General features: G+C 45.0%; 5 protein-coding genes, 1 long non-coding RNA gene and 1 pseudogene across 8 annotated transcripts; 3 read left to right on the top strand and 4 right to left on the bottom strand.

Moving 5' to 3' along the window:
• Positions 1 to 37,150: 37,150 nt before the first annotated feature.
• Positions 37,151 to 79,062, bottom strand: LOC120969025 (BTB/POZ and MATH domain-containing protein 1-like; annotated as a pseudogene).
• Positions 79,063 to 79,576: 514 nt separating this feature from the next.
• On the top strand, positions 79,577 to 87,829 carry LOC109771673 (uncharacterized). The gene is made up of 9 exons (XM_020330371.4): positions 79,577 to 80,220; positions 81,897 to 82,037; positions 82,874 to 83,278; positions 83,461 to 83,565; positions 83,913 to 84,053; positions 84,482 to 84,685; positions 85,122 to 85,208; positions 86,283 to 86,394; positions 87,441 to 87,829. Exons 1-9 carry the CDS (start codon positions 79,690 to 79,692, stop codon positions 87,482 to 87,484), a joined length of 1,770 nt encoding a protein of 589 aa, XP_020185960.1. The 5' UTR covers positions 79,577 to 79,689; the 3' UTR covers positions 87,485 to 87,829.
• A 2,369-nt stretch (positions 87,830 to 90,198) lies between these two features.
• On the bottom strand, positions 90,199 to 93,476 carry LOC109771677 (uncharacterized). Its single transcript, XM_045230793.2, has 3 exons — positions 91,785 to 93,476; positions 91,405 to 91,645; positions 90,199 to 90,588 (listed from the first exon to the last, which is right to left on the bottom strand). The coding sequence occupies exons 1-3, from the start codon at positions 93,426 to 93,428 to the stop codon at positions 90,308 to 90,310; spliced, it is 2,166 nt and encodes a 721-aa protein (XP_045086728.1). The 5' UTR covers positions 93,429 to 93,476; the 3' UTR covers positions 90,199 to 90,307.
• Positions 93,477 to 94,049: 573 nt separating this feature from the next.
• Positions 94,050 to 95,972, top strand: LOC109771674 (probable F-box protein At4g22165). Its single transcript, XM_020330372.3, has 4 exons — positions 94,050 to 94,542; positions 94,615 to 94,813; positions 94,895 to 95,172; positions 95,929 to 95,972. The coding sequence occupies exons 1-4, from the start codon at positions 94,050 to 94,052 to the stop codon at positions 95,970 to 95,972; spliced, it is 1,014 nt and encodes a 337-aa protein (XP_020185961.3).
• A 31,790-nt stretch (positions 95,973 to 127,762) lies between these two features.
• On the bottom strand, positions 127,763 to 131,356 carry LOC141026382 (uncharacterized). Its single transcript, XM_073502843.1, has 6 exons — positions 130,889 to 131,356; positions 130,632 to 130,815; positions 129,940 to 130,591; positions 129,681 to 129,687; positions 128,448 to 128,710; positions 127,763 to 128,299 (listed from the first exon to the last, which is right to left on the bottom strand). The coding sequence occupies exons 1-6, from the start codon at positions 131,064 to 131,066 to the stop codon at positions 127,763 to 127,765; spliced, it is 1,821 nt and encodes a 606-aa protein (XP_073358944.1). The 5' UTR covers positions 131,067 to 131,356.
• A 3,567-nt stretch (positions 131,357 to 134,923) lies between these two features.
• On the top strand, positions 134,924 to 139,820 carry LOC120968048 (uncharacterized). 2 transcript variants are annotated; one of them, XR_006666220.2, is made up of 3 exons: positions 134,924 to 135,330; positions 136,955 to 137,090; positions 137,291 to 139,820. It is a non-coding gene; the product is annotated as an uncharacterized lncRNA (long non-coding RNA). The 2 variants fall into 2 exon arrangements; XR_006666219.2 differs by having other exon boundaries at positions 134,929 to 135,334.
• On the bottom strand, positions 137,670 to 140,638 carry LOC120968047 (uncharacterized). Of its 2 annotated transcripts, XM_040394430.3 has the most exons (6): positions 140,432 to 140,638; positions 140,262 to 140,324; positions 140,129 to 140,191; positions 139,850 to 140,041; positions 139,597 to 139,658; positions 137,670 to 137,934 (listed from the first exon to the last, which is right to left on the bottom strand). In XM_040394430.3, the coding sequence occupies exons 1-5, from the start codon at positions 140,602 to 140,604 to the stop codon at positions 139,610 to 139,612; spliced, it is 540 nt and encodes a 179-aa protein (XP_040250364.2). In that variant the 5' UTR covers positions 140,605 to 140,638; the 3' UTR covers positions 137,670 to 137,934; positions 139,597 to 139,609. The 2 variants fall into 2 exon arrangements, with proteins under 2 accessions (XP_040250364.2, XP_040250363.2); XM_040394429.3 differs by having other exon boundaries at positions 137,670 to 139,658.
• Positions 140,639 to 144,179: the final 3,541 nt, after the last annotated feature.

Here is a 144,179-nt window from a genome sequence, read left to right as displayed (position 1 = left end):
AAAAAGAATTTTTGATGTGCAATGCTACCTAGCATAATTTTCAATGTAATTTTATTTTTTGTGGCATGAATGTTCATATCCGAAAGATTCAAGATAAAAGTTTAATATTGACATAAAAATAATAATACTTCAAGCATATTAACAAAGTAATCATGTCTTCTCAAAATTACATGGCCAAAGAAAGCTATCCCTACAAAATCATATAGTCTGGCTATGCTCTATCTTCATCACACAAAATATTTAAATCATGCACAACCCCGATGACAAGCCAAGCAATTGTTTCATACTTTTGATGTTCTCAAACTTTTTCAACTTTCACGCAATACATGAGCGTGAGCCATGGACATAACACTATATGTGGAATAGAATGGTGGTTGTGGAGAAGACAAAAAAGGAGAAGATAGTCTCACATCAACTAGGCGTATCAACGGGCTATGGAGATGCCCATCAATAGATATCAATGTGAGTGAGTAGGGATTGCCATGCAACGGATGCACTAGAGCTATAAATGTATGAAAGCTCAACAAAAGAAGCTAAGTAGGTGTGCATCCAACTCGCTTGCTCACGAAGACCTAGGGCATTTTGAGGAAGCCCATCATTGGAATATACAAGCCAAGTTCTATTATGAAAAAATTCCCACTAGTATATGAAAGTGACAACATAGGAGACTCTCTATCATGAAGATCACGGTGCTACTTTGAAGCACACGTGTGGAAAAGGATAGTAACATTGTCCCTTCTCTCTTTTTCTCTCAATTTTTTTCTTTTTTTTTGTTTGGGCCTTTATCTCTCTCTTTTTTATGGCCTCTTTTTTTCTCTATTTTTTTAAATTTTTAGTCCGGAGTCTCATCCCGACTTGTGGGGGAATCATAGTCTCCATCATCCTTTCCTCACTTGGGACAATGCTTTAATAATGATGATCATCACACTTTTATTTACTTACAACTCAATAATTACAACTCAATAATATGACTCTATGTGAATGCCTCCGGCGGTGTACCGGGATATGCAATGAATCAAGAGTGACATGTATGAAAGAATTATAAAGGTGGCCTTGCCACAAATACGATGTCAACTACATGATCATGCAAAGCAATATGACAATGATGAAGCGTGTCATAGTAAACGGAACGGTGGTAAGTTGCATGGCAATATATCTCGGAATGGTTATGGAAATGTCATAATATCTAGGTATGGTGGCTGTTTTGAGGAAGGTATATGGTAGGTGTATGATACCGGCGAAAGGTGGCGGTATTAGAGAGGCTAGCAATGGTGGAAGGATGAGAGTGCGTATAATCCATGGACTCAACATTAGTCATAAAGAACTCACATACTTATTGCAAAAATCTATTAGTTATCGAAACGAAGTACTACGCGCATGCTCCTGGGGGGATAGATTGGTAGGAAAAGACCATCGCTCGTCCCCGACCGCCACTCATAAGGAAGACAATCAATAAATAAATCATGCTCCGACTTCATCACATAACGGTTCACCATACGTGCATGCTACGGGAATCACAAACTTTAGCACAGGTATTTCTCAAATTCACAACTACTCATCTACCATGACTCTAATATCACCATTTTCATATCTCAAAACAATCATAAAGAATCAAACTTCTCATAGTATTCAATGCACTTTTTATGATAGTTTTTATTATACCTATCTTGGATGCTCATCACTTTTAGGAATAAAATTTGAACCAAAGCAAAATACCATGCTGTTCTAAAGGACTCTCAAAATAATATAAGTGAAGCATGAGAGATCAATAATTTCTATAAAATAAAACCACCACCGTGCTCTAAAAATATATAAGCGAAGCACTAGAGCAAAATTATCTAGCTCAAAAGATATAAGTGAAGCATATAGAGTATTCTGATAAATTCCGATTTATGTGTTTCTCTCCAAAAGGTGTGTACAGAAAGGATTATTGTGTTAAACTAAAAAGCAAAGACTGAAATCATACAAGACGCTCCAAGCAAAACACATATCATGTGGTGAATAAAAATATAGCCTCAAGTAAAGTTACCGATAGACGAAGACGAAAGAGGGGATGCCTTCCGGGGCATCCCCAAGCTTAGGATTTTGGTTGTCCTTGAATTTTACCTTGGGGTGCCTTGAGCATCCCCAATCTTAGGCTCTTGCCACTCCTTGTTTCAAAATCCATCAAATCTTTACCCAAAAACTTGAAAACTTCACAACACAAAACTCAACAGAAAATCTCATGAGCTCCATTAGCGAAATAAAACAAACCACCACTTTAAGGTACTGTAATGAACTCATTCTTTATTTATATTGGTGTTAAACCTACTGTATTCCAACTTCTCTATGGTTCATACCCCCCGATACTAGCCATAGATTCATCAAAATAAGCAAACAAAACACGAAAAACAGAATCTGTTAAAAACAGAACAGTCTGTAGTAATATGTATAAAACGCAACCTTCTGGAAATCCAAAAATTCTACAAAAGTAGGAAGACCTAGATAATTTGATTATTGATCTACTGCAATTGGAATCAGTATTTTATCACTTTCTGGTGATTTTTAACAATTGTTTTCGTGATCAGAAAGTTTCTGTCTTTTTCAGCAAGATCAAATAATTGTCACCCAAGAAGGTCCTATAGGCTTTACTTGGCACAAACACTAATTAAAACATAAAACCACATCTAACCAGAGGCTAGATGAATTATTCATTACTAAACAGGAACAAAAAGCAAGGAACAAAAATAAAATTGGGTTGCCTCCCAACAAGCGCTATCGTTTAACGCTCCTAGCTAGGCATAAAAACAAGAATAGATCTAGGTATTACCGTCTTTGGTATGCAAATCATAAGTGGCCCTCATAATAGATTCATAAGGTAATTTGATTTTCTTTCTAGAGAACTGTTCCATGCCCTTCCTTAATGGAAATTGAAATCTAATATTTCCTTCTTTCATATCAATAATTGCACCAATCGTTCTAAGGAAAGGTCTACCAAGAATAATAGGACATGTAGGATTGCAATCTATATCAAGAACAATGATATCTACGGGCACATAATTCCTATTTGCAACAATAAGAACATTATTAATCCTTCCCATAGGTTTCTTAATTGTGGAATCCGCAAGATGCAAATTTAAAGAGCAATCATCAAATTCATGGAAACCTAACACATCACACAAAATTTTAGGAATCGTGGAAACACTAGCACCCAAATCACACAAAGAATAGCATTCATGATCTTTAATCTTTATTTTAATAGTAGGTTCCCACTCATCATAAAGTTTTCTAGGGATAGAAACATCTAATTCAAGTTTTTCTTCATAAGATTTCATTAAAGCATCAACGAGATGTTTGGTAAAACATTTATTTTGACTATAAGCATGACGAGAATTTAACACGGATTGCAACAAGGAAATACAATCTATTAAAGAACAATTATCATAATTAAATTCCTTGAAATCCAAAATAGTGGGTTCATTGCTATGTAAAGTTTTGACCTCTTCAATCCCACTTTTACCAATTTTTGCATCAAGATCTAAAAACTCCGAATCATTGGGACGCCTTTTAATTAAAGTTGACTCATCTCCAGTCCCATCTTTATCAAGATTCATATTGCAAAACAAAGATTTGATAGGAGACACATCAATCACTTTTAGATCTTCATCCTTATTATCATGAAAACTAGAAGACCACGCTTTCACAAAGCAATCTTTTTTAGCACGCATCCTAGCGGTTCTTTCTTTGCACTCATCAATGGAAATTCTCATGGCTTTGAGAGACTCATTGATATCGTTCTTAGGTGGAATTGATCTAAGTTTCAAAGAATCAACATCAAGAGAAGTTCTATCCACATTCCTAGCCAACTCATCAATCTTAGGCAATTTTTCTTCAAGCAAAGCATTGAAATTCTTTTGCGAAATCATAAATTCTTTAACACTAGTCTCAAAATCAGAGGGCATCTTATTAAAATTTCCATAAGAGTTGTTGTAGGAATTACCATTATTATTTGAGGAATTACTAGGGAACAGCCTAGAATTAAAATTTCGTCTATACGCGTTGTTACCAAAATTGTTCCTACCAACAAAATTCACATCCATAGATACATTATTATTCTCAATTAAAGTGGACAAAGGCATATCATTAGGATTAGAAGAAACACTCTTATTAGCAAACAATTTCATAAGTTCATCCATCTTTCCACTCAAAACATTAATCTCTTCAATCGCATGAACCTTTTTACTAGTAGATCTTTCGGTGTGCCATTGAGAATAATTAACCATAATATTATCTAGGGGTTTAGTAGCTTCTCCTAAAGTGATTTCGATAAAAGTGCCTCCCGCAGCCGAATCTAAAAGATTTCTAGAAGCAAAATTCAATCCGGCATAAATTTTTTGTATAATCATCCATAAATTCAAACCGTGTATAGGGCAATTACGTTTCATCAATTTCATCCTCTCCCAAGCTTGTGCAACATGCTCATGATCAGGTTGCTTAAAATTCATAATATCGTTTGCATGAATCAATACTATTTTTAGACATAGACGAAAACAAAGTTTTAGCACGATCTCTAAGCGAAAATGGAAATAGCTTAAATTTAACAATATCATTATCCACATCGTTCTTCTTTTGCATATCGCACAAATCAACAAAGCTGTTTAGATGAGTAGTGCTACCTCTTGAGCATGCGTTGGTTTTCCCTTGAAGAGGAAAGGGTGATGCAGCAAAGTAGTGTAAGTATTTGCCTCAGTTTTTTAGAACCAAGGTATCAATCCAGTAGCGGGCTACACGCAAGTCCCTCGTACCTATACAAACAAATAAGAACCTTGCAACCAACGTGATAAAGGGGTTGTCAATCCCTTCACGGCCACTTGCAAAAGTGAGAGCTGATAGAGATGATAAGATAATATTTTTGGTATTTTTATGGTAAAGATTGAAAGTAAAGATTGCAAAGTAAAATACATTGGAAACGTATATGATGGAAAATAGACCCGGGGGCCATAGGTTTCACTAGTGGCTTCTCTCAAGATAGCATAAGTATTACGAATTACTGTCGAGCAATTGATAGAAAAGTGCATAGTTATGAGAATATCTAGGCATGATCATGTATATAGGCATCACGTCCGCAGCAAGTAGACCGACTCCTGCCTGCATCTACTACTATTACTCCACACATCAACCGCTATCCAGCATGCATCTAGAGTATTAAGTTCATAAGAACAGAGTAACGCATTAAGCAAGATGACATGATGTAGAGGGATAAACTCAAGCAATATGATATAACCCCCATCTTTTTATCCTCGATGGCAACAATACAATACGTGTCGTTTCCCCTTCTATCACTGGGATCGAGCACCGCATGATTGAACCCAATGCTAAGCACTTCTCCTATGGCAAGAAAGATCAATCTTGTAGGCCAAACCAAACTGATAATTCGAAGAGACTTGCAAAGATAACCAATCATACATAAAAGAATTCAGAGGAGATTCAAATATTGTTCATAGATAATCTTGATCATAAACCCACAATTCATCGGATCTCGACAAACACATCGCAAAAAGAGTTACATCGAATAGATCTCCAAGAAGATCAAGGAGAACTTTGTATTGAGATCCAAAGAGAGAGAATAAGCCATCTAGCTAATAACTATGGACCCGAAGGTCGGAGGTAAACTACTCACACACCATCGGAGAGGCTATGGTGTTGATGTAGAAGCCCTACCGATGCCCCCTCCGGCGGAGCACCGGAAAAGGCCCCAAGTTGGGATCTCACGGGTACAGAAGGTTGCGGCGGTGGAAATAGGGTTTCGTGGTGCTCCTGGATGGTTTCAGGGTACGTAGGTATATATAGGAGGAAGAAGTAGGTCGGTGGAGCTACGAGCGGCCCACGAGGGTGGGGGCGCGCCCAGGGGGGCAGGCGCGCCTCCCTGCCTCGTGGCCTCCTCGTTCGTTTCTTGACGTCCACTCCATGTCCCCTGGATCACGTTTGTTCCAAAAATAACTCCCCCGAAGGTTTTATTCCGTTTGGACTCCGTTTGATTTTCCTTTTCTGCGAAACACTGAAATAGGCAAAAAAACAGCAATTTGCACTGGGCCTTGGATTAGTAGGTTAGTCCCAAAAATAATATAAAAGTGTATAATAAAGCCCATGAAACATCCAAAACAGAATATATAATAGCATGGAACAATCAAAAATTATAGATACGTTGGAGACGTATCAAGCATCCCCAAGCTTAATTCCTGCTCGTCCTCGAGTAGGTAAATGATAAAAACGGAATTTTTGATGTGGAATGCTACCTAGCATATTTCTCAATGTATTTATCTTTATTGTGGCATGAATGTTCAGATCCGAAAGATTCAAGATAAAAGTTTAATATTGACATAAAAATAATAATACTTCAAGCATACTAACAAAGCAATCATGTCTTCTCAAAATAACATGGCCAAAGAAAGTTATCCCTACAAAATCATATAGTCTGGCTATGCTCTATCTTCATCACACAAAGTATTTAATCATGCACAACCCCGATGACAAGCCAAGCAATTGTTTCATACTTTTGATGTTCTCAAACTTTTTCAATCTTCACGCAATACATGGCGTGATCCATGGATATAGCACTATATGTGGAATAGAATGGTGGTTGTGGAGAAGACAAAAAGGAGAAGATAGTCTCACATCAGGCGTATCAATGGGCTATGGAGATGCCCATCAATAGATATCAATGTGAGTGAGTAGGGATTGCCATGCAACGGATGCACTAGAGCTATAAGTGTATGAAAGCTCAACAAAAGAAACTAAGTGGGTGTGCATCCAACTCGCTTGCTCACGAAGACCTAGGGCATTTTGAGGAAGCCCATCATAGGAATATACAAGCCAAGTTCTATAATGTAAAATTCCCACTAGTATATGAAAGTGACAACATAGGAGACTCTCTATCATGAAGAGCATGGTGCTACTTTGAAGCACAAGTGTGGTAAATGGATAGTAACATTTTCCCTTCTCTCTTTTTCTCTCATTTTTTTGTTTGTGCCTTCTTCTCCTTTTTATGGCCTCTTTTCTTTCTTTTTTCGTCCGGAGTCTCATCCCGACTTGTGGGGGAATTAGTCTCCATAATCCTTTCCTCACATGGGACAATGCTCTAATAATGATGACCATCACACTTTTATTTACTTACAACTCAAAAATTACAAGTCAATACTTAGAACAAAATATGACTCTATGTCAATGCCCCCGGCGGGGTACCGGGATATGCAATGAATCAAGAGTGACATGTATGAAAGAATTATGAATGGTGGCTTTGCCACAAATACGATGTCAACTACATGATCATGCAAAGCAATATGACAATGATAAAGCGTGTTGATACGTCTCCAACGTATCTATAATTTTTGATTGCTCCATGCTATATTATCTACTGTTTTGGACATTATTGGGCTTTATTATTCACTTTTATATTATTTTTGGGACTAACCTATTAACTGGAGGCCCAGCCCAGAATTGCTGTTTTTTTTGCCTATTTTAGAGTCCAAACGGAATGAAACCTTCGGGAACGTGATTTTTAGGAAGAATATGATCCATGAGACTTGGACCCTATGTCAAGAAACAAAGGAGGAGGCCACGAGGTAGGGGGCGTGCCTACCCCCCCAGGGCGCGCCCTCCACCCTTGTGGGCCCCCTGTTGCTCCACCGACGTACTCCTTCCTCCTATATATACCTACGTACCCCCAAACGATCAGATACGGAGCCAAAAACCTAATTCCACCGCCGCAACCTTCTGTACCCACGAGATCCCATCTTGGGGCCTGTTCCGGAGCTCCGCCGGTGGGGGCATCCATAAGGGAGGGCTTCTACATCAACACCATAGCCTCTCCGATGATGTGTGAGTAGTTTACTTCAGACCTTCGGGACCATAGTTAGTAGCTAGATGGCTTCTTCTCTCTTTTTGGATCTCAATACAATGTTCTCCCCCTCTCTCGTGGAGATCTATTCGATGTAATCTTCTTTTGCGGTGTGTTTGTTGAGACCGATGAATTGTGGGTTTATGATCAAGATTATCTATGAACAATATTCGAATCTTCTCTGAATTCTTTTATGTATGATTGGTTATCTTTGCAAGTCTCTTCGAATTATCAGTTTGGTTTGGCCTACTAGATTGATCTTTCTTGCAATGGGAGAAGTGCTTAGCTTTGGGTTCAATCTTGCGATGTCCTTTCCCAGTGACAGTAGGGGCAGCAAGGCACGTATTGTATTGTTGCCGTCGAGGATAACAAGATGGGTTTTTTTTTTATCATATTGCATGAATTTATCCCTCTACATCATGTCATCTTGCTTAAGGCGTTACTCTGTTTTCATGAACTAAATACTCTAGATGCATGCTGGATAGCGGTCGATGAGTGGAGTAATAGTAGTAGATGCAAGCAGGAGTCGGTCTACTTGTCTCGGACGTGATGCCTATATACATGATCATACCTAGATATTCTCATAACTATGCTCAATTCTGTCAATTGCTCAACAGTAATTCGTTCACCCACCGTAAAATACTTATGCTCTTGAGAGAAGCCACTAGTGAAACCTATGGCCCGCGGGTCTATCTTCATCATATTAATCTTCCAACACTTATTTATTTCCTTTGATTTTTCCTTTGCTTTTCTTTTACTTTGCATCTTTATCATAAAAATACCAAAAATATTATCCTATCATAACTATCAGATCTCACTCTCGTAAGTGACCGTGAAGGGATTGACAACCCCTTATCACGTTGGTTGCGAGGATTTATTTGTTTTGTGTAGGTATGAGGGACTCGCGCGTAGCCTCCTACTGGATTGATACCTTGGTTCTCAAAAACTGAGGGAAATACTTACGCTACTTTGCTGCATCACCCTTTCCTTTTCAAGGGAAAACCAACGCAGTGCTCAAGAGGTAGCACGTGTCATAATAAACGAAACGGTGGTAAGTTGCATGGCAATATATCTCGGAATGGTTATGGAAATGCCATAATAGGTAGGTATGGTGGCTGTTTTGAGGAAGGTATATGATACCGGCGAAAGGTGCGCGGTATTAGAGAGGCTAGCAATGGTGGAAGGATGAGAGTGCGTATAATCCATGGATTCAACATTAGTCATAAAGAACTCACATACTTATTGCAAAAATCTATTAGTTATTGAAACGAAGTACTACGCGCATGCTCCTAGGGGGATAGATTGGTAGGAAAAGACCATCGCTCGTCCCCGACCGCCACTCATAAGGAAGACAATCAATAAATAAATCATGCTCCAACTTCATCACATAACGGTTCACAATACGTGCATGCTACGGGAATCACAAACTTTATAACAAGTATTTCTGAAATTCACAACTACTCAACTAGCATGACTCTAATATCACCATCTTCATATCTCAAAACAATCATCAAGTATCAAACTTCTCATAGTATTCAATGTACTTATATGAAAGTTTTTATTATATCCATCTTGGATGCCTATCACTTTAGGACTAAAATTGTAACCAAAGCAAATTACCATGCTGTTCTAAAGGAATCTCAAAATAATATAAGTGAAGCATGAGGGATCAATAATTTCTATAAAATATAACCACCGCCGTGCTCTAAAAGATATAAGTGAAGCACTAGAGCCAAATTTTCTAGCTCAAAAGATATAAGTGAAGCACAAAGAGTATTCTAATAAATTCCGAATCATGTGTGTCTCTCCCAAAAGGTGTATACATCAAGGATGATTGTGCTGAACTAAAAAGCAAAGACTCAAATCATACAAGACGCTCCAAGCAAAACACATATCATGTGGTGAGTAAAAATATAGCTCCAAGTAAAGTTACCGATGGACGAAGACGAAAGAGGGGATACCTTCCGGGGCATCCCCAAGCTTAGGCTTTTGGTTGTCCTTGGATTTTACCCTGGGTGCCTTGGGAATCCCCAAGCTTAGGCTCTTGCCACTCCTTGTTCCATAATCCATCAAATCTTTTACCCAAAACTTGAAAACTTCACAACACAAAACTTAACAGAAAATCTCATGAGCTCCGTTAGTGAAAGAAAAGAAAACACCACTTCAAGGTACTGTAATGAACTCATTCTTTATTTATATTGGTGTTAAACCTACTTTATTCCAACTTCTCTATGGTTCATAACCTCCGATACTAGCCATAGATTCATCAAAATAAGCAAACAACACACGAAAAACAGAATCTGTCAAAAACCGAACAGTCTGTAGTAATCTGTATATAACGCAAACTTCTGGAACTCATAAAAATCTACCAAAATAGGAAGACCTGGATAATTTGTTTATTGAACTAGTGCAATTCGAATCAGTATTTTATCACGTTCTGGTGATTTTTAACAATTCTTTTCGTGAGCAGAAAGTTTCTGACTTTTTCAGCAAAATCAAATAACTATCATCCAAGAAGATCCTATAGGTTTTACTTGGCACAAACTCTAATTAAAACATGAAACCACATCTAACCAGAGGCTAGATAAATTATTTATTATTAAACAGAACCAAAAAGCAAGAAACCAAAATAAAATTGGGTTGCCTCCCAACAAGCGCTATCTTTGACGCCCCTAGCTAGGCATAAAGGCAAGGATAGATATAGGTATCATCATCTTTGGTATGCAATCCATAAGTGGCTCTCATAATAGATTCATAAGGTTATTTTATTTTATTTCTAGGAAAGTGTTCCATGGCTTTCCTTAATGGAAATTGGAATCTAATATTTCCTTCTTTCATATCAATAATTGCGCCAATCGTTCTAAGGAAAGGTCTACCAAGAATAATAGGACATGAAGGATTGCAATCTATATCAAGAACAATGAAATATATGGGCACATAATTCCTATTTGCAACAATAAGAACATCATTAATCCTTCCCATAGGTTTCTTAATGGTGGAATCCGCGAGGTGCAAGTTTAAAGAACAATCGTCAAATTCACGGAAACATAACATATCACACAAATTTTTTGGAATCGTGGAAACACTAGCACCCAAATCACACAAAGCATAGCATTCATGATATTTAATTTTTAATTTTAATAGTAGGTTCCCACTCATCATAAAGTTTTCTAGGGATAGAAACTTCTAATTCAAGCTTTTCTTCATAGGATTGCATTAAAGCATCAACTATGTGTTTGGTAAAAGCCTTATTTTGACTATAAGCATGCGGAGAATTTAGCACGGATTGCAACAAGGAAATACAATATATTAAAGAACAACTATCATAATTAAATTCCTTGAAATCCAAAATAGTGGGTTCATTGCTATGTAAAGTTTTGACCTCTTCAATCCCAGTTTTACAATTTTTGCATCAAGATCTAAAAACTCTGAATCGTTGGGACGCCTTTTAACTAAAGTTGACTCATCTCCAGTCCCATTATTATCAAGATTCATATTATAAAACAAAGATTTAATAGGAGACACATCAATTACTTTTAGATCTTCATGCTTATTATCATGAAAACTAGAAGAACACGCTTTCATAAAGAAATCTTTTTTAGCACGCATCCTAGCGGTTCTTTATTTGCACTCATCAATGGAAATTCTCATGGCTTTGAGAGACTCATTGATATCATGCTTAGGAGGAATAGATCTAAGTTTCAAAGAATCAACATCAAGAGAAATTCTATCCACATTCCTAGGCAACTCATCAATCTTAGGCAATTTTTCTTCAAGCAAAGCACTGAAATTCTTTTGAGAAATCATAAATTCTTTGACACTATTCTCAAAATCAGAGGGCATCTTATTAAAATTTTCATAAGAGTTGTTGTAGGAATTACCATAATTATTAGAGGAATTACTAGGATACGACCTAGGATTAAAGTTTCATCTATAAGCGTTGTTACCAAAATTGTTCCTACCAACAAAATACACATCCATAGATACATTATTATTCTCAACCAAAGTAGACAAAGGCATATCATTGGGATCAGAAGAAACACTCTTATTAGCAAACAATTTCATAAGTTCATCCATCTTTCCACTCAAAACATTAATCTCTTCAATCGCATGAACCTTTTTACTACTAGATCTTTCAGTGTGCCATTGAGAATAATTAACCATAATATTATCTAGGAGTTTAGTAGCTTCTCCTAAAGTGATTTCCATAAAAGTGCCTCCCGCGGCCGAATCTAAAAGATTTCTAGAAGCAAAATTCAATCCGGCATAGAAATTTTGTATGATCATCCATAAATTTAATCCATGTGTAGGGCAATTACGTATCATTAATTTCATCCTCTCCCAAGATTGTGAAACATGCTCATGATCGAGTTGCTTAAAATTCATAATATTGTTTCTAAGAGAGATGATCTTAGCGGGAGGAAAATACTTAGAGATAAAAGCATCTTTGCACTTATTCCATGAATCAATACTATTTTTAGGCAAAGACGAAAACCAAGTTTTAGCACGATCTCTAAGCGAAAAAGGGAATAGCTTCAATTTAACAATATCATTGTCCACATCTTTCTTCTTTCGCATATCACACAAATCAACAAAGCTATTTAGATGGGTAGCGGCATCTTCACTAGGAAGGCCGGCGAATTGATCTTTCATGACAAGATTCAGCAAAGCAGCATTAATTTCACAAGATTCAGCATCGGTAAGAGGAGCAATTGCAGTGCTAAGAAAATCATTGTTTTTGGTATTGGCAAAGTCACACAATTTAGTATTATCTTGAGCCATCGTGACAAGCAAGCAATCCAACACACAAGCAAACAAGAAGCAAGCGAAAAAGAGGGGAACGGAAAGTGAGGGCGAATAAAACGGCAAGGGTGAAGTGTGGGAGAGGAAAATGAGAGGCAAATGGCAGATAATGTAATGTGAGGGATAAGAGTTTGTGATGGGTACTTGGTATGTCTTGACTTGTGCGTAGACTCCGCGGCAACGGCGCCAGAAATCCTTCTTGCTACCTCTTGAGCATGCGTTGGTTTTCCCTTGAAGAGGAAAGGGTGATGCAGCAAAGTAGTGTAAGTATTTCCCTCAGTTTTTGAGAACCAAGGTATCAATCCAGTAGGAGGCTACATGCAAGTCCCTCGTACCTACACAAACAAATAAGAACCTTGCAACCAACGCGATAAAGGGGTTGTCAATCCCTTCACGGCCACTTGCAAACGTGAGATCTGATAGAGATGATAAGATAATATTTTTGGTATTTTTATGATAAAGATTGAAAGTAAAGATTGCAAAGTAAAATAGATTGGAAACGTATATGATGGAAAATAGACCTGGGGGCCATAGGTTTCACTAGTGGCTTCTCTAAAGATAACATAAGTATTACGGTGGATGAACGAATTACTGTCGAGCAAATGATAGAAAAGTGCATAGTTATGAGAATATCTAGGCATGATCATGTATATAGGCATCACGTCCGCGACAAGTAGACCGACTCCTCCCTGCATCTACTACTATTACTCCACACATCGACCGCTATCTAGCATGCATCTAGAGTATTAAGTTCATAAGAACAGAGTAACGCATTAAGCAAGATGACATGATGTAGAGGGATAAACTCAAGCAATATGATATAAACCCCATCTTTTTATCCTCGATGGCAACAATACAATACGTGTCGTTTCCTCTTCTGTCACTGGGATCGAGCACCGCATGATTGAACCCAAAGCTAAGCACTTCTCCTATTGCAAGAAAGATCAATCTAGTAGGCCAAACTAAACTGATAATTCGAAGAGACTTGCAAAGATAACCAATCATACATAAAAGAATTCAGAGGAGATTCAAATATTGTTCATAGATAATCTTGATCATAAACCCACAATTCATCGGATCTTGACAAACACACCGCAAAAAGAGTTACATCGAATAGATCTCCAAGAAGATCGAGGAGAACTTTGTATTGAGATCCAAAGAGAGAGAAGAAGCCATCTAGCTAATAACTATGGACCCGAAGGTCTGAGGTAAACTACTCACACATCATTGGAGAGGCTATGGTGTTGATGTAGAAGCCCTCCATGATCGATGCCCCCTCCGGCGGAGCGCCGGAAAAGGCCCCAAGATGGGATCTCACGGGTATAGAAGGTTGCGGTAGTGGAAATAGGGTTTCGTGGTGCTCTTGGATGGTTTCGGGGTACGTAGGTATATATAGGAGGAAGAAGTAGGTCGGTGGAGCTACGAGGGGCCCACGAGGGTGGGGGCGCGCCCAGGGGGCAGGCGCGCCTCCCTGCCTCGTGGTCTCCTCGTTCGTTTCTTGACGTCCACTCCAAGTCCCCTGGATCACGTTTGTTCCAAAAATAACTCTCCCGAAGGTTTCATTCCGTTTGGACTCCGTTTGATATTCCTTTTCTGCGAAACACTGAAATAGGCAAAAAACAGCAATTTGGACTGGGCCTTGGGTTAGTAGGTTAGTCCCAAAAATATTATAGAAGTGTATAATAAAGTCCATTAAACATCCAAAACAGAATATATAATAGCATGGAACAATCAAAAATTATAGATACGTTGGAGACATATCAAGTAGCGGCATCTTCACTAGGAAGGCCGGAGAATTGATCTTTCATGACAAGATTCAACAAAGCAGCATTAATTTCACAAGATTCATCATCGGTAATAGGAGCAATCGGAGTGCTAAGAAAATCATTGTTGTTGGTATTGGAAAAGTCACATAATTTATTATTGTCTTGAGCCATCGTGACAAACAATCCAACACACAAGCACACAAGAAGCAAGCGAAAAGAGACGAACGGAAAAAGGGCGAATAAAACGGCAAGGGTGAAGTGGGGGGGACGAAAATGAGAGGCAAATGGCAAATAATGTAATGCGAGGGATAAGAGTTTGTGATGGGTACTTGATATGTCTTGACTGGTGCGTAGATCTCCCCGGCAACGGCGCCATATATTGGCTGGTTGACGGGAGATCAACTCTTCTCTTGACTTGGTGTAAGCCTCCCCGGCAACGGCGCCAGAAATTCTTCTTGCTACCTCTTGAGCATGCATTGGTTTTTCCTTGAAGAGGAAAGGGTGATGCAGCAAAGTAGCGTAAGTATTTCCCTCAGTTTTTGAGAACCAAGGTATCAATCCAGTAGGTGACTACACGCAAGTCCCTCGTACCTGCACAAACAAATAAGAACCTTGCAACCAACGCGATAAAGGGGTTGTCAATCCCTTCACGGCCACTTGCAAAAGTGAGATCTGATAGAGATAATAAGATAAATATTTTTGGTATTTTTGTTCTAGATTGAAAAGTAAAGATTGCAAAATAAACGACGACAGAAATTGGCTAGTTGATGGGAAAATAACATGATGGAAGATAGACCCGGGGGGCATAGGTTTCACTAGTGACTTCTCTCAAGATATCAAATTCTACGGTGGGTGAACAAATTACTGTCGAGCAATTGATAGAAAAGCGCATAGTTATGAGAATATATCTAGGCATGATCATGTATATAGGCATCACGTCTGTGACAAATAGACCGAAACGATTCTGCATCTACTACTATTACTCCACACATCGACCACTATCCAGCATGCATCTAGAGTATTAAGTTCATAAGAACAGAGTAACGCATTAGGCAAGATGACATGCTGTAGAGGGACAAACTCAAGCAATATGATATAAAACCCATCTTTTTATCCTCGATGGCAACAATACAATACGTGCCTTGCTGCCCCTGCTGTCACTAGGAAAGCACACCGCAAGATTGAACCCAAAGCTAAGCACTTGTCCCATTGCAAGAAAGATCAATCTAGTAGGCCAAACCAAACTGATAATTCAAAGAGACTTGCAAGATAACAAATCATACATAAAAGAATTCAGAGAAGAATCAAATATTGTTCATAGATAATCTTGATCATAAACCCACAATTCATCGGATCTCGACAAACACACCGCAAAAAGTATTACATCAAATAGATCTCCAAGAGAATCGAGGAGAACTTTGTATTGAGATCCAAAGAGAGAGAATAAGCCATCTAACTAATAACTATGGACCTGAAGGTCTGAGGTAAACTACTCACACATCATCGGAGAGGTTATGGTGTTGATGTAGAAGCCCTCCGTGATCGATTCCCCCTCCGACGGAGCGCCGGAAAAGGCCCCAAGATGGGATCTCATGGGTACAGAAGGTTGCGGCGGTGGAAATAGGGTTTCGTGGTGCTCCTGGATGTTTTCAGGGTATAAGAGTATATATAGGCGAAGGAAGTAGGTCGGTGGAGCCACGAGGGGCCCACAAGGGTGGGGGCGCGCCTACCCCCCTGGACGCGCCCTCCTGCCTCGTGGCCGCCTCGTTGCTTCCTTGACGTCCACTCCAAGTCTCCTGGATTGCGTTTGTTCCAAAAACGATCCTCGCGAATGTTTCATTCCGTTTGGACTCCGTTTGATATTACTTTACTGCGAAACACTGAAATAGGAAAAAACGACAATTTGCACTGGGCCTCCAGTTAGTAGGTTAGTCCCAAAAATAATATAAAAGTGCATAATAAAGCCCATTAAACATCCAATACATATAATATAATAGCATGGAACAATCATAAATTATAGATACGTTGGAGACGTATCACATTTTAATTCCAAAAAAATAAAAAATAATCAGAAAAACATGAAACCTTGCTTGATTTAATGTCATGCCACCAAGATGACGTGGTAAAAAAATTGGCATGTTTGACGAAAGTTTGTTCACACACCCTCCCAAACCGGAGCAACTCACTAGAAGGCTCATGGTTCTGAGAAGGAACAATGCATGTTTGATGACGAACGGGAGATAGGTTCCTCTTACGGCCTTCAATTTTTTTCTACGTCTAACGTGAACTACTATAACTGTAATGTGAAATTTTAGAAAATTCTAGGGGTCATTTGAACTTTTAAAGACATTTAAGTGATTTTCTAGCCATTTAATGGCCGTAATTCAAATTTAAACTACATCTACATGCAACGCCAAACCATAACATTTTGAAAATCATATTTGTGTACTTGTGTGCGAGTTAATTCCATGTGCAATAAATTAGAAGGAATTTTCAAACATATTTGTCTCACGACATGGACACATGCATATGTATGCATGAAGTGCCATGGCATTTTAATTCCAAAAAATTAAAAAAATATCAGAAACACATGAAACTTTGCTTGATTTAATGTCATGCCACCAAGATGATGTGGTCAAAAATTGGCATGTTTGACGAAAGTTTGGACACACACCCCTCACAAACCGGAGCAACTCACTAGAAGGCTCGTGGTTCCGAGAGAGAACAATGCATGTTTGATGACGAACGGGAGATAGCTTCCTCTTACGGCCTTCAATTTTTTTCTACGTCTAACGTGCACTACTACAACTGTAATGTGAAATTTTGGAAAATTATAGGGGTCATTTGACATTTTAAAAAAATTTAAGTGATTTTTGGCCATTTAATGACCGTAATTCAAGTTTGAACTACATGTACATGCAATGCCTAACCATAACGGTTTGAAAAATCATATTTGTGTACTTGTGTGCGAGTTAATTCCGTGTGCAGTAAATTAGAAGGAATTTTCAAACATATTTGTCTCACGACATGGCCACATGCATATTTATGCATGGAGTGCCATGTCATTTTAATTCCAAAAAAAATTAAAAAATATCAGAAACACATGAAACCTTGCTTGATTTAATGTCATGCCACCAAGATGATATGGTAAAAAAAATTGGCATGTTTGACGAAAGTTTGGACACACACCCCTCACAAACCGGAGCAACTCACTAGAAGGCTCGTGGTTCCGAGAGGGAACAATGAATGTTTGATGACGAATGGGAGATAGCTTCCTCTTACGGTCTTCAATTTTTTTCTACGTCTAACGTGCACTCTACAACTGTAATGTGAAATTTTGGAAAAATTCTAGGGGTCATTTGACCTTTTAAATACATTTAAGTGATTTTCTAGCCATTTAATGACCATAACTCAATTTTAAACTACATCTACATGCAACGGCTACCATAACGGTTTGAAAATTCATATTTATGCATTTGTCTGTGAGTTAATTCCATGTGCAGTAAATTAGAAACAATTTTCAAACATATTGGTCTCACGGCATGGGCACATGCATGGAGTGCCATGGCATTTTAATTCCCAAAAAATAAAAAATGATCAGAAAAACATGAAACCTTGCTTGATTTAATGTCATGCCACCAAGATGATGTGGTAAAGAAATTGGCCTGTTTGACGAAATTTTGGACACACACTCATCACAAACCGGAGCAACTCACTAGAAGGTTCGTGGTTCCAAGAAGGAACAATGCATGTTTGATGGCGAACGGGAGATAGCTTCTTCTTACGGCCTTCAATTTTTTTTCTACATTTAACGTGCAGTAATACAACTGTCATGTGAAATTTTGGAAAATTTCAGGGGTCATTTGACCTTTTAAAGATATTTAATGATTTTTCTAGCCATTTAATGACCGTAATTCAAATTTGAACTACATATACATGCAACGCCTAACCATAACAGTTTGAAAAATCATATTTTTGTGTACTTGTGTGCGAGTTAAAAAATCATTAGATGATGTAAATATCTGGTGTTCAAAAAAGAAAATGTAAAGATCTGGCAAGACAACCAGCCCCGACACGATTGGCACTTTATCTCGCGGGTCGAGGTTTGGTAGGTGTGTGGCGGGGATCATTAATCAGACACGGCTCTGTATTGGAAACCATCAGCTATTATGTTCACACACGGATTTTGCTGCGGGAATCGTGTGTAATTCAAACTACAATACTCATAAATTCCGGCGATCGGCGTGTGTACTGTCCCTGTCGATCTAGATTCCGGCCGCCAATAAATCCTACCTTGCTCACGTCGTCCCGCCTGCATTCTCTTCTACATCCTCCCCTTGCTCGCCCTCTCTCTCTCTCAAATCTCTGCCATGGCGTCGTCGGTCTGCCCACGTGCCGACGAGGAGTCGCCGCCCCCCGAGGACGCTCACTCGAATAGCAGCGACGAGGACCCCTACGTGCCGCCGGACGAGGTTGCGCCGGGCCCCCCAACTTTGGATTGGTTTTGGGCCAGTACAATCTTTGTCTATGGAAGTCGCTGCCGCCGGCTGAGAAAGTTAGGAAAGTGGCGTTCAAGAAGGAGATGGCAGAGGAGGAAGCCAGGTACCAGGCGGCCTGTGAAGCCCGTGATGCCACTTGGAAAAAGGAGGCGGCGGAGCTTTGGGGGCGGGCGGGCGCGTCGTCGTGCCGAGGAGGTGTACGAAGATGGGTACTTCACGAGGAAGGTCATAGGCGCTGGGCGCCTCGTCGCTGCGTGGAGGTGGGCTGATAAGCTCCAGCGTGCCACCGATGAGGAGCTCCGGTGGGCGCCCAACGAAATGGCAAGATTGTTCATGCGCGTCCGCCAGCAAGAGGCAGATCGGTACATCAAGCGCTGCGAGGCGAAGGAGGCGGAGTACTGCCTCCGCACTGGGAAGACGCAGCGCACCAGGGAGCTGCTGGTGAGGGGCTGTCGGAATACTGGCCCCAAGAGGGATTATTAGTTTTAGTATTCTTCGTTTTCAATTTTATGCATTGTACCTAGTAGTTAAGTATCATCACGTATATGTGATGATATTATATATATATATATATTCTGTGATGAACTAATGAACAATTAATATATATTATGAATTCCATTTTCTATCTGTTTTTGTATACTAATTTGAATCTAGCTGTTATCATCCACATATACAGAATGGAAAGCGTATATACACACATTGAAACAAAACATATAAAAACGAAAAACATAGTACACACATTGATACAGAGGAATAAACAGAGCAATACTATGATTGCTGTGAATACATAGCTATCTACGTCGAAATGACTCAACAAAATAAAACGCGTTCATGAGACCATGACCAGCATCCCTTGCCTACGGTAGCTCTTAGCTCTGCCTGAACTCGTGCAGGCGTTCGTCCAAGCGGTCGACACACTCGCGGTATGTCTGGAGCGCGATCTTGAGCTCCAAGTTGGCTATTTCATTGGAGATCACCAGCTCGAGGATGCGACGGCCATGTTCCTCTACTGCGCCCAGGTGGACACCTGGGACAAGGAGGCGATCGAGCCTACGGACCAGCGCGTTGGCATTCAGTGGGCCGCGGACAAGGCTAACGGCGCCACCCATGTGAACGACGCGGCGGGCGTCCCGTGCAAGTACGGCGCAGCCGGCCTCTGGTGCAAGTATGGCGCTGAGGGCCTCTGCCTACTCCTGGCGAGGAATGGGGGTACTGACGGGACGTGTACCCAGCTGCGACGCCGTGTCGACAGCAGGCAAGCATCGATGGATCCGCTCTTGCTGTGCGGCGCGGCGCGCCTCTCGCTCTACGGTGCTCCAACGGTCTCGCCGTGCGGCGAGCCGCAGCCTATCGGCGCGGATGCGCCTAGCTTGCTCTGTGGCACGCCATCGATCATGTTGTGCGGCGAGCTGTAGCCTGTCGGCGCTGACGTGCCTATCTTGATCCGCGGCGCTCAAGCGCCATGAGCCAAAGGTCTGCTCAACCCTCGCGATGACACGCATCACAGTGTCGTCCATCGCGTTGCCGGGGAGCGCCTCGTCCTCGACCGGTCGTGGCGCCTGCTCATTTTCCTCGTCAACGAGGTTGGTGGCAGAGGCGGCGCTTTGGTGGGTTGGCATGCTTGGAAAAGGTGGATGTGCTACAGGCTGCGCTTGTCGCCTCCATGCGTCGCGCGCCGCCTAGGTTTATGTGCAATATCGCTGGGTGGCGGGAAACAGGTGAGGAAATGGTGGGAAACAGTGGCGTGTTCATAAAACGCAATCAATTAATGAAAACTTAGCATAGAAGGAACATCGAGCTAGCACAAGAAGTAAATGATGGTCAGATGAACACGGACCACACTAGGGAACCCGTCGGTGATGAATTCATCAATCGCAAATGGTTGAATACCAGCAAGCGTTTGCCCACAACACACATGGCTTATTCCATCACAAACAGGTCGGATGGATCAACTGTATGCCACGTACCGCACATTGTCGAAAAGTAATGCGGTAGACCTTCTTTAACATGTGTTAAAAAATAAAAATAAAATAAAAAACAAGGACCTCGAGGTTAAATTAACTCATGGGATGGATCATCTAGGTCAAAGGTAATTTGACCGGGATGACCCATCCCATCAGTTAATTTAACATCAAGACAACTTCCCATCCAGTCACCCATCTGATGGCTGCTCCAGCCTGAGCACACTTAACTTGAGAGTTCTTTTAGATGAGCTATTGGTGGAATAGCTAGTCCTTGCTGATATAGGATGCCCTCTTCGCATCCTAATGGCATACCCAGATGACCGCCCGTCTCCTAATGGCCAATAGATGTTGTGTAGACAGAGCATATCACATACGTCTTATTAGAAGCAACCGTCTGTGTTATTATCGGTCTTCGCACACTTTTCTGATTACAGACCTATTTGCCGTGTATCACACACATCTTGATAAATTGAACCGTTTATGTTCTCTTGTCCCAACGCAAACAGTTCATCCGAGTGAACCGCATGCCATATATCGCACACACCTTGATCTGGCTGACCGTTTCTTTTGTGTTGCCTAATCACAAACAGTTCATCCGAGTGAATCGTAAGCCATATATCGCACACGCCTTCATATGGCTGCCCGTTTCTTTTGTATTGCCACATCGCAATAGTTAATTGAACTGAACCATATGCCAAGCATCGCACACGCAACTATAATCTGAACCGTGTTTGATGCATCCTCCAACGCACACGTTTTGCACCTTTTTTTACGGTTTTTTACACCACCGTTTGCGATTAATGCATCGCACACAGTTTCGTCGAAAGGTCTCTGATTGTAGTGTCGCGTTAGCAGCAACCTGCAGTAGTGATGTTCGACAAGAACGCCTCCTACATGATTAAGATTTGCAAGCATTCATCATGAGCGGAATGAACTAGTGGTCTATGCTAAAATTTGATCGGACAAGAGCAAAGAAAACGTATCGACTCTTGTTTGGTCATTCTGTTAAACATGTTGAGGCAGCCCGGGCATTGCCGGGGCCCGTGCTCATCCGCGCCCAAACACGTCGACCGCTGGCATCTGCGTGGGCGGAAAGCTGTCCGAAATGGCCCAGCCGGTGCTCGGATCATTGTGTGTCCCAAGGGGGGGCGGACATTGTAATCCGCGTAGGCACTCGGAGGGAAGGGGTGCGGGGATCCGGGCACGGTGGAGGAGACAGTTGCTCCACCATGCCCGAACCTCCCTGCGACGCCGCCACTGACTCCCTCTCACGTTGCCGGCGTCGCCACAACTTGCGGGCAACGTTCTCTGCCTTGCAAGTCGCCACCAACGAAATCACGCTTCCGACGTCGAGGTAGACTGCGTCTCCGTTGCGGCGGTGTGGGTCGGGTTGGACGACATCTCCGGCGGTGGATCGAGACCGGAGGTGATGATTGCGAGCAAGGGTGGAGACCGGCCAGGGTCCGGGCGTGGGAATGGTTGGTGGGTGGCGGGAGGATGAGGAAGAGTTTGGTGGATTTGGTGCAATTTGGGTAGGGTCGAGCTGTTGGGTCCGACGTGCCGGGCATGCTCTGGGCGCCCCATATCTACCCCATATTTGGGGTGGATATGGGGGGTGCCGGTCAGCCCGGGCATTTGAGGCCCATTTAAGGAGCCCGTCTGGGTCAAAAAATCATGACCAGACAGTGATCGGGCGGCCCGTCCAGGCATATGAGCGGGTTTGAGAGGTCAGGTTGTAGATGGTCTTAGAGCATCACTAACCGATGTCTTATAATAGAGAAGTATATGGTCTCTTATACTTTAACCCCTTACATTTGCTCTGCTAAAAATTAATGGTATCTAGCCGGTCCCTCAAACTTAACTCCTTAAAAAAATGAACACAAATTCATGCAAAATTGATTCAAATTAGTCCAGCAAAATCGATTCGAACTACCAACATAAACTATATTTACACAACTTTAAACGAAATCTAAATTGACATTGCATAAAAACTAAGCAAACTAGTTGTTGCCGGTGATCTCGGCCATGATCCTCTCCCATTCCTCGTCACTACCGCGATCGCCACCCGCTCCGTCGTTGTCGCCGTCGCCAGAGCAAAGGTTGATGACCGACAGACGGTCTGACTCTGTCCGTTTTCTTCAACTTGTAGAGCTCGTACTACCAGAGCTCCGGATACCGGCGGCGGAGCTCCGTCATATACTCCTCATCGGCGGGTCCTCCCACAGCTTGCATACGGATGCGACTTGAGGGTTGATGAGTGCCAAATCCAGCAGGTCGGGGCTACCGAAGGGGGCATTCAGCCACGCCAACGTTCCTTGGAGGCGCACCTATTGGATGTCGTATGCCCGCGCTGCCTGCACCGCTTAGTGGTAGGAACCGATCCAAATGTCGAAACACCACCAAATTTGACATGGGCATCACGCACTCAAGCATCTTGCATGTCAACAATTTTTTTTTTAAAATTGGTATTTTTATTTAATTGTTCATCCGCGGGAACAGATGAGCTCGGAAGCCATTCGTCGCGTCTGAATGCTACTCCTCTGTAAACTAATATAAGATCACTTAGATCACGCTTTAAATTACTTTACAAAGGAAGTATAAACTATTTCAAATTGTTGTTTAGGTTAGTGAGCACATATTGAATTATTTGGCACCTGTTGTGACGCGAGATTGCAAGCACCGAGAGAACCTTGCCGATGGTACAATAGATGTGCCGCCGACCGGGAGAATGACGTCACGGAAAGTTAAAGAAAAGTTGTTGGCTATTGGAGAGGTAAGATATTTTCCAGGTATCTTTGGATCAATTGATTGCATACATTCGCAATGGAAGAACTAACTCCAAATTTTACGCGGAATGTACCAAGGTCACGTCAAAGATGCCATCATCATACTGGAAGCAGTGGCATCACATGATTTATGGATTTTGCATGATTTCTTTTGAATGTCGGGTTCTCACAATGATATCAATGTGATTCAATGATCTCCCTTGTTCAGGAGGCTTTGTAATGGAGAATTGTCGCCGTGCAACTACATTGTCAACGGTCGCGACTTAAACATGTGATACTATCTTGCCGATGGCATCTATCCTCAATGGTAGAGTTTGTAAAGACCATATCCGGACCACAAGGTAACAAACAAAGCCACTTTGCAACAATGCAGGAACAACAAGGAAGGATGTGCAGGGTGCATTCGGAGTGCTTCAAACTCGTTGGGGAATTGTTCGTGGAGCTTCAATGATGTGGGAATCGAAACTTTATGGCAGCTGATGACATGTTGCATTATTTTGCACAATATGATTATCGAGGATGAGGGTGATGGGTAGTCCAAACCAATGATTTTGAAGCGCCTGGAGAACAAGTGCAAATCCCGGAGGATCAAAATACAAATCAGCTTATGAATTTTCTGCCGAATCATCAGAATTGTTGAGATCATCAGGTACACGCGCAGCTATTCAAGGACCGAGTGGAGCATATGTGGACCCACAATGGAAACCAAAGAGCTAATGTTTTAGTAGTGCACTTATAATATCAATTTTATGTAAGAACTATGTATTTTAACTACCAACATTTGTTATGTACGTGCGACATTGGCGTGTATGATGGACGTGCATGGATTTGCACATATTTGAGAGTGCGGATTTGAGGAATGCGGCTGCCGGTCAGGACATATGAGGGGCAGTCCGACTATGTCAGGGGGCGTGTCCGGGCGCATCCGCGGACATATAGGTGGTGGATTTGCCAAGTCTAGCTGTAGATGCTCTTCGAGCCCGGCGTTCCGAATCTACAACCCCCACTGATACGTCTCCGTCGTATCTACTTTCCAAACACTTTTGCCCTTTTTTTGGACTCTAACTTGCATGATTTGAATGGAACTAACCCGGACTGACGCTGTTTTCAGCAGACTTTCCATGGTGTTATTTATGTGCAGAAACAAAAGTTCTCGGAATGACCTGAAACTTCACGGAACGTCTATTTGGAAATAATAAAAAATCCTTGCAAAAGATGAAGACCAGGGGGCCCACACCCTAGCCACGAGGGTGGGGGGCGCGCCCCCTACCTCGTGGGCCCCCTGGAGCTCCTCCGACCTCAACTCCAACTCTATATATTTGCTTTCGGGGAGAAAAAAACCAGAGAGAAGGATTCATCGCGTTTTACGATACGGAGCTGCCGCCAAGCCCTAAAACCTCTCGGGAGGGCTGATCTGGAGTCCGTTGGGGGCTTCGGAGAGGGGGATTCATCGCCATCGTCATCATCATCAATCATCCTCCATCACCAATTTCATGATGCTCACCGCCGTGCGTGAGTAATTCCATCGTAGGCTTGCTGGACGGTGATGGGTTGGATAAGGTCTATCATGTAATCGAGTTAGTTTTGTTAGGGTTTGATCCCTAGTATCCACTATGTTCTGAGATTGATGTTGCTATGACTTTGCTATGCTTAATGCTTGTCACTAGGGCCCGAGTGCCATGATTTCAGATCTGAACCTATTATGTTTTCATGAATATATGTGAGTTCTTGATCCTATCTTGCAAGTCTATAGTCACCTACTATGTGTTATGATCCGGCAACCCCAAAGTGACAATAATCGGGACCACTCCCGGTGATGACCATAGTTTGAGGAGTTCATGTATTCACTATGTGCTAATGCTTTGTTCCGGTACTCTATTAAAAGGAGGCCTTAATATCCCTTAGTTTCCATTAGGACCCCGCTGCCACGGGAGGGTAGGACAAAAGATGTCATGCAAGTTCTTTTCCATAAGCACGTATGACTATATTCGGAATACATGCCTACATTACATTGATGAATTGGAGCTAGTTCTGTGTCACCCTATGTTATGCTTGTTACATGATGAACCGCATCCGGCATAATTCTCCAACACCGATCCAATGCCTACGAGCTTTTCACATATTGTTCTTCGCTTATTTACTTTTCCGTTGCTACTGTTACAATCACTACAAAACCCGAAAATATTACTTTTGCTACTGTTACTTTTGTTACCGTTACCACTACTATCATATTACTTTGCTACTAAATACTTTGCTGCAGATATTAAGTTATCCAGGTGTGGTTGAATTGACAACTCAACTGCTAATACTTGAGAATATTCTTTGGCTCCCCTTGTATCGAATCAATAAATTTGGGTTGAATACTCTACCCTCGAAAACTGTTGCGATCCCCTATACTTGAGGGTTATCAAGACTATTTTCTGGCACCGTTGCCGGGGAGCATAGCTCTATTCTTTGAGTCACTTGGGATTTATATCTGCTAGTCACTATGAAGAACTTGAAAGACGCTAAGACAACAATTTATCCCTCAACTACGAGGGGAGGTAAGGAACTGCCATCTAGCTCTGCACTTGATTCACCTTTTGTTTTGAGTAAGCTTGCGACACCTAAACCTGCTTCTGCTATTCGTTCTGATATGTCGCATGTTATTGATGATGCCACTTCTACTATGCATGATACTTATGATGAAACTACTTCTATGCTTGATACTACTGTGCCGCTTGGTGAATTTCTTGATGAACAAATTGCTAGGGCTAGAGAGAAAGAAAATATTGAAACTGATTATATTAATGAAAGTGATGATGAAGACTTGCATGTTATTCCTGAGGGTTATGTTTTTGATAAAGAAACTACTTTAGATATTTTAGCTTGCAAAGATAGATATGAACTCAAGAGGTTATTAGCTAAATGGAAGCAGCAATCTCTTAATGATAGAATGAAACCTGACCCTGCTTTTGCTACTTCACCTATCTGTGTTACTGATAAGGATTATGAATTCTATGTTGATCCTGATATAATTACTTTGGTTGAATCTGATCCTTTTCATGGCTATGAATCTGAAACTGTTGTGGCACATCTTACTAAATTAAATGATATAGCCACCCTGTTCACTAATGATGAGAAATCTCGCTACCTTTATATCCTTAAAATATTTCCGTTCTCATTAAAGGGTGATGCTAAGATATGGTTTAATTCTCTTGATCCTGGTTGTGTGCGTAGTCCCCAGGATATGATTTATTACTTCTCTGCTAAATATTTCTCTGCTCATAAGAAACAAGCTGCTTTAAGGGAAATATACAACTTTGTGCAAATTGAAGAAGAGAGTCTCCCACAAGCTTGGGGGAGGCTTCTCAAGTTACTTAATGCTTTGCCCGATCATCCTCTTAAGAAAAATGAAATACTTGATATCTTTTATAATGGACTAACCGATGCTTCCAGAGATTACCTGGATAGTTGTGCTGGTTCTGTTTTCAGGGAAAGAACACCGGATGAAGCTGAATTCTATTGAATAATATGTTGACAAATGAAAATAATTGGACACCTCCTGAGCCAATTCCTGAGCCTATTCCTAAACCAACTCCGAAGAAGAGAGGTGTTCTATTTCTCAATCCTGAAGATATGCAAGAGGCAAAGAAATCTATGAAAGAAAAAGGTATTAAAGCTGAAGATGTTAAGAATTTACCTCCTATTGAAGAAATACATGGTCTTAATTTACCGCCTGTTGAAGAAACATATGATCTTAATCCATTACCTATTGAAGAAACTCGTGGTCTTGATAACCCGACACAGGTAGTAAAGGTAAATTCTCTCTATAGATATGATAAAGCTGAAATCCCTCCTACTAAAATTGCTAGCCAATGCTTGGATGAGTTTGATAACTTTATGGTTAAGCAAGAAGATTTCAATGCTTATTTTGGTAGACAATTAAAAAAATGCTTATATGATTGAACACTTGGGTGATTATATGGCTAATGTTAAAGGTGAACTTAAACTCATTACTAAACATGCTTTTATGGTTACCACTCAAGTAGAACAAGTACTTAAGGCTCAAAATGATTTGCTCAATGAAATGAATAGTAAGAAAAATGATTATGCTGTTATAGTGGCTACTAGAACTGGTAGAATGACTCAGGAACCTTTGTATCCTGAAGGCCACCCTAAGAGAATTGAGCAAAATTCTCAGAGAAATAATATTGATGCACCTAGTCCTTCTAAAAAGAAGAAAAAGAGAAATGATAGGAGTTTGCATGCTTCTAGTGAACCTATTGCTGAACCACGTGAGAATCCAAATGATATTTCTATTTCTGATGCTGAAACACAATCTGGTAATGAACATGAACCTAATGAAAATGATAATGATGATGTTCATGATGATGCCCAACCTAGTAATGACAATGATGTAGAAATTGAACCTGCTGTTGATCTTGATAACCCACGATCAAATAATCAACGTTATGATAAGAGAGACTTTGTTGCTAGGAAACATGGTAAAGAAAGAGAACCATGGGTTCAGAAACCTATGCCTTTTCCTCCCAAACCATCCAAGAAAAAGGATGATGAGGATTTTGAGCGCTTTGCTGAAATGATTAGACCTATCTTTTTGCGTATGCGATTAACTGATATGCTCAAAATGAATCCTTATGCTAAGTATATGAAATATATTGTTACAAATAAGAGAAAGATACCTGAAGCTGAGATTTCCACCATGCTTGCTAATTATACTTTTAAAGGTGGAATACCTAAGAAACTTGGAGATCCAGGAGTACCCACTATACCATGCTCCATTAAAAGAAACTATGTTAAAACTGCTTTATGTGATCTTGGAGCCGGTGTTAGTGTTATGCCTCTCTCTTTATATTGTGGACTTGATTTGAATAAGTTGACACCTACTGAAATATCTTTGCAAATGGTGATGAATCAACTGCTATACCTGTCGGTATTTGTGAGGATGTGCCTGTTGTGGTTGCAAACGTTACTATTTTAACGGACTTTGTTATTCTTGATATTCCCGAGGACGATAGCATGTCTATTATTCTTGGAAGACCCTTTTTGAATACTGCAGAGGCTGTTATTGATTGCAACAAAGGCAATGTCACTTTTCATGTTAATGGTAATGAGCATACGGTACACCTTCCGAGGAAACAACCTCAAGTTCATAGTATCAATTCTATTGGAAAAATTCCATCGATTATTTTTGGAGGTTTTGAATTTCCTCTTCCTACTGTCAAGAAGAAATATGATATTCTTATTATAGGGGATGTGCATATCCCCGTTGAGGTAACATAGTGTTATTCGAAATTTCTCCGGTTCCATGTTATTCGAAATGAGTTTGTTAACAAGACTTGATCAACCTTGTTAGTGGATTCCTTTGGATGAGCATGAGATGGATGAAACTAGAAGGCACAACCTTCTATACCCTCTCTCTATTTTCTGTTATTTAGTTGAAATAAAGTAAAATAGTATTTTTCTGTCTGTTTTCTGATTTATCCGTGCAATATAAAAATACCCCAAAAATAAAAGTTCTCCAAATGCCCTGAAAATGGAATATGATTTTTTCTGGAATATTTGAGAATATCTGGCACATAGAACACAGCAGGAGGGGCAAGCACCTGGCCACGAGGGTGGAGGGCGCGCCCTACCCCCCTGGGCGCGCCCCCTGCCTCGTGGGCCCATGGTGGCCCTCCTCCACTTATTCCTGCACCCACACACTCCTTCTTCCTCCCACAAACACCAATATCCAGCTCAAGCACGCGTTCTAGCTCATTTTGCTGCGATTTTCAATCTCCTTGCTCAAAGCACCTCTCACAGAACTGCTTGGGGAGATTGTTCCTTGGTATGTGACTCCTCCATTGGTCTAATTAGTTTTTGTTCTAGTGCTCTATTCATTGCAAATTTGTGCTGCCTAGGTGACCATGTTCTTGAGCTTGCATGTCAAATTTATATTGTTCCAAGTAGTTCTAATGCATGATATAGTCTCTAGGCACTTGTAGGAGTAGTTGCTATCAATTTTGTGGAGTTTGGTTTAATTTTATTTGAAGTTACTAAAAATTTCAGAAATTTTTCAGAGGAAGAAATATGCTTAGGAAAATGTTCCAAGGTGGTTCTTCGAGGAAGCAAGGACCCAGGCTTGCAATGCGTGATGCTGACGATGAGCCACCAAGGGACGCTCCAGTGCGGCCTTGTGAATGGCCTTCAGAAAACTTTATGGATCGAGCGGGAATCAAGGAAGAATTTAACGCATATTTGCGTAACGCTGATCTTGTGAGCTTCGAGGCAGACAAATGCCGCCAGTACCACTATCTCACTAGTACATTTGTGAGGAGGTTTGAATTTTCATCTTCACGTAATTCTCCAACTGTCCTGTTTGATCTTTATGAAAAATCTTATACTATGGACTTAGAGGATTTTACCGCTGCTTGCAAACTTCCACAATGGGGTAGTGCTAGTGAACCTCACAAATCTGAATTTAGAAATTTTCTTGCTAGTATAACTATGGGGGAATCTAGAGATATAGCACAAGCTACCATAGGGAGCATTCATTTTCCTGCTATACATTATTTTGCTCTCTTCATAGGTAGGTGCATAAATGGTAAAGATGAAGCATGTCACATGTGTGTCCCTGATCTCAGTATTCTTAGGAGTGCTATGTTAGGAGACAAAACTTATAACTTGGGAGCCATTGTTGCACGTAGGTTGCACCATAATTGATTTAATGGAGATTTCTTTGGAGGAATTTATGCAACCCTCTTAGCTGATTTTCTTGGTGCGGACATTCGTGAGGATGATATTGAGTTGCCTCCTACTTATTTAGACTATAATGCTATGGTCCACCACCAGTTTATCGAGAGGAATGAATCACCTCTCCGGTATCGCTTAATCTTTGACAAACGTCGTGCTGTCCCTATTACTCTCCCTGCTCCTGCCTTCTTTGATTATCAGACAAAGGGAAGATATGTTATTACCAGAGAGGAGGCAGATGAGTACGAGAGGAGGGCGGAGGCAGCTCGCCGCCACGCTACAGCACAGGAGGCAATAACTGCCGCAGCTCAATACGACCCTGGCTACAACTATGGATATCCGCCAGGCCATCCGTGGCAATAAACCAACTTAGGCCAAAAGCCTAAGCTTGGGGGAGTACGTATCTCTCACCGACATTACATTTATGTTCACACACTCATTGCTAGATGTCGGTGCTCATACTCTTTCACTGTACTATCCATGCTAGTTTATTTTTTCTTTTTCCTGCTTTCTTCTTGTGTGTTTAATAAACCTTAAGAAAAACAAAAAAAATAGTGTAACTTTTAGCTAGTTTACTTTTCTTGCTGTAGTAGTAATAATCAGAAAGAAAACCCAAAAAGATTTCCCGTTCTTCTTTTGCTTGTTGGGAGCTTTCCCGTGTAAATAGTTTTATTTCTTTTCTTTGGGGTCGATAGGAGAAGACCATGATTAAATTGTTGAAGTGGCTCTTATATGCATTATTGTTGATTTAACCAAGAGCCCATATTGCCTTTTCTTTTCCTGTTTATTGAATGCTCGCAGATTCCAGCTTAGTCCAATGCACGTGCACTCTTATTATTATTCACTTCGTTCGGTCGTGCAAGTGAAAGGCAATTATGACGATATATGATGGACTGACTGAGATGAGAGAAGCTGGTATGAACTCAACCTCTCTTGTTTTTGTAAATATGATGAGTTCATCGTTCCTGATTCAGCCTATTATGAATAAACATGTTTGCAATGACAATTAGAGATCATAGTTGCTTATGCCATGCTTGATTAGCTATGAGTTATAATGGTTTACCTTGCGTGCCAACATGCTATTAAAATGGTTGTGATGTGGTATAGTGGGGTGGTATCCTCCTTTGAATGATTTAAGTGACTCGACTTGGCACATGTTCACACATGTAGTTGAAACAAATCAACATAGCCTTCACGATATTTATGTTCATGGTGGATTATATCCTACTCATGCTTGTACTCAATGTTTATTAATTTTAATGCATGTTCATGACTGTTGTCGCTCTCTAGTTGGTCGCTTCCCAGTCTTTTGCTAGCCTTCACTTGTACTAAGCGGGAATACTGCTTGTGCATCCAATCCCTTGAACCCCAAAGTTATTCCATATGAGTCCACTATACCTTCCTATATGCGGTATCTACCTGCCGTTCCAAGTAAATTTGTATGTGCCAAACTCTAAACCTTCAAATAAACATTCTGTTTTGTATGCTCGAATAGCTCATGTATCAACTAGGGCTGTCTATATCTTCCATGCTAGGTGGGTTATTCTCAAGAGGAGTGGACTCCGCTCCTCACTCACGAGAAAATGGCTGGTCACCGGGATGCCCAGTCCCATGCTTTATGCAAACTAAATCAGAATAATTGCAAACAAAACTCCCCATGGGACTGTTGCTAGTTGGAGACACTCGTTGTTTCGAGCAAGTCATGGATTGATGCTTGTTGGTGGAGGGGGAGTATAAACTTTACCATTCTGTTTGGGAACCACCTATAATGTGTGTAGCATGGAAGATATTGCCATCTCTTGGTTGTTATGTTGACAATGAAAGTATGCCGCTCAAAATATTATTTATCTCTATTTCAAAATCGAGCTCTGGCACCTCTACAAATCCCTGCTTCCCTCTGCGAAGGGCCTATCTATTTACTTTTATGTTGAGTCATCACCCTCTTATTAAAAAAAGCACTAGCTAGAGAGCGCAGCTATCATTTGCATTCATTACTATTAATTTATATTGGGTATGACTATGATTGGAACTCTTTTACCATGAATTACAATGTCTAGTCAGTCCTTGATCTTTAAAGGTGCTCTGCATTTATGTTTTGCGGTCTCAGAAAGGGCTAGCGAGATACCATCTTATTATATCATATCATGATTGTTTTGAGAAAGTGTTGTCATCCGAGATTTATTATTATGGCTCGCTAGTTGATTATGCCATTGATATGAGTAAACATGAGACCTAAGAGTTATTGTGAATGTGGTTAGTCATAATCTTTGCTGAAAACTTGAATGCTGGCTTTACATATTTACAACAACAAGAGCAAACAGAGTTTGTAAAACTTTTTCTTTATCACTTTCAGTTTATCAACTGAATTGCTTGAGGACAAGCCAAGGTTTAAGCTTGGGGGAGTTGATATGTCTCCGTCGTATCTACTTTTCCAAACACTTTTGCCCTTGTTTTGGACTCTAAATTGCATGATTTGAATGGAACTAACCCGGACTGACGCTGTTTTCACTAGACTTTCCATGGTGTTATTTATGTGCAGAAACAAAAGTTCTCGGAATGACCTGAAACTTCACGGAACGTCTATTTGGAAATAATAAAAAATCCTTGCAAAAGATGAAGACCAGGGGGCCCACACCCTAGCCACGAGGGTGGGGGCGCGCCTGCCTCCCTGGGGCGCGCCCCCTACCTCGTGGGCCCCCTGGAGCTCCTCCAACCTCAACTCCAACTCTATATATTTGCTTTCGCGGAGAAAAAACCAGAGAGAAGGATTCATCGCGTTTTACGATATGGAGCCACCGCCAAGCCCTAAACCTCTCGGGAGGGCTGACCTGGAGTCCGTTCGGGGCTCCAGAGAGGGGGATTCGTCCCCATCGTCATCATCAACCATCCTCCATCACCAATTTCATGATGCTCACCGCCGTGTGTGAGTAATTCCATCGTAGGCTTGCTGGACGGTGATGGGTTGGATGAGATATATCATGTAATCGAGTTAGTTTTGTTAGGGTTTGATCCCTACTATCCACTATGTTCTGAGATTGATGTTGGTATGACTTTGCTATGCTTAATGCCTGTCACTAGGGCCCGAGTGCCATGATTTCAGATCTGAACCTATTATGTTTTCATGAATATATGTGAGCTCTTGATCCTATCTTGCAAGTCTATAGTCACCTACTATGTGTTATGATCCGGCAACCCCGAAGTGACAATAATCGGGACCACTCCTGGTGATGACCGTAGTTTGAGGAGTTCATGTATTCACTATGTGCTAATGCTTTGTTCCGGTACTCTATTAAAAGGAGGCCTTAATATCCCTTAGTTTCCATTAGGACCCCGCTGCCACGGGAGGGTAGGACAAAAGATTTCATGCAAGTTCTTTTCCATAAGCACGTATGACTATATTCGGAATACATGCCTACATTACATTGATGAATTGGAGCTAGTTCTGCGTCACCCTATGTTATGCTTGTTACATGATGAACCGCATCCGGCATAATTCTCCATCACCGATCCAATGCCTACGAGCTTTTCACATATTGTTCTTCGCTTATTTACTTTTCCGTTGCTACTGTTACAATCACTACAAAACCCGAAAATATTACTTTTGCTACTATTACTTTTGTTACCATTACCACTACTATCATATTACTTTGCTGCAGATATTAAGTTATCCAGGTGTGGTTGAATTGACAACTCAACTGCTAATACTTGAGAATATTCTTTGGCTCCCCTTGTGTCGAATCAATAAATTTGGGTTGAATACTCTACCCTCGAAAACTGTTGTGATCCCCTATACTTGTGGGTTATCACCCCCCATGCATGCAATCGATTGATCCGAGCATTTCTAGAAAACCTCTTGCATCTCCAATAGCCAACAACTTCTATGTGTCATGCACTTTTGGTTCTCTCAGATACTCAACTCCGAACACCTGCATCATGACACGGGCAACCTGATAGTAGTCTTCAAGCATGTGCTCTTTCTCATCTGGTCCATCTCACCAACGGCATCGGCAGCGGTACCATGCAAGTGCAAACATCCTCAGAGCAGCCGTGCATTTTTGCTTAGCAGAGAAAGAAATTTTGCCGCAACAATCTCTAGTGAGCTTGAAGTAGTCATCATGTGCCTCTACTCCCTCCACAACGTGCAAAAACAATGATTTACGCATACGAAAACGGCGATTGAGCCCTCAAAATTGAGAATATGCTCCACCTGCCGGTCAATTTTGTCTTGCATGATCATATCCACTTCTTCGCCCGAATCCAACGAATCAAGGAACTCATCTTCAATCAATTATCAAGCTCCGTTGGTCCATACGCCTTGTCCAACAAAACATCAGAATCCATAGTTTCCCCTACAGATAAATCACAGAAAACATGGTCGGACAATGTGTTAAACACATCAAGGGCGAGGTGTGGCCCGAAAGTTGTTAAACTTACCGCGATGGCCTCCGACCTAGTGACGATATCCGCGGTTGTGAGCACATATGGGGGGACTATGGTGCCGATGTTGACGACACTGAGGCTCAGAACAGCGGCGGAGTAGCAGTGGCCATGGAGCCACGAGACGTCCGACACAGAGAACGAAGAAGAGAGGAGAGAGCAAATGAAATCGATAGGTCGCGGATGGATTTGATGCAATTTATGGTGGGGTCAGGTGTCGGGTCCTACGTGACAGACGTGTCCAGGCCTCCCCATATCTACTATACATTTAGGCTGAATATGAGATGTGTCGGTAGACGTTTGAGGCCATTTGAGACTCCCATCTGTGTCATATTTTTATCCATGAGTGACCGGGGGCGTTCGCCCTCGTGTTTGAGGGGGAGGGGGTTTGAGCTGCACAGTTGTAGATGCTATAATACCTTCGCGAATAGCCTCTACAACCAAAGCATGGCTGCTAACCATGCCATACAATGGAAAGCACTTCTCTATTTTCTTTACTCAGTTGCTTAAAATCAAAATGAACGAATAGCACCATCAATGAAAAACTAGTATTCTCATTTTTCTAGTACTTACCGATGAAACAAAGTTGCCTTAAGAAGGTCATTCTTCCAAAAATGCAAAAAGGAAATAAATAAGATAACCCATAAGGACATCTTCAACGCGGACCGTTAAACCGCCTACATACGTCTGGACCGTGTGCGGTTCGGACTTGTTGTGCCATCCAACACGGGTCTGTATCGGTCCGCTCGATGGTCCGGACATACTTTTCCCCACAAACTGAAGACCGGGTGGGGGAGCTTTGCGGGCGTCCAGATGGCTGCCATGCTCGCGTCTGGCTTCCCCGGCCCATAGAAAAAACCTGGCTCGCGCCCGGGCGCGTTTCACCCGGCGTCAGCTGCCCGCATTCACATTGATCCCGACACAGAACGGACGCGACCATTCACTGACGCCGACATTGAAGCGGCGCGCAGGCCGAGCGAGCGCCGCCTGCTGCACACCCGGCTGAAAACGCCTCCTCGCCGCATTCAAACGGCCACAGACTGCCACCTTCCTTCATTAAACACGCGCGTGTGCTCAGAAACCTACTCCGGCCAAACGATCGTTTGTGAGCCGCCTGTCATTAAGCACAACATCGGTTGGCTTCGGCTGTCCGCCCGCTATTTAAAAGGTGCCAGACGTAGGCAAAACTCGCACCACACTCCGCTCCCATCTCCTCCTTGCACCATTTTCTCCACAATGTCCATGGCATTCAACGAGCAGGAAGAGGAGTTCTCTGGCATAAAAGTCGGCTGGGTGGCTCGTCGAGCCCGCCAGATGCGAGCCAGGAACCTCTCTGGTCCACCACCCTCAATGCTCCAAGCTGGCGCAGGCCAGCTCGCGGAGGCAGAAGCTCCAAGCCGACGCGTCATTCAGGCATCCTTGCTGCCGTGGACAACGGCCTGTCGAACCGCTCCTCCCGTGCCTGCCACCGTGCGATCCGTTGTCAACGTCCGCGTAAGCACGCCCTGCGGGTGGAGAAAGAAGTCGGCTTCACGGAGATTGACGAACCGGTGGTCAGCACATCCTTGTCCGCCGCCATCATTGAGGAGAAGAAGAGCATGGGAGGCCGTCGCCGCTTCGGTCCCATGAAGGGCACCACCGAGGCGGCGCCGGCGTACACAGCCGGTGTTTTGCCCGGTCGCAGGCCACCGTCGCCATCTTCCCCTCCAGTTGAAGCACATCCCGGCGGTTGCACTCAAATGAGCGGCGCTGCCGAACATGGGGAAGCGAGCCGCCCTTTGCTCTGAAGCATATACCTCTTGGGACTCACGGCAGTCCGAAGAGCGGGTTGCCGGACATGGGAAAGACAATGGAGATCCGTCGCAGCCGGCTATAGACTAGTCAAGGGTATCCGTGTCATGGGGATGGATATTCGCCGACGCCTGCCGCGGACTAGTTTTACCTTAGTCCGGTATAGTTTTAGGTTAAAAAATGTCGCTCGTCCTGTTTATATGAAATCTGTCGTGTTTGCATGAATTTTGTCTGTTTAGTTCAAACAGTAGTTGAAATGTATGCGGGCAACATTGGATGACGGCTTTCGGCATCTGGCCCTCTCTGCCCACGGACTCATGCTAGAGCAAATTTACGGATCATTGGAGATGCCCTAAGGACATCAACGATAGTAAGTGAGTGACAAACAGAAGTGTCCAGAGAGCAACGAAATAAACTCCATCAACAAGTACTTTTGCGGATTTGAAGCGTACTACTCCCTCCATCCCATAATATAAGAACGTTTTTGACACTAGTACTTTGCGATAATTTCTACCCGTTGCTTCCAGGTTAATTTTTCCAGGACATCAACAAGAAGAGAGGGGTAATTCGCCTTCAGCTGCTTGTACCCCTCGGTTGCCAGCACATCCGTCAGCACACCAGGCGACACGATGTAGTCCACGCAGAAAGCCTTGATCTGTGGGCAATGGTGCCGGTCTGCCACCTCCAGCGTGCACGCGGCGTTCTCCACGTCGATGGTCTCGTGCAGCGCGCTCTCGCACAGCAGCCTCATCCTCTCCAGGCCGTACCGGTCCGCCGCCGCAAGCCAGTCGCACATCATCTCTCTCTGGCTTCACTTCGAACCACCACCGTCCTTGACGAAGGGGGGCAAGGCGTCCGTGTAGATGAAGTGGAGAACAGCCTCGAAGGCCGCGGGTTTCATGTCATGGATCCTCACGTGGCAGCTGCCCGGCTTGTCCGCTAGCGCCCCGAAGAACTGGGCGCAGAAGACCGGCGACCGCATCGCGACCACCGCCTTGTGCGCGGCGTAGTCGTTCCCGCTGAGGGAGTCCTGGATTAGGGGGTCCTCGGACTGCCGGACTATATACTTTGGCCGAACTGTTGGACTCTGAAGATACAAGATTGAAGACTTCGTCCCGTGTCCGGGTGGGACTCTCCTTTGCGTGGAAGGCAAGCTTGGCAATACGGATATGTGGATCTCCTCCCTTGTAACTGACTCTGTGTAACCCTAGCCCCCTCCTATGTCTATATAAACCGGAGGGTTTAGTCCGTAGGACAAGAACAATCATAATCATAGGCTAGCTTCTAGGGTTTAGCCTCTACGGTCTCGTGGTAGATCAACTCTTGTAATACTCATATCATCAAGATCAATCAAGCAGGAAGTAGGGTATTACCTCCATCGAGAGGGCCTGAACCTGGGTAAACATTGTGTCCCCCGCCTCCTGTTACCATCCGCCTTAGGCGCACAGTTCGGGACCCCCTACTGAGATCCGTTGGTTTTGACACCGACATTGGTGCTTTCATTGAGAGTTCCACTGTGCCATCACCATAAGGCTTGATGGCTCCTTCGATCATCGACAACGATGCGATCCAGGGTGAGGTTTTTCTCCCCGGACAGATCTTCGTATTCGGCGGCTTTGTACTGCGGGCCAACTCGCTTGGCCATCTAGAGTAGATCGAGAGCTACGCCCCTGGCCGTCAGGTCAGGTTTGGAAACTTAATCTATACTGCCGACATCCGCGGAGACTTGATCTTTGACGGATTCGAGCCTATGTCAGGTGCGCCGCATAATCACGACGAGCATGACTTAGCTCTGTCGTCGGACGGTGTTCGGGAGATCACACCTGTGGCTACTCCGGCCCTCAATCCACAGCAGATTGCACCGGCCGAGGACGGGCGGATGGACCCCGCCACGGAGGCCGCACACTCAGCGGCGATAAAGCCGAATACTGACTTCACCTCTTATGAGACCCGTGTTGCCAGACCCTTGGATTCGTCCCCGGCCACGAGCTCCAAACCGCCTGCGTCCGTGCCTATCGAATCTGATTGGGCACCGATCATGGAGTTTACCTCCGCGGATATTTTCCAGCACTCGCCCTTGGGTGACATGCTAGATTCTTTAAAGTCTCTCTCCTTGTCAGGAGACCCTCGGCCGAACTATGTCCGGCTCGACTGGGAAGCGGACGACAAAGAAATTCGGTCCCCACCCACCACCCACTTGATAGCCACTGTCGACGATTTAACCGACATGCTTGATTCCGACTCCGAAGACATCGACGGTATGGACGACGATGCAGGAGAAGAACAGGAACCACCGCCCACAGGGCGCTGGACTGCCACCTCATCATACGATATATACATGGTGGACACCCCTAAAGAAAACAACGACGAGGAACGGGAAGAAGCAGCGAAGGATAGTTCCCTCGAGAAGCAACCAAAGCGATGACGTAGGCGCCGCTCAAAATCCCACCTCGGCAAAAACAGCGATAACAGCACAAGAAAGAATAATACCCCAATCGACTCCAAAGGAAACGACGGCCACATGGACCCAGCGACGCAGCAGGATGAGCCAGCGGACGGCGAACATAGTACAGAGCCGCTGTCCGATCACGGCGACGCCGAGGGTAAAAGCTAATAAACCTGTCTCCGGAGAGGAGAACAGTCCGGACGACGATGCACACATCATCCCGGAAAGGCACTTGGAGCAAGAAAACCTCCATAGAAGGCTTATTGCCACCGCGAGGAGTCTAAAGAAGCAGAAGCAAAGGCTTAAGGCCGCACAAAATACACTCAACAGCAGATGGAACAAAGTGCTCGGCACTGAAGAAAAGTACGATGGCAGTCGCCACACAAAGAGCTAGCCAAAGCGCAAGCTGCTGCCTGGATTCGATGACGAGGCTTTAGAGCCTATACAGCCGAAAATAAAACGGCCGATCAGCCGGATCGACCACCCCGTGGCCGTGATAGGGCGGCTAACGATGTCGGTATGACCAAGTCCATCTACGGATCTAGGAAGCGCGCTCCGGCACAGAATCAAAACCGAACACTACAACCGTCAGAACGCCATGACACATCCAAATACAGGGGTGCCGCGCACCCCCTATGCTTCACCGATGAGGTGCTGGATCACGAATTTCCAGAGGGATTCAAACCCGTGAACATAGAGGCATACGACGGAACGACAGACCCTGGGGTCTGGATTGAGGACTTTATCCTTCATATCCATATGGCTCGCGGAGATGATCTCCACGCCATCAAATACTTGCCCCTCAAGTTGAAAGGACCAGCTCGGCACTGGCTGAAGAGCCTCCCTGAAAACTCAATTGGAAGTTGGGAAGAGCTTGAGGATGCTTTTAGGGCTAATTTTCAAGGGACCTATGTCCGACCTCCGGATGCAGACGATTTAAGTCATATAATTCAACAGCCCGGAGAGTCAGCCCGAAAGCTTTGGAACAGATTCCTCACTAAGAAGAATCAAATTGTCGACTGCCCGGACGCCGAAGCCTTAGCGGCTTTCAAACACAGTGTCCGGGACGAATGGCTCGCCAGACACCTTGGCCAGGAAAAACCGAGGACAATGGCAGCCTTAACAAGCCTTATGACCCACTTTTGCGCGGGCGAAGATAGTTGGCTGGCCCGTAGCGGCACCAGCGACCCAGGCACATCCGAAATCAGGGATGGTAATGGGAAACCGCGACGCCATAAAAGCAAGCGTCGAAGCAATGAAGACAGCCCAGACAACACGGCGGTAAACGCTGGATTCAGGGGCTCTCAACCCGGTCAACGGAAAAAGTCATTTAAAGGCAGCCGAGATGGACCGTCCAGCCTAAACAAGATTCTAGACAGATTATGTCAGATTCATGGCACCTCCGACAAACCTACAAATCACACCAATAGAGAATGCTGGGTCTTCAAGCAGGCCGGCAAGCTAAACGCCGAACACAAGGGGAGGGAGACAACAAGTGAAGACGAGGATGAGCCTCGCCGGCAAAACACTGGGGGACAGAAAAAATTCCCACCAGAGGTCAAAACAGTGAACATGATTCACGTAACGAAGAGGAGGAGCAAACGCGCACTCCGAGACATATGCGCCATGGAGCCCGTCACCCCCAAGTTCAACCCTTGGTCGGCCTGCCCGATCACTTTCGATCGCAGGGATCACCCGACTAGTATCCGGTACGGAGGATCGGCTGCCTTGGTGCTAGACCCGATAATTAACGGATACCATCTCACCCGAGTCCTTATGGACGGTGGCAGTAGTCTCAATCTGATATATCAGGACACAGTCCGCAAAATGGGGATAGACCCGACAAGAATTAACCAAAGCAATACTACCTTTAAAGGAGTAATACCAGGCCCAGAGGCCCGCTGCACGGGCTCTCTAGTACTAGAGGTTGTATTCGGTTCTCCCGACAACTTCCGAAGTGAAAGGTTAACCTTCGACATCGCTCCATTCCGAATCGGCTATCAAGCACTGCTCGGAAGAACGGCCTTCGCTCATTTTAACGCAGTATCGCATTACGGTTATCTTAAGCTTAAGATGCCCGGTCCACGTGGCATCATCATAGTTAGCGGAAACACAGAGCGTTCCTTCCGTGCGGAAGAATGTGTGGCAGCTTTAGCAGCCAAACACTGACCGGCCTCTCCAACCAGAATAAATGATCGGTCGTCAAGACCGCGGACACGGCTAGACGAGTCCGGCACAACACTGGCTGTAACAGCTCAGATAAACCTGAGATTGGTTCGATGGATATACCCCCATAGGTGGTGTTAGGGGCTTCCCGCATGTAAAAAGAACTACAGTTCGGGTTGACCTTATTTAGACTGAATTGTAATGGTTTATTAAGAATAATCAATTTTCGCACGAAGACTTTCACCTAAGTTTTTCTCTTTTACAGATGATAATCGTGCTACACCCTTCCAGGATACGGCACAACGGAGACACAGGCGCAGACGTGCAGCAGGGCCCCGCTCAAAGGTTTCTTTTTAGATTAAGACCATGTGCAAACCTTTCTTACTGTCTCTTGTTGCTTCACACCCTTCGGATACTCAACACAACTGAGAGGGATGTTGGCGTTATTGGCATTTCGCCACGCCAGACTAATGCACGTACCTGGAAATTCAGGGTTCATTATCAAGGGCGTTACTCGGCCCAGTATATGTTGTAAAGACCGAATACCTTAGGGAGTGTTCGGCGTCGCGAGTTTGGCCTTATATGCATCAGCTCCGAGTCATGTCTTTGGTCAATAGTTGGGTTTTCCCGGCTCCCGTGTTTTGCTACCTTACGTTCCGCTCTATCGGCTAAGGTGGCACCGGGAGAACTACTACAATTGTGCCCTGGTTCATCTGGACGAGCACCTCAGTAGAGAAAGCCGAAAACTGACTGTCATGATAAAGCGCGAGACTGGTCAACCACTCGATGACTCAGCGGAATCTTCGCGATTCCTCCGCATTAACGAAGGACCGGTTTCCCGGTCATGTATGTACGCGCACCGTATTCGGATAGACGCGGAAGTACCAGGGGCTATATAGTAGCCCCACCATCAAACTCCTATAGCTAAGTGAAAGTGTTAAAGCAATATAGTCTGATTGCCTTGTTCGCTGCACTATCACCTCCTTAATGGACCAAGACGTTGGATCAAGTGTGAATACGCGCTTTTTCGAACAACCCCGCATTATATGCATGGGGGCTGAAGCCGACGACTGCAAACTTTCAGGTTATATACATACATAAACGGCTGCACAGGAGGCATCATAATACTTTCAGGCAAAAGTATAAACACAGCCTTTATAATCAAAATAGCATTGTTTTTACAATTGGGACACATGTCACTAGAACATGATACTCTTCGAGCACTGAGCCTCTATTAAACGAGCGCCTTCTAGGACTTCTTCAAAATAGTGCTCGTCCAGATGATACACAGACTGGATGTTGTATTGATACACAGACATGTTGCCTTGCTTGAGATTGTGGAACTCCTCACGCTTGCTCTCAACAACACTTTGTGGAATGTGGTGCGCTTTGAAGTCCCGACAGAAGTCAGTCCAAGTGATCATACGACCTCCTCTGGAATCTTTGTATTGTTGAAACCAATCAGCAGCTTGGTCCTTGAGCTGAAAAGAAGCGAACTTGACATAGTCCTCAGGCCTGACATTGCTACATTCAAAATGCTTGTTGATGTCCACGAGCCAATCATCGGCATCCGTGGCCTCGGCACAGTAGCTGAAAGACTTGGGCTGATTTGCGAGAAACTGGTTGAGTGTAGCGAAGTGAAACTGATTGTTGCCTTGACCTTGATTGCCTTGCCCTTGGGTACGTTCTTGCAAGAGTTGCAGAATCATCTGAGCATTAGCGTTGGTGGCTACCATGATAGCTTGCCATGCCTCCGGAGGCGGAGGTGGTGGCGGAGGGTTCGCTTGACTCCCTTCATTGCGATCCGGATTCTGACGCGTTGGCGGAGCCATCCTGAAGAGGGTGACATCCGTTAGCATCTTGATAGACAAATAGACAAGTAGAATCAACGGATAGAAATTGCAACATATAGTCTTCACAATAAACATTCGAACGAGGATGAACGAATGAATTCCGTAGTAAATCATCACACTTCCATAAGTTGAGAAGCCACTTAGAAAAAGATATGGAATCAACAATTGACTTCGAAGCAACTCGAATACCACAATACAAAACAAAACAAAGTATTGGCTTGCAGAATAAGCCGGAACAAACATATGATAGATATTTCGTCCGAAGTTTTCGTGGTGGGGCCCACACGGGCTCAATCGTACAACACCATCATGTACAAGGCTGTGCACATGACATACGAAGCGTCCCCGAGTCGGCATAGCCAAGGACTCTTTAAGACACTACGAGACCACTGTAAAACCAACCGTGTACAGGCGGACCACTAGACGTCGAACCCCAATCTCATATCATGCGTCTGTCGGAAAGATATCCTAAGGCTACTAGAATTCCCACTTATAAACTCCCGAAACTTTCTGGTTATGCAATCTGGTGTTGGGGATACAGGGGACACAAAATATATCACCCAAACTAGCAATCCCTAGATCCAGCTGTATCCATCCGTCAACACATAACCAAGAAACCTTCGGAAATCGTTTACCTCAACCTTCGAAAAAAACATCCGTTATACAAGTTATGGCAATACTCCCGAACTCCCGCCCCAGTACTGGGTGGCGTCGAGGTGATCTCACCAACAACTGCATAAAAGAGATTTCGATGTCGGCGGAACTCAGGTATTCCAGAACTGCAACGATAAAATTGTGACGACAACACCTCGGAGCTCAACTCCCCGGGACACTGCCACAACCCCTAAATGTCAGGAGGCACCAAGAACAATGTTCTCGTCACAAAACCATCGGAACGATTCCAAGATACCCGCGTGATCCTTAAAAAAATTTAGTGAAATTTGAGGAGAGAATAGTCAAAACTTCTACGTCAGGAGACCTCACCAGAGCGACGAAGGGACTGAGGAGTAAAAAGAATCCTACTCTCCGATATATATAATCCTAAGACTCAAAACATTTTTGTTCTAGACTCAACAACGCCAGCGATTCGATCAAGCAGGGGGCTCCTAAGTCGGGGATGGCTCTGATTACCAACTTGTAATACCCACGATGCGACTATATCTCCCACGTGTCGAGGCACGACTTAGAGGCATAACCGCATAGTGGTTTTGTCGCAAGAAGGGTCATCTTCACACAATCCCATGTAATGAACAAGAATGGGATAAAGAGTTGGCTTACAATCGCCACTTCACACAATACATAAATATAATTCATACATCATCCAAAATACAAACATATAGACCGACTATGGTCAAGATCCAAATGAAAATAAGACAACCCCAAAAGCTAGATCCCCGATCGTCCCAACTGGGCTCCACTACTGATCATCAGGAAAAGACACATAGTAACGACCACGTTCCTCGTCGAACTCCCACTTGAGATCGACCCCATCATCTGCACTGGCATCGTCGGCACCTGCAACTGTTTTGGTAGAATCTGTGAGTCACGAGGACTCAGCAGTCTCACACCCGCGAGATCAAGACTATTTAAGCTTATAGGAAAGGAAGGTGTAATGAGGTGGAGCTGCAGCGGCAATAAGCATATATGGTGGCTAACAAACGCAAGAGAGAGCGAGAAGAGAAGCAACGAAACGGTCGTCATCTAGCAATGACCAAGAAGTGATCCTGAACTCCTACTTACGTCAAACATAACTCAGACCGTGTTCACTTCCCGGACTCCGCCGAGAAGAGACCATCACGGCTACACACGCAGTTGATGTATTTTAATTGGTTCAAGTGACAAGTTCTCTACAACCGGACATTAACAAATTCCCATCTGCCTCATAACCACGGGCACGGCTTTCGAAAGATAATACCCTGCAGGGGTGTCCCAACTTAGCCCATCATAAGCTCTCACGGTCAACGAAGGATAAACCTTATCCCGGAAAAACCCGATCAGTCTCGGAATCTCGGTTTACAAGACATTTCGACAATAGTAAAACAAGACCAGCAAAGCCACCCGAATGTGCCGACAAATCACGATAGGAGCTGCACATATCTCGTTCTCAGGGCACACCGGATGGGCAAGACGTCGGGTTGGCATAGACCCTGGTTGCCCAGTGGGCGCCGGACATCGCCAAGTTTGGGCCAGCACTCGAAGGAACACTAGTCCGGGGGTTTAAAAATAAAGATGACCCTCGGGCTCGCGAAAACCCGGGGGAAAAGGCTTAGGTGGAAAATGGTAAAACCAAGGTTGGGCCTTGCTGGAGGAGTTTTATTCAAGGCGAACTGTCAAGGGGGTCCCATAAATCACCCGACCGTGTAAGGAACGCAAACTCAAGGAACATAATCCCGGTATATCAGTAACTAGGGCGGTAAGAGTGGAACAAAACACCAGGCATAAGGCCGAGCCTTCCACCCTTTACCAAATATATAGATGCATTAATTAAATAAGATATATTGTGATATCCCAACATATCCATGATCCGACATGGAACCAACTTCAACTTCACCTGCAACTAGCAACGCTATAAGAAGGGCTGAGCAAAAGCGATAACTTAGCCAAACAACGGTTTGCTAGGAAAGGATGGTTAGAGGCTGACATGGAAAAATGGGAGACATGACATAGCAAGTGATAGGTAGCGCAGCATGGCAATAGAGCGAACAACTAGCAAAGCAAAGATAGAAGTGATTTCGAGGGGTGGTCATTTTGCCTGCAAGGTTCTCAGAGTTGTCGAAAGCTTGATCCTCGTAAGCGTACTCAACAGGTTCCTCGTTCACGAACTCGTCTGCCGGCTCTACCCAAGACAAGAACACAAGCAACGGAACCACAATCAATCACGAGGAATGCACAAGCAACATGATGCAACACATGTATGATATGTGATGCATATGCGTGCTCCGGAAGGAAAATGATGAACAAGGCAGTAACTTGTCAAACCAAGCATGCCACTGGAAAGATGATATGATTTCGGTCGAAATAGATATAAAGATCACCGGAAACGGATGCACGGTTTGCAAATGGCAAGCAAAACAAGAATGACACGAATCTGCGTTTAACAGCATGATAGCACTTAAAATGCAACAAGTAACAATGCTACATTACCCCAACATAGCAACAAAGCATATGACAGTAATCTACAGGAGATGCTTGACAAAATATGAACACTGAGATCCGGCTAGATCACAACATATCAAGCTCAAACAAGCATGGCAAAAGTGCAAAAGATAACAGGATCACAGACTTGGTGAAAAACTGGACATGGCAGTAAACAGCATCAGGTAGCAATGTTCAGAGCACGAAATCGACATGCTACAGGAACTTAACATAGCAAAACAAGGCATAGCAGTGTTCTACTAAATGCATATGACAAAATGCCCTTACTGACCATAAGTCAAAAAGGACAAGAAGATATGATGGCAAGCATGTAAACATAGCAAGTTTCGTTATCAGGTTCCAGACTTGGCAGAAAAACAGAGCATGGCAGAAACTATAATATGAAGGCCTCTTTGTGAGCTTGATGCACTCACTACAGAGCAATGCATGACAAAACAATCATACCTACAGCAAGATGGCATGTTTATGAAGCTAACCATGGCAAGAAAAAAAAGCATAGCATGTATGGATCAACTACAATAAGCTTGGCAAAAATGAATATCATGTTAAGAATCTGCCAGAAATATTTTATAGCAAAAGTAGAGCAAGATTGAGCATTGCTATGGCACTCCATAATTGCAAACAAGGACAGGAATGGATCAATTACAACTATATCTCCAAAACATCCTTACTGAACATCTCCAAAATATGCATGGATCTCTCTGTAGCATCAAGTTTACGTGGCAACAAAATAACAGCAGACAAGGACTTAGAGAAATCACCAAGTCCCTGAAATCAGAAACAATACGGAGCCTACTTTGCATGCTTGTGCTAGTCACCACAGAGATCACAAAAATACATGGCATACACCCTTGGAAATATGGCATGGCATACAACAAAACACATGTAGAGCTCATGCCCATAAGATGCACAGATTTAAAGATACAAAAATGACAAATCTCCAAGTTCTGCTAAGAACCAGGAGATAACAGCAACTAGCCCTCTTGCAACAGAGATTTGGGCATCAATATGGCCTCTAATGAACATGGTGCAATTGAACAAAATGTAGAGCATCACAAGACGAACAATTTGACATACTACATGCATGAATCGGAGCTACATGCAAGAAGTTATGCAAAGAGGAACAGGGGCACTTGCAGTAAAAATCACAGGACTTGCCAGTTTCGGGGGAAAGAGAAAGTCAACGCCCGGAGTTATACCAGATCGGATCGAGGCCGACGTTCGAGGGAGCTCGCGGTCGCCGGCGCTGGGGAAGGGGAGGGAGGCGCGCGCGGCTCCGGCGACGCGGGAGGAGGGAGTGGAGGCAGCGGCGCCGGCGAGGAGGGCGGCGGGGCCCGCGGGCGACGGCGGCGGCGAGCACGGCGGGTGGCGCGCGGGTCGCCGGCGGCGGGGCGCGGCGGCGCTGAGGCGGCGGGTGGCGCGCGGGTGGACGGCGCGGGCTCGGGCCACGGGGGCCGGGGACGGGCTCAGGCGGGCCGCGCGGTGGAGGAGAGAGAGGGGCCGGCGGGGTGACGTGGCGGCGCCCGATTCGCTGCGGCCGTCGGTGGAGATGTGTCCGGCGCGGACGGACACGTCCGGCGCGGCGCGAGGGAAGTTGCTAGGGTTTGGACTGCGTGCGTTTTTCGGGAGGCTCACATATAAATAGGTAGAGGGAGCTAGGAGGCTCCAAATGAGGTGCGGTTTTCGCCCACACAATCGTGATCAAACGACCTAGAGCATGGAAGAGAGTTTGGTGGGTTTTGGGCTGGTTTTTAGGGGGGTTTTTTCTGGACACTCAAATGGACTTTGCGGATGCCCGGTTAACCGTTGGAGTACCAAACGACCTCCAAATGGAACGAAACTTGACCGGTGGTCTCCGGGTGGTGTAATAAGGCCACTTGACAAGCCTCGGTCCATTCCAAGAATGTTTGACACCCGCTCACGAAAGAAAACAAGAGGGGTGCATCGGAGGAGCTAGGAGCGCCGGATTGCAAAACAGACAACGGGGAAAATGCTCGGATGCATGAGACGAACACATATGAAAATGCAATGCACATGATGACATGATATGAAATGCATGACATGAACAAAATGCAAAAACAAAAAACAAAACCCGACCACGAAGGGAATATCATAACGTATAGCTGAAAATGGCAAGAGTCGGAGTTACAAATATGGAAAGTTACATCCGGGGTGTTACATCCGGCCAGCCACCGGACCCTCAGCCGCCTGCATATGAAAGCAGCATGATCATTACCTGGGACTATGATCCTCTGTTTGCCGCCTTTGGACAGCAACCAGAGTCTCAGGGGCTACTATCTGTATAGGGCACACCTAGCATGTGCGGTACCGTCAAAATATATATTACTTTGCGTACCTCAAAGCCTTTTAGCAGGCTCGTAAAAGCTTCATGCAACCCACTTTTGGCGGATGAAATCTTCTCAACCACCGTACCCATTAAAGTACGATGCGCCTCTGAGATAGCCGCTTGCTCCAGAAGACCCATCGGTACCTCCGGTTGTGCACCGGACAGTCCCGGACTCTTTCTGTTGCTCTCCTTAGTGAAGGAAATATGCCCTAGAGGCAATAATAAAGTTATTATTTATTTCCTTATATCATGATAAATGTTTATTATTCATGCTAGAATTGTATTAACCGGAAACATGATACATGTGTGAATACATAGACAAACAGAGTGTCACTAGTATGCCTCTACTTGACTAGCTCGTTGATCAAAGATGGTTATGTTTCCTAGCCATAGACATGAGTTGTCATTTGATTAACGGGATCACTTCATTAGGAGAATGACGTGATTGACTTGACCCATTCCGTTAGCTTAGCACTCGATCGTTTAGTATGTTGCTATTGCTTTCTTCATGACTTATACATGTTCCTATGACTATGAGATTATGCAACTCCCGTTTACCGGAGGAACACTTTGTGTGCTACCAAACATCACAACGTAACTGGGTGATTATAAAGGTGCTCTACAGGTGTCTCCAAAGGTACTTGTTGGGTTGGCGTATTTCGAGATTAGGATTTGTCACTCCGATTGTCCGAGAGGTATCTCTGGGCCCACTCGGTAATGCACATCACTATAAGCCTTGCAAGCATTGTGACTAATGAGTTAGTTGCGGGATGATGTATTACGGAACGAGTAAAGAGACTTGCCGGTAACGAGATTGAACTAGGTATCGAGATACCGACGATCGAATCTCGGGCAAGTAACATACCGATGACAAAGGGAACAACGTATGTTGTTATGCGGTCTGACCGATAAAGATCTTCGTAGAATATGTGGGAGCCAATATGAGCATCCAGGTTCCGCTATTGGTTATTGACCGGAGAGGTGTCTCGGTCATGTCTACATAGTTCTTGAACCCGTAGGGTCCGCACGCTTAACGTTACGATGACGGTTATATTATGAGTTTATGTGTTTTGATGTACCGAAGGAGTTCGGAGTCCCGGATGAGATCGGGGACATGACGAGGAGTCTCGAAATGGTCGAGATGTAAAGATCGATATATTGGATGACTATATTCGGACATCGGAAAGGTTCCGAGTGATTCGGGTATTTTTCGGAGTACCGGAGAGTTACGGGAATTCGTATTGGGCCTTAATGGGCCATACGGGAAAGGAGAGAAAGGCCCCAAAGGGTGGCCGCACCCCTCCCCATGGACTAGTCCGAATTGGACTAGGGAGGGGGGGCGCCCCCTTCCTTCTTTCTCCTTCTCCCTTCCCTTCTCCTATTCCAACAAGGAAAGGAGGAGTCCTACTCCCGGTGGGAGTAGGACTCCCCCCTTGGCGCGCCCTCCTCCTTGGCCGCCGGCCTCCCCCTTGCTCCTTTATATACGGGGGCAGGGGGCACCTCATAGACACACAATTGATCAACGATCTTTTAGCCGTGTGCGGTGCCCCCCTCCACCATATTACACCTCGATAATATCGTAGCAGAGCTTAGGCGAAGCCCTGCGTCGGTAGAACATCATCATCGTCACCACGCCGTCGTGCTGACGAAACTCTCCCTCAACACTCGGCTGGATCGGAGTTCGAGGGACGTCATCGAGCTGAACGTGTGCTGAACTCAGAGGTGTCGTACGTTCGGTACTTGATCGGTCGGATCGTGAAGACGTACGACTACATCAGCCGCGTTGTGTTAACGCTTCCGCTTTCGGTCTACGAGGGTACGTGGACAACACTCTCCCCTCTCGTTGCTATGCATCACCATGATCTTGCGTGTGCGTAGGAAATGTTTTGAAATTACTATGTTCCCCAACACTTAGGAGTCAAATCCTCCGGACTTCGGGTGGCCGAAGGGTTACCTTCCGGCCTTGGCGGATCAGGAGAAATCCTCCGTGACAACACCTCAGGGTCGTCCGCCTCATGAGGCGGGGAGACGGGGGGAGGCGTTTCGCTCTCCATCATCTCCGGAAGAAGATCCCCCGAAGACGAACTCTGTCAAGAAGGGCTACGATCCGAACTACAAGACATACGTCTCGGTTATTGTCCTCGGAGATGAAGCAGGATATATTTACCAAAAGTACTCTTGTTCACTTACAGCTCGGTGGAGGGCTGATCCCCTTGCGGGCACTGTGCGGTAAGGATGCCCTCCGGGGTAGGGCCCCCTGGCGAAGGTTTCTTCCCTCGTTTGGAAACCCTCGTCTCCAAGTCTTCAGAGGCGGTCCTCTTCCTTCCTTGGGGAGAGGGAATTTTAGATTCCTCTCCCCGGTTATCCTCCTTTGCGGAGACATTAATTCCCCCGGTTTGGATGAGTAATGAGTGAGGCCCGCTTTCGGCTTCTTCATTCCTTCCTTTATCTTCCCCTGACAGCGCTTGACAAGGTGCGAGCTCAAGCATCCTGGCTAGTACAGGATCCGATGAGCCTTCGGGAAGGGGGGCCGAACACCTGATCATCTTCGCCTTTCTTGTTCAGTCCTGGTCAAAGAGCGACTTTTCATAATGATGTTGTGATAAATAAAAAGACAGCGTGTTCGGCCGCAGAATTACTTACATGGGTATCCGGACGATTGCAGTTCAGACCCGCATCCTCGGTGGTGTCCGGACACTTTATTCGTGATCCAAAGAACAATCCATACATCTCTTCGAGCGTCACACCGAAGAATTGCTGAATAGTTCGCGGTCCTTCCGGGTTGAACTCCCACATACGGAGAGGTCGACATTGGCATGGCAGGACCCGACAAACTAGCATGACTTGCATTACCTTGACAAGGCTGACATCTCTCTTGAGGAGATCTCGGATGCGACTCTGCAATGTCGGCACGTCATTAACTGGCCCCCACTCCAGCCCCTTGTTAACCCATGACGCCAGTTGTGGTGGGGGGCCCGAACGGAAGGCGGGGGCAGCTGCCCACTTAGTAGTTTGGGGAGCCGTGATGTAAAACCACTCCCGCTGCCATAAGTTGGACATCTCCGGGAAGGAACCCTTTGGCCATGGAGCATCGACGCCTTTGCTTATTATGGCACCTCCGCATTCTGCGTGTCGCCCATCGATCATCTTCGGCTTCACATGGAAAGTCTTGAGCCATAAGCCGAAGTGTGGGGTGATGCAGAGGAAGGCCTCACACACGACGATGAACGACGAGATGTGAAGGATGGAATCCGGAGCCAGATCATGGAAATCGAGCCCGTAATAGAACATAAGCCCTCTAACAAAGGGATCAAGACTAAAGCCTAGCCCTCGGAGGAAGTGGGAAACAAATACGACACTCTCGTTGGGTTCGGGAGTGGGGATGACCTGCCCTTGAGCAGGCAGCCTGTGCGAGATTTCGGCGGTCAGATACCTGGCTTCTCTTAGCTTCTTGATGTCCTCCTCTATGACAGAGGAGGCCATCCACCGGCCTTGAAGGTTGGATCCGGACATGATTGAAGGTCCGAAGCGCTTAGCCTGAGCCTTGGGTGTTGGAATTCGAGGTGGGGGAAGGGAAGGATCGAGCGTGAGAAGAAAAGGACAGGCCTTGGCCCCTTTATAAAGAGGGTGAATATCAAGCGTCCTTCGCGTGACCGTTTGGAACTTGCCTAAAATCCAGGAGTCATACCAGCGGGCACGATTGGGTTACCCACACCCGTATTGATGAGAATCCCGTGATAAGAGGAACACGATCTCTGCTCCGACAAGCACTACAAAAAAATACACTTCCGGGATGATACGTGTTTGTCACAGTAGGTTGCGTTTTTTGTCATGCATGTACATCCATGACAAATTTATGACAGAATCAAGATAGTCATACCTGTGCTGTCGTAGAAGTGTTCCATGACATTACCAAAATTATCATCACGGAAGTGTCCACTTCCATGACGATAAATCGCGCGTCACATAAGTGCTTTCGTCAAGGGTGACCGACACGTGGCATCCACCGTAACGGAACGCCGTTAAGCTATCGGGTCGGGTTTTGGATCCGATAACCCGTTAACAGCCCCGACCAATGGGGATTTTCCACGTGTAAAATCATCATTGGCTGGAGGAGACACATGTCAGGTCCGCGTTGGCATAGGTGTCACTCATCCAATGGGCGAGACGCGCCTATGATATGTTGACACGTGGACCGGCCCATCAAGTTTAAATGGGCCGGCCCAACTGAAGGCCCACAAGATTTTGCGGACCATAATGGGCTGGCCCAGCTAAAGGCCCACGAGATTTTGCGGACCATAATGGGCTGGCCCAGCTAAAGGCCCACAAGATTTTGCGGGCCATAATGGGCCGGCCTAGGTAAAGGCCCACAAGATTTTTGTGTGCCATAATGGGCCGGCCCAGGTAAAGGCCCACAAGATTCTTGCGGATCATAATGGGCCAGCCCAGCTAAAGGCCCATGAGATTTCGCCGACATTAATGGGCCGGCCCAGCTGTAGGCCCACAAGATTTTGAGGACCCTAGTAGGCCGGCCCATTAACTAGCTGCCATGTTTTGGGCCAAATGCCGGCCCATATTTGATCCGGTCCATTAATGGCCTGCCACGCTCCGGGCCTAATAGTGGCCCATATGAGATCCGGCCCGTTAAAAGCCTACCATGTTGTGGGCCAAATTACGGCCCAGATCAGGTCCGGCCCTTTAAGAGGCTTTGGGCTCAATTATGGCCATATCAGATTCGGCCCGTCAACTCGACACTATGCTTTTGGGCCCACTTGCTAAAGGCCCACTTAGTAATTCGGCCTGATATTAGTTTTGGCCTGTTAAGGACCCGTTTAACATTTCGGCCCTATATTAATTTCGGCCTGTTAAAAGCCTGTCATATAGTTGGGCCTAACTACGGCCCGGTTTGCATCTGGCCTGCTCGCAGCCGATATCTGATTGGGCCAAACAAGGACCGAGACAATTTTGGCATGTTAAAAGCCCGTGATTTGATTCGCACAATCATGGGCCGGGGTTCATTTCGGGCTGCTGCCGGCCCGTGAGCTGTTCGGCACGTTTCAGGCCCAACCTACATCGTGATTGCATGACGGCCCGATTATGTACCGTAATTTTACGGTTTGGCCGGTTTACTGCGAAGACAGGATATATATATACAGTAAAATAACTGCAGCATCGTGAATAAGAAAAAACCTAGACTATACAATAAAGAAATTACGGCATATTACATCCACTGGGCATCAAAGTTTGCCACTATGATAATAAAGCACAAGCAGACAGCAGATTACATACACTGGGCATCAAAGATCGCCAATAGTGCAAATAAACACGCCGACAAAATAATATACAAAACCGACAGCACTTCAATAGAGTTCAAGAAAGGTTAGCCCTGTTGGGGAGCTGCAGCGCAAGCAGCTGAGCAAGATGATGAGACTGCGCTTGTTCAACACTTATATCTTCCTCACTATGAAAGATAAAAAGCAGACAGATGACAGGTTTTGCACATAAAAGTATCAGTGCTGACAATTCATCACATTTCTTACTGACGAATAAAGTGACACAGTTTAAAATTGCATTAACACAATATGGTATTGTTCAGGTCAAGACATGGCAGGAAATGATATTGTGAAGGAGTTGGCAGCTTCACGACACCACTGGATTACAGATCAAGAACTCATAAGTATCAATGGTTAGTGTGCTGTTAATTTATACCATTTCAGATTGGCAAATAAAGAGACGGTTTAAATAATAGTAGAATGATATGACATTGTTCATAGTTAAGACATTGCAGAATATGACATTGTGCTGTAGTGGGTAGGTTCACCACACCACTGGATTACGGATGAAGAACAGAAGCATACATGCAGTGCAAAAGAAGACCACTTGCTCTGTATAGTTTAATTTACATGGTATGAAGAAGAAACTTGGTTGTACAACTGAAAACTTAAATTGAGAAAGGACAAACTTTTGTTTATGAACTACATAATAAACTTTAAACAAGCAATTTGATGCAAACACCAAAAATAAACAGCTGTTGCAGTCATGCCTAACCAAATATATACAACAAAGTTTGAAGGCTTGAGATGGACAAACTTAAATTATTGGTGAAGACAAGCTCTATAAAGGCCTTGTCCATGCTGATGGGGGGGGGCAATTCAAGAAGTTTACCACAGAATCTTCTTCAAAAGCATTGCCTTTATTCTACATTTTGTTAAGAGTAAATATAGATGTGATAATATATGAAAAATGGAGAATATTTAAGATAAGATGAAGAGTGATGCTATATAACAAAGTAGCTGTAAATGTAAGTGCAGCGATACAGGCAAAAGGTACAGCCAAGAGCAATGCATAGCTAAACTTCTTCAATACCAACCTTATGGTAAGAGTAAATATAGATCTGATGTGTAGAAAATGGAGGGCAAAGGAAAATAAGCTGCAGAGTGATGGTACATGAACAACTACCTGTCATTATAAGTACACTGATAAAGGACATCATGTACTTACAAGAATAATGTAGAGCTAAAAAAACATTGGCATTGGATATATTCTACACTAATGTAACCATTCATACAGATCAGATAATTTGAAGCGAACAATTGATAAGCAAGCTATCATGCATACTGCTGTCACATAATGTACTAGGTATGTATGCAAGTACAGTGATACAGGACAACAGGTACTAACAAGAGCAAAGCAGCGGGCAGCATATTTGCGATATCCTGTCATTCTTGTCAAACCGGAACTCTTCTTCGAGCAGATTTCCTGCAAAAAAGATCCGTAAGGCACATGCGGAAAAGTAGAAGTTCAAATTGTCATGTGATTTCATAGACAGTACCTCATCCTGGGAACGAGACCAGTGCATAACAAGGTTTTTCCATTCAATGTCTTCTAAATTTAGCACAGGAGACTTCACCGGAAATTCGTTTATAGACTTGCCATCAAAGTGTGATTTCCTCAGGTAACACCGATACTGCTGCAATGCTTCCTTGAAAAGCACAAGCAAGCTTTGCTCGTCATGACTATCCAGATTGACCCACGCCTAGTTACAATAATGTAATGTAAATCATTGATGTGTTCAATCAGCAGAAAACAGGAAAATAATAACCATGAATAATAGCACTTACACGTAAGTTGGACAGGAAGATGTGAAAATGGTGTTTGTCTTCACAATAATCTTCCCATGATGGGAATATATGCACGTAGCCCCTAACAACATTGAAAGCATTGTCTTTTAAACTGGGAATAAATGGAATGGGGTTCCAATCTGCAGGAATTGGCCGTCTCTGCAGTTGGGATAGGTCTTCGGCCGGTGGACTTGCTGTACTTTTTGCTGGAGTGGGATTTTTCTGTGGTACAGCTGGTGCTATGGCAAATGAAATCGGTATACCTTTTGCTGGAGTGCAGGTCCTGTGTGGTGAGGCTAGTGGTGTGGCCAGTGAAGTATGGGTACAGTCTGCTGGAGTCGGTCCTACGTTTTGTGTCACTGGTTGTACAGCCAATATAAGTGGGGTGTTGTCTGATTTCTCGGGCACCACCACGTTTTTCAAGGACTTTGCTGGTGCTCCTTCAGGTTCGGCAATCACCCTCTTCCTTTTTGATGTCTGATGCACAAGAACAGCATTTGAGTGGAAAAACATGGTAGATGACAGATGGAATATGTATTGATAATGGATGGGCATGGCATCTCGACATATATGATGAGTAAACTAAGCAGATGGCGGTGCAACAAAGTAGAAGAAATGCAAGACAACATATGCAAGATACCCACAATCAATAAAACATTGCCAAATGAGAACAGGCACCTTCATGGGTGAACAGGACAGGCCATCTGCCTTTGACTCCTCGAGGTTAGAATAGTCATTAGGATCATATTCTGAACAAGAATCAACAGGTGGGGAGCGTATGAGTTTCATTGCATCCAGAATGGCACTCGATGCCTTGGTGACAATTTTGTAAGTCATTGCAGTGTTTAGCTTCAAGAGTGGACTGCTGCTAGTGCGACACAAAGCAGCTACACAGATCATAGTGTAGATATAACGGGAAAACCTTAAGCATCAGAGTAAAATCAGCAAAGTGGAACTTGCTGGAATATATGTGCTAGTATTGCCGGTACGGCTAGAAAGGCTTCGGATACCAGCTCTCTTCAAGTGAAGGTGTGGTACTGTTAATATCAGTGTAACTCTCAAAGGCGACACAGCTCCCTGCATTTCCTTGCTATTCTTATAGGATTCAAGTGGGCAGGCCACTACAAATCCTATTCCTATGTTTACACGATCCTACGAATCAAAGAGGCTCAAAGTGTCCATCACAACCGACCGTATAGACCTCTACACTGCAAATGTCCCTGCTCATCTTCAGTACAAGGAACATACTGTACTACTATCATACTCCCTCCGTTCCAAAATATAAGTCTTGGTAGAGATTTCCACTATGGATCACATACAGATGTATCCAGATACATTTTAGAGTGTAGATTCACTCATTTTGCTCCATATTTAGTCCATGGTGGAATCTATACAAAGACTTGTATTTAGGAACGGAGAGAGTACATATTAAAGAAGAACGGAAGAGGAACATGGTAAAGAAGAGCAAGCAGATTTTGGATAATAAAATGTTGGTTGCGCAGTGCTCACACATGATGAACCAGAGCGCATTAAGAATGCAACTCCCAGCTGTCTCTCGACCATTTCAGGCGGTTGGATGAAGATCCTACGTCTCCTAACCCTTCTTCTTCCTCGTCTCTGATTCTTCCCATACAGAACACCGCACGGGCCGCCGGCCGGACCACCGGCCCCCACCGCCTGTGTTCCTCCGCCACACCCACCCCCACCCCCGCCCCAACCCCCACCCGCGTCGAGTTTTCTTCGTTCGGCGAGGCCCCACAACCACCCGAGCCCCTTCGATCGCACTGGCGAACTCCGGCGAGCTCTGAAAAATTGACTGACCCAATTTTGAAACTTAGTCTACTGTGATTTAACTAGTGTGGAATATAAAAGGGGAAAACCATAAGCATTCGGAGTATAGTGTTGAGCGTGCCATGGCGGATCTGAAGGTGCAAACCGGACAAAGGCAACTTCGCAACCAAGACAAGAAATCAGAGTAAAGTAGTGGCGATCTATTTTCTTGCTGCGATAAATAAGTTGAGCAGATACGAAAGAGTACCGCCTCTGGTGCGGCGTCGTGTACGCATCTGCTGAGAATTTGGCGGTGCTGCGGTAGCGATGGCTGTCGGCGGCGTGGAAGCATATCTAGGAGGGTAGACGGTGGCGGCGGGGCGCGGTGGACGAGACGGTCGTAGGAGCGGCGCCGGCAAGGTGGACGACGGCAGGGATGAAGCGAGAGGACGTGATGCAAGGATCCCGGTCCGTAGCCGTGGATGAGAGAGGACGATCTCTTGTAATGGACGGAGGCGTCGGGGTATCAGCTCCAGCATGGTGGAGGAGGACGGCGGTGGATGGGGTGGCGGACGGCGGCGGATGGAGAAGGGTGGCGTGGAGAGGGTGTTTTGGCGCCCACGGAGTACGAATGGGGAAAAGGGAGGTACAGAGGAAGGGGGAACCATGTATTCAGGGCGCGCTTGTCTCAAATGCGAGGAAATTTACAAACTTAGCCCCCGTTTAAAATTTCTACTACATCACAGCAACATTAGTCGGTTGGGGATAGGACGGTACTCTCGCATACACCGAATATTTGCCGACGAGAGTTTGTTTTTGGCGCCCACCGTGTATGAATATGAGTCGGGGAGGGAGTCGATTTTGGCCGAGGACACACTGTGTTTTGGCGCCCACCGTGTATGAATCCGGGTGACAGGGCGGTTACGTCACGTTTGGGTGAAATTACAAACCTACCCCTATCGAAACCTATAGAAATCCAGCAGATAGGCTTTGCGTGGCAGGGATAGGCAGTAGTGATTTCCATCTCACAGATTTTGGTTTCGGGCGGTTACTGCAACTTTCCCCGCTTCGTTCAAATTTTGCAGAGTGCACGTTTACCGTGCCAACTCAATTCAAACCCCGTTTGTATTCTTTTTTTTTGGGCGGGATCCATTTTCAATTGGAATTACATTCTATATACATCATTTTTTTATATATATACTTTCAAAAGCACAACAAAGAATTCTGCTCCTTTATATGTATAATATGATTTACAAATACAACGATCTCGAAATCTTAAGGTTGAATTCAAAAAATTTTAACCAAATTATGTTCTACTAAAATGTATGGATCAGTAATATCTACATATTAAATAACATAGATGTGCGTGAATTCATATGAGTATGCATGTTTGATAGATCAATTTTGGTTCGAGTATGGATTACATGTATCATCATCTCGAATTCAAATATTTGAATCCCTTTTTTGTTCACTCCTTTCACGCCCATCTCTCTCGCATGCATGCTCCTTCAGGTAGCTATCACTCTCTTTTCTCCAGCTCACCCGCACGCTCACTTCATGTTTCTCCTATCCTCGCAAACATGGTCTCTCGACGTCTCCCTTGAGAAGTGTCACACTCTCCCTATCATTGTACATTACACGGTTTTCATTATCTCTCACGTCTCTACTGTTCTCTGGTATCACTCGGTACCTAAGCTTTCTTTTTCACCGCCACACACACAGTCTCCACTCGTCTTTCACTTTGTCTTTCTCTCTATGGGATTCTCTCACACACCCTATATGTCTCTACATATGACTCATACCACTAAAATTACTCTCTCTCTCTCTCTCCTGTAGACACAACATTTGTTGCGGTCTCCTTTTCGTCTCCATCCCAGACTGACATTATTCATTTGTTTACCGATCAGACAACCCCGACTACCGTCTCCTCTCTCTCACACACAGACACACACAACTCCTGCTTCCACTCCCCTTCCCGACTACCGTCTCTCACTCACACACACAAAACTCTCACTTTCGCACCCCGACTCGTATTTCTCTCACAAACATTTATCGACTAGCTAGCCTCTAGATAGGTTTATACACCCGCACACTCGTGCTTCCACCATCGCATACATGTCTCTCTCCCGCTCCTTGTATCTATGTAGATTTTTCTTCCCTTCTTGAGACACGCCCTCTCGATCGTGCACACACACACTATCACCTCATTTTAAGCTGATACCTATCGCACACACACTCCTTGTGTCTTTGTCACACATGCATTCTGTCCTCCTCCACTCTCCCTCTCTCTCACACACATGGGCTTTTTGAAACAACTAGCAAGATGCCCATGCGTTGCACGGAACATCAAGATGCATTTGTATGAGTAGTTTATCTTGTGGGGGAAAAGGATGAACGAGGGAAGGCCTTATTTGCAAATGTGGAGAGGGCTGTGGGTATCTTTTTGCAAAATTGCCATAGTTTCCTTCCTATCCATCAGATACAGATCGGACGGCCTATATTGCAGGATGGCAGGCACACGATCATCACCGACAATGCTTTTTATAAGAGTAGGCATAAAAAATAGAGTTGGTGATGATGGTGGGCCCGCCATCCTGCAATTTAGGTCATCCGATTTATATCTGACGGATAGGAAGGAAAATATGGCAATTTACCCGCACTCTTCACCACATTTGCAGATAAGGCCTTCCCTCGTTCATCCTTTTCTCCCACAAGATCTTGATGTTCCGTGCAACGCACGGGCATCTTGCTAGTAAGAGTAGAAATTAGACATATACCACTTCTCGAATCTTGAAACCAACAACATTCCTCCCTTATCTCATCAAAACCGCCAAAGGAATATATTTTGAGTGAAACATAACATATTTTTAGTGATATACGTATTTCAAAACTAGACTTTTTTCTATCAAATCGGTGAATATGTATTAATCTACTTTGATCGTGTGGCAACGCATTGGCACATTGCTAGTAGTTATTATAATTTTTTGGACACCAGACAAACGATGGAGTACATATACGAAGAGAAGAGGCACACGCACGCAGTCGGCCTCTCGCTGTCTCGCACACATGAGTGTTACGTAAAGGCAACGTTAACAAATAAACCCTAAAACCCTAGGTGCACGATTGCTGCATTCGCGGGTACCGGGTACGTGGTGGAGCACCTTTGTAGGAATAGTCAGCTCGCATGATAATTTGATCCATAGGAGTTGATGGTCGGGACCACAGGTGAACGACTTGGAGCGCGGTGGCTCGCCAGTTGCCACATATCAAGTAGCCACGTTTAAAATATCATTTTTAGCGGGGTTAAGAGTTCCGATTTTCAATGGCGCATTATAAGTAGTAAGTAGTTTTTAGAACGATTGGTATGGAGCAAAAATAGAATTCATAGTACTACGTACCTCCTTGGCGTATGGTTGTATGGTTTTTTTTTTGCGATGGAGGTTGTATGGGTTTATGTTGCGAGATGTTGAACCTGGTAGTTCTAGGGCAAATACTATGGTTTAGATTTAGATGCTGGTTTTCAGTAATGAAAATCGGAAGGGGAAACCCTTCTTTGATTAAAAAAACTACTACCTCCATTCTGGTTACTAGTCCCATCGTACTTTGGGTCAAAGTTTGTCCACGAATTTTACTTGTAAAATGTGAATGGAAAACGAGATTTTGTTATACCCAAACAAAAAAGGACTGGAGGGAGTGATTGCTCTGACACGGACGCGACCTCTCATAGCACAGGCATTGAACCGGCGCGCCGGCCAAGAGGGCCGCACTCGCTGCAGGCCCGGCTGAGCACGCCTCCTCGCCGTGTGCAACCAGCTTAAGACTGCCCCGCCTGCCTTCATTGAATCCGCGCGTGTGCCGGCAACACGCCCTTCCGCGAGCCGGCGGGCATTTTAGAACACAAAAAATGACTAAAATATTAATTGAGTTTCTGGACTTTTAATGTGCATAATCTAAATATGAATTGCATGCACATGCTCCGGTGCACCAAAGTGGGCTGAAAAATCACATGTGTGTCCTTGGTTCAATTTCTAGGTCCCATGGAAGAAATGAGAATGAAATTCAAACATTTGGGCGTCATGACTCGGCCGAGAACATCGAGAAACTTTGATTTTAAATTCATGTAAATCCAAAACTCGCCTGGAAATCATGAAACTTGGCATGGTGTCATGTCATGGCACTAACATGTTGTGGTAAAAAATTGGGCCGATTTGGAAGCTCGTGGTTCTAAGAGGGAACGTGCCACCTTTGAGTGTGAAACGATATACGCTGCCCCCCCCTTGAGTTTCTTAACAAAGGCAACATAGAACTACATTAGTGCCCTGTTAAATTTTGGAATTATTCTGGGTTCGTTTGTCATTCTTTATACATTAATTGAGTTTCTGATCATTTAATGTGCATAAGTCAAATTTGAACTACAAGCACATGCTCTCGTGCACCAAAGTTGGTTGAAAAATCACATTTGTGTCCTCGGGTGAATTTCTAGGTCACATGCAAGAAATGAGAATAAAATTAAAACATCTGGGCATCGTGGCTCGGCCGAGAACATTGAGAAACTTGGTTTTATATTTCTTGTAAATCCAAAACACGTCTGAAAATCATGAAACTTGGCATGGATGTCATGTCATGGTACTACCATGTTGTGGTAAAAAAATTGGCTGAATAGGAACAGATTTTGGTATAAGCTTCTTGCAAACCGAAGCTTCTCTCAAGAAGGCTCGTGGTTCTGAGAGGGAACGTGCCACCTTTGAGTGCGAAACGATATACGTTGTCCCCTTGAGTTTATTTACAAAGGCAACATAGAACTACATGAGTGCCCTGTTAAATTTTGGAATTATTCCGGCTTTGTTTGGCCTTATTTACACATTAATTGAGTTTTTGGTCATTTAATGTGCATAATTCAAATTTGAACTACAAGCACATGCTCCCATGCACCAAAGTTGGTTGAAAAATCACATTTGTGTCCTCGGGTGAATTTCTACTCCCTCCTTCCATCTATATAGGTCCTAATGCGTTTTTCGAGGCTAACTTTGACCAAACGTTAGAGCAATAATATATTACATGCAACTTACACAAATCATACCTTCAAATTTGTATGTCAAAGGAGCTTCCAATAATATAATTTTCATAGTATACATCTCATGTGCTATTAATCTTGTCAACAGTCAAAGGCTGTCTCGAAAAACACATTAGGCCCTATATAGATGGAAGGAGGGAGTAGGTCCCATGCAAAAAATGAGAATAAAATTCAAACATCTCGGCATCGTGGCTCGGTCGAGAACATTGAGAAACTTGGTTTTAAAATCATGAAACTTGGCATGGTGTCATGTCATGGTAGTACCATGTCGTGGTAAAAAAAATTGGCCGAATAGGAACAAATTTTGGTATAAGCTTCTTGTCGGAGCTTCTCTCAAGAAGGCTCGTGGTTCTGGGAGGGAACGTGTCACCTTTGTGTGCATAATTCAAATTTGAAATACAATCACATGTTCCAGTGCACCAAAGTTGGTTGAAAAATCACATGTGTGTCCTCGGGTAAATTTCTAGGTTCCATGCAAGAAATGGGAATGAAATTCAAAATTCTCGACATCGTGGCTGGGTTGGAAACATTGAGAAACTTAGTTTTTTAATTCCTGTAAATCCAAAACACGCATGAAAATAATGAAACTTGGCTTGGTGCCATGACATGGCACCAACATGCTGTGGTAAATTTGCAGTCCGATTTGCGAAGGCGCACACATTAACAATCAACAAAGTCATTTTGGAACAAGTGTTGTCACGTTACAATCGGAAACACAAGTATTACTGAAACCGTGGGCATTCTACTTACTAGTACCATTTACGTGCCGCCACGCGTCCCCATTTTTTATTAGCTAGGATGCGCCATGCAGGGTAGCTATTTGAGTACGAGAGGCGTGCGATCAGACCCCTGCGCGTGCTTATCGGGAGGAGAGCCCTTTGACCTCCATCTACCGTCCACCTCTCTCCCAAGGTCTCCATTAATGGCGCCCGAGCCTCTGTTCAATGGCGTGGCTATGTCTCACTCGACTGAGATTTAAGAGAGAAAAAAGAAAATCTGAAAGCACGGATCTTGATGTAAGATCCGACGGACCTATATAGCATCTACTGCGACTTATAGCAAGACTGATGAATATATAAGGACGATTAAATTTTTTTTGATCAAAGAAGGGCTTGCCCCTTCCGATTTTCATTACTGAAAACCACCACAATTCACAAGAAGTTCAGCACAACTTGTTGAGAAACCACAATTCAAGGGGCGGAGGCACAAGGGGCAATGGAGCACGGTGAGGTCCATCGAGACCTTAGAGAGCTCCATCGTCGGGTCCTGTTCGGTCTGCATGATCTCGCCCTCCTCGTGCACAAACATCTCTCGACTTGGGCCGGGGTATTACAAAGCTTTACCGTCACATATTTTATACTACTTGAAGGTGCATTAAATCAACACATGCAAGTATCAAAAGGAGAGTCACGGCATGCACGCATGCGTTGTAATTAATGCATCGGTAAACGCAAATTATTGAAATATATCGAGTGCAGTGCTTTGATGTGTCGCGTCAACTCGTACATCAACAAGAAGTTTGATTATCCTCTCCCTCGCGAACTTAACTGCACCTGCCTTTGGCTGTATGACAGGTTGGCCACACACCTGTCGGGCCCACCTGTCATACACGCAAATGTAGGAGCGTCCCTCCCTCGCCCATGAGCGTGGTGGCTGGCAAGACTAGGAGAAGCTTTCGCTACACGCTCTCCCTCCCGCACGCGATGGACATGCAGCAGTTTAATCGGTGTCAGATGGCCAGAAGCGTACTGTAGTACTCCTCCAGTGCAGTAGTACTCCATCATTGTTCGACTTCCTGAAGAGGCGAAGAGCCAAGCGCAGCCCGGACGCTCGTGTGGCAGTTTCATGTGTAGAGTAGTCTAGGATAGCGTGTGTCGTGCCTGTAAGCTTAAAATCGTTGGCGTCGGCTCCATGCTATGTGGCCGTCTCGAAGTTTAAAAAAAAATTAAAATAGTCTTCTGGCCCTACCTGACACCCTGGTGATTGTAGTTTGCACGCTCATCTGGTCAAGACAGGAATATATATTTTAATTTGTTTTTTTTTCGAAAAGGGGGGACTCCCCGGCCTCTACATCAGAACGATGCATACGGCCACATATATTTTAATTTGTGGTGGGTAAATGTTAGAGGTTGCAGCAAATATATTGTACACTGCGGGTCTTTCAGCCAAGTTTAGAGGCAAGCATGTGGGGCCAGTGCTATGATGTGTCGCGTCAACTCGTACAACGAGGAGAAGCTTGATTTTACTACACGCCTTCTCCCTCACCCATGCGCGCGGTTGCTCGCAAACGAGGACAGGCTTTTGCTTAGTAGTACTTCTACAACAAGCTATCCGTCCCACTCGTGGTGGACGGACATGCAGCAGTGGATTCGACACTGTAGAAGCAGTAGTAGTAACATCATTGTTCGTCTTCTCGAAGAGGCGAAGAGCCAAGCGCAAACCGAACGTTGCAGTTGCGAACATTAGAGCACGCATATAGCCAGGCTCTTGCATGAGACAAAATTGCTATGTGAGCCCACTATTGTACTAGTACGTACAACTACTTGCTAGTATAGCCCTGTAAACCAGAAAGGAGTATTTGCCCTTCTAGAGATTTCAACAAGTGACTAGACTACACCGAGACGGAGTACATATGGAGCAAAATGAGTGAATCTGCACCGTAAATAAATACGTACTAGTTCTATCGTTTTCCTCTCCGAGGTGCACAATATTGAGTATACTGACTAGTCTCTTTTTGACACGCATTTACATTGTTTTTACACAGTACAGACGCAAGCCCTCATATACACGCGCATACACTCACCCCTATGAACGCACACACGCACGGCACTATCATCTTGAAATTTATGAAGTCACCATAAGCACCTCGTCGTCGACAATGTCGGAAAATTATGAGGGGGGTCTCTCCAACAGTGTTCCTTGGCTCGCACCTAGCATCACGGTGGTCGAACTTGGAGTCATTCATCTGGTACACGTGGCATCTCAGATCTGGACACAAGGTGACGCGACCTCTCACTTCCTCTGCCATTTGAAGCGGCACGCCGGTGGAGGGCTAGCATACTCCAATATTAGGTTGGCTCTATGTGATGTGACAACTTCATATACTAACCGGATGCTGGCTATACTCCCTGTGTAAATAAATACATGGTGTATTGTTTTATTCCTATCGGCGAGGTAACTTAATGTCTTTTTGCTACTTAATAGGATTACATGCAATGAACTAACCACCGCATGTGATGTTTGGTAGTCTCAAGTCATTGAAAGCATGCACGAGCACGGAGGGGGACGCAGCTTCATTGACTTACTGCACCTGCCTTTGAGTGTATGACACGTGGGTCCAACGGGTGGCTGGCCAACCTGTCATACAGCCAAAGGCAGGTGCAGTAGAGGGGCGAGGAGTAGATGGCCAACACGCACGTGAATTCAACGCAGTCTGCAGTTCTCATATAAAGGCTCCCGCCAGTCCAATCTACGAAATCCTACGCACCTACGCACCTAAGGGCAAGAGTGATCACTCCAATCGCAAGATCAGTTGACTAGAAGCTAGACCCATGGAGGCGATGAGCGCGAGCATCAGCCGGTTGTGCCAGATGGTCCACGACGCCGGCCTGCATCCTGGCACCGAGGAATGTCTCCAGGTAGTGCTTGAGGCCGCCAGGGCGAGGGGCCGCTTGGACGACAGCTTCGTCTCCTTGTTCGACGAGGTCCTCGTCGGCTTCCTCGACAAGTTCACCGTCGTCAAGAAGCTCGCGGACGACCTTGACGTACGCCTCCAGCCCACGCGCCCAGGCTCTGCGATGCCTGCCACCCTCAACAGCCTCTATGGTGACAACCTCTTCGACGCACTGGTGGCCCTGCGACTGCCCGCCGTCGCGCCGGAGAATGTCCACCTCGAGGTCGCGCTCGCCGCGCAGCGCCTAGCGCAGCAAGACACCATCGACATAATCACCCACGTCTATGCGCAAATCGTCCACAAGGACTACTACATGCAAGAGGAGGACGATAGGACGCAGGCCTTCTTGGACCGCAGGGCAACCTTGGACGGCATTGTTTAGAAGCACGTTGAGCTTGCCGCCAACGCCGCTGCTCCTCACACGTCGGTTGGTGACCCGGTGCACTAGGGCGTGAGGATGTCGTTGATGGATCCGTATGTATCTTTATCTTTCCGTCAAATCCATGTAGTAGTATATGGTACTACTAGTAATTATCTTACCTTTCGCATCAACTTCATAATTTTCCTACGTACTCCATGCATGAACCGTGCCAGAACCAAACTTCTCATTACTCTAGGGAAAATCATTATTTTTATCTATCGGTCGCCCCATGGAGCAGAACCAAATTTTACAAGTTACAAGTTCAAAAGGAAAAGCCTGCCGTGTTCGCGTCGCACCCCCACACGGTTTGTCCGGCACGCCGCTCAAGGGGGAATGCGTGTTGTGTTGCATTTTCACTTACAAGTGGGACCGCAGTTGAGCAAACCGACTATCGGCAAACCCCCACCCCGCCCACCGCGCAATGGCTGAGAAAACAGGAGGGAGAAGAGATGGCTGTAGCTAGCACGAACTCCAAGAAAATTGGTGTTGGATGGGACTTGTGTGGGTGGCGTGTGCCGTACTGCTAGACATGAATGCTAGTTATGGCCCATGCCACCCCACTATATCGAGGTGCTGGTTACTCCACTATATCGAGTACGTAGAACAAATTTCCTGGAGTCCGTGCTCGGCCCTCCTCTATCTCTCTTCTCAGCCAGCCAGCAGACGCACGGAGCCCGTCGTCTGTTTGCTCATATGTGGTCCCACATGTCAGTGAAAACGCAAGAGGACCCACTGAACCTGCACATCTTTCACCTCGACGTGCTGGTGATGAAAAACAAATCCAATAAAGATCTTCGGTGGCCGCTTTTGGAGTTACTCAAGAGTAGTAAGATTCTATTTACAGTTTAACCCAAGATGCACATCACGTGGCTTCACCTACCACTCTATTTTCTTGCATGACACGACCTGGATGCTGGATGTCCCACGTGTCGGCAAAAGGAGGAAGAACTCGACCAAAATCTTTGGTTGTGCTCTCGGATTAGACTAGTTGTGCTAACTTAAAATTTTATAGTGTAGAATGGATGCAAGTTTTGGTATTGGGAAGAAGAGTACAATGATATATTGATAGAGCACAATTTAGTAGATGTTCTAGCACTTTTAGCTAGCATAGAGGCTAGAGATGAGACTAGTGCACTTGTTGATAGAATAGAGGCTAGACACATCTACTTCTTTACACTCGAAGAAGAAAGAAGCACGCAAGATTGAGCCTCCGCAGATCAACAATGAATGCATCGAGAAGGCACTAATCCAACTTACAGGAGCAGTTATGGAAGTTGGATATCTTCTAAAATGTATTCTTGTGGTTCTTGTTTTCTTTGGTCTTGCTTTTCTAGTCAAAATTTTGGTGATGTATTTCCATGTACCAAAAAATCAATGATGAAAAAAAGATATGTGTTTGCAAAGAAAAATGTACGCGGCCGGGATGCGGTCGCGTGTTCGGCGCACGACCACCGCATCCGAGAAATGGCCCGGACACGACCCCATTGCCCTACCCAAACGGACAGAATCCGAGCAAAACAGAGGTCTGTTTGGGGTCGTGCATTGGAGTTGGCCTTACAAGTGGGACCGCAGTTGAGGAAACCGACTATCGGCAAACCCCCACCTCGCCCGCCGCGCGATGGCTGAGTTAGAGAAACAACTAGGTTGAAGAGATTGTTGTAGCATGGACTCCAAGAAATATGGTGTCAGATGGAAGTCGTGCTGGTGGTGTGTGCTGTACTCCTGGACGTGAATGCTTGTTCTGGCCCATGCCACCCTACTACTCCTAGTACTACTTATAGTAGTAGTATCGAGGATTCGAGGTGCTGGTTACGTACAGCGAACACATTAACATATGGCCCACCTCACACTATGGCCAAATTTCCTGGAGTCTGTGCTAGGTTAAAAAGTGTTCTTTGTGAGGATGGGTGGCTGGTCTCAAGTTTAAAAATTGTTGTATTACGTACGTAGACGTAGAGATAGTGCAGCATGTGAAGCTAGTACAAATAGTGTAGTATTGTTGATTGGCCTCATCCGATAACCTGTTGCAATGCACGTACAATTATGTATTCGGAAAATATTTTTTTGCCTCGTCGCAACACCCACTCAGAAAAGCGACTCGATAGCCATTCATAAATTTAGTAAGTTTATCACAGGCATATCATTTTTTTACATAGAACAGGTCATCAACCCACAACAACAACGAGGATAAATTATAAATACTAAAGTTTTCATCACACAACAAATAACAAGCAATGAAATGAACTTCAACTCAACCAATCCTCGGCGTTGGAAACGCTTGCTTTGAACCACAAGTGATTCTCTGGGAAGGGCCAGCTATTGTAAATCTCGAGGCCAACGCAGGACTGATCATCTAGGCTGAAGCGGCCTACTATATCACGACCAGGGTAGGTAACCACCGAAATGTCCGACGTATAGATACAGTTGCTTCTCATAAATGGTAGTAAGTTGTGTCAACAGCAGCTGGATCGGCTTTCACCATCATTGGATAGTTTTGTCCAAGGAAGAGCGAGTTTACTCCAAGAGCGAGTTTACTCCAAGAGTACTAATAAATAACTTTGATGTGTCCCATCAACTCGCAGAATGACGAGAAGCTTGCTTACTACGCCTTCTCCCTCGCCAACGCGTGCGCGGTGGCTCGCAGCACGAGGAGAAACTTTTTCTTACAAGCGGTGGACGTGCAGCAGTTCATTTGGTGTCAGATTTCCAGAAGTACTACTGTAGTACCATCATTATTGTTCGACTTCCGGAAGAGGAGAAGAGCCAAGCGCAAGGTCACCTACTAACCTAGTACAGTACTACTATAGCCAAAGCTGGTCCACCTTTTTAGAGCATGGTTAATAAATATAGGCGGCTCTTGCAGGGGCACATCATTTAGAGCAAGTACTCTCTTAGTAGGAACAAAGGAAGTGAAACAAAAGTTGGAGTGGATGCTAGATTGCCAATTAAAAGATGATTACATAGGAAAAAAATCCTATAGCATTCTATCCTATGAATCAAACGACCAATGTAGGAAAATTATGAGGGGGTCTCTCCAACAGTGTTCCTGGGCTCACACCTAACATCACGGTGGTCGAACTTGGAGTCATTCATCTGGTACACGTGGCATCTCAGATCTGGACACAAGGTGACGCGACCTCTCACTTCCTCCGCCATTTGAAGCGGCGCGCCGGTGGAGGGCTAGCATACTCCAATATTAGGTTGGCTCTATGTGATGTGGCAACTTCATATACTAACCGGATGCTGGCTATACTACTACGGTACTCACACTCCAAGAAGTGACTCAAAAACCAATCATAAACTGAGTCTATGACATGCATTCGCAACTGAAATGTACCATTCATTAAATACAACAAGTCATCAATACACAACAACAACGAGGATACATGTTGGATTATAGATTATTTCCAACAAAACATTCTAGCAAATACTAAAGTTTTCATCACACAATAAATAACAAGCAATGAAATGAACTTCAACTCAACCAATCCTCGGCGTTGGAAACGCTTGCTTTGAACCATAGGTGCTCTCGGAAGGGCCAACTATTGTCAATATCGAGAGCAACACAGGACTGATCATCCAGGCTGAAGCGGCATATATCAGGACCAGGGTAGGGAACCACCGAAATGTCCGAGGTTTAGATACAGTTGCTTCTCATAAATGGTAGTAACGTTGTGTCAACAGCAGCTGGATCGCCTTTCACCATCATTGGATAGTTTGGTCCAAGGAAGAGCGAGTTTGTTCCAAGACTATCAATACTGAACCAGGGAGAAGGTGTTTGCGCTAGCACACTAGTATCTGTCCTGAATACCATGCAACGGGTGTTGGAATAGGTCAGGAGAGGGCGACCATGGGAGACAACACCTGCTTCCTCAGTAGTAACAGTCTGAGTGCACTGTATACAGACAAGAAGAGGTGATCCATCGGAATTAGTTGCCAGGCGCCACTGAGTATATAAGTTCCGCTCCTCCTCATGCTCGTGATCATCACCATCGTCATCTCCCCCTTGCTTATAATATTTTTCAAGTATAGGTGGTGGAATGTTCACAGGACCTTGGAAACACAAGAAGAAGGTTAATTAGTAAAGGGAAACTTGCTAACCCGCATGCATGTGGATGAAACAATTATAATTACGGTGGAAGACAAACGTACCGAAACTACGAGGATCCCATGCAAAAACAGTGCCGCGAGTGGTGGCAGCAAACACAAGATCCTCGTATTCAATTGCATCACAGTACACATCCGTGTATAGAAACTGATTTTTGAGCAATATCCATCTAGTCGAACCACGAAGGACGGCAACAAGCTTGTCGAAGATAGCTACAACTTGATAGTTCTTGTAATTCCAAGAGCGGTTGGGAACTCGACAAATTGCTATCTTCAGTAGAAGACAGTCACCATGATCATATTTGAACGTACGTAGATCATCTGTGTGCTCAACCTCAGGGCACTCGGAGATTTTTGGAAGTGGAATCCGCTGACGAGTGTACACATTCACAAGTTCCCACTCGCAATTGTACCCAATATAAACAACCCAATCTCCATTTGTGCCAGCCCAGGACTTACCCTTAAGCGATGGCATCTTGACATCACACGTATCATTATCAAGCGGCATCAACTTGCACAAGGCGAGGCCTCCGTCGTCCGCGCCCATGCGAACAGGCTTATAGCAAAGAAGATAAGGGAGATCAAACCGCCCCTGAACCCTTGGGTTCCTTGTAATGATGTTATTAGTTGAGTCGAGAATGGGCTTGAACGAACCTGCCATGCTAGCCGAGGTGATGACGTCGCACCGATCAATGAGTTCCCCCACCACGTCATCTTTCATATCGGGGCAAGAATAACGGGGACGTTTCTGGCTTGTTGCTTCCATGGAGAAGACGATCGAACAATGGCAGAAGGAAGGGTGAAGGCAAATGGAGGAGGGAGGAAGAGCGTGCGACAGCAGTTCCAAATCGAGAGGGAAAGGCGAAGAGTCGGTGGACGGTTGCCAGTTTGCCACGGTACACGAAGAGGCGCCCCGGCCTACACGTCCTTTCGGAAATTGTACAAAAGGACTCGCCGTCGTCTCACTGACATGTTGGAACGGGACCACATGTCAACGAAACATCGTGTGTAATTTCTCGTGCAAAATGCGATCTGGCTGCGTTGGCCCGAGGTGCCGCATTATTTCTCGACTTTATTTTCTTAATGGCGTGCCGTTCAGTTTTGAAGCACGACTGACTGGTACTGTTTGCAGAGAAAATATAAACTACTCTACCACTACTCCACCTCTAGTACTAGTAGTATAAAAAAGATATATAGGCTGGAGCTTCAGAGCTTTCTTGCTAAGGGCTGCCCACTTGCTTCTCACACTATCACCCTCTCTCCAGATCTAAAAAAGACGGCCTCACTCTCCCTCCTCACCGGTGGTCACAGATCCGCCGGGGAAGAAAAGGACGTGCAGTGTTGACGCACTCGTCGTCGGCGAGCGAGATCATGCTCTGACGACAAGGCCGTCCTCTCAGACCTAGCACCCGCGCGGGATGGCCTCCGTCCCCAAGCTCGCTGTCGTAGTGCGTGTGGAGGATGATGACCACGAGAGAAGCCACTTCCCGCCGACCCTCGGGTATGCTACCTCTTTTCGAACCATACCCTTGTTCTATTGCCCCATCTGCCATGTCGCTGCATGTGGATCTTTTTCCACTCCACCATCTTCCCAATTTGCTATCCTCTGCTCTACTGGTCACGCAGACGAAAACCTTAATTTGCACTATTAAAGGAAACCCTACTTCATGCAGACTAATCCATGTTTGGGTTGAATAAGGAAAGGAAGGGAGACTGTACTGTCCAAGAGAGTAGGCATCAAACCCGCATCTAGGTTGAGAAGGGGGAAATCAGTAGCTAAGGAACGAGTCTCGTGTCTCTTGGTTGAAGAAGGGTAGAAAGGCATGACAACGCAATAGAGAATGACCAGGTCGATCGGTTTGTTGTCCTCACATAGGAAAAAGGTGGCTAAACATAACAAAAATGGGACGTAATCCACATATGCTGCCTGGATATTTGTTGCTCTGGGCAACCATACCTCCCTCACCACTCTATGCGTCTGTGGAGGTACATCGTATTGGTGCGCCCACTGTCCGAATGGGCCTCGCATGCTCTTAGTCTAACTTTTTTGCTGTTAGTATAACGCCAGCAGTCAAGTCAAGCAATGCTACTGCTAAAGTGATGCCACATTTAACTAATGCCGCACTCAGTCTAATGCCACCGATAAATTTAAGCAATGCCATTTAATGTCACTGGATTATTTCAGGGTTAGCTGTTGATTGTGGATGTATTAAATTTTTTTCAACTAAGGCATTCTAATGATGTTGCACAACTAGTATACCAACGATGAAACTTGTTACTACCTTCAGATTTTTGCCCTGTTAATGCTTATAGATTACATACCTCACTTTCATGAGATAAGTTAATTTTTTTGTACAGTGTCACCAAAATGCCAAGGCGCTGATGTCATTTTATTTTGGTTAAACTGCACAAAAAATTATGAAGACAAGAGGAAAGGTTAAGAGTGGGCACCTCCTCCTCCGGCTGTTCTCTTGATTCGTTCGATCAAGTTTTTATGTTTGATCGATTATCAAGATTGGGATAGCAATTTTTAAGGTCCCCCCGAGTTCGAAATGATATTTACCTTGGAGGTACATGGTTTGCAATTCTTTTATACTGTCATTAGTTAATAATGCTAGTTACCTTCAGACTTTGTATTTGGTTTAATGCTCATGCACAGCTAGTATACCAATGTTGAAATGTGTTACCTTTACATTTTGTATTGTTAATTCTTATAAAAATCTTCCAGAGTTTATTGAAATCTGTTCAGTAAAATCATTGTACTGTACCCTGTAATAAAATAACTACTCTACTGTTGCACTAGCCACTGGATTAGTGTATATTTGTAGTATTCGAAATTTCGAATGGTGTTGCATTAGCGTATGGACATAAATAAAGGGTGGCAAGCTTTCCCAGATATGTGCTCAAGAAAACTACTACCTGTTTTTCTAAATACTAGTAGACGTTTGGGTACTTTAAACTGAACCGCAAAAACCTCTTATATTAAGGAACAGAGGGTGTAGAGTTCACTCAAATTATCCCGGTAAAGCTAGTCACACCTTTGTTAAAATTAATGTTCATTATGTTATCGGAGGAGGTCTGTAAGTTTGTCTCTAATGCCTGTCGACTACATACCTGACATCATGATGTAATGTTAAGTCATTTCCTTTTGTACAATGTCACTGAATTGTCAAGGCGGTGATGGCATTTTATTTTAGTTGAACTGCACAAAATATGCTTAAAAGAAGAGGAAAGTTCAGGAATCGATCATTCTTTCAGAAAGAACTATATATGCCTTTCTGACATCAGCCTCTGATGCCTTATTTATTCCTTAAAAAAGGTGGTTAGAAACAGTCTTGCTACCTTTTCCCATTAAGAAATTGGAATGCTTATATTTGTGAGTCTATGCTTCAACTAGTGCCACTTTTCTAGTAATCACACTTTCAATATCTATGCAAACAGGGATGCTCGAGTTTAGTGGAACTGCACAAAAAGTCCAACTGGTTCAACATTAGGAGCATGTTTTCTCCCAAACCTTTATATCCAATTGGTGGCACTATGAGCTGTTCATTAAGAAGGTACATGGTTTGCTACTATCTTGTTACTCTTTTTGTACTGTCATTAGATAGTAATACTAGTGGTTTGCATGTGAATTTATTGGCAGGGTGGACCTACATTGGAGGTGCAGGACATGATTCAATGACTGGATGCTCAATTTCGGTTGTATCGATTTCACCTCTTCCATCACTACGAACATGGATATCCTTGGTCTGATGAAGAATAGGCGCTATATTTCTGCTCTGAACAAGCAAATCAATTCAGTATGAAATTGTCCAGGGCAAAACATGACTGTATCAAATTGTCCAGTGCAAAACATGACAGATCTAAGCGGAAGAGACATGTTTAAACCAAAAATACAAGGTGGGGTATATGTTTACTAGCTGCTTGATATTTGTGCAGACAGAGATGTCTGCCCGTTGCTATTTAGCAAACACACAAAGTGACTGCAATTTTGGTTGAACAGCACAAGAGAATAGTATAGTCACTGCATGCAGTGCCATTTGAAAATAGACACAGAAAGATTGGATAGTCACTTCATGGACTGCAGAAAAGTAGTACTGTACTATTTATTGGCCAAGGTGCTTCATTGCTTTGGTCTGATTATACAATGGGCATCATTTTGCCTAAGTTAAAGTTTGTATTCCGAAAATAGTCTCGTCGTGTGATCAAGAGAAGACCAAATCATATTGCAGTGGATGTTCCTCCATCATGTGTGGTTCATTCCCATGGTTCCAGCTGTTGGTGAAACCACTTACGTTTGCAAGAGGAATTGTAGACTTCACAAACAAATTTGTCATTCAGTCTGTACTGAATGTTGGCCAAGAGAAGCATCCATGTTAGTAGGAAGAACATATGTTTTTTCTAGATCTTTGCTTTTGGAGCTACATATTTGTATATGATCTGTGAATCATTGAGATGCATTAACATGTTGATCTTATGTATGGGAATCGTACTAGTTGGTTTTAGTTGTGGCTGATCTTTGCTTTTGGAGCTACATATTTGTATATGATCTGTGAATCATTGAGATGCATTAACAGTTCCTTATATCTGTTCGCTCAGTGTTTACAAGTTACCGATCGATCACTAGCTAGCCTACTAATGTGCTCCTGGCTGTTTTAGTTGCAACGCAAGATCCGAAGTGGCAGTTTTTTGAATAGAAATGCCTACCTCTGAAGAAACTGACAAGCTGCTCTGAAGAAAATGCCATGCGAATCTGAAGAAACTGCTAGCAAAAACGTTCGCAAATGCCTTATCTCCCAGCTAAAGTTCATCAATTAATGCCCTCGGCTGCGACTCGTTGCATGCTGCTCCGCGTACTGGCTGCGAGCGATTTTGAGTGCCCGCATGCAGCCGACCGTAATTAAGGCAGCTAACTGATACGAAAAAAGATGCGCTTTAATTGTTGCGGGCCTTCTAAATCCGTGGAATCATTATTGACAAGGAGGGAGATGATTCGAGTGCACTCGTTTGACTGTAAGGCCGGCTTGCGACCCAGCACGGACGGGACGGGACAGCACAGTCAGAATTTAAGTTTCTCTAGTTTTCCACGGCAAGCTGGCGCGCTAAGCCATGCCTGCTTCATTATGCATTGAATTCCGATGACCGTCGCGCTACCTTCCGCTTATAAGTACTGTTTCTCGGCCTTCTATGGTGGCACCGTGACCCAACTCGCCCTATCCTCATAAGCCCCCACCGGCCCGACGTTGCTCGCCACTTATCCTCGCTCTCTCCATGTCCGCCATGCCCCCGCCCGTCCGCGATAGGCGTGGCCGGAGGCGGTCACCGCCGGAACTAGTGTTCGGTTTTTCACCGGAAGGCAGATGGAGGGAGGAGGCATTCTATCGGTCTTTAGATGGCAATGCGGAGATCGAGGACTTGTTGGAGCGCGACCACCTGGCGGAGGAGCAGGAGTTGTTGGAGCGCAACCACTTGGCGGATGAGCAGTGTATCGCCGATTTGCGCCGCCAGCGGGACATGGAGCAGCAGTGCATCGACGCTCTGAGTCGCGAGCAGAGCGCCCGCACGTGGGCCGACTACGTGGAGGCCGGCGCCCGGCAAATAGCCCTGGAGGCTGTCGGGCACGCACGCGTTCGCGATGCCGAGTTTTACTACCAGCTCGTCAAGTGGGTTTCCCGCTTAGAAGCCGAAGCTTCGGTGGACCACGCCGGCATGGAAAGGGCCAACGCGCGCGAGCAACGCGCCCTATCACACCTCTGGCAAGTCCGAGGCGAGGCGGAGGACGCCGGTGCCGGCGTTTAGCGTGTACCGCAGATGGCGGCCGGCATCGTCTAGTTAGCTAAGAGTAAATTAGTACTTGTACGCTACTAGAGTATTAGTGGAAGTAGATAGTTAACTTGGCTATGATGGTTGTCAACGTGGAAGTTCAGTACTCTATATGTGGATCAGACCTGTTACTTTGCTCTGAATGTTGAACTTACCGTTTGAACATATGGAATGGGCTGTTATTTTTTTAAATGGGTTGTATTTGTCCTCCACGGGTTTAGAGGCTGACTTGTGGGCCTACCAAGTTGACGCGTACACAACCAGGAGATGATTGTACGTGGAGAGGATGACAGCAGGGACCCGCCAAGGTCATGGCAGTACGCAAGCAAAGTGCCTCCTTATTTTAATCCAATAAAATAATGGCTCCTCGTAATGGATTTCTGACATCTGGGTCCCATGCTATTGTCAACGTAGTCAATAAACGAGAGAGTTGCACAACGAGCGGCTGACATCAGGGACCCAGCAGCTCGCCCAGTTATTTTTGTTTTGGGTTAATTTGCTAAATGCCACTCCAAATCTGGTGTTTCTAAGAAATGCCATTGCAATTTCCAAACTTTGAAAAATGCCATTTCATGCCATCCCCAGTGGCATTTTTCGAAGTCTGGAGTGGCATTTTTCAAAGTTTGCAAATTCAGTGGCGTTTTCCAAATCGAATGACAAAACGTCATACTTTATATGTATTAAGTATATCAAATAAAAACTCTCTTCATAGCTTCTTTTGTTTAGCACAAACGATGCCATTCATGCAGCTGAACGAATTCATCTTCATCAAAGTGAGTTTTCTGTTTCGCCAATTATTTGTTTCATGCCTCGCATCAATCTTTCCTGCCAAGTAGTTAGGGAGAGTATAATGCATTCATGGAACTACTGCATATTATAAACTTGGTTGTACAAGCTATAAATGGAATGCATCTATCCATTGTAAACTCTTTTACTTAGATGAATTGTCCAACAGAAAATAAGAACAAAAAAACTGCAGGTACCTTTAATTACTCCGTGGTGGAGGGGGGCAATGAGGCCTTTGACTTCATTTTGGTGTGGCAATATACACGAAGACATAAAAAATGGAGCGTACTACTTGGAGAAAAAGGCATATATATCAAAACCATGTAGTATGCGCATACTTATGGCCAGAAAAGATTTAGATTAAGTTATTTGTGTACCAAAACCAATCTGCATGACCGTTAGGCAAATCTGCAAAGACCAAGGTACGATACTCGCCAAGATGCAGATAGCCAGAATCCATCATGGTCCTTCCATATAGAAATAACCAAAATTATTTTCCATGCTTCTTCCCTTGCCCTGCTAATTCCCTCTTTGTAGGGCACTACGTAATCTGAATTTGGACGTATATACAACCATCTTTGATATGAATAAACAAAGCAAAATTAAAGCAAACTTCAAAAGAAAATCATACATACCATGGAATGAGAGGACGAGGGTTGAGCTAGACATGTCGATTGTACTATGCATTGCTAGTTCCATCAATACAGATAGGATTTCCTGTCATTTAATCTCATGATAGGTAAATACTTTGGAAGTAATGTAATCTGGCAGGTAAGTAATAAGTATTACCTGGATCCCAAAACATATGACACATCACTGGTACCTACAAATATGATGCAGGTATCAAATCAAGCTGTCTTCATTAAAAAATTCAAGCTGCACCATTCCACATGTACCGTCGGTCTCTGCCACCACTTTGGCAAAAACATCAGACGCAGGCTTGATCGCTTGCACAATCTAGTTAAAGCAATTGCCTACAAAAGTACAGCACGCTAGCTTCAGATGGCATGCAAAAACACATCAGGGTATTCAGTCCACATCACTGCAGATTAACCAATAAGAGGGAAGTTCAGATCGAACAGAACATCCTCACTCCATCAGCTGGACGCACCTATCGTCCTGGTGAAGATGGGTGATGAACCGGGAGCACACACTACATGAATCAGAACTGCACATACATAACAGAAAGCGACAGTTTTTGTAGGAAAAAGAACCGCCGGCTAGCATCACACAGAGACAAAGGGAGGTGGAGCAGCGTCTGGCTTCCGAGAAGGGGACCAAGAAGAAAGCCAGTAGCAGCGGCGCGCCGGCCGGGGACTGGGGCACGCAGCCGACAGGAGCAGCCGAGCAGTAGTCGTCGAACTCGGCGTCTGAGTCGTCGTCGGTCCATATTAGCGGCGGCGGCGGCGAGCATGTGGTACATGGCGGTGCAGTAGGCGGTGTACAGGCGAGGCTCGACGGCGATCGGGACCAGGGAAGCACGACGGCGAAGGAGACGAGCGTCCGACAACAACAAGAAGGCAGGTCATCGTGTACACGGAGATCGGGTGGCGGAGCGGCGTCATCCACGAACAAGACGACGACCACCGTGACTTCCAGCCGGACGAGGAGGGGTAGGGAGCGGCCGCAAAAGGCATTGATTGGCCATGCGTGGTACATGGCGGCGGATCGAGAGCTGTGGGACGGAGATGTGGTGCGTGGCCGCGTGGGACGTGGGTTCGTGGGCGGCAGGCTGTTTCCTCGGTTTATTTTCCCTGCTAAATCGGTGGGAGGTTTGCACGTACGAGGGGGAGGGGGAAGATTTTTTTTACTTCGTGCGATCGAGGGGTGGGATTGAGCGGTCGGACAAAAAGAAGGTCGAACCATCACGACGCTCGATCCTCCTTTAATAGTAGAGATACGGTTGGATGGCCTGCATCCGCTGGCTGTCCATGAACAAACGGTTATCGTTGGGATGAACCCGCATTAATCTTGGCCGTTGAATAACAGACTCCGCCCTGCACTCCCTCCATTCGTGACATCACTGTAGCAAGCGATGCCCCATGACCCCATGCTGCCCCTGGATTCCCGCCTACACGCTCCAGCTCACGACGACATGTGGACCCACACCCCGACCCCACCAGTCAGAGACACTGTCTTCCACGCCCAGCCCCAGCAGAAGGAAAAAAGCGAGGAAAATTTTACGCGAGCGGCGAGCCCATCGTTCCTTTCACCGTCTCTCTCCACCTTTCCCTCCCTCCCAGATCTCCCCACCCGCCTCTCCCTCGCTCCCCACCTCGCGCTGCAATGGCCGACGAGCCCCTCGACGCGTCGCCGGCGCCCGCGGCCCCCGCCGCGGCGTCGGACTCCGCCCCCTCCCCCGTGCCCGCGCCCACCCCAGCCCCCGCGCCCGCGGCGACCGCGTCCCTTGTCCTCCGGCCGCGGCGGGAGTCGTTCGAGCACGGGCTCCTGCCGATCCCCAAGCTGGTCTTCCCGGAGGGCACGCTCACGCAAACCCTAGCGCAGCTCAGGGCGAAGCTCGCGGCGCCGGGGCCCGGGCGCGTGGGCGCCGCGGCGCTCGCCGAGGCGCTTCAGATCCCCGCCGACCAGGCCGCGCTGGCGCTCGGGACGCTCGCCGCGGTCCTCCCCGGCGACGACGACGGCCCCGCCGCGGACGGCGCGTGGGAGGCCGACCTCCGCGACGTGCTCCTCTTCCTCTACATCCAGTCCTACAAGCGCCTCGTGCCGCGCGCCCACAAGGACTCTCCGTCCGTCGCCGACGTCTGGCCCTCCACCTCCGCCTTCGACGGGTACCTCTCCGCGCTCTCCCCGATCCAGGTCAGGCCCCGATCAATCCCCCCCTTCCCGGCCCGATTGCTTGTGGCATGATTGCTGCGTGTTTGGATTGGGGAGCCCCCGACCGATTACTGTCTGGTACATGGATTTTGTTTCTGTTTGTATAGGGTTAAGAAATGACAACCTGCTGATATATCCATTACTGAAATGACGAGCATGAGAAACATTTGATTTTCCTTTGCTCCTCAGCGTTACTTTGTTAATCAGTAATGCACATGTAGCTCCATTTTTGTGCACTGTATGGCATTGGTGTATGGTAATGTACTCATACTTCTAGCAACCACTCTTTCTAGCTGCTGGGAGTTAGTGGCTAATGGGGTGTTTGATGATTGTCAATGATCAGGGTGATTGTTAGTTACACTGAAGTGTGATATTCCTTGTGCATTTTGGGCCTTTTTCTGTGGTTGATTACACCGTGTTTGCACTATTTGACTGGTAATTACGTTGTACTCCCTCTGTAAAGAAATATAAGAGTACTTCAAAGTATACCTTTCCCAGCTGCAACTTTACACTACTATGCATCTTTTATACTCCACGATCATATCTCTCTTTATAGAAGGCCATTTTGCCCATTGTTGAAATTTTCCATCCAAATGCTGTTTTTCCCGTGAGCTAAGAAGCACCAACATGGGGATACAGACCACGGGGATATGCGATATGGCATTTTCCAGAAACAGCCAACAAGTATGTATAAATAATTGCAAAATGTTGCATGTAATCAAGACAAAAAGATAATTTTAAGATTTGAGATCGAAGTACTACCCCATATCTTGCCTCCCTAGCCAGCAGATAAAATACATCTCACCCAGTGTCTTAGATGGCATTTGTACCTAGCCAGCAATGACAACAGGGGCAGGTGGCGGCAAAGAGGAAAGCCCGCAACGGCCAGCAACAGCTAACAAGAGCAATGCAGATGTGGATGTGAGATACCGGCAGTGTCCTGGTCCTGGCTGTCGCCGCCTCTTCTCCAGGCGCATGGCATCGTCCACTTAGGGCAGGAATATGGGGAGGAGACATTGTTGGCAATTACAGAGGAAGACATGGATGACACTGCCCACCGGACATGGAGTATATGCCGCCTGCCGACGAGCAAGAAGATCCCGGTGATGACGCAGTTGTGGCTCTCGCCTCTTCTCCAGTTCCAGGCTCTCGCACGACTGGGAGAGCCTGGAGGGTGGCTGCTAGAAGCAACTCTACTCTAGGTTTAAGCTCATCATGTGTCCCAGCCGTGTCTTCCAAGTATCCCGACCGCCAGGGCATCACATTATTTTTAAATAAAAACGGAGGGGATACTCAGGGATACGTGTATCCGTACGTATCTCTGTATGGCCGTATCGGTGCTTCAGAGCCCGCGAGGGCCTTTAAAGTGCTGTTTACATGCATCATGCTATCCTCCACTCCAAGTATGCAGTTATCATACGTTGTCCAGAACAAAATTTGAAGGCACTATTTTTCATGACAGTGAGTTATGCAAGCACGGGCTTGTGCTACTGTGCTCCTTTTCCACCATTACTACTCAGTTACAATTACATTTTTCTCCTGTTGCCATTACATGCAAGGCACAACCTGCATTTCTTCTGCCTAGATTAGGCAGAGATCCACAACCTCTACTTTTGTTAATTGTCAAGCAGATACTTACTATTTATCTCATATTGCAGCTTGTACGCAGTAATAGCCGTCGGTTTATGCCTTCGCAAGCAGATGAAGAAGCTCATCAGTTATCTTATTTACAAAAGCATATGGCCAATGTTTTAACTCTTTTGGCAGATTCTGTTGATGGAGAGGGTGATGAATCTATGGTTAGTATCAATTAATCTGTAACAAGTTCCCTTTAAGAAATTCAATATTTTGTGTGACAAAGTTATCACTTTTGTTCTTTGTCAATAACATTAATGCACTCTGATTAATTCCCCTACTAGAAGGTCATCATGTCAAGCTGTAACTTCAGATCTTAAAACAGTGTGTGTAGTAGATGTAGGGCACACTTTTGGATAAAACTGGTATAATACCGGTAATACTTGGTTTTCTGACAAACATACTACATAATACTTGCTTTCCTGACAATAATACTGGTAACTGAATTGAAAAGAAGGCAGAACTACTTTGTGTAACCCCTGTCCAATGCTCATGGCCACTGAAATCAATGAATTAACAATCAAGTAATTAACCCAAGCAGTGCAAGTGCATGCACGTCAAAGGCTAGAAGCCTCATCAAACAAATAAAGGAACTGGAAGGATCACAATTGTGTGGTGAAGACATTTAAGGATGAAAGTAGACAAGATATCCATATTCCTATGTGCAGTTGAGGATAAAGTAACTTGGGTTGGTCATTCTAGTTACACATATGATGGAATATATCTGTAGATTACATTGCAAATGTAACGCACTTTCGATGAATCGGATCTTAGATTGAGGGAAGAACAGAGCTAGTTCATCTTCTCTGCAGTACAAGAGATCTTGATATACACCATCCATGGTTGTGTATGATTGCAGAACAAAATTATCCACATTACTGTCATATAGGAGTAAATGAAATAATCTCGGCCGCATTGCTGTGTGATACTCTTACTCTGAAAACTCCCTAGAGTAGAGTAGTATAGACACTAACTGTCATTTGTATTTCTCTATATGCAGGTACTGACAATGGAGACTTTTGAGCACCTTGGGTTCTTGTTGCAGTTCTCCGAAGGAACTCCTTTAAGCCAAGCTGCTCCATTTTTTGCGAATTCTGATCCAGACATGCCTGCTGCTCCTGTTCCGGCTACTCAAGTTCATGACTGGATTCTGCAGAACATAGCTTCTTCCTTGGAATATACTGCAGAAAAAGCTATAACCAAGGAAAACAATCAACGGAGTGTATCTGATCCTGATGTGGCAATGGCTGATGCTGTCACAAATACAAGAATCCAGAGCAGCTCATCAACTGGTGCTTCTGTGCAAAACAATCCTGGATACTACCGAAATACTTCTTTTGTGGAGGGTATCTCCAAAACTTCTGTTGTCAAACACGGGTCTGATATTAAAGGGCATTCAATAAAGGTACCCATGTATTAGTTTTTAGTAATGTAAATTGATATCAAGGTTACTGAAGACGATTTGCTCTGTGATTCATATCTCGGTTGAAGTTTAAGTAACATAAAGTGTCTATTTAAGTAAGGGAATTCCGAAGCTGAGTTTTGCGACCCTTCCTACAATAAAGTTAATTGCTTTTTTTTTTGTAGGTATTGAACTGCCATGATTCTGTTATCTACATCCTAGCCCCTCTCAAATATGCTACGGTGTATGGATGTTCTGACACAACTGTTGTTCTTGGTGCTATTGGCAAGGTATGTATGCAATGTAATTTTACTATCCATATTTCTATTTGAATGCATCAGGCAACATAATGTTATTCATAAGACTATTGTTCTTATATTCCAATGCATAGTTTTCAAGTTCTGCTTTATCCTATATTATGCACATAGAAATTGGTATCTTCAATTACATAGTTTCAAGCCCACGGTTAGAAAAAGCGCTAGGCGTTAATTGTGCGTTTAGCCACCGCCTTGCGTTTTCCTAACCAAAGTGCATGCTTATGCGCAAATGTGCACATTAAGCGCTAGGCTTTTTTTTGCTATCTCCTATGTGCGTCTTTTTAAATATGTCCAAGCCTAATATTGTTTCATGCTGTCAGGTGGTAAAAGTTGAGCATTGTGAACGTGTGCAAATAGTTGCGGCTTCTAAAAGAATTTGTATTGCCAATTGTCGAGAATGTATCTTCTACTTGGGAGTAAATCACCAACCACTTATCGTGGGGGACAACCATAAATTACAAGTGAGTATATGTTTATCCAATTATTATTTTCATCTGATGAAGTGTACACTACCGCATATCCTTGTTATAGAAGACAAAAAAACTATATGAACAGTGGGATTCAATTATTATTTTCATCTGATGAAGTGTACACTACCGCATATCCTTGTTATAAAAGACAAAAAGCTGTATGAACAGTGGGATCAAATTTTGGAAGCATTTAGATATATACGAGGCACAATATGTTATGTTTTCTCCATTCCTGGACATTTGGAGATCAAAGAGGCATCCTTTGGAACACTCGTGAAGTTTTAAAGTCAATCCTACCAAATGTAGAAGACTAGCATTTATCCTGCTAAATTATAACAGCAAAAGTTGATAATGGGCCTGTATTATTTGATATTTACTGCACATTTCAACAACAATTTTCTTACCTCTTGTTTTAACAGGTTGCTCCATTTAATACTTATTATCCACAACTTGGGGAGCATTTGGCACAAGTTGGTGTGGACCCTAACGTCAACAAGTGGGATCAACCTTTTGTGCTGGGAGTTGTTGATCCACACGATTCATTATCTCATCCTGCAGGGGTTTCTGATGTCCAAGCTGAGTCTGCCACTTGTCTAGATCCTGATCTATTCACAGACTTCTTGGTATGGAAATATGTTATTTACCTAGATGATTGCAGCTTAAATAAAGATAAACTAATGAACTCCATGAAAATATTTGGTTGTTTTGCCGAGCAGATCTCAGTTCTCAATCTATTGGTGTATGTCAACTTGTTGTATCTGATGCGTCCACATTAACCTTATTATTTCCTTGTCCGTGGCAGTTGTAGTACTAACTGAGACATCATTTTGACATTCTCAGTTGTAACTAGTTGTCACTTGGCAACAGTGAATAACCTGATGCTGGAACTTGATATATTATTTAAGATTCACAATGTTATTTTTTCCATGGTTTCTGACCAGCCAAATATTATTTTTATTGGTTGTGCTGTAGTAATGTAGAATTCATCATGCAATACATTTTACACTGTTAATCTTCTCTGTAATTTTTTTTGACTGTTTGGCTAATATCTTTCTGCAGATTCCTAGTTGGTTTGAGGCAGAAGGTCCTACCAAGTACAATCCATTTACGTTACCTGAAGTTTACTGGGCATCACAGAGGAAAAAGGTACACCTGCAATCCAAATTCATTTTTGCATCATTTACTCGTTAGTCATTACAAACTAGGACAGTTATCTTGGACATACTTGCACACAATTGTGGGATTCGATTAAAGCAGGCACATACTGTTTATTAGATTACAGTATTTATATAGTGGAACGTGGTGCTTGAGTATGTCTGGAGCAGGAAGGATCCGAAGTTGTTGTAGGAATTAGTCTAGATTACCCTGAACTTTTGGGGTTCGGTCACTTAACCCCCTGAACTAAATAACCAGATATTTAGAAGCTCCACAATTGGAGCAAGATTACGTGGATCGGTTCTGCCATTAAAAATACCACAACCAGCCCTTCCACTTGTCAGCTCTCTCCTAAAAACTGGCCACAGCTGGAAAATTATTCACTCCAATTCTCTCAACTCTCCCCAACTCACTGCTCTTGCTAGTGGCCAGAGGCAGAAGTCCCCAATTGAACCCTTAACTCTTAGAAAAGTTTGCTTTTCAACAATAAACTCTAAAATCGTTTCGGATTGCACAATTAACATTTTCATTTGAAAATATCTATTTAGTATGATGATTAGGCTTGCAAAGTTTACGTTACCTACACCACTCTACGCTATCTTGAAGTAAACCAGGCTAGGGGGTTATTTTCTCTGGTTTGGAGCTGTAGGGGCTAGAATACCCTGTTTCTCAGATTATGGGGTTAAGGCTGTAGCATTGATATTAAGGGAGTAACTTGGACTTATTTCTTGAATGTAAATATGTAATATTAATTTAGTAAGGGTATATATATGTCAAAACCGTTGCCCTTTCCTCAACCACCAATGTTATTTGAATCATTGCTGATTCAGACAAGCACAATGAGCTGAAAGATTGAAATGAATATGTATTTCCTGGTAGGGTTATGAGGTGCTGGCTTGGACTTGGTGAGTCCAATGTTGTTGGGAACAGTGTGATTAGTTCACTCTCTTGTTATTGTCTGCTGCTCATTATGTAATAACATACTGATATGTTAATGAGTGTATTTCACATATTCTAATATCTTATATATTTCTAAAATTTGGCTTCCTTGCTGCACTTCTTCAGAATGCTTCCCTGGAAGACATTCAAAAGAATATACGAGAGCTGGAGCTTGATGATAACCGAAAAAAAGAATTGGCATGTGCCCTTCATGCTCAATTCAAGGACTGGCTATATGGTAATTTATTCCTTCATTGATATTACTGTGATGATAGATTAATGTGCATATTTGGTTTCTTTCGTACTTGTCTCCTACCAGCTTTTGACTTGACGCCCTCTCTTTTCCTTGAGTCCATGATACTGTAATTGGCTATCTCATGGCAATCCGTGAGAACTTGATTTTCGTGCAATATCTGTTCTAGTTAGTTAGTGGTCATTGAAAAATGATCTTACATTGTGCATTATGGTGGTTAATTATGACTTCAAGCAACGATCTGGCACTGCCTTATCTGGAGTAATTACCATTGATTTCTACTCCCTCCGTTTTTATTTACTTCGCATATTAGCTTTCAAACTTTCTAAATTTTGACCAAGTTCATACAGAAAACAATTAACATCCACGATACCAAGTCAATACCATTAGAATCATCATTCAATATATTTTCATACCATATATATTTTTTGTTGTGAAAGTTTAGATTGTTATCGATAAATTTGGTCAAACTTTATAAAGTTTGACTTAGGTCAAAGCTAATATGCGGAGTAAATAAAAATGGAGGGAGTACATATGTGTTTGAAACTGCACATAATGTAGTCATCTTTGTTTTTCTATTAATAATATTCTACTGACGGTAACCACTTTCTAGAGAACAACTGATGCTCTACTGCTAAAATAAAACAAATTTAAAAAATGGTTCTTAATCCCTGTTTAGGATTCAGGATTAGTCAAGTTCGTAATTTGGGAGACTTGGACAGGACTAATGCACTTTTGATGCTTGCCATGGTTAGTCCTGGTTGCTTTGTTCTTCATTCCTGAAGTGATATTTACAATATTTAATACAGTGATGAGAATGTGCTTCTTGGTTCTTTCTTTCATTTGAGTCATAAATTGACCAAATGAATTTGTATTTGTTACCGAAGTAGCAAACTCAACTATATGACTACCTGGTCCTTATATCTTCAGTTTCCACCATCGGACTTCTTTTCACTGCAAAAATCGTTTCCTTTGCTCTTGAAATGAACTGTTGGGAGTTAACAATTAGGTGTTTTAAATCTTGTGTCCAGCTTCAGGAAATATCCGCCAGCTTTACTGTTTGCAAGGCGAATAAGCATATATGATCTTCATCTGTAAGTGCTTAGGCGCACCTGTGAAGATTGTGCATCCTTTGCCCGGTCCCCTTCCATAGTCCAGTCCTGTCCATCCGACCGCATCGTCCACGCTGACTTCTCGTCGACTGAGCTGATTCAACCATGTAGTGTTTGTCAATGTAAAAGAAATAATGTACTGCCCATTTTGTCTATTAATTTTGATCGGCTTCCCCTTGTGTTGGTTGTGGTTGGTGCAAGGATCCAAATGGGGGTTTGGTAGTTTCATATTTATATCCTTTGTAACATATACGACCATGAAAGCGGTTACTCGATTCTTTAGTGGAAATAAACATTTTTTTTGCTCATCAGTTTGGCCTATTTCTATTTATACTGTAAATGCACTCTTCAAGATTGGTGGTGTACTGAGTAAGTCGTACGCAAACGTGTTGGCTGTGTATGTTTTGCCCAAAACTTCTAAAATAGTTAATCACACCAGGCTACATGTTAACGAGTTATATGCTAATTTATAGAGCGCTATCAAATACACCCTATGTTCCTAAATATAAGACGATTTGGCAGTTCAAAATTGCGTCTTACATTTATGAACAAAGTGTGTACTTTATTAGACCAAAGTTGACATCAAGATCTCCATGAATTAAAATATCCATGTGCCATCCTCTCCGGTCAGAATGATGTCCCCGATTTGCATAGCCTGTAGTATGTCCTATTTAAATGGCCTTACTAGAGCTTCACAACCTTCATTGTTGTTTGTAATGCGTGCACCGGCGGACCCACACAACAATAGCTTTCATGTGTGACGCTGCCGAAGTAGCAAAGTAGCCACACGACCAAAATCTCTTTTCCTTCACAGAGATGAGATTGATGAAAACAGCAAATTGATGAGATTAGAAAATGCCATGTGTATATAGATGCTGATGTGGGAAAAGGAGACACCGAGAATTCAAGTTAACGGTCCATGAAATATTATATCAACTGGCGTCCTCAGGGTTGCACTAGTAGTACATGAAGCGCCGCTTGGTGGGCGCATGGTTGCAGTAGTATTCCGCCAAATCGTGCTTACTGGGTGAATGGATCTCTTTGTGAGTGTATTCTACACCGTGAATGCAATCTCACAGGATATGCTTGCAGCCCAACAATTCAAATACGAGATAACCGGATGTTCAACAAGTTTTTCAAAATCATCGACTCCAAATTCAACGATACTATAGTCGTCAGAACCGACATATATGGTCCCACACATGCTGCCATTGAGCTTCATCCAACAATGAATGTACGTGAATGGTCTGCCCTTGGTCCTGTAGTACATCGTGGCGACACGTGCAAGTTACACAACGTGCAGAGCAACCTTTAGTGACTGAATGAATTTACCAACATATATAGCAACAAGCAAAACTTGCGATCTCTACGTTGACGCCCGCAATGGCCACATTGCCTCCACTCGTTCAACCGCGCCGCAAAACTGCATGATAGAGTTGCAGATGATGTACTACCGATGTGTAAGCGCCTTCACATTTTGTTCATGGACGACGTGCATGTCAAAGGGCGCGAAGTTCTTTCGGTCATGAAGCAGAGCATGCAAGCTTTGCCAAAAGGCCGGGCCCTTGTTTATGCCTACAAAGTTCAAAGCCTGCAGATACGGCCAACCACGCATCACCACTGTTCAAAAAAGCGCTATTAGGCGCTCGCCTAGGCGTGCTTAAGCGCTGGGTGTTGGCATAGCACCTCGCTTTGGCCCTAGGCACTCAAAAAAGCGGCCGGCAAGGTCCTCCGGCGAGAAATCAGCCTCTCCGCACAAGGAATCATGTTGCTCAGGCGAGAAATCAGTCTCCCCGGCGAGGGATAGAGGAGGAGGGAGAGAGGCAACCTCGTGCAGCAAGACACAGAGGACGAGGGAGGGGGAAGGGGGGGGGGGAGGCAGCGTGAGGAGGAAACCTAAATTTCCTATCGACTGCACCAGACGAGAGTTTTAGTAGGAGGATATGAAGATGGGCCCGTGGTTTAATGGGCTAGCCAGCCCATCTAGCTTATTTCTTCACGTTAAGTACGAACACCTAATTGCGCCTAAGCTAGAAAAGCGCAAGTAGGTGCCCAAACGTATAATTAACGCCTAGCGCGTTTTTGAACTTTGCGCATCACACAACAACTCATCCTTGATCACCGAGTACCCCGTCATCGTCTTACTCTAGAAAACAACAAGTAAAAAAAAACCTCAATGGCATTTGACCACACGTGTCAGGCGTGGTGGCCGCCAAGGACGGCGTCTCAAAAGTGTGACTATGGAGGGTACCGCCAAGGACGGCATCTCAAAAGTGTGACTATGGAGGGTACCTGGCTAGTGTCCTGACTGGTCCGGTCCGCCTGGATGCGGGCGGTTTAAGGGTCCGTGTTAAAGATGCCCAAACCTCCTGGATATAAAATTGGAAATGCAATACTGAATACCGTCAACGAAACCAATGCAAATCAGCTAAAGGGCCGTACAAGGGAAATCCAAAACATATCAGAAGATTCTACCATTCTATTATGATTGTGTTGATAAATGATGCTTCCACGTTCAAATATACAACTATAACAAATACTCCCTCCATCCAGAAATACTTGTCTTAGAAATGGTTGCATCTAGACTTATTTTAGTTATAGATAAGTCCCTTTTATCCATTTCTAGGACAAGTATTTCCGGACAGATGGAGTATTCATTTTCAACGACATGTTCGGATAGATGATACACTACCTCACACCTCACATATATCATATTAAACTAATACATTATGTTCCCCTAAAAAAACCCTAATACATTATGTTCCATCATACAAAGAAAAAACATATCAGAAGATTCTACCCTTCCATTCTTTCAACTTCCTAGCCACATTGGAGATAGGGTTCATTTCTGCAAACTTTGAATCCATATTGGGATAAAAATAGATGAAATCTTGTGTCATTGTGGCCATTACATCAGAATGAGAATGACAGGAACTGGTAAGAAGTTCATTCTGAGTGCCATGTTTACCATGAGCCATAAGTTTGAAATCCTCGTAGCGCCCATAGTATGTTTCATCATATGGATGCACAATCTTCGCCCCATTAAACTCACAAGAGAAACATCGAGCTTGCATCAAAATAAACAAAAACAATTAGATTATTAAGTACTTATATGATATCTCTTACAACCACGTTAGAACATCACTGTACATTATCAGTGTTTTTATAATCTGGAAGTTAATTACTATCATCATATCATATACTCCTTCCCTTATGAAATACAGTATATGACATTAAACTGAACTGCTTAAACGTCATATATTTCGTAACGGAGGGAGTACGTCTTAAGAAACATTCTTATCATATAACTATAAAAAGCAGTATACATCTCTGATGTCCAGATCATGACAATAACTATTTGTAGAGAGAAACAGAAAAGAAAATGTAGTTCTATTTGGCCAAGTTCTCTAAAGCTCTATTATCTCTTTATTAATAATGCAGCATCCATGTTAAACCATGTCATCTTTGAAATAAACAGCCATCAGATTGAGTTAATTATAAATCCAAAGCCTTGGGTTATATAAGAGACATGGCAAGTGCGTCCATCTGCTGGCAACTCACATGGGAGATGCTCATCTGCCAAGTTTTACACTCTCATCATGCACAAGGAGGCGCTTAACTAATCATGGCTGCATCCGTCCATCGCTGCAAGTGAGAGTCCACTGACGACATGGTTGCACTGCCAGGTATTTCTATTATTTTCTCTCATAACGTGGCTCCATATAAATGCACTAACAAGAATGTTTAGAAAATTTGCCCACGTGTATTGGCTAATCGACTGTGATAAATTTTCCGTTTGAGTTTTCAGAAAAACAAAATTTAATTCATTGCACAAGCCACCAAATACCAGTGTGTACATGATAAGAGAGAGCTGAGAGCATACCATTATCCATAGAAGAATCCGATACAGGGGTGCACCAGGATGGTCTCTCCTGCCTCTCTTTGATACTATTGCTACATTGAGCAAAGAATAGTTCTGGAGATGCGACAGCAGAATTTGGCGCTGTTGCCAAAAAGTTGATATGGAAGTATTCAAATTGGAATTTCTTGTTAACGAGAGCAACACTTGGTCCGTCTGGTACCCTAGGATTCACACCGCAAATGATATGAAGTTTATAGTGCACCTATATGTAACACAGCAGAAGAGGGCATCCGATAAGGCGATAAGTGAAAGGACTTGAGCAGATGGAAGTAAACTGGTGCACATTATTAGAACTAGAATTCAAAAGCAAGAAAACAAAAAAGAGAAACCAATGCACCAACCCCTTTTTGCTGAGAGTAGTCGCTCAATACCGCCTTGACCTTTCTGACAAAGAAGTTTTGGTCGCGCCTAAACTTTTTCCGAAACTCTGAAATGAAAATTTTCTGGTTCTTGCTCAAGACCTGTGAGCTTGAGGTCACCTGGTTCGGTTGCTGAGCCTGCTCCTCGGACTGGGTAGGTGGAGATTTATGTGGCAGAGCCATGGTGAGGCATTCAACTCCATCGTTGGTAAGTGTGCCCTGCAATAGTGCTAACAACTTGGCAGACTCCATGTTCAACGAAGACGTAGCAAATTTGACCAGCTCATCAGGGTCATCGTGCCATGAAACAACCGCCGCTTGCATATAGGCGTGCTGGTAATTGCCAGGCACATGATGACCATGCTTCTTTACCTCACGGATGGCCTTGTGTACATCCGCACCGCTCCTGAACAAATACCAGATGGCGTCGTGCTCTGTGAGTTCAGGGGCACAGGTGCGAAGGAACGTAACAAGGCCGTAAAGGGAGCAGCACTCGATGCGTGCAAGCATGCGTGTGCATATCATGTCCACCTTGAATTGCAGCTCGAACTTCTGGGGCGTGGGGAACATAGAGCCGTACCAGACGGTGTTGAGGATGATGTTGGAGACAGGATCCCTGGGGCCATAGCAGTATCCACCCCTCAGGAGGCTGCAGTGGTGATGCCTGCGCAGGCCGTCCCGAGGCAGCTTGGCAAGTGCCTCTAGGTAGTGCCCATGGATCTTGCCGAGGAGCAAAAGCTTCAGAGCCAGCGTGTATCTGAATGTCAACTGAGGACCGAGCCTCTTCTTATGTGCCCTACTCCCCTCTGTGGATTCTGATGTCTGCCGGCTTCTCTTTCTCTTTTTATTGTTGTCCTTCTCATTAACACGAAGATGATCCAGTGATATGTTGTTGAGATCCATGCCCGTAGGGCCTTGCCTGAGCAGCTCGGCGAGGCTCTCGAGGGTTGCAGGCGAGAGAGGGTCTTGTCCAGTCAAAAGCATGGAGACATCGCGAGAGGCCATAGTCAGCGACGCTTTCACCAGGACATCTGGTTCAGGATGCCTTGCAGACACAGCAGCACATTCCAGGGCGACCTTGTTGGTAATACTGAACAAATTGCGCCTCTTGTTACGATCTTGCTCAATGAGGCGCACAGCGGTGAGAAGATCGGCCCTGGCCAGGAGCAGGTAGCTCATGTCTTCCCTACTGATGAGGTAGCGGTAGTGGGAGGTGAGGAAGCTGACAAGACCGTCCAGCGACCGCCGCGCGAGGGTCATACCATGCGCATTTAGCCGGGAAAGCGGCACTCTGAAGACAGACTTGTCGTTCGTGTCGGTGATGATCTTGGAGAGGATCCACTCCGACGACGGCGCCTCCACCCCCTCGTCGGATTCGAGCGTCGGCGGAGGGGTGTAGGCGATGGTATTGGCGATGATGTTGGAGACTGGGTCGAGGAAGCCGATGGGCATGCCGGCCTTGAGGAGGCGCGGGACCAGCGAGGGAATCGCCGCTATCGGGAGCAGATCGAGCGCCTCCCTGTAGAAACCATGAATGTAACCAAGCAGATCGCTTATATCCTGCTTCTCATCGGTTAAGACGGAAAGACAACGGTCGCCGATGCGGCGGTCACGCTTGCCATGCATGTCGACTTGCTTTCCTCGCCGGCGGAAGTGCCTTGTTTGTGCGGTTTCTTGTGGGCGTGGGTGGGGATTGGGGAAGGAGGACGGCGGCCGGTAATGTTGGGGGGAAGACGACCTAGCAGTCGCCTAAATTTTTACGGGATTTGTTTCACCGCAGCTCGCAAGGTACCGCAGGACATGTTTTAGGTTTTCCTTATAATACTTTTACGGTACCGATCTGCAAATGCTAAGCATGGGCCTGTCAAATAGGAATAGGATTTGGCGGCGACACCAGCTCGGAGCAGCGTTCTATGCCGTGCTGCGACCGGGGAGGGCACTCCGTTCCATCCGCTCTATAATTCAGTTTGAGCTGCAAAAACGCGGTCATGGCGGCTCCATGGATCTGGACCATGGCTGGTCTCCGATTCAGTAAATAAGCAGTGTTCTGATTCCATCATATCAATCTGGATTAATTAGGGGTTTCTTGGTTTTCTTTTCTTTCCATATCCGGCTCGATCTGGTACACATCCAACTCCAGTTCTTTCCGGATCGAATTGGCGCGGGGTGGGAAGGATCTATAACTAGTCAGAGTTGCAACCCTTGTCGTTCTGATCCACCTGCTGTAAGTCTGTTCATCCATCCACGATGGAAGCTCCAGATCGAGATTGGCCCGAGCTACCAATCGACATATTGTGCGACGTGCTCAAGTTGCTCGAGTGCCCAGACCTCCTCCGATCCGCCGCTGTCTGCTCAATCTGGTACAAGGCCTACTCCGCGCAACGCTGCATCAGTTCTTGTCCTGGACACCAAACACCATGTCTACTCTATTGCACTGAGGCCGCCGGCGGGCTCAGAGCTCTCGGCATGTACAGCCTCTCCGAGCGGAAGGCCTACACCATGCCGCTCCCTGAACTTCCGATCAAGAACTGGATCGGCTCATCGCACGGATGGCTAGTCACTATGGATGACAAGTCTGAGCTGATGCTGCTCAACCCGATCACCAGCAACACTATTGTACTCCCTCCGGTGACAACCATGGAACATGTTAAACCTGTCCTAAACGGCGACGAAGTTCTTGAAAAGTATGAGGTGTTTTACTATGATGGAGAGCTTCCGAGGGTCGTGGAGAAGGACACCAGTATATTTTCTTTGGAGGAGTTTGGTCACATGGTCTAACTAAAGGCGACCTTATCGTGTGATCCATTGGTAGGTGGATGCATCGTCATGCTCATCCACCAGCCTTACGGCCAGCTCTCGTTTGCCAAGGTAGGAGATGATCGCTGGAATTGGCTCACCGTATGTAGCTACTACACAGATTGTGTACACCACGACGGGTGGTTCTATGCAGTTACTGAAGATGGCGCGATCGATGCGTACAATTTACATGAACCGTCTGTCATCCACAAAAGGTTCTTACCCAAAATAATCCAGAGGGTTTCGAAATGTCACGTTGTTCAGGCACAATGGGGAGATGTCCTCCAAATCATCAGGAGGCAGATTCTTAATCCTGATCGTGAACAACCGGGCAGTCGGAAGTGGATCACTGAAATTGAAGTGTACAGGGTTGATTTTGATGAGCAGAAGTGTGTCAACATCACCGGGATAGGGGACTATGCATTGTTCATTGGGAGCAGCACAACGTCTTGTTTAAGCGTGAAGGACTATCCAGACTTGATGCCAAACCATGTCTATTTTACTGACGACGACGAGGCAGCACACATTTTCCGGAAAGATGACCCTCCTGAGGTTGGAATTTACGACATTAAAAGTAATACAACGGTGAATGTGGTTCATCCTGAACTTTGGATGAATTGGTTGCCTCCAATATGGTTGACGCCGAGTCTTGCAAAAACGGGTACGGTTCTACTTGTCCCTTGATATCTATTTTGGAGGATGCTGCTTGTTGTATATCTCAAGCTTTGAGCAGCATTTATTTACGTGTTATATTTTCTAGTGCCCTCCTCATAGAATTTATAGAAATCAACTCCCAACACTAAGACAGTTAAAAGTTTGCCATGTAACATTTTTTCTTTTCTCTTGGAACATCATTATTGCTTCGCATTGGTTTTGATGTGGATTTTTAGTTGTACTTTTTATTGATAAAATTCGCTTGGTTGTGTTGAACTTGCAAAACCTAGTTTTCCTAAGGTTGACATGTTAGGTCATTTGGTCTTTCATGGGTGATAAATGAGCCATTCTCAAAGGTTGTTGTCGCAGTTCCACGAACATCTGAACAGATAAATTATCGCCATCAGGTTGCATCTGCAAATAACAGTAGCTCATGCATACTGATCATCTAATTAAACCTACCTTTGTGGCCAAGTAGGTGGTGAGTTTCATCCATGATAGCAGCACGAGCAGGCTTTGGGGGAGGAAGTTCGTGGATTATCACTTTCATTGCGTCTGTCTGGAAGATTCCTGCGTATGATGTTTCTATTTTCTGTTACTCAAGTCCATTACATTGACATACTGGTCCTAAATAAACTGTAATGCTGCAACTGAGATGCTGCTGATGTGATTGTAGATGATATGGTAGCTGTTTCTGATGTGATTGTAGTGGTGGTTTGATGTTGAGAAGATTCCTGCGTATGATGTTTCTGATATGATGTGTTGTATACAGTAGAGGACGGTACTCTTTCATGGAACAGTCATTGTGATTGTATCATTGGAGCTCTGTGTATCGGAAAGCACAGGCACTGTTGCTGGACCTGCAATATGTTGAATTATTCAGATGATGAAGTAGAGCATCGATTGTAGATAACTTGGTCGGAGAACATAGGTTATATACTTGCAACAGTTTGGTTTGCGCCATCTCCTGGCTGGAAAGCCAACTTGTGCGATTTTCAGACTGAGACATGTCCCCTGATGCAGCAGGAGGCAGAACATTAACTTGGTCGCTCGCCTCCCTTCTTCCAAATATATGGAATATGTTGAAACTGCACGCATCCTGGTGAAAAGAACAGTTAAGCCGGTCCCATTTGATGGAAATGAAATGTTTGGGCAAAAACTGTAGAAGCAGATGTATAGTGAAACTACAATAGAGCTGTAGAAGCAAATGCTATTGAAACTACAATAACTATGTTTGAAACCTGAACTACGACAACATAATCAATAGAACCAACGGAATATCAAGAATGCCTAACTGGATGTTATTGATACCTATTGAAATGAAGGAGAAGCATGACGGTTGATTTTTGCTCATCTCTTTCAGGTAAGCAGAAGGCACTACTGCAGCATGCAATGGGCAAAAAACGTTCAGAAATTCCAAGCACACTGGGAGAAAATTAGAATCCAAGATTCCTGTCTCGTTCATAATGCGCCTTGTAAGGTTTATTAAGCTGTAATCTAATTGGAATCAGAACTCAATTAGGCTATAATAGTGGAACAAAATTAGAAATCAACATTAAAGCCATGAACTGCGGTTCGGTAAACCATAAACTTTTTTTAACAAATCTATAATCTAATTGGTTCAGGACTTAATTGGGCAACATGGTGTACACGTACAGAAAAATCATAGAGTCGGCGATGAGCTCGGATGGAAGTGACGGCCGGCCCACTCGGCGCTGCGCTTGGGATGACGCGGTGTGCAGTCCGGACTCTGGAGTGAGCGCAACCCCCTGGTTATGCCGCGACAGCGAGCCTAGCGTGCCGTCAGGGTGTGCAACCTGTCCACGCGTTCCTGGCATGGTGAGAGTGCACACGGACAAGGGATGCAGCTTCCATGGTATGGCGACGGTGAGCGAGAGTCGCTCGCAGCGGGTGTGAGCTTCATGCGGCAATGGCGACGGTGAGTGAGCCTGGGAGGCGAAAACTGAGCGAAGGAAAGAAAGTCACAACAAGGGACATGGATGGGCCATGGGGGAGCCTGGCAGGAATTGACAATCGAGCGGAGCGGCAATTTGAATTTTCAATCGAGATAGGAGACGCTCGCGGCAAGGGACGGGGAGCCTATAAGGCCAACTCGTATCCAGATGCAAAAAGGAGCCCCGACCCCCGCGTCGCCTAGCTCGGGCGACACGGGGGAACCTAGCGCTGCCGCCACAAAGCTCTCCTCCCCCCACTCCTCCGCATCGCCGCCGCCGGAGGGGCCGCCGGCGAAGCCCGCGCGTGCCCCAGGGAGGGTGGCGGCGGGGCGTTTTCTCCTCTTCCGCAGCGTAGCGCGCGCGGCGGCTGCATCTTCTCGGCGGCGCGGGCGGCTGGCGGGGTTGCGGGGACGGCGTTCGCGCGGGGAGCGGCTGGATCCTGGCCGGGCTTGGCCGGATCTGGCTTCTCCGCCCTCGGTGGCTGCAGCGGAGTGGCGCGCGACGCGTCGGCGGGCCGGTGCTCGGTGGCTCCATGGAGGGGTTGTTGGCGCCGGCGAGGGGCTGCGGCGGGCGGTGTGCATCACGACATGGTGCTTGGCGGCTCCATGGTGGAGCTGTGAGCGCTGGCGGGCATCGAGGGCTGGCATCCGGGGCGGCGGCCCGGGAAGGTGGTTGACGTGTCGGCGGCTGTGGAGTTCGCGTGGGCGACGCAGCGGCCGCGGTGTGCTGGTTGTGGGAGGCTCGTCCTGCCTGTCTAGGCAGCTCGGCGATGGCGGTTCTTCGGCAGGTCACGGCTCCGGCGGCTCGGGCTGTGGCGTCTGCATGCTGCGTGGTCTTTGGACCACCAGATCTGGCCGGCGGGAGGATGCGGGGTGGCAGTCTGCCCTTCCCTGCCCGGAGGACGTGCATCAGTCTTCGTGCTAGTGGTTTGCCGTGGTTGACTCGACAGCAAGGCGTGGTGGTGGTCCCTGCACGGTCATGGCGCTGTGGTTGTGCAGGGGTGTGCGGGTCAGTGGACTTGCTTGCGTGAGAGTGGTGGTGTCGATGATCCGAGCGAAAGCTTGGCCGGTTCTTGCTGGCCGGCGGCGGCGGCGCCCGTGGGCGTCGCTTTCTTCCTTGGAGGCGCTGTCGAGGTGATTTGGGCATCCTTCACTCTCGGGTCAAGATCTTCGGGCGAAAGTCATGATCCTGGTTGGATCAGGCGGCGGCGTCGTCTTCAACGTCGTATTCCCTCTTGGGGGCACCGTGTTGAAGATCTTGGTCCCATTTGTGATTCCTGCAGGCTGGATGTGCACTACATTGCGGTTGGCAGGTGCCCGACCGGCGATGAGGTGATGTGGCGTTGCGATGTGTGTGGCAACGACGATGGTGGCGAGGAGAGCCGGGTCGCGACTTGTCCTTCTGATGCCGAAGGTCCGGTGCGCTAATGGGTGTGCCTATGTTGGCTTCTGGCTGTGACAGAGAAGTCGGAGCTGCGGGCGGCGGGGCCACTGCGGCAACGATGACTCCATGAGGGTGGTTTTCAACGAGCGGTGCTCTTCGGGTGTTGCGCTGGACTAGGTCGGTGCGAGGCTTGTAGCTTTCTCCTATGATGCTCGTCGGCAAAATCGGAGCTGCCATGTCCCCGACGTTGCGGTCGACTATTTGGCGTTGCTTTGTTGTTCGGTGCTACCTCTCGACGGTTGTGTCGTTGGTTGTGTCGTGATTTTGTTGGTAGCCAGGTCGTCCGTGTGTGCCCTTTGTAGGGTTTGTAATTTAGGTTTTCGTCCGGTTTTCCTCTAATTAACCGGACAACTCTCTTCTTCTTAACCAATGAAAATGGCAAATCTTTTGCCTTGTTTCAAAAAATATATATAAGGCCAACTCGTTGGGTTGTCGGTGCGCCCAACGCGCGGCCGCACCCCAAATCATGTCGGGGTGAACGTGAATAAGAAAACAAATTTTTTAAAATAAAATGCCGAAAAAAGTAAATAAACGCAAATATAAATAAAAACATAAAACATAAAACATAAATTAACCATCACGGCCACAAAACGGCCCAGTTTCACGGTTCACATAGACATAATTAACATAAAAAACAAAATAAAACCGCTGCCCGCGCGCTCCTGCCGTGCCCGTCGATGCCGTTGCCGTTGCCGTCTTCTCAGTGGCCGCCGTTGTCGTCGTCGTCGCTGACGAGGTCGACGTAGTCCGGCGGCGTCCAGAGGTGGGGCGGCGGTGCGTGGTACACGGGGGCGGGCTGGAAGGCGGGAGGTGCCTGCACCACCTCCTCCCGTGGCGACGCCTCCCGCTCCGGTGACCGCGGCGGCGTGGGGCACCAGTTCATGCCCCCCAGGCGTCGGCCATCTCCGGAGCCGTGCACGACCAGCTCCACTGCTGGCCCACCAGGTCCGGGTGGAACGCGGCCACGGGCTCCTCCTCCATCATCTCCTCCGCCCTCACCATCTCCAGCTCGGGGATGGCGACGTCGCCGGCCGCAAAGAGGGCCATCATCTCCTCGAGGCTCCCCCGTTGGCGCTCATCGTGCGTGTCCATGGAGTCTTCCATGACACGTTGCATGAGCTGGGCCTCATCCTCCGCTGTCATGCGAGGAGGTGGTGGTGGCGACGGAGATGGTGAAGGCGACGACGTGGGCCTGAGGCCGCGCACCCGCGTACGCCCGCGCACCTGAGGAGCCGGCGCTGCGCTCTCTCGACGTGGCCGCCGCGGCCCCAACGAGGTGCCGGCGAAGAAAGAGGCGCGTCGCACGTCGTGCTCGTCCGTTAACCATGTGTCCCAGAGCAGGGAGTTGGGGGCGTACCTAGAGTCGTAGTACAAGTCGTCCGGCAGGAGGCGGCGGTGGCGCTCGATCTCCTCGCGGCGCGCACGGCTGCTCGTCGGGACCGGCGGGATCGGTACCGGTTAGCGGAGAGATGCCGGTTATTGGGGAGGTGCACGTCGCTCCACGGGAGCGGCGTCCTCGTCTCCCAATAACGCTGGCATACATCCGCGCTGATGTACTACCGGTCGCGCTCGCCGCCGGCCGTAGGGCCGATGGTGAATGGGGCAAGCGCGGGGGCCCGACGCGATGGTGATGTGGGCTCCTCTTTCACGGAGCCGCGACGGCGGCCCGAGGACGAGCTAGCCTCGCGGTCGTGCTTCCCCTTGAGGCCGTGGTTCCAGAACCCCATCGTTGCGAGGCGGCCGACCGGCGAGATCGAGGACGGGGAGAGGATAAGCTAGGGTTTGGGGCGTGTCGGGTTTCATGGAGGCAGCACGGGCTGGAGTGGGGAGTGTGGACGACGACCGGTCCACGACTTCCCCATTGAAGAAGGACGTCGACCGTTCGCCTGGGCGGATGACAGGTGGGGCCGACCGCGCGCGCGCATTAATGTCGGGCGCTGGGAGGTAGGTGGTTGCCTGCCATGCGGCCCTGAAGCGGACGAGCGACGCGTCTGTTTGCTGTCCGCCGCGACCCAAACCCGGCGCATGTTTGCGCTCGAAATGGGTTGGTCCGGACACAAAACAGACCAGATGGGTCCAGGCCGTCGCGCGCTGGGCCGTCTGGTTTGTCCCTTTTACCCCAAACGGACGGGACCAGGCGGGATGGGGTCACGCGCTGGAGTTGGCCTAAGTAGACGGACAGAGATTCTAGCTGGATGGATGGATAGAGTTGTAATGGCGGAGACGACCATGTAGGTGGTGGCTTGCCGTGTTACTACTTTATTACGGGCCAGGCCGGTCTCACTCTCACCTTGTGGGCTGCCGCCGACCAAAAATGCTAGACACACGGACTAAATCAACGGAGTTTTACACATCAGCTGACTTGTCCTTTTTAAATTGGCCTAAATAACCATCTCATCCTACTTAACCGCCCCTCCCCCCAATTTTAACTGGTGGGGGTGGGCACCAGGCCCCGTGAAGCTCCGTTGATGTAGCAAAGCCGGCCGCCGACTACCGGTATCCCCACCAAGTTAGTAGACTCAAAATAATTCATCTCAAAAACAAAAGTTGACTCAAATAATAATAATAATAACGCTCGCATGGGGCTTGTTTGACCATTCCACGACATATCCACGTAGGTACTGTTGGGGAACGTAGTAATTTCGAAAAAAATTCCTACGCACACGCAAGATCATGGTGATGCATATCAACGAGCGGGGAGAGTGTGTCCACGTACCCTCGTAGACTGAAAGCGGAAGCGTTAGCACAACGCGGTTGATGTAGTCGTACGTCTTCACGATCCGACCGATCAAGTACCGAACGTACGGCACCTCCGAGTTCTACACACGTTCAACTCGATGACGTTCCTCGAACTCCGATCTAGCCGAGCTTTGAGGGAGAGTTCCGTCAGCACGACGGCGTGGTGACGATGATGATGTTGCTACCGACGCAGGGCTTCGCCTAAGCACCACTACGATATTATCGAGGTGGATTATGGTGGAGGGGGGCACCGCACACGGCTAAGAGATCCAAGAGATCAATTGTTGTGTCTCCAAGGGGTGCCTCCCTACCCGTATATAAAGGAGTGGAGGAGGGGGAGGGGGCGGCCACCCTAGGCGCGCCCCATGAGGAGTCCTACTCCCACCGGGAGTAGGACTCCCCCCTTCCAAGTGGGAGTAGGAGAGGAGAGGGAAGGAGAGAGGGGGGGAAAGGAAAGGGGGCGCCGCCCCCCTCCTTGTCCAATTCGGGCTGGGGGGAAGGGGGCGCGCGGCTGCCCTTGGCCGCCCCTCCTCTTCTCCACTAGGGCCCAATAGGCCCATTAGTCTCCCCTGGGGGTTTCGGTAACCCCCCGGTACTCCGGTATATGCCCGAAACTCCCCGAAACCATTCCAGTGTCCGAACATAGTCGTCCAACATATCGATCTTTACGTCTTGACCATTTCGAAACTCCTCGTCATGTCCGTGATCACATCCGGGACTCCGAACATCCTTCGGTACATCAAAACACATAAACTCATAATATAACCGTCATCGAACTTTAAGCGTGCGGACCCTACGGGTTCGAGAACTATGTAGACATGACCGAGACACGTCTCCGGTCAATAACCAATAGCGGAACCTGGATGCTCATATTGGCTCCCACATATTCTACGAAGATCTTTATCGGTCAAACCGCATAACAACATACGTTGTTCCCTTTGTCATTAGTATGTTACTTGCCCGAGATTCGGTCGTTGGTATCTCAATACCTAGTTCAATCTCGTTACTGGCAAGTCTCTTTACTCGTTTCGTAATACATCATCCCCACAACTAACTCATTAGTTACAATGCTTGCAAGGCTTATAGTGATGTGCATTACCGAGTGGGCCCAGAGATACCTCTCCGACAATCGGAGTGACAAATCCTAATCTCGAAATACGCCAACCCAACAAGTACCTTCGGAGACACATGTAGAGCACCTTTATAATCACCCAGTTATGTTGTGACGTTTGGTAGCACACAAAGTGTTCCTCCGGTAAACGGGAGTTGCATAATCTCATAGTCATAGGAACATGCATAAGTCATGAAGAAAGCAATAGCAGAATACTAAACGATCAAGTGCTAAGCTAACGGAATGGGTCAAGTCAATGACATCATTCTCCTAATGATGTGATCCCGTTAATCAAATGACAACTCATGTCAATGGCTAGGAAACATAACCATCTTTGATCAACGAGCTAGTCAAGTAGAGGCATACTAGTGACACTCTGTTTGTCTATGTATTCACACAAGTATTATGTTTCCGGTTAATACAATTCTAGCATGAATAATAAACAATTATCATGATATAAGGAAATAAATAATAACTTTATTATTGCCTCTAGGGCATATTTCCTTCAGTATCCCACTTGCACTAGAGTCAATAATCTAGATTACACGGTAATGATTCTAACACCCATGGAGCCTTGGTGCTGATCATGTTTTGCTCGTGGAAGAGGCTTAGTCAACGTGTCTGCAGCATTCAGATCCGTATGTATCTTGCAAATTTCTATGTCTCCCACCTGGACTTGATCCCAGATGGAGTTGAAGCATCTCTTGATGTGCTTGGTTCTCTTGTGAAATCTGGATTCCTTTGCCAAGGTAATTGCACCAGTATTGTCACAAAAGATTTTCATTGGACCCGATGCACTAGGTATGACACCTATATCGGATATGAACTCCTTGATCCAGACTCCTTCATTTGCTGCTTCCGAAGCAGCTATGTACTCTGCTTCACACGTAGATCCCGCCGCAACGCTTTGTTTAGAACTGCACCAACTGACAGCTCCACCGTTCAATCTAAACACGTATCCGGTTTGCGATTTAGAATCGTCCAGATCAGTGTCAAAGCTTGCATCGACGTAACCATTTACGACTAGCTCTTTGTCACCTCCATAAACGAGAAACATATCCTTAGTCCTTTTCAGGTATTTCAGGATGTTCTTGACCGCTGTCTAGTGATCCACTCCTGGATTACTTTGGTACATCCCTGCTAAACTTATAGCAAGGCACACATCAGGTCTGGTACACATCATTGCATACATGATAGAGCATAGGGAACATAGGGAACATCTTTCATCTTCTCTCTATCTTCTGTAGTGGTCGGGCATTGAGTCTTACTCAACTTCACACCTTGTAACACAGGCAAGAACCCTTTCTTTGCTTGATCCATTTTGAACTTCTTCAAAACTTTGTCAAGGTATGTGCTTTGCGAAAGTCCAATTAAGCGTCTTGATCTATCTCTATAGATCTTGATGCCCAATATGTAAGCAGCTTCACCGATGTCTTTCATTGAAAAACTCCTATTCAAGTATCCTTTTATGCTATCCAGAAATTCTATATCATTTCCAATCAGCAATATGTCATCCACATATAATATCAGAAATGCTACAGAGCTCCCACTCACTTTCTTGTAAATACAGGCTTCTCCAAAAGTCTGTATAAACCCATATGCTTTGGTCACACTATCAAAGCATTTATTCCAACTCCGAGAGGCTTGCACCAGTCCATAAATGGATCGCTGGAGCTTGCACACTTTGTTAGCTCCCTTTGGATCAACAAAACCTTCCGGTTGTATCATATACAACTCTTCTTCCAGAAATCCATTCAGGAATGCAGTTTTGACATCCATTTGCCAAATTTCATAATCATAAAATGCGGCAATTGCTAACATGATTCGGACAGACTTAAGCATCGCTACGGGTGAGAAAGTCCCATAAAAATCGTAGTCAATCCCTTGAACTTGTCGAAAACCTTTTGCAACAAGTCGAGCTTTATAGACAGTAACATTACCGTCAGCGTCAGTCTTCTTCTTGAAGATCCATTTATTCTCAATGGCTTGCCGATCATCGGGCAAGTCAACCAAAGTCCACACTTTGTTCTCATACATGGATCCCATCTCAGATTTCATGGCCTCAAGCCATTTTGCGGAATCTGGGCTCACCATCGCTTCTTCATAGTTCGTAGGTTCGTCATGATCTAGTAACATAACCTCCAGAATAGGATTACCGTACCACTCTGGTGCGGATCTTACTCTGGTTGACCTACGAGGTTCAGTAGTAACTTGATCTGAAGTTTCATGATCAATACCATCAACTTCCTCACTAATTGGTGTAGGTGTCACAGGAACCGGTTTCTGTGCTGAACTACTTTCCAATAAGGGAGGAGGTACATTTACCTCATCAAGTTCTACTTTCCTCCCACTCACTTCTTTCGAGAGAAACTCCTTCTCTAGAAAGGATCCAAATTTAGCAACAAAAGTCTTGCCTTCAGATCTGTGATAGAAGGTGTACCCAACAATTTCCTTTGGGTATCCTATGAAGACACATTTCTTCGATTTGGGTTCGAGCTTATCAGGTTGAAGCTTTTTCACATAAGCATCGCAGCCCCAAACTTTAAGAAACGACAACTTTGGTTTCTTGCCAAACCACAGTTCATAAGGCGTCGTCTCAACGGATTTCGATGGTGCCCTATTTAACGTGAATGCAGCCATCTCTAAAACATAACCCCAAAATGATAGCGGTAAATCAGTAAGAGACATCATAGATCGCACCATATCTAGTAAAGTACGATTACGACGTTCGGACACACCATTACGCTGTGGTGTTCCGGGTGGCGTGAGTTGCGAAACTATTCCGCATTGTTTCAAATGTCAACCAAACTCGTAGCTCAAATATTCTCCTCCACGATCATATCGTAGAAACTTTATTTTCTTGTTACGATGATTTTCCACTTCACTCTGAAATTCTTTGAACTTTTCAAATGTTTCAGACTTATGTTTCATTAAGTAGATATACCCATATCTGCTTAAATCATCTGTGAAGTTGAGAAAATAACGATACCCGCCGCGAGCCTCAACATTCATCGGACCACATACATTTGTATATATGATTTCCAACAAATCTGTTGCTCGCTCCATAGTTCCGGAGAACGACGTTTTAGTCATCTTGCCCATGAGGCACGGTTCGCAAGTACCAAGTGATTCATAATCAAGTGGTTCCAAAAGTCCATCAGTATGGAGTTTCTTCATGCGCTTTACACCAATATGACCTAAACGACAGTACCAAAAATAAGTTGCACTATCATTATCAACTCTGCATCTTTTGGCTTCAATATTATGAATATGTGTATCACTACTATCGAGATTCAACAAAAATAGACCACTCTTCAAGGGTGCATGACCATAAAAGATATTACTCATATAAATAGAACAACCATTATTCTCTGATTTAAATGAATAACCGTCTCGCATCAAACAAGATCCAGATGTAATGTTCATGCTCACCACTGGCACCAAATAACAATTATTCATGTCTAGAACTAATCCCGAAGGTAGTTGTAGAGGTAGCGTGCCGACCGTGATCACATCGACTTTGGAACCATTTCCCACGCGCATCGTCACCTCGTCCTTAGCCAATCTTCGCTTAATCGGTAGTCCCTGTTTCGAGTTGCAAATATTAGCAACAGAACCAGTATCAAATACCCAGGTGCTACTGCGAGCATTAGTAAGGTACACATCAATAACAGGTATGTCACATATACCTTTGTTCACCTTGCCATCCTTCTTATCCGCCAAATACTTGGGGCAGTTCCGCTTCCAGTGACCAGTCTGTTTGCAGTAGAAGCACTCAGTCTCAGGCTTAGGTCCAGACTTGGGCTTCTTCTCGTGAGCAGCAACTTGTTTGCTGTTCTTCTTGAAGTTCCCCTTCTTCTTCCCTTTGCCCTTTTTCTTGAAACTGGTGGTCTTGTTGACCATCAACACTTGATGCTCCTTCTTGATTTCTACCTCCGCAGCCTTTAGCATTGCGAAGAGCTCGGGAATCGTCTTATCCATCCCTTGCATGTTATAGTTCATCACAAAGCTCTTGTAGCTTGGTGGCAGTGATTGAAGAATTCTGTCAATGACGCTATCATCCGGAAGATTAACTCCCAGTTGAATCAAGTGATTGTTAAAACCAGACATTCTGAGTATATGCTCACTGACAGAACTATTCTCCTCCATCTTGCAGTTGTAGAACTTATTGGAGACTTCATATCTCTCAATCCGGGCATTTGCTTGAAATATTAACTTCAACTCCTAGAACATCTCATATGCTCCATGACGTTCAAAATGTCGTTGAAGTCCCGGTTCTAAGCCGTAAAGCATGGCACACTGAACTATCGAGTAGTCATCAGCTTTGCTCTGCCAGACGTTCATAACATCTGGTGTTGCTCCTGCAGCAGGTCTGGCACCTAGCGGTGCTTACAGGACGTAATTCTTCTGTGCAGCAATGAGGATAATCCTCAAGTTACGGACCCAGTCCGTGTAATTGCTACCATCATCTTTCAACTTTGCTTTCTCAAGGAACGCATTAAAATTCAACGGAACAATAGCACGGGCCATCTATCTACAATCAACATAGACAAGCAAAATACTATCAGGTACTAAGTTTATGATAAATTGAAGTTCAATTAATCATATTACTTAAGAACTCCCACTTAGATAGACATCCCTCTAATCCTCTAAGTGATTACGTGATCCAAATCAACTAAACCATGTCCGATCATCACGTGAGATGGAGTAGTTTCAATGGTGAACATCACTATGTTGATCATATCTACTATATGATTCACGCTCGGCCTTTCGGTCTCAGTGTTCCGAGGCCATATCTCCATATGCTAGGCTCGTCAAGTTTAAACTGAGTATTCTGCGTGTGCAACTGTTTTGCACCCGTTGTATTTGAATGTAGAGCCTATCACACCCGATCATCACGTGGTGTCTCAGCATGAAGAACTTTCGCAACGGTGCATACTCAGGGAGAACACTTATACCTTGAAATTTAGTGAGAGATCATCTTATAATGCTACCGTCAATAAAAGCAAGATAAGATGCATAAAAGATAAACATCACATGCAATCAATATAAGTGAAATGATATGGCCATCATCATCTTGTGCTTGTGATCTCCATCTCCGAAGCACCGCCATGATCACCATCGTCACCGGTGCGACACCTTGATCTCCATCGTAGTATCGTTGTCGTCTCGCCAACTTATGCTTCTACGACTATCGTTACCGCTTAGTGATAAAGTAAAGCATTACAGGGCGATTTCATTGCATACAATAAAGCGACAACCATATGGCTCCTGCCAGTTGCCGATAACTCGGTTCCAAAACATGATCATCTCTTACAATAAAATTTAGCATCATCCCTTGACCATATTGAAGGAAATATGCCCTAGAGGCAATAATAAAGTTATTATTTATTTCTTTATTCTCATGATAAATGTTTATTATTCATGCTAGAATTGTATTAACCGAAAATGTAATACATGTGTGAATACATAGACAAACAGAGTGTCACTAGTATGCCTCTACTTGACTAGCTCGTTGATCAAAGATGGTTATGTTTCCTAGCCATAGACATGAGTTGTCATTTTATTAACGAGATCACATCATTAGGAGAATGATGTGATTGACTTGACCCATTCCGTTAGCTTAGCACTTGATCGTTTAGTATGTTGCTATTGCTTTCTTCATGACTTATGCATGTTCCTATGACTATGAGATTATGCAACTCCCGTTTACCGGAGGAACACTTTGTGTGCTACCAAACGTCACAACGTAACTGGGTGATTATAAAGGTGCTCTACAGGTGTCTCCGAAGGTACTTGTTGGGTTGGCGTATTTTGAGATTAGGATTTGTCACTCCGATTGTCGGGGAGGTATCTCTGGGCCCACTCAGTAATGCACATCACTATAAGCCTTGCAAGCATTGTAACTAATGAGTTAGTTGCGGGATGATGTATTACGGAACGAGTAAAGAGACTTGCCGGTAACGAGATTGAACTAGGTATTGAGATACCGACGATCGAATCTCGGGCAAGTAACATACCGATGACAAAGGGAACAACGTATGTTGTTATGCGGTTTGACCGATAAAGATCTTCGTAGAATATGTAGGAGCCAATATGAGCATCCAGGTTCCGCTATTGGTTATTGACCGGATACATGTCTCGGTCATGTCTACATAGTTCTCAAACCCGTAGGGTCCGCACGCTTAAAGTTTCGATGACGATTATATTATGAGTTTATGTGTTTTGATGTACCGAAGGTAGTTCGGAGTCCCGGATGAGATCGGGGACATGACGAGGAGTCTCCAAATGGTCGAGACGTAAAGATCGATATATTGGACGACTATATTCGGACATCGGAAAGGTTCCGAGTGATTCGGGTATTTTCGGGGGTACCGGGGAGTTACGGGAATACGAGGAAGAAGTAATGGGCCTCATGGGCCAAGTGGTGGAAGAGAGGAGGCAGGGCGCGCGGCCCCCCTAGCCCAAACAGAATTGGACTAGGGGGCGGCCCCCCTTTCCTCCTTTTCCTCCCTCTCCGTCCTTCTCCTTCTCCTCCTTCCTTTCCTCCTCCTAGTAGGAGTAGGAAAGGGGAGTCCTACTCCTACTAGGAGGAGGACTCCTCCTCCTCCTGGCGCGCCCTACAGGGGCCGGCCGGCCTCCCCCCTTGTTCCTTTATATACGGGGACAGGGGGGCACCCTAGAACACACAAGTTGATTATTGATCTCTCTTAGCCGTGTGCGGTGCCCCCCTCCACCATAATCCACCTCGGTCATATCGTAGCGGTGCTTAGGCGAAGCCCTGCGTCGGTAGCATCATCATCACCGTCATCACGCCGTCGTGCTGATGGAACTCTCCCTCGAAGCTCTGCTAGATCGGAGTTCGTGGGACGTCATCGAGCTGAACGTGTGCTGAACTCGGAGGTGCCGTGCGTTCGGTACTTGGATCGGTCGGATCGTGAAGACGTACGACTACATCAACCGCGTTGTCATAACGCTTCCGCTTTTGGTCTACGAGGGTACGTGGACACACTCTCCCCTCTCGTTGCTATGCATCACCATGATCCTGTGTGTGCGTAGGAAATTTATTGAAATTACTACGTTCCCCATCAGTGGGCATCCGGGCCTGGTTTTATGCGTTGATGTTATATGCACGAGTAGAACATAAGTGAGTTGTGGGCGATACAAGTCATACTGCTTACCAGCATGTCATACTTTGGTTCGGCGGTATTGTTGGATGAAGCGGCCCGGACCGACGTTACGCGTACGCTTACGCGAGACTGGTTCTACCGACGTGCTTTGCACACAGGTGGCTGGCGGGTGTCAGTTTCTCCAATTTTAGTTGAACCGAGTGTGGCTACACCCGGTCCTTGAGAAGGTTAAAACAGCACTAACTTGACGAACTATCATTGTGGTTTTGATGCGTAGGTAAGAACGGTTTTTGCTCAGCCCGTAGCAGCCACGTAAAACTTGCAACAACAAAGTAGAGGACGTCTAACTTGTTTTTGCAGGGCATGTTGTGATGTGATATGGTCAAGGCATGATGCTATATTTTATTCTATGAGATGATCATGTTTTGTAACCGAGTTATCGACAACTGGCAGGAGCCATATGGTTGTCGCTTTATTGTATGCAATGCAAACGCCCTGTAATGCTTTACTTTATCACTAAGCGGTAGCGATAGTCGTAGAAGCAATAGTTGGCGAGACGACAACGATGCTACGATGGAGATCAAGGTGTCGCGCCGGTGACGATGGTGATCATGACGGTGCTTTAGAGATGGAGATCACAAGCACAAGATGATGATGGCCATATCATATCACTTATATTGATTGCATGTGATGTTTATCTTTTATGCATCTTATTCTGCTCAGATCGACGGTAGCATTATAAGATGATCTCTCACTAAATTATCAAGGTATAAGTGTTCTCCCTGAGTATGCAACGTTGCGAAAGTTCTTCGTGCTGAGACACCACGTGATGATCGGGTGTGATAGGCTCTACGTTCAAATACAACGGGTGCAAAACAGTTGCACACGCGGAATACTCAGGTTAAACTTGATGAGCCTAGCATATAACAGATATGGCCTCGGAACACTGAGACCGAAAGGTCGAGCGTGAATCATATAGTAGATATGATCAACATAATGATGTTCACCATTGAAACTACTCCATCTCACGTGATGATCGGACATGGTTTAGTTGATTTGGATCACGTGATCACTTAGAGGATTAGAGGGATGTCTATCTAAGTGGGAGTTCTTAAGTAATATGATTAATTGAACTTTAATTTATCATGAACTTAGTCCTGGTAGTATTAGCATATCTATGTTGTAGATCAATAGCTCGCGTTTAGCTCCCCTGTTTTATTTTGATATGTTCCTAGAGAAAACTGAGTTGAAAGATGTTAGTAGCAATGATGCGGATTGGATCCGTGATCTAAGGATTATCCTCATTGCTGCACAGAAGAATTATGTCCTTGATGCACTGCTAGGTGACAGACCTATTGCAGGAGCAGATGCAGACGTTATGAACGTTTGACAAAAGCTCGGTATGATGACTACTTGATAGTTTAGTGCACCATGCTTTACGGCTTAGAAACGGGACTTCAAAAATGTTTTGAAATGCCACGGAACATATAAGATGTTCCAAGAGTTGAAATTGGTATTTCATACTCATGCCCGTGTTGAGAGGTATTTGACCTCTGACAATATTTTGCCTACAAAATGGAGGAGAATTGCTCAGCTAGTGAGCATGTGCTCAGAATGTCTGAGTACTACAATCACTTGAATCAAGTGGGAGTTAATCTTCCAGATAAGATAGTGATTGACAGAGTTCTCTAGTCACTATCACCAAGTTACTAGAACTTCGTGATGAACTATAATATGCAAGGGATAACGGAAACGATTCCCAAGCTCTTCGTGATGCTGAAATCGACGAAGGTAGAAATCAAGAAAAACATCAAGTGTTGATGGTTGACAAGACCACTAGTTTCAAGAAAAGGGCAAAGGGAAGAAGGGGAACTTCAAGAAGAACGGCAAGCGAGTTGCTGCTCAAGTGAAGAAGCCCAAGTCTGAACCTAAGCCTGAGACTGAGTGCTTCTACTGCAAAGGAACTGGTCACTGGAAGCGGAACTGCCCCAAGTATTTGGCGGATAAGAAGGATGGCAAAGTGAACAAAGGTATATTTGATATATATGTTATTGATGTGTACTTTACTAGTGTTTATAGCAACCCCTAAGTATTTGATACTAGTTCAGTTGCTATGATTAGTAACTCGAAACGGGAGTTGCAGAATAAATAGAGACTAGTTAAGGGTGAAGTGACGATGTGTGTTGGAAGTGGTTCCAAGATTGATATGATCATCATCGCAGACTCCCTATACTTTCGGGATTAGTATTGAACCTAAATAAGTGTTATTTGGTGTTTGCGTTGAGCATGAATATGATTTGGTCATGTTTATTGCAATACGGTTATTCATTTAAGTTAGAGAACAATTGTTGTTCTGTTTACATGAATAAAACCTTCTATGGTCATACACACCAATGAAAATGGTTCATTGGATCTCGATCGTAGTGATACACATATTCATAATATTGAAGCCAAAAGATGCAAAGTTAATAATGATAGTGCAACTTATTTGTGGCACTGCCGTTTAGGTCATATTGGTGTAAAGCGCATGAAGAAACTCCATGCTGATGGGCTTTTGGAATCACTTGATTATGAATCACTCGATGCTTGCGAACCATGCCTCTTGGGCAAGATGACTAAAAACGCCGTTCTCCGGAACAATGGAGCAAGCAACAGATTTGTTGGAAATCATACATACTGATGTATGTGGTCCGATGAATATTGAGGCTCGCAGCGGGTTGATGTCTACTACGCAACCTTCTTCTTGTAGACGTTGTTGGGCCTCCAAGTGCAGAGGTTTGTAGGACAGTAGCAAATTTCCCTCAAATGGATGACCTAAGGTTTATCAATCCGTGGGAGGCGTAGGATGAAGATGGTCTCTCTCAAACAACCCTGCAACCAAATAACAAAGAGTCTCTTGTGTCCCCAACACACCCAATACAATGGTAAATTGTATAGGTGCACTAGTTCGGCGAAGAGATAGTGATACAAGTGCAATATGGATGGTAGATATAGGTTTCTGTAATCTGAAAATATAAAAACAGCAAGGTAACTAATGATAAAAGTGAGCGTAAATGGTATTGCAATGCTAGGAAACAAGGCCTAGGGTTCATACTTTCGCTAGTGCAAGTTCTCTCAACAATAATAACATAATTGGATCATATAACTATCCCTCAACATGCAACAAAGAGTCACTCCAAAGTCACTAATAGCGGAGAACAAACGAAGAGATTATGGTAGGGTACGAAACCACCTCAAAGTTATTCTTTCCAATCAATCTGTTGGGCTATTCCTATAAGTGTCACAAACAGCCCTAGAGTTCGTACTAAAATAACACCTTAAGACAGAAATCAACCAAAACCCTAATGTCACCTAGATACTCCAATGTCACCTCAAGTATCCGTGGGTATGATTATACGATATGCATCACACAATCTCAGATTCATCTATTCAACCAACACATAGAACCTCAAAGAGTGCCCCAAAGTTTCTACCGGAGAATCAAGACGAAAACGTGTGCCAACCCCTATGCATAGGTTCATGGGCGGAACTCGCAAGTTGATCACCAAAACATACATCAAGTGAATCATGTGATATCCCATTGTCACCACAGATACGCACGGCAAGACATACATCAAGTGTTCTCAAATCATTAAAGACTCAATCCGATAAGATAACTTCAAAGGGAAAAATCAATCCATTACAAGAGAGTAGAGGGGGAGAAGAAACATAAGATCCAACTATAATAGCAAAGCTCGCGATACATCAAGATCGTGCCAAATCAAGAACACGAGAGAGAGAGATCAAACACATAGCTACTGGTACGTACCCTCAGCCCCGAGGGTGAACTACTCCCTCCTCGTCATGGAGAGCGCCGGGATGATGAAGATGGCCACCGGTGAGGGTTCCCCCTCCGGCAGGGTGCCGGAACAGGGTCCCGATTGACTTTTGGTGGCTACAGAGTCTTGCGGCGGCGGAACTCCAGATCTATTCTGTTCCCCGATCGTTTTAGGGTATATGGATATATATAGGCGGAAGAAATACGTCAGGGGAGCCACGAGGGGCCCACGAGGGTGGAGGGCGCGCCCAGGGGGGGTGGGCGCGCCCCCTGCCTCGTGCCTTCCTTGTTGCTTTCTCGACGTGGACTCCAAGTCTCCCGGGTTGCTTTCCTTCCAAAAATAACTTCTCCAGAAGGTTTCATTCCGTTTCGACTCCGTTTGATATTCCTTTTCTTTGAAACACTGAAACAAGGGAAAAACAGGAACTGGCACTGGGCTCTGGGTCAATAGGTTAGCCCCAAAAATAATATAAAAGTGCATAGTAAAGCCCATAAAACATCCAAGATGAATAATATAATAGCATGAATACTTCATAAATTATAGATACGTTGGAGACGTATCACGAGTATCATTATTTTCTGACCTTCACACATGATTTGAGCAGATATGGGTATATCTACTTGATGAAACACAAGTCTGAAACATTTGAAAAGTTCAAAGAATTTCAGAGTGAAGTGGAGAATCATCGTAACAAGAAAATAAGGTTTCTACGATCTGATCATGGAGACGAATATTTGAGTTACGAGTTTGGTCTTCAATTAAAACAATGTGGAATAGTTTCACAAATTCATGCCACCGGGAACACCACAGCATAATGGTGTGTCCGAACATCATAACCGTACTTTATTGGATATAGTGCAATCTATGATGTCTCTTACCGATTTACCACTATCGTTTTGGGGTGATGCATTAGAGACAGCTGCATTCACGTTAAATAGGGCACCATCTAAATCCGTTGAGACGACACCATTTGAACTGTGGTTTGGCAAGAAATCAAAGTTGTCGTTTCTTAAAGTTTGGGATTGCAATGCTTATAAGAAAAAGTTTCATCCTGATAAACTCAAACCCAAATCGGAGAAATGTGTCTCAATAGGATACCCAAAGGAGACAGTTGGGTACACCTTCTATCACAGATCCGAAGGCAAGATATTCGTTGCTAAATTTGGATCCTTTCTAGAGAAGGAGTTTCTCTCGAAAGAAGTGAGTGGGAGGAAAGTAGAACTTGATGAGGTAACTGTACCTGCTCCCTTATTGGAAAGTAGTTCATCACAGAAACCAGTTCTTGTGACTCCTACACCAATTAGTGAGGAAGCTAATGATGATGATCATGTAACTTCAGATCAAGTTACTACCGAACCTCGTAGGTAAACCATAGTGAGATCCGCACCAGAGTGGTACGGTAATCCTGTTCTGGAGGTCATGTTACTTGACCATGACGAACCTACGAACTATGAGGAAGCGAAGATGAGCCCAGATTCCGCGAAATGGCTTGAGGCCATGAAATCTGAGATGAGATCCATGTATGAGAACAAAGTATGGACTTTGATTGACTTGCCCAATGATCGGCGAGCCATTTTAAATGGATCTTCAAGAGGAAGACGGACGCTGATAGTAGTGTTACTATCTACAAAGCTAGAATTGTCTCAAAAGGTTTTTGACAAGTTCAAGGTGTTGACTACGATGAGAGTTTCTCACTCGTAGCGATGCTTAAGTCTGTTCGAATCATGTTAGCAATTGCCACATTTTATGAAATTTGGCAAATGGATAAACAAAATTGCATTCCTTAATGGATTTATTAAAGAAGAGTTGTATATGATGCAACCAGAAGGTTTTGTCAATCCGAAAGGTGCTAACAAAATATGCAAGCTCCAGCGATCCATTTATGGACTGGTGCAAGCCTCTCGGAGTTGGAATAAACGTTTTGATAGTGTGATCAAAGCATATGGTTTTATACAGACTTTTGGAGAAGCTTGTATTTACAAGAAAGTGAGTGGGAGCTTTGTAGCATTTCTAATCTTATATGTGAATGACATATTGTTGATTGGAAATGATATAGAATTTTTGGATAGCATAAAAGGATACTTGAATAAGAGTTTTTCAATGAAGAACCTCGGTGAAGCTGCTTACATATTGAGCATCAAGATCTATAGAGATAGATCAAGACGCTTGATAAGTTTTTTCAATGAGTACATACCTTGAAAAGATTTTGAAGTAGTTCAAAATGGAACAGTCAAAGAAAGAGTTCTTGCCTGTGTTACAAGGTGTGAAATTGAGTAAGACTCAAAGCCCGACCACGGTAGAAGATAGAAAGAGAATGAAAGTCATTCCCTATGCCTCAGCCATAGGTTCTATAAAGTATGCCATGCTGTGTACCAGATCTATTGTATACCCTACACTAAGTTTAGCAAGGGAGTACAATAGTGATCTAGGAGTAGATCACTGGACAGCGGTCAAAATTATCCTTAGTAGAATAAGGATATGTTTCTCGATTATGGAGGTGACAAAAGGTTCATCATAAAGGGTTACGTCGATGCAAGTTTTGACACTGATCCAGATAACTCTAAGTCTCAATCTGGATACATATTGAAAGTGGGAGCAATTAGCTAGAGTAGCTCCGTGCAGAGCATTGTTGACATAGAAATTTGCAAAATACATACGGATCTGAATATGGCAGACCCGTTGACTAAACTTCTCTCACAAGCAAAACATGATCACACCTTAGTACTCTTTGGGTGTTAATCACATAGCGATGTGAACTAGATTATTGACTCTAGTAAACCCTTTGGGTGTTGGTCACATGACGATGTGAACTATGGGTGTTAATCACATGGTGATGTGAACTATTGGTGTTAAAACACATGGCGATGTGAACTAGATTATTGACTCTAGTGCAAGTGGGAGACTGAAGGAAATATGCCCTAGAGGCAATAATAAAGTTATTATTTATTTCCTTATTCTCATGATAAATGTTTATTATTCATACTACAATTGTATCAACCGGAAATGTAATACATGTGTGAATACATAGACAAACAGAGTGTCACTAGTATGCCTCTACTTGACTAGCTCATTGATCAAAGATGGTTATGTTTCCTAGCCATAGACATGAGTTGTCATTTGATTAACGAGATCACATCATTAGGAGAATGATGTGATTGACTTGACCTATTTTGTTAGCTTAGCACTTGATCGTTTAGTATGTTGCTATTGCTTTCTTCATGACTTATACATGTTCCTATGACTATGAGATTATGCAACTCCCGTTTACCGGAGGAACACTTTATGTGCTACCAAACGTCACAACGTAAATGGGTGATTATAAAGGTGCTCTACAGGTGTCTCCGAAGGTACTTGTTGGGTTGGCGTATTTTGAGATTAGGATTTGTCACTCCGATTGTCGGAGAGGTATCTCTGGGCCCACTCAGTAATGCACATCACTATAAGCCTTGCAAGCATTGTAACTAATGAGTTAGTTGCGGGATGATGTATTACGGAACGAGTAAAGAGACTTGCCGGTAACGAGGTTGAACTAGGTATTGAGATACCGACGATCGAATCTCGAGCAAGTAACATACCGATGACAAAGGGAACAACGTATGTTGTTATGCTGTTTGACCAATAAAGATCTTCGTAGAATATGTAGGAGCCAATATGAGCATCCAGTTTCCGCTATTGGTTATTGACCGGAGACATGTCTCGGTCATGTCTACATAGTTCTCGAACCCGTAGGGTCCGCACGCTTAAAGTGTCGGTGACGATTATATTATGAGTTTTTTTGTTTTGATGTACAGAAGGTAGTTCGGAGTCTCGGATGAGATCGGGGACATGACGAGGAGTCTCGAAATGGTCGAGATGTAAAGATCGATATATTGGACGACTATATTCGGACATCGGAAAGGTTCCGAGTGATTCGGGTATTTTCGGGGGTACCGAGGAGTTACGGGAATACGAGGAAGAAGTAATGGGCCTCATGGGCCAAGTGGTGGAAGAGAGGAGGCAGGGCGCGCAGCCCCCCAACCCAAACCGAATTGGACTAGGGGGCCGGCCCCCCTTTCCTCCTGTTCCTCCCTCTCCTTCCTTCTCCTTCTCCTCCTTCCTTTCCTCCTCCTAGTAGTAGGAAAGGGGAGTCCTACTCCTACTAGGAGGAGGACTCCTCCTCCTGGCGCGCCCTACAGGGGCCGGCCAGCCTCCCCCCTTGCTCCTTTATATACGGGGGCAGGGGTGCACCCTAGAACACACAAGTTGATCATTGATCTCTCTTAGCCGTGTGCGGTGCCCCCCTCCACCATAATCCACCTCGGTCATATCGTAGCGGTGCTAAGGCGAAGCTCTGCGTCGGTAGCATCATCATCACCGTCATCATGCCGTCGTGCTGACGGAACTCTCCCTCGAAGCTCTGCTAGATCGGAGTTCGTGGGACGTCATCGAGCTGAACGTGTGCTGAACTCGGAGGTGCCGTGCGTTCGGTACTTGGATCGGTTGGATCGTGAAGACGTACGACTACATCAACCGCGTTGTCATAACGCTTCCGCTTTCGGTCTACGAGGGTACGTGGACACACTCTCCCCTCTCGTTGCTATGCATCACCATGATCCTGTGTGTGCGTAGGAATTTTTTTGTAATTACTACGTTCCCCATCACATATCACATCACAACATGCCCTGCAAAAACAAGTTAGACGTCCTCTACTTTGTTGTTGCAAGTTTTACGTGGCTGCTACAGGCTGAGCAAGAACCGTTCTTACCTACGCATGAAAACCACAACGATAGTTCGTCAAGTTAGTGATGTTTTAACCTTCTCAAGGACCGGGCGTAACCACACTCGGTTCAACTAAAGTTGGAGAAACTGACACCCGCCAGCCACCTGTGTGCAAAGCACGTCGGTAGAACCAGTCTCGCGTAAGCGTACGCGTAATGTCGGTCCGGGCCGCTTCATCCAACAATACCGCCGAACCAAAGTATGACATGCTGGTAAGCAGTATGACTTGTATCGCCCACAACTCACTTGTGTTCTACTCGTGCATATAACATCTACGCATAAAACCAGACTCGGATGCCACTGTTGGGGAACGTAGTAATTTCAAAAAAATTCCTACGCACACGCAAGATCATGGTGATGCATAGCAACGAGCGGGGAGAGTGTGTCCACGTACCCTCGTAGACCAAAAGCGGAAGCGTTAGCACAACGCGGTTGATGTAGTCTTACGTCTTCACGATCCGACCGATCAAGTACCGAACGTACGACACCTCCGAGTTCTGCACACGTTCAACTCGATGACGCTCCTCGAACTCCGATCCAGCCGAGCTTTGAGGGAGAGTTCCGTTAGCACGACGTCGTGGTGACGATGATGATGTTGCTACCGACGCAGGGCTTCGCCTAAGCACCGCTACGATATTATCGAGGTGGATTATGGTGGAGGGGGGCACCGCACACGGCTAAGAGATCCAAGAGATCAATTGTTGTGTCTCCAAGGGGTGCCTCCCTCCACGTATATAAAGGAGTGGAGGAGCGGGAGGGGGCCGGCCACCCTAGGCGCGCCCCATGAGGAGTCCTACTCCCACCGGGAGTAGGACTCCCCCCTTCCAAGTGGGAGTAGGAGAGGAGAGGGAAGGAGAGAGAGGGGGAAAGGAAAGGGGGGCGCCGCCCCCCCTCCTTGTCCAATTCGGACTGGAGAGGGGGAGGGGGCGCACGGCTGCCCTTGGCCGCCCCTCCTCTTGTCCACTAGGGCCCAATAAGCCCATTAGTCTCCCCGGGGGGTTCCGGTAACCCCCCGGTACTCCGGTATATGCCCGAAACTCCCCGAAACCATTCCGGTGTCCGAACATAGTCGTCCAATATATCGATATTTACGTCTCGACCATTTCGAGACTCCTCGTCATGTCTGTGATCACATCCGGGACTCCGAACAACCTTCGGTACATCAAAACACATAAACTCATAATATAACCGTCATCGAACTTTAAGCGTGCGGACCCTACGGGTTCGAGAACTATGTAGACATGACCGAGACACGTCTCCGGTCAATAACCAATAGCGGAACCTGGATGCTCATATTGGCTCCCACATATTCTACGAAGATCTTTATCGGTCAAACCGCATAACAACATACGTTGTTCCCTTCGTCATCGGTATGTTACTTGCCCAAGATTCGATCGTCGGTATCTCAATACCTAGTTCAATCTCGTTACCGGCAAGTCACTTTACTCGTTCCGTAATACATAATCCCGCAACTAACTCATTAGTTACAATGCTTGCAAGGCTTATAGTGATGTGCATTACCGAGTGGGCCCAGAGATACCTCTCCGACAATCGGAGTGACAAATCCTAATCTCGAAGTACGCCAACTCAACAAGTACCTTCGGAGACACCTGTAGAGCACCTTTATAATCACCCAGTTACGTTGTGACGTTTGGTAGCACACAAAGTGTTCCTCCGGTAAACGGGAGTTGCATAATCTCATAGTCATAGGAACATGCATAAGTCATGAAGAAAGCAATAGCAGAATACTAAACGATCAAGTGCCAAGCTAACGAAATGGGTCAAGTCAATGACATCATTCTCCTAATGATGTGATCCCGTTAATCAAATGACAACTCATGTCAATGGCTAGGAAACATAACCATCTTTGATCAACGAGCTAGTCAAGTAGAGCCATACTAGTGACACTCTGTTTGTCTATGTATTCACACAAGTATTATGTTTCCGGTTAATAAAATTCTAGCATGAATAATAAACATTTATCATGATATAAGGAAATAAATAATAACTTTATTATTGCCTCTAGGGCATATTTCCTTCAGGTACTTGTGATTCAGTGAGATTTGCAAGGGGTGATTAGTGTAAAATTGCCAAATCCTCCCCCCCCCAAACCCCAAATATAAGACAACATGTAAAACATAACTCCAGATAGTTCGGTCCAGATCATTGCAAACCATACACAAGAATGAACCAAGCAAAAGAAAACTATCACAGGTTGCCACTCATGCATCTTAGTAAGTAAAAAGTATATACAAGTTTCTCTTTTCGCTAACAAACTTCAGAACCAGCAAGGAACTAACGAACATAGACAACACTTTTCGTTTGTTGAGGCACACATGCAAGCATACATAGAGAACTATGTTAAATCATGCATAGATATTAAAACTAACTTATGCATGCGCAACAATACTAAACCACCGTACTAAATTTCCATGATAATATCCTTGGCCGCTTTCATTGTATCCGGCAGGAGACTAGCAATTAGCTCCTTAAGGGCAGATGGGCAACTCCTCTTCAGATGCTCGTAACTATCACTTGCCATCGTGGCCTCCAAATTGGAGGGAGAAGCACGGTGTTGGAAATATGAGCAATTTACCGAATGATTTTATTAACATAAATACTAGATAAAGCACGACTAGTATAGCAGTGATAAAACAAATCATGCGATTCGACGTCGGGGAAGAAGTCGTCGTCGGAGTCTGGGGCGTCCGTGACGAAGAAGTCAGTAGTCGCGCTAAGCGCTCCCCAAAAACCTTATCACCCTTCTCCCATACAGGAGTCAAAAGGTGCGGTTCCGGAGGCCTACTGTCCCGGCCTACGGTGCACGCCGCAAGCCGGGATGGGGAAGAACGTAGCAGCAGCGCAGTGCTCAGGAACTTGTGGCGAGAGGAAGAAGAGGTTCTGGTGCGTCTCTCTGAGAGGAGCGACCTCCCTTTTATAGGTGCAAGAGAAGGAGGCGAGAGGCTGCGCCGGGAGCTGAAGAGAACAAGGGAGACGAAACGAACAGGCAGCAGGCGAAGAGGTGCGCCGTTCGTATTCGACCTTTCGTATACCCGTCGTGCGTGGCAAAAATTTAGACATCGGCTCGGCTCATTCCCGCAACCCGTGGCGCGGCGCGGCGCGTCATGACGAGGCGTGGCGTGGCGAGGCGGGCGGCGGAGGAGGAGTGCGTGTGGATGTCCCTCTTGTTCTCATCCTCATACATGTGGAGAAAGAGCCTCCCTTATAAAGAGGTCCAAGTCCCTATAAACTAGCAATGTGGGACTAAACTTTAGTTCCACCTCTTGCCTTGCACGAATGGGCTGCGTGGGCCTCTAGGATTTATTAGGAATTTCTGAAACTGCTATTGGGCTAGGCCCAAAATAGACAAAATTCCAGCAATCCCCCACCAGATCCCAGAGGCACACAAAATTTGCCTTTGGTTCTAAAACACTGTTTTATATACCGGTACTGCAGTGGAGACTGTTAAGTTGAACTTCCACCTAGAACTCTATGCTACACTAGTAAGCAACTTGAACAGTGGACTGGGCCTTGAACTGCAAGTTTTCTGCGAATCTAGCTTCACATAAAGCCTTGACCGATACGTAGCTACCGTGGGTCTTTCCCGCGGGTGGAGCTTATGCGTCATACTCCGAGACCTTTCATGAGTTTACTAGAGAGAACCCTACTCTCATAGATCGCGACGTTTAACAATCAGACTCATATATGTGTGTTCTTCAAAAGATGTTCTGCCGGACAACATCACTGCTTAAATGAGCCACTTAGAACACATTAAGATATACATCAACCTGCCATGCAGTTTTAGGAGAGTATTGCGTCTTCATGGAGTGGTATTGTTAATAGTAAGGATACTCTCCTCTCAGTTGATCAACAGCTTGTCTTCCACATCTAATTCACGGGATCTCCGATCACAAAGAATAGGTTACCACTGTGAACAACTCATATTGTGGGTCTCATACCCATCTCCCTCGATGCATTATCTATCACATTACGTGATAGACCCTTAGTAAAAGGATCTGCCAGATTCTTAGACGTTTGGATATAATCCAATGCAATGACTCCGGAGTTTTTCATTTTCCTGATAGACTTTAACCTTCTCTGAACGTGTCTTGATGACTTCATATTATCCTTTGAGCCGCTCACTTTCGTGATCACAGTTTGATTGCCACAGTTCATAAGGATACCCGGTACAGGTTTCTCAACAACCGGCAAGTCACTCAAGAGTCGGTGAAGCCAATTTGCTTCGACCGTAGCTGTCTCTAGTGCTGTGAGTTCTGCTTCCATTGTTGACCTCGTTAAGATGGTCTGCTTGCAAGACTTCCAAGAAACAGCGCCACCTCCATGAGTGAATACATAACCGCTCGTGGCCTTTATCTCATCAGCATCTGAGATCCAGTTTGAGTCACTATACCCTTCAAGCACCTTTGGGTGCCCGTTGTAGTGAATTCCATAATTCGCAGTGCCTTTCAAATAACGCAAAACTCTCTTTAGAGCTTTCCAATGCACATCTCCTGGTTTTGAGACAAACCGACTCAGTTTGCTAACAGCAAAGGAGATGTCAGGCCTTGTAGCAGTGGCTAAGTACATAAGCGAGCCAATAATCTGAGAATATTTCAATTGATCTCTAGCAATTCTTCGATTCTTTCGAAATAACACACTCGCATCATATGGTGTTGGAGAGGGCTTGTAGTTACTATAGCCAAAGCGACTCAAGATCTTTTCCACATAGTGAGATTGAAGCAATGTAATCCCACCATCATCGTCTCTCAACAACTTGATGTTCAGAATGACATCAGCCACTCCTAAATCCTTCATCTCAAAACAGCGAGATAGGAAATCCTTGACCTTCTTAATAACATTTAGATTTGTTTCAAAAATCAGTATGTCATCAACATACAAGCAAAGGATAACTCCCTCGCCCCCACCATGGCGATAATACACACATTTGTCAGCTTCGTTTACAACAAAGCCTGCAGTTGTTAAAGTTCTTTCAAACTTCTCATGCCACTGTTTAGGTGCTTGCTTGAGTCCATACAAAGACTTCAGCAACTTGCACGCTTTTCCTTCCTGACCATCTAGTACAAACCCATCTGGTTGTTCCATATAAATTTCCTCGTCCAACTCTCCATTTAGGAAAGCAGTCTTAACATCCATTTGATGAACGAGAAGACCATGTGAGGCAGCTTGTGAAAGTAGAACTCGAATAGTGGTCAGCCGATCCCAGTGGCGGAGCATGACAAACAACTAAGGGGGGCATAATTTTTTTAATCTAAAAGCAAAATATACATAAAAAACAAATATACATGGAATATACACGTGTGACTAATATCTAAGGCTCCACTGCAATAGAATACACCCGAATGAAAAAAAACAAATAAATTTACATGGCAATGGAACATACTCGTAAAATTATATCTCACCTCCCTCCGCACGCACATTCCCTTCCCAAGCACAACTTGGCGCGCTCTCTCCCTCTCTTCCTCACATCTAAAACAAATTTATCTCTGAAATCTAGTAGCCATGGGTGGTCATTGAGTAGTGAATGAAAAATGGATTCGTGCTGATGCTAGGAGAGCTAGCAATAGAGGAATTTGAAGACTGATGCTCGGGAGAAGTAGAAACTGCAAGGTCCATTCATGGAAGGCTCTATGTTTGCCTTAATAATCTGCAACTTGGGGATGCAGCCAGAAAGACACAACTGGTGATGCTGGATAGCGCCTGAAGCTGGACTGCTTGGTCGCAGGTGTCGGGGTAGCTCTGGTGGCCGCTAATACATACTAAAATGTTATTTGCACTTTTGGAAGGGGGGGGGGGTCGCAACTCCCTTTGGCCTCCAGGAGGCTCCGCTAGTGGTCGAGCCACAAGTGAGTAAGTATCAAAGAAGTCTTCACCTTCTTTTTGGGAATAACCCTTAGCCACGAGCCGAGCCTTGTACTTTTCAATAGTACCATCAGGCCTAAGCTTCTTCTTGAATACCCATTTGCACCCTATAGGTTTGCACCCATAAGGACGATCAGTTATCTCCCAAGTTTCATTCGCCAAGATGGAATCCATCTCGCTACGAACCGCTTCCTTCCAGTAGTCAGCATCTTCAGATGCATAGGCCTCTGAAATAGAACTGGGAGTGTCATCTATGAGATACACAAGAAAATCATCACCAAAGGACTTTGCAGTCCTCTGTCTCTTGCTCCTAGTAGGAACTTCATTGTTCTCCTCCACAGGACTTTCAAAGTGTTCCATCGAAATGGCAGGTTTGGTAAATGTAACTGGTTCCTGATTCGATGAACTAGGCATCTCCTGATTAGATGAGGTAGCCATATCCTTTATGGGAAAGATATCTTCAAAGAAAGTCGCATCATTCGACTCCATGATCGTACCGACATGCATGTCAGGTACCTCAGATTTTACAACCAAGAATCTATAACCAATGCTATGAAATGCATATCCCAGGAAAACACAATCCACGGTCTTTGGTCCAAGCTTGCGCTTCTTTGGAATTGGCACATTGACTTTCGCCAAACAACCCCAGGTTCGTAGATAAGAGAGTTTTAATCTTTTCTTCCCCCATTCCTCGAATGGAGTTATATCTTTGTTCTTTGTGGGAACTCGGTTTAGGACATGACATGCCGTCAATATCGCCTCCCCCCACCATGCCTTGGAGAGACCCGATGTGTCTAACATGGCGTTAACCAAATCTGTTAGAGTACGGTTCTTTCTTTCGGCCACCCCATTCGACTGAGGTGAATAGGGAGGTGTCCTCTCATGGATTATACCATGTTCCACACAAAAAGCATCAAATTCATTGGAAAAATACTCTCCACCACGGTCGGACCTAAGCCTCTTGATTTTTCGATCAAGTTGATTTTCCACTTCAGCTTTATAGATCTTGAAAAAAATTCAAAGCCTCATCCTTAGATTTCAGAAGATACACACGGCAGTATCTAGTGGAGTCATCAATTAACGTCATGAAATATTTCTTTCCACCTTTTGTCAAAACACCATTCATTTCACATAAATTTGAATGTATGAGCTCTAGTGGTGCAAGATTTCTCATTTCCGTAGTCGTGTAAGACTTACGAGGTTGCTTAGCTTGCACACAAACTTGACAATTAGATCCCTTGACAGTGGTGAAACTAGGGATTAAGTTCAACTTCGCTAGTCGCGACATGCAACCAAAGTTAACATGACAAAGACGTGAATGCCACACATTTGATTCACTATTGTTGCAAACATGATTAACAGCTTTATTGCAAAAGTCTGACAAGGATAAACTTAACAGGCCTCCTGACTCATAGCCTTTACCAACAAAGGTTCCATACTTGGATATTACAAATTTATTCGACTCAAAGACAAGCTTGTAGCCATCTCTACACAGAAGAGATCCGCTAACAAGATTTTTATTGATGGAGGGGACATAATGCACGTTCTTCAGCCGCACGATCTTCCCCAAAGTAAACTTCAGATCGACCATGCCAACACCACGAACAGAAGCACTTGAACCATTGCCCATCAGCACGGTTGAAGTCCCTGCGGTCTGATAAGACGAAAATATGGAAATATCACCGCATACATGCACATTAGCACCTGTGTCAATCAACCAATCAGGAGAATGACATACTTAAAGAATAGTGGGAAATATACCATACCCAGCATCCTTCATGTCAGTGTCTCCAATGACAACATTAGCGGTCTTGCCGCCTTTCCCACGATGACGCTTGTCATAGCGATTAGGGCAACTAGGAGCCCAATGATCAGGATACCCACACACATGACAAACACCTTTCTTCTTGTCATTCTTCTTCTTGAAGTTCGTGTGTTGCACAGCCTTATTCTTCCCATCAAACTTTGCTTTACCATCAAACTTGCCCTTGTTCTTGAACTTGTGGGTCTGGAAGTTCTTCTTCTGTACCAGATTGGCACTAGATCCTCCCTCAATACCTCGAGCACGTGTATCCTTTGCTCTCGTCTTTTCTTCCACATCAAGAGTGCCAATGAGATCCGGGACGGAAAACTCCTGTCTCTTATGCTTCAGTAAGGTAGCAAAGTTCCTCCACGAAGGAGGAAGCTTAGTGATGATACCTCCGGCAACAAACTTGTCCGGTAGCATACAACTGAAGTGCTCAAGTTCTCTAGCAAATGACTGTATCTCATGAGCTTGCTCAACCATGGAGCGCTCTTCAGTCATCCTGTAATCATAGAATTGCTCCATGATGTACAGCTCAGTGCTAGCATCCGAGACCCCAAACTTGGCCTCGAGTGCATCCCATATATCTTTTCCATTATCAATTGACGCATAAGCATCAACTATGTTCTCACCAAGAACACTCAATAGAGCAGCCTTAAACAGAGTATCCATTTTCTGAAAAGCTTGTGCCTGTTGAGCATCAAGCTCTCCTTCAGGTTTGCCAAGAGTGGCGTCATAGCAACTCATGGTTTGAAACCATAAGACTGCTCTCACGCGCCACCTCTTATAGTGGATACCCTCAAACATAGGAGGTTTCATGGAAGCAGCAAAATCACTCGGGGTAAATTGCCTATAATAAGGTTTTTGGATTGTTGGAAATGTGAGCAATTTACCGAATGATTTTATTAACAAAAATACTAGATAAAGCATGACTAGTATAGCAATGATAAAACAAATCATGCGATTTGACAAAGAGAAGGTAAACAACATCTGCATATATGAACTAGAACCGAACACATCTAGAACAAACACTAGAGCAAGAAGTTGTAACAGAACCTCTAACAAGAAGAGTATCAAAACGTACGGAACGGGAGCAGATGCACCGATCTTGGGGTCGGTGTCCTCGCCAGCCATGTCGTCGAGGAGGTTGTCGACGTCGGGGAAGAAGTCGTCGTCGGGGAAGTAGTCGTCGGAGTCCGGGGCGTCCGTGGCGAAGAAGTCAGTAGTCGCGCTGAGCGCTCCCCAAAAACCTTATCACCCTTCTCCCGTACAAGACTCAAAAGGTGCGGTTCCGGAGGCCTACTGTCCCAGCCTGCGGTGCACGCCGCAAGCCGGGATGGGGAAGAACGTAGCAGCAGCGTGGTGCTCAGGAACTTGTGGCGAGAGGAAGAAGAGGTTCTGGTGCGTCTCTCTGAGAGGAGCGACCTCCCTTTTATAGGCGCAAGAGAAGGAGGCGAGAGGTTGTGCCGGGAGCTGAAGAGAACAAGGGAGACGAAACGAACAGGCAGCAGGCGAAGAGGTGCACCGTTCGTATTCAATCTCCACTACAACAAAAACGTTTCAGCTTCCGCGTGACCTTTCGTATACCCGTCGTGCGTGGCAAAAATTTAGACATCGGCTCGGCTCATTTCCGCAACCCGCAACCCGCGCCGTGACGAGGCGTGGCGAGGCGGGCAGCAGAGGAGGAGCACGCGTGGATGTCCCTCTTGTTCTCATCCTCACACATGTGGAGAAAGAGCCTCCCTTATAAAGAGGTCCAACTCCCTCTAAACTAGCAATGTGGGACTAAACTTTAGTTCCACCTCTTGCCTTGCACGAATGGGCTGCGTGGGCCTCTAGGATTTATTAGGAATTTCTGAAACTGCTATTGGACTAGGCCGAAAATAGACAAAATTTCAGCACAAGGAACCGCAGGCAAGCTTCCCTGAGTCGCTTGCAGCTATGCTGCTCAGCTAAGGCCAAACTGGTAGCCACCATGTTGGTATCAATGTTGCTGCATAAATTGTGCTCGCATATCAGTTTTAGCCTCTCGACGTTGTACCTGTCAGCTGCCACGAGTAGATGGCTAGCCATCACCACATCTCGACGTGCCTCACCTTGGTTACTAGGCATGTTTTGAAGATCAGGCAGCAAGTCGGTGTATATGAAACGGAGCAAGCACCTGAACACATCGGATTCCATCTCCTTGATTTCAACGAGATTGTTGGCCTTCTCCTTCATGGCGCCGAGGAGCTCCGCCTTGAATACAGATGACCTAGCAGCAAGGACGACCCTATGGGCCAAGAACTTGTCCTCGCCGACAAGAAAGGTGACGTCGGCTCCATCCATGCTCTCTAGGAGGTTGCCGAGATGCCGATGCAAGTCGCTTGGAGGAACCATAGTTTCTTGATGGAGGGTATTATTATTATTCTTGATGATAGTTAGGTCGCACATGATGCTGAAACAGTCATCTATTATGATCGGGCCGCTCAAAAACATCCCGCCTCACAAAGTAGTCGCATGTTGAATCTTTCTGTTGGAAGATGCAATCAGCGACGGTACAGCTGAGTTTCTGTACCAGTAGCCCGTCCTTTGCAAGTACGCAAAATTTGACTTCGGCCTTGATATCCTTGGCGTCGGGTGAATCAAGAACCATGCTCACGAGTATGTTGTAACCAACATGTTTTTCCGAGTCGTCACCGTTTCCGTTTGGGTAATACACCACAAACCATTGGTGACCTCCAAAACTGAAAGGGGGAGAAGCCATGTACTCGCCCTTGTTGAACAGCCCCTTGGCTCTTGAGTGTCCATCTACCTTGACCAAGTATGACCCTCTCTCATCTATATTCACGGCACAAACCTTGCACTCATCTGCCATTAATTACTACTCCCTCCGTTCGGAATTACTTGTCGCGGAAATGGATGTATCTAGACGTAAGATACATCCATTTCCGCGACAAGTAATTCCGAACGAAGGAAGTATATCCTATCCTATTGCAGGGCTAATGGATAATGGTATTGACGTCGACTGATTCTCGACGAAACTGCCTGCCCAAGATGCGCTGCTTTTTCTGGCGAAACACGCACGCTGGTAGTATTGCTCCTACGTGCACTAGGACACAGCTTATATGACACAATTTGGTATTGTATACTAACTCAAATACAACGGCTAATTACCCCTAACGTCGACCTATGGCAAGAGGCCTTGTCTTTAACTAACTACTACTAGGATTAGGAATATTACTCCGATACGGGGACGACTTTGGTGAGAAGCGGATCGACGGCTGGACGTGACCCATACTCATTTAACAAGCCATAACAAGCAAGGGGTACTATTTTGGAAGATACATGGATGAACACAGGCACACATGAACCCACTTCGGAACACACATTCTATGAGCGCTCAGAAAATTTCACGGAAAAATAACTTTTCTTTTAGCCTGTGCAAAAAGGACAAAATAATTTGTCGCGGAACGCTATTTAGGACCACTGAAAATTGTCTTTCTTGTCGACACAAAATAAAAACGACATTTCTTCCGCAAAACTTTGGGCCGCAGACATATTTTGCAAACATGTACACATGAAATTTTGTTTCGAAATTTTTGGCATTTTAAAACACATTTAAAATACCTTTTCGAAAAGCAGGTTCATATGTACCCGGGTTCAAGACGTGCCTTCTAGTATCATTTCAGTTAAATTTCTTGCAAACCATAACAAGAACTGAGGCGAGCAAACGAAAGAAAAACAGTACACCAAACATGCATCTCAGCAAATAGAAAATCCAGGCAACAACCAATCAGTCACATTATACCTGCAATCTAAACACACACACACACACACACACACACACACACACACACACACATATATATATATATGTATATATATAGATAGAGAGAGAGAGAGAGAGAGATAGAAGATTTTTGTTTTCGATCAAAACGAACAGGCAACGAACATAGATAGTGTTTTTTCGGTTGTGGGCAGGTATACACATGCAACCATACTTAATAGAACCAAGTTGAAACATGCCTAAACATTAAACTAATTTATGAGCGACGATCAAGCCATACTACTAAAATTGCCAAGATAATATCCTTGGCTGCTTCGAGCGGAATCGGTATGGGCCTAGCAATGAGCTCTCTAAGGACAGACGGGCAGCTGCTTTTCAGATGCTCATAGCCATCACTTGCCATCATCGTCCGCAAATTGGAGGGAGAGGCAAGGAACTGCAGACATGCTTTCTTTAGCCCATGACAAGTATGCTGCTTAGCCAAAACCAAGCTAGTCGCCACCATACCGGCATGGATGTGGTTGCATAGCTTGTGCTTGCTCAGCTTCAGCCTCTCAATGTTGTACCTGTCCGCCGCCACGAGCAGATGGCTAGCCATCGTCACATCTAGACTTCCCATCTCAAGAGCGGGTAGCGTGTCGGTGTATATGAAATAGAGCAAGCACTTGAACACGTGAGCTTCCATCTCATGAATTTCAACTAGATTGTCGTCTTTCTCTTTCATGGACCCAAAGAGCTCTGCCTTGAATACGGGTGACCTAGCAGCGAGCACGAGCCTATGGGCCGAGAACTTGTCCCCGCGCACAAGAAAAGTGACATCCGCTCCATCCATGGTCTCTCGCAGGTCGCCGAAGTGGCGATGCAAGTCGCTTGGTGGTTGCCGAAGTGGCGATGCAAGTCGCTTGGTGGAATCGCAACAAACTGGTCTTTTTCTTCACTTTGGGTGTTGTTGATGACGAGGTTAGATCAAACCGGATGCTGAAACAGTCATCCACTAGATGCGTGTATCCCTCTAAAGTAGCTTGCTGGAACGTGTAGCGAATAGATGAACCTTTGTGTGGGAAGACATGATCACGGGTGTGCGGCCGCATTGGTAGCCCATCCTTGTTGTCAATCATGCTAAATATGGTTTCCGCCTTCACGTTGGTGGCATCAGCTGAATCAAGAACCAGGCAAACGACCATGAAGCCCGCAGGTTTTGCCGAGTCACTGTTGGGGTAGTATCTCACAACCCAGTTGTGGCCTCCAACACTGAAAGGGGGAGAAGTCATATTCATATACTTGCCTTTCTTGAATAGTTGCCAATTTCCGTTTTTCTCTTGAGTATCCGTCTACCTTGATCACGCATGATGACTTTTTCTCAGATTGAGCTACCATGGTAGCAGAAATCTTGCACCGGTCTGCCATGGCCCTGCCGATCGAGGTTGCTTAATTAGGTACTTCTTTCCGACGAGATGAGCAACACGCACCAAGTAGAATCAAAGCTTGGAAGCAACCGAGATCCTTGCGGCCGTCTGCTCACGCTGGGAAACGCTTTATGTATGGCCCGGGTTCGGTACCGACCGACGTAGACTAGTGTTTGATACTAATTCCCAATATCTTCTAAAAAAATCAAAATAAAAGTAGAACGTGCAGGGCAAAACGGCCACAGGATTTTTAAATGGGCCACCTCGGCCGCAGCCCATGTTCATTTTTCTCTTCTATTTTTCTGGCTTTTTATACAATAATAATGAATCAAACATATTGTATTTGATAATAAAAATGCAAATTAAATATTGTGTTACAAATATATAATATTTGTACATAGTATGAAAAATAAGAAAACATTTGTAACTTTCCAATAAAGTCATGCGTTTTACAAAAAGTGTTATGTAAAGCCATTTGATTAAATAATTGTTCATGTAATGTTTGAAAGTGTTCATGCACCCCTCAAAAAGGAAAATGTTCATGCAATTTTAAAATGTTGGTGAAAATTAAGAACAAATAAAATAGGAGGAAGAAAGAATAAAACCAAAAACCAAATACAAAAAGGAAACCAGATGAGGGAGTTGATGATAATGGCACGAATAATGATGATGGTGGTGGATCTTGATGTCGTGGCCTTTGTTCTTTAGTCCATGGCTTGGTGGTTGTCCTTCGATTGATTACCCAACCGGATCCCTTCGACATGAAGGGCCTTTGGAACACGATGTTTCTTTGGGCCGGCCCTGCGCCGACGGTCATCGACCTCATCGGGCCCGACGACAACGACGAGTACGCCTAGGGCAGCGCGCCGCCTCGTAGCTAGCTTTTTTTTATGTCGGACTAGGAAAATTGCCCGTGCGTTGCAACGGGATAGACTATTAAAACATAACCGCCATGAAAACCGACAGGAGAAAACATGAAAGGATTATGTATATTTTTACCTCTCACCGTGTCGCGGTTGACACCATTCCCGCCCTGCATCGTGTACATCGACATGACATCACATGCATAATTGCTTAAGATCCTGGCACAGATCTACCTCAACCCCGTCGTGAATTCCGGTTGTGTACTGTCACCATAGTGGCCCCACACGATGGGGATCGTGGCCAGTACCTCTACCATCTTTTTCACTGCATTCTTGATGACCTTGATGCGGGTGAGTATAATGTCCGGTCATGGGCTGACGAGATAATGAATCCTGTCCACTCTTGAACCGAAGATTCGGACGACCATATGTCGACGGACGGATCCTCTTCTTGTAATTTTGTCTCTTTTGTGGTAGATGGAAATAATCGGATATATTATGTTTAAGTTAGAGGTACATGTGCTATTATGTTCATCTCTTAAATAGATTAACTGTACAGATAATTTGACCGATTTAAAAGTTCTCTGTCAGAGCATATAAAATCACCATGTGCAGTTTACGTAATCTGACCATACTAATTAAGTGTAAGTGTAACTCATGCAAACAAAAGGGAAATTCACTATACCCACAAAGATCTAACTTTGTTGATCATTACGTAACAAATAGTGGGAAACTTCAATAAAATATCTGAGTAAAAGTAGACTATAATTTAAACCCCCACTGAAGCAATCGTGATACAGGACTGATTGAATACTACTCCCTCCATTCCTAAATATAAGTCTTTTTAGAGATTCCGCTATGGACTAGATACGGATCAAAATGAGTGAATCTACACTCTAAAATATGTCCATATACATCCGTATGTAGTTTGTAATGGAATCTCTAAAAAGACTTACATTTAGGAACGGAGGGAGTAGATACCAATCTGGTGTTGCATCATCATACACTCACCGATTCACCTTGAGTGGATATACTATTCACAAGATTTGCCAAACCTGGTTTTGCTCTCTCGCACACAGATGGACCAGGCTCGAGTTTTCAGTTCCTTCCCTTTTTGAACGGGGTTTTCAACTCCTTCATGCAGCCCTCAAAAAGACATGCCGCAGATTTATTTTCACCATCCCTGCTACTACCAACAGCCATCAAAATAACCCATATAATCCCTTTATCTCCCAGTATCGTTTTTCTTTATAATGGAGCTCGCTTCTTCTCACATATCCATCATTCCTTCCTTGCCTGTCGTGCTCCCTTTGTCCTCAGTTACTCATCCATCGAGTCCGGAACTCCACATACAGCCAGCGGCCAAGCAGGCCTGGCCTGGGTCGCAGGCAGCATAGGCGCCGTGGAGGAGATTGGCCTAGAGGATTAGGACGTCCGTGCGTCCCCTTCCAGCCAGTGGCCAAGTAGGCATCTGTAGTGCCGCAGGTGCCGACGTGTCGTTAAGGAGCTCGGCCGGGAGGAGCAGGACGTCCACGCCGGTCCCCTTCCAGCCAGCGCCAAAGCATGCCCGCGTCTCAGCCGGGTGCCGTGGTCTCTGAAGCCATGAATGTTGCGACGTTGTACGAGTGAGGGCAGGCACGAGCGATGATGGAGCCGAGCGTGGCTGTGTGGAGCCTGGGGATGGAGGGCGGTGGTGCGGCTCCAGCCATTGAAGCCCAGATGCGGGACTGCGGATGGCAACGCTGCTCCGGCCGTAGGAGGCAGCGGCGGAGAGAACGGAGACCCAAAGCTTGCGTACGACTGCGTATATAAATATCTGTAGCCCACACTATGAAGATCCGGCAAGGTAAGAACGGCAAGATTCCGGTAAGGTTGGAAGAACCACGACACATCAATGTTGAGCACGGCGCAACGACGAGATTGAAGTAGCTTTAAGAACTGGAAGCAATCGAGCAGGGGTTCGATCGAGGGAGTTAAGGCGTCTTTATACATGCCTACATCGGCCTATGGAACGGAAAAGGAGCACGGTCACCCCATGGGCGTGTGCTCGACTTGGAATAGGAGTTTGTCTTGGGGCAGAAGACGGGCGACAACAGCAAAAAGGAAGGAGAGAATAAAGAAGGGATCAACGCAAGAGGAAATCGAGTCGGCCTCGGTGGGGCATCGTGCTCGTGGAGATCGCACGAGAGGAGATTTTTTTTCCTTAACATTAGAGGAGAGATTTTTTGAGGCCCACCAGTCTTGGTCCATGGGCTAAGATGAGATAGAGACGATCTGGGCCTACAAAATAGAAAATAGCCACGCTAACAAAACTGGTACGGCCGTGCGTGAATCAGAGGAAACGCTTGCGATGCGTAGGTACCTAAGTTTTTACCACGGACCGAACTAAGATGACCAAACCAAGAATATCACCTCCTTTTAATAATAGGTATAGATAGATGTGAACACGTGGACTATCGCCGGCCTTCGTGGCCGGCTTTTATGTTTAATTAAATGTTTGTTTTTTATTTTCAAATTATTTCTATTCTTTTTATTTTACGCGCCGTAAAAATGGGTCGGGTCAGCGTTGGGTGCATATGCCGACCAAAACGTGAAAGCGAAGGTTGATGTCCGTCGGGCCGACCTAAACGGACAAAAGGCGGACAAATCCGCTGTTCGGCGGGTTGGAGTTGCTCTTACGGTCGGAAGAAAAGAAAATGAGCAGGAGGAGGAAACATTATGTGTTTTTTTTTTAGGGGTAGGAAACATTATGTGTTGAACGTGAGTATTCATCATATGTTTGATCCTGGCTTGTGAAATGTGAATGGAAGCGGACCTTGCTAGTTGGTTAGGCCACCCCTCGGTCGAGTCAGTCAGGCGGTCGGTCAGGTCAGGCATGACGTGAAAATCCGTGCGTGCCCATATACGGATTGCAAAAGAAAGAAAGAGAAACCCCACGCATGCGCATGCGCCTGCCTGCCACCCACCATACGTATTAACTTTTGTCAAATACGTACTACTAAATCGGTTGTCAGATCTGGATGCGCCTTATCTTCTCGCTGCTGCCTGGACCCAACAAGGGAAACCCTAGCCTAGCCGCCTCTCTCTCCTGCTCCTCTCCTCAGATCTCCGGCCTCCTACTTCCAACTGCCTGCCACCACGGAAGGATCGATGGCCTCACCCTTCCTTCCTTGCAACCAACCCCCTGCCACAGTGCACCCTTCTTCCATGGCGATGGCGAGAGAGATGGATCTAGGCATCTGGCCCCGCCAGATCAAGACGCAGGCCCGCTGGCCGGACGGCAGCAACGTACCTCCCCTCCATGTCCAGATGGGAAACAGCACGGTCAAGGTACGGTGGCTCCCGGAGACTCTCACGGCGGCCGGGCCGAGCTCCCCCAGCTAGCGCTTGTTCGTCTCATGGGTGGGTGAGTCCTCTGCTACTGCTAGGCTAGCTTGTTTCTTCTTTCATCTAATCTAATCTAATCCCCGGCCCCCTCTAATCTAATCTAAGAAAGAAACGAGTCGCATCTCACGAATCCATCCTTGTTTACCGCCATGTTTCTTCTGTCTTGTCTTGCAGGCTGGATCTGTCTGTATTTTATGTTACAATATTACAGATATTTCCCATCCATCGGGCAAAACGAATATCCCAGCTGTGTGCAGAGTTTTTTTTAATCTTCTGTATATCAGCGGATGACAAAGCAAAAAAAAAAAAATCCTTGTTCAGAAGATTCACCGGAATACGGTTTTTAGGGTGTTTGGATCTGTGGGAATTTTTCCTAAAAGGATTTCAAACTCTTTGGGATTTTTTCCAAGAATTCATGCAGTCTATTATTTTTCAAGATTTTTTTTTTCTCAAACCTCTTCTTGCAATTCCTTTACTTTTGGTGGCCTATAAAACACTCTTTGATGAGCTCTTTTTTTCCACACCCCTTAGTACCACTTTCATAGATCCTCCTAATTAATACAGATAACTATAACAATCCAAAGTACATTTTATTAGCCTAGCGGTGTCGCTAAAGCCTTTTAATCTTTAAGCACCAATCCTCACATTCTTTGCTTTCATTGTTATAGTCCACTTTTCACCAGTGCTAAGGTGATATGAGGGTATGTGCTAAGATTAAAAAACTTGGTGTCCAATGCTATGCTAGAGTAATCTTAATTAGTCATTTTAGATTAGTGATCTAAACGATTTCATATTTCTTTACTCGTAGTAAAAGCAGAGGAAAATAGTTGGAGTATGGAAATTTTCTTTGGTGCGTCTATTTGGTTTAGGAAAGAAGAAAAGGAAAAAAAGAAACAGAGTTTTCCTTTGGTCCATGTACCAAAGGGAAAATAAATAGAAATTTGACATCTAGTGTTTAAGACACGGGACGGATGAGAGTGAGTTTTTTTAGCGTAAGAACATGCAAGTGATACTTTTGCTTGTGATTTGATTTGACTTTTAACAAAAAATTAATTTTGTGTGTGTTTCTCTTACGATTTTGATTTTTTAAATGGATGCATCTAGCACTAGATACATGCGTTTGAGCGATAAGTCATATGGATAGGAGGGAGTAGTATTTCTGTGTTTCTACCAAGTAATAAGATCTTGATTTTTATATTCTAGTGGAACAAAAACACAATAATTTACCAAAATTTATGTGTCTTTTCATGCTGCAGGCTATCATATTTGTGCTTCTTTTTTTCAATTTCCTTGTTGTACATATATGCATGTTTATCGGTATCTTGTTGGATTCCTTGGCTCATAGGGAAGCCATTGGAGTATGAAACATTTCTTTGGGATATGTGATTAACTAGCCCCATGGAAGAACTCGAACAGAGGAAAAAAAATCTGGTGTGTCCATTCCGTTGCTCATCCTTCGGGGATGCGCAATGGAGTTGTTCACGTGCTCTCGTGGGGTAGCAGCCAAACCTCCATTGTCAACTCATTATCTCTCTGGATAGATTACATCCAATCTTAATTTTGTGTACTACGCACAAGCAACAGTTTTTCCTTTTTTTTAATCATATGTTCATCAGGAGCTTGGAATTTTTTTCTTCAGGCGTGTCAATGACACACAACCCCGGCGAAATGGATTTGCTCGTGGCAAGAAGCCCTATGCTGCTACTGCATTTGATGTCTTTTGAAGGTGTCCATCCTGATCCATACGGAGCTTTGCTTAGACACATGCATTCCTGGTAATCACCTTGTCAATTTCCTTTGTGTTTTGCCTTTGCTAGTCCCTCCACACACACACACACACACACACACTCCCTGTACATCCATGGAGATTTCTCACACAGAGGCAACAGTTTTGCAATTTCCTTACTGTACATGTGTGTGTGTGTGTTCATCAGGACCTTGGATTATGATATGATCTACCCCTTTCCATGTCCAGGTATATGTAGGCGACCTGCAACTCCGCGAAATGGATTTGCTAGTGCCACAACATATGATGTCTTGTGTCTTATGACCCATGGGCTCTAGGTAATCGTTTTATGTTACCCTCCTGCCTACTACTGCTATCCTTCTCAAAAGAAAGACAATTATTTCTACAAACAAGGATAAGCACAAATCAACTAACCCAGCTGCCAGGTTGTAGAAATAAACCAAAAATACCCAGTCAAACAAATGGTCTAGATGCATCTCTGCTAGGGGAGTGCAGGTTTACCCGAGCCAGTGCTTACCCTTGATTTTAGACTGCTGGTCACTGTAAGTTGACTTTTTGAACCACATCCCTTGGCATCAAGTTAGTAACGAAATCATACACATCCCAATACTAATGAAATTAATTTAACGCTAAAGCTTTCACCAACATTCTGCAATTAATAATTAGGAACATTTCATCCCAAATGGACCATGACTTACTAGCACTCGGTCTACGTTCTCGTATGTTTGGCTTGTGAACTCAGCACCGTCCAATGTATAGCAAACATGCTCAAAATTTCTTTAACAGTTTATGAATAGTTTTGAATGAAGGAAGACTTTTTATTCAACTCATTCAGCATCTTTGAGCATTCATCTGCATGTTATACCTGCTTCCTGCAAGCACCAGAAAGAAAGACAAAGTAAGTTATGCTACTTCATTTATGTTCTCTTCTCACATTGTGCGCCAGATGTGGATGATGATGTGCAGCACAAGGTAAAATAAGATGAAATGATCAAACAGGTTACACTGATTCCATCATTGTTGAACCCAGCTTAACAAAATGCATTCTCAGAAGCTTTTTTGTGCCTGGCACTCCCTGGATAATGTCAGCTAATAAACTTGTTTATCTCTGTTTGGGGGTACAAAATTAATTTCTGCTCTTCATTTTGAAAGTCAAACACTACTAGTATTCCTTGCTAGTTGTACCTCAGTTAACAGAGAGCTCAAAAAAGCAAGAGTATGCCGTCAATAGCACCATTTTAGCAAATAGGCATCTGTCCTTAACTAGTTTGTACTAAATATGAAGCATGCTTCACATCAAATTGGTAGTCAGCTTCACAACATTATTAAATATATTAGCATGGTCGAGCAGCTTCACAAAGCTAAGCTGTAGATAAGTAAACATGCTTGGGGTTTCTCCCTATTTGGGGGTACAAATAGTATGAGTATGACATTCAGTTCATAGAGAGCTAATTTCTGTTCATTTTGAGAGCCAAGCACTAGTATCATTCCTAGCTAGGACATTCAGTTCATAGAGAGCTCAAAAACAAGCATGAGTATGACATTTTTTGTTTGTTTGAGTTGCACCAGTTCACAACATTATCTCTATTTGAGGGTACAAAACTAATTTCTGCTGTTCATTTAGAAAGCCTTGCACCATTATTATTCCTAGCTAGTTGCATTTCAGTTGATAGAGAGCTCAAAAAAGTATGATTATGCTGTCAATAGCACCAGTTTAGCAAAGACACATGTGTCCTTAACTAGTTTGTACTACGAATATGAAGCATGCTTCACATCAAATTGGTAGTCAGCTTCGCAACATTATTAAATATGTTAACATGGTTGAGGAGTTTCACAAAGCAAAGCTGTAGATAAATAAACATGCTTGGGGTGGTTTCTCCCTATTCAGGGTACAAAAGTATTTTGAGAGCCAAGCACTAGAATTATTCCTAGCTAGGACATCCAGTTCATAGAGAGCTCAAGAAAGAGGCATGTCCTTAGAAACAAGTTTGAGCTTGAACATGAAGCATGTTTCACAACATTATTACAAGTTAGGCAATTGACAACATTATCTCTGTCTGAGGGGTACAAAACTAATTTCTGCTGTTCATTTCGAAAGCCTTGCACCGCTAATTATTCCTCGCTAGTTGCATTTCAGTTGATAGAGAGGTCAAAAAAGCATGATTATGCTGTTAATAGCACCAGTTTAGCAAAGAGACATGTGTCCTTAAACAAGTTGTGCTATGAATATGAAGCATGTTTCACATCAAACAACTTGACAACATAGTACTAGGTACATCCGTTTGAGCGACAAGTAATTTTGGACGGAGGGAGTAGTATGTTAGCATGCAATTCAACATAGTGAAAGTGTAGATAAATAAACATGTTTGGTGCGCAAATTTAGTTTCTGTTGTTCATTTTGAAAGCCAAGCACTAGTAGTATTCCTAGCTAGGACATTCAGTTGATAGAGAGCTAAAAAACAAGTATTTTTTTGTTTCAGCTGCACCAGTTTAGCAAAGAAGAGGAGGTACAAGACATGTATGTTTGGCTTTACCTTGATGGTGTGTTCACAAATGCTTCCCTGAAAGGTGTTTGCTTAACATGCGACGCTCCGTTCTGCAGAGGTGCAAGCAAAGCAATTTTGATATCAGAGATGAAAATGTAGGTGTAGAGATGGTTGTAATTTAGGTTGCACTCACATGGATGTTATTCATAACAGACAGGAGGTGCTATTTATGTCAAAATAAATCACAGATTGATTTTTCCTAGTGTATAAAACCTGGAACAGAATGACAGTGCTAAGCTACCTGTGAATCTCGATGTGGGACTCACGGTCTTTGGCAAGCACAGTTTCGTTGCAGAGCTTGCACTTGATCCTGATTTCAGAGAGCGCCAGGGCCCTGAGCCGGGCCTCCTCATTTTTGGCTTGCACCAGCTCCTTCTTAAGCTGAGACTTATCTTTTTTGAGACGCCTCTTCTCTTCTTTGTGATCCTTGTCACTGATGAAACAAGAATCAGTCACACTCCTTGCTTGGGAGGTGAAAAACAAGAAAAAAAGGGGAATGATTCAAGCTAGACGCACGCACATGGTCTCAAGCTTGTGTAGGAGCTCTGCCTTTTCCTCTCTTAACCTCTCCTCCAGTGCCTCCCTGCACGCAAACGCAGTTAGCCAATCAAACAAACAGAGGACGGAGGGAGGGAGGGGGTCGCATCTCATACAAACGCTCGATCTTGCGCTCCAGGGCTCCCTTGTCAGTAGCATACAGCTTCTCGTACTCGTCCCTGCACCCAATCCCAATCGAGAGGTGACCAACACAACATATGGATGGATGGAGTCAAGCAGAGAGAGAGGGTCGATCGATCGAGATCCAACTACTACTACTACTTACAGATGGTCCTCCAAGTGCTTCACCAGCTCTCGTTTCTTGACCATGCGACGGCACTTGCGGCACCTTTTCTCGGTCAGGTGGGAGATGGCCTCCACGGCGCCCCTCACCAGCTCCACAGTTCCCGCGGCCATCGCAATGGTGGTGGCGGCCGTGGTCAAAGCCGGCGGCGACATTGCTTTCGATTTCGATTTGGATTTGGCGGGGGCGGGGGCGGGGGCGGCGGGGGCGGGGGCGGCTCTCTCTGGGTCTGGGTGGGTCGGGGGGCCGGGGGAAGAGACGAGGGTTTGAGAGACACGACCGACCGCACCCCCGGTTGGGTGGGCTCTCTCCTAATTGGGTCGGCCCATTTACGGATCTGTTTTTCTCTCTTTAGAAAATAATAAATACTTTGATCAATAAGGGCATCTCCAATGGGAGCCGCTTGTATAGATGCTAATGAAGGAAAAAATAAAGATGAAAAAAATAAAAACACATCTAAGCGCCCGGGCTTACAACGGCAGATGCTAATTACATGGACTAATCAAACAGCCTTGGCGCTTACAGCAGGAAGGAAAAGTGCCTGGCGCTCGATGCACACTTTTGGGTCGACGCTTCACCTGACACCAGGATTAAAGAAAGCAACCGCTAATTGGCCGGGATTTAGACCCTAGCGCCTGTGTTTAAGCGCCGCATTGGACATGCCCTAAGGGCATCTTCAATGCAAGCCGCTTATACGGGCGCTTAGGGAAATAAAAATATATCATAAAATCAGAAAACTATCTAAGCGTTGGTTTGTTTCAACGTAAGGCGCTAGTTTATAGGCGCTAATAAAATCGGTGCATGTTATCCCGCAAAGCAAAAGTGGCTGAAGCGCTCGCTGCTACTTCTTGCATCGATGCTTGAGCGACGCCAGGAATTAAAAGCGGAACTGCCAGTTGACCAGGATACCTATCCTGGCGCCCCTCCGCTAGCGTCCGCGTTGGACATGCCCTAAGGGGACGGGGGAGTATGTTGTAGGACAAGGGAAAAATATATTACGATTTTTTGAAATGTTCATACTATTAAAATATTCTGTGAATTTAATTTAAAAAGCATCAAAAATTTATACTATAAAACAAATTCATATATAGATATAAATATTCCGCCAGAAAACAAATTGTGCATATGTGTTCATGTACCTTGGTGGGGGGGATGTTCAGGTCCAGAAAAGGTAAGCACAAAAAAATAATTTGAATTAAAAAAATGAAAACCTAAATCCAAAAAGGAAAATGAAAAGAAATGAGAAACAAATATCCGGTGTTTTACAAGACTTAGGCATGCACGTCGTGAGCATTTGCTCGACAATACGTCGGTCGCAGTAGGCGCAGAGTGTTTTTTTTAGAACCGCCCTCTAGGCATTTTATCCATCACGATGGATCATGTCTAATTGCAACATGTCAACCAGATAAGATAAATAGGGATCCCTCAACACGATTCCCTCCACGACGCAATGGTTCACCCCATCCGTCGCTCCATCTGTATTCATTCAACCAAAACCAGCTGTGGAGCCTCCTAAGTTTGCACTTGGGTCGACATTGTGGTTGCCGCATGCTACGGAATGTTCAAACTCTGATGTAGTCCCTTATCAATTCCATAGAACAGTGAGGTCGACACTATGCCACATTGTGGGTGTACTTCTTATGGCCCGTCCAAATCGTCCACATAACAGACACTATGATTGTTGCATTTCTTTTCCTATGAAGTGGTAGTACAATATGTCTCTTACCATGTTACTGGGTGTAACGTGGGAATTTGGCACCAAAAAACGCTTCGACTGCTCATCAAAACAGAAGTGCATGCTCACATTGCACCAATGCATGGAAGATGGAGTCCTCGCTATTGCCGCACATTGGGCAGAAAGCATCATGCATGCTCACATTTCTCCTTTGCATCTTCCCATGGGCACATAAAAAATTCTTTAGGAATCGCCACCAAAAGATCCAATTTTTTTGGTTGCACTGGTAGTTTTCATAGAGCCTTCCATACCTCTTCACCATGTGATGAACCACTCGACGCATGTTGATTTGCAAGTTTAAGATCCATCAGCCCCCATGTGTCGAGAGTACTGAAAATATACCAGATTGTTCCCAGTCCCATGCCTAGAAGTCATTAAGAGGAACTCTGGGTCTAGGCATCTTCAAAATTGCATCCGCAGCCGAAGCAATGAACAATGCATGTACTAGTTTTTCGTCCCATTGCCCCACATCATTGTCAATCAAATTCGCCACAAGTTGCACCAGATCGTTAGGCAATCTATAGGTTAGCTTCATCGTCATGGTCCCTGGCATCCATTTATCATGCCGAATTTCGATTGTCCGGACATCTCCGATCCAGTGAATAAACCCCTCTTCTAGAGCTTTCCTTCCCTGGCATATAGCATGCTAAGTGATCGACGAACCCTTAGGACATCCGACCTGAAGGAAGTTCCCATGTGGGTAGTAACGTAAAACTAGGACCCTTGCACACAAACCATCTGTCTTGTCCAACAATCTCCCAAGCCCGATTTTCTAACATATCATTGTTAAACATATGTAAATCTCTAAAAACACACGCCCCTATGTATTTAGAAATGGACATGCATCCCAAGTGTTGGGGATATAACTCCTAGGTATGACCCACTCAGGAGGGGCCGGGTCACACCGTTGGTGACTTAAGATAAGAAGGCCCAATGGGGTCCAAGAATACAGATGGCGGTTCATAGAGCAAACTTATTGAAGGCCCAAGACCCGGAGGAGACTCGAAGCCCAAGGGTGTGAGCCGCTATGTATTAAACTTGTTCTGCAAGGCAGGTTTAGTTAGAAACCGAGCCGGTCATGTTTGTGTGAGCCGGCCGGGACTCTCTAAGCTGCCGGGCATCAACCTGTATATAAGGGGTGACCCGGCGGCGGGTTAACTCAAGAGACAACCAATCGAGAACTAGGTCAAGCGTATTCGCTCCCTTGTAATCAAAACTCGAGCAATACAATTAGAAGCAGGACGTAGGCTTTTACCTCGTTGAGAGGGGCCGAACCTGGGTAAACTCCTTGTGTCCTTTGTCCCGTTCAACCCCTTTAAGCTAACCTAGTGCGATGGCTCCACACATAAGTCCTTTCACTAGGGCATCTACCGTGTTAAATCCACAACAGTTGGCGCCCACCGTGGGGCCTGAGCACGGTGGTTTCGAGTTCTTGAAGGGCGACTTCGCAGGGACCAAGGGATACACTGTGGGACGGATGACCAAGAGTCGTCGTGGAAAGCTATACATCGACAACGCTGGTTGAGGTGCCGAGGCTGACTCAATCGAGTACGGGTACCGGGTCCCCTTCGGCGGGATTAATGTCTTCATCGGCAAGAATGGGGAGTCAGGGCCTGAGCCGGACATCTGCACCGACACGATCGAGACGGCTCAGCGCGCACGACCCGCCAGGAAGCCTGCCTTCGTTGGTTTTGTTCATGGGGCGGATCTTGAAGAAGGTTCTATGTTAGGTGGAGAGACATCAATCTACTCAGGTGACGAATCCTCAACCGGCGAAACCGAATCGATCTACCAATTGCAAGACGGCGGGCTTGGGGGCTGTTCAGATGGCGACAGTATTCCGGACTCCTACGAGCCACCGAGCTGGGCTGCTGTTTTTATGGCTGGTACGCAACAGGTGGTAAACTCATCGACCGCTGCGGCTATGACCTCCGGCTCAACGGCTGCTGCAACGGCCGGGGCGAGCGACCCTATGCGCCCACCAGCTCAAGTTTT

This window comes from Aegilops tauschii, chromosome 7, assembly GCF_002575655.3.
Source record: "Aegilops tauschii subsp. strangulata cultivar AL8/78 chromosome 7, Aet v6.0, whole genome shotgun sequence".
In the NCBI taxonomy this organism is placed as follows: domain Eukaryota; kingdom Viridiplantae; phylum Streptophyta; class Magnoliopsida; order Poales; family Poaceae; genus Aegilops; species Aegilops tauschii.
The sequence above is the reverse complement of the archived record's forward strand: the minus strand, read 5'-3'. Positions and strand labels throughout refer to the sequence as shown.

What these genes read in the sequence shown, in the direction of transcription:
- LOC109771673 (XM_020330371.4), top strand. Translation starts at nt 79,690, where the DNA reads ATGGCCGACGAGCCCCTCGACGCGTCGCCGGCGCCCGCGGCCCCCGCC. An exon ending in GGGACAACCATAAATTACAA is followed by an intron (nt 84,054 to 84,481) that starts GTGAGTATATGT and finishes TTGTTTTAACAG; the next exon opens with GTTGCTCCATTTAATACTTA. An exon ending in GGGCATCACAGAGGAAAAAG is followed by an intron (nt 85,209 to 86,282) that starts GTACACCTGCAA and finishes GCACTTCTTCAG; the next exon opens with AATGCTTCCCTGGAAGACAT.
- LOC109771677 (XM_045230793.2), bottom strand. Translation starts at nt 93,428, where the DNA reads ATGCATGGCAAGCGTGACCGCCGCATCGGCGACCGTTGTCTTTCCGTC. An exon ending in ACTACTCTCAGCAAAAAGGG is followed by an intron (nt 91,646 to 91,784) that starts GTTGGTGCATTG and finishes TGTTACATATAG; the next exon opens with GTGCACTATAAACTTCATAT. An exon ending in GGATTCTTCTATGGATAATG is followed by an intron (nt 90,589 to 91,404) that starts GTATGCTCTCAG and finishes TTTTGATGCAAG; the next exon opens with CTCGATGTTTCTCTTGTGAG.
- LOC109771674 (XM_020330372.3), top strand. Translation starts at nt 94,050, where the DNA reads ATGGAAGCTCCAGATCGAGATTGGCCCGAGCTACCAATCGACATATTG. An exon ending in GGTCGTGGAGAAGGACACCA is followed by an intron (nt 94,543 to 94,614) that starts GTATATTTTCTT and finishes ATCCATTGGTAG; the next exon opens with GTGGATGCATCGTCATGCTC. An exon ending in CCGTCTGTCATCCACAAAAG is followed by an intron (nt 94,814 to 94,894) that starts GTTCTTACCCAA and finishes CCAAATCATCAG; the next exon opens with GAGGCAGATTCTTAATCCTG.
- LOC141026382 (XM_073502843.1), bottom strand. Translation starts at nt 131,066, where the DNA reads ATGGCAGACCGGTGCAAGATTTCTGCTACCATGGTAGCTCAATCTGAG. An exon ending in TTGGAGGCCACAACTGGGTT is followed by an intron (nt 130,816 to 130,888) that starts GTGAGATACTAC and finishes TTCTTGATTCAG; the next exon opens with CTGATGCCACCAACGTGAAG. An exon ending in TTGCAAAGGACGGGCTACTG is followed by an intron (nt 128,300 to 128,447) that starts GTACAGAAACTC and finishes ACTATCATCAAG; the next exon opens with AATAATAATAATACCCTCCA.
- LOC120968047 (XM_040394429.3), bottom strand. Translation starts at nt 140,604, where the DNA reads ATGTCGCCGCCGGCTTTGACCACGGCCGCCACCACCATTGCGATGGCC. An exon ending in GAGCGCAAGATCGAGCGTTT is followed by an intron (nt 140,192 to 140,261) that starts GTATGAGATGCG and finishes GTTTGCGTGCAG; the next exon opens with GGAGGCACTGGAGGAGAGGT. An exon ending in TCCCACATCGAGATTCACAG is followed by an intron (nt 139,659 to 139,849) that starts GTAGCTTAGCAC and finishes GCACCTCTGCAG; the next exon opens with AACGGAGCGTCGCATGTTAA.